General features: G+C 38.5%; 1 protein-coding gene and 1 long non-coding RNA gene across 3 annotated transcripts; both read right to left on the bottom strand.

Moving 5' to 3' along the window:
* Positions 1–23,940: 23,940 nt before the first annotated feature.
* Positions 23,941–30,371, bottom strand: TCF21 (transcription factor 21). 2 transcript variants are annotated; one of them, XM_009242270.4, is made up of 3 exons: positions 29,629–30,371; positions 27,669–27,766; positions 23,941–26,325 (listed from the first exon to the last, which is right to left on the bottom strand). In XM_009242270.4, exons 1-2 carry the CDS (start codon positions 30,076–30,078, stop codon positions 27,677–27,679), a joined length of 540 nt encoding a protein of 179 aa, XP_009240545.1. In that variant the 5' UTR covers positions 30,079–30,371; the 3' UTR covers positions 23,941–26,325; positions 27,669–27,676. The 2 variants fall into 2 exon arrangements, with proteins under 2 accessions (XP_009240545.1, XP_002817433.1); XM_002817387.4 differs by lacking the exon at positions 23,941–26,325 and having other exon boundaries at positions 27,222–27,766.
* Positions 30,372–49,284: 18,913 nt separating this feature from the next.
* Positions 49,285–82,756, bottom strand: LOC129060072 (uncharacterized). Its single transcript, XR_008526453.1, has 3 exons — positions 82,613–82,756; positions 79,983–80,111; positions 49,285–49,330 (listed from the first exon to the last, which is right to left on the bottom strand). It is a non-coding gene; the product is annotated as an uncharacterized LOC129060072 (long non-coding RNA).
* Positions 82,757–144,179: the final 61,423 nt, after the last annotated feature.

The raw sequence follows: 144,179 nt of genomic DNA, 5'->3' as shown, positions 1-144,179 counted from the left end.
TGAGACCTAACCGAATTCACGAATGAGAAAATGATTATAGCAGCCAAGATATGAGGCAATTTGGACCTATAGAACCACGAGGATAGGGGAAATGGAAAGGAAGGAATAGTTGTACAAAACAATGTAAAGGAAAAATACATGAGATCCTGAATTGGTGGATGTAAGAGAGGAGACTTTGATAACTGAAGAGGTATTCAGTTTGTGGCAACAGAAACAGGGATCGTAGGGAAAACATGTTAGTGCTGATTTTCCAATCTGACAGAAATGTGCTGTGAGGAATGGAAAGCCCCTGTAATAAATATAACTGCTAGGATGATGTAATCCCAGAACTTTATTTATCTATTTATTTAGAAACACACCTAGCTAATTTTGTTTTTTGGTAGAGATGGGGGTGGAGGTCTCACTATGTTGCCCAGGCTGGTCTTGAACTTCTGGGCTCAAGCAATCCTCCCATCTCAGCCTCTCAAAATGCTTGGATTACTGGCATGGACCGTCATGCCCAGTCCTACTTATTTATCTATCTATTCTCCTATTGCCTCTTTAAAAAGGGTTCAGTGGGGGAAGTTATTATTATTCCCCTGAATGAAAATTTGGCAGGTCCCATACTTTTTGCGCTAATTCTTAGTAGACAATTCTAAGTGTCATAGAATTTCAATTCAGTTATTCAAGATATTAATAGAAACTCTGAACTATTTGTGTTAAACCTCAGCTTGCCAGCACAGATTTGCCTGAGGCTGGAAGTGGGAAAAGGGCATTAGCTGGCTTCATCTTAGTCTCTCTCCTTTTTTTTCTCTTCCTCTACCCCTAATCTTGCCAGTTTCTGACCACCAAAAGTTGAAACAGGAAGGGGTAAGTTTGGAGACTCGTAAGGGGAAAGGAAATATCTTACTAGAACAGGGTATCATTATTATTTGGCTCCATGTGTTCTGGATCTGCAGATGTTTAGAGCCAACTTTTTCCTTATGGGAACGGTCCCTTGCCCCAGACAGATGCATCTCCACTTTATGTGGTCCCCTGAGACTTTGTCTGTGGGCTTTAACTTTCTGCTTGGGTTCTTCTGCCTCTCCAAGTGGTCTGCTTGGACTGGGGCCGAGCTGACCTCGTGCCAGCTTGCTCTCTTGTGGATGACAGCTTCTGAGAAATGTGTTGTTAGGTGATTTTGCCATTGTGTTAACATCATAGGGTGTACTTACACAAACCTAGATGGTATAGCCTACTACACACCTAGGCTATATGGTATATATTGCTCCTAGGCCACAAACCTGTACGGCATGCTACTGTACTGAATTCTGTAGGCAATTGTAACATGATGTAAATGTAACATGATTTATATATTTTATATATTTGTGTATCTAAACATAGAAAAGTTACCATAAATACATGGTATTATAATCTTGAGGGATCACTGTTGTATATGTGGTCTATCATTGACTGAAACGTCGCTATTTGGCACATGACCATAGATCCCAGCACAGTTTTCCTCTCCTGGCTCTGCTACAAAGGAATTGAGCCTCTGTGGCCGCAGGCAGGAGTCATCCCTGGGAAATCTCTCCCACCCCAGGAAATGGCAGGTCTGTCCTTCCCCCTTGAGACAGGAGTGAAATGGGGCTCTCAGCTCTGCACCATACCACATACAATATCTTCTTTCAAAGATATTCTTCTCACAAAAATCTTCTTTCTCCCCACACTTACCTCTCCCTTTTTATTCTTGATTTGGTTGAGGAGTTCAAGGGTCATGAAGCCATTTTTGGACCAGTTTCTTTACAAATTCTTCATAAGGGGTTCTGTCTTGAATCTTACATCTGTTACAGTGTACTATCACAACAAAAACTTCAGTGTGAACATTCTCTTACATAAAGCCTAATCCCAATGGTAATTTTTTTCTGAATTTCTTTTATAAAACATAAATTAAACTAATGTTATAATTTTTGTGTCAAAATTTATATGTTTACATATTTTTATAAATGAAACATATTCATGTAAACACATAAATCATTTATATATAAATACATTAGATTTATGGGTTTTTTCACTCTTTTATTCTAAGAAAATTTTAAGACAGCTTTCATAGATTTGGTTTATTAGTTCCATTGCTGCTCTAACCAATTCCCACAAATTAAGTGGCTTAAAATAACACAAATTTATTATTTTACAGTTTTGGAGGTCAGAAGTTTTAAATTGGTTTCATTGGGCTAAAATCAAGATACAGCAAGATTGCATTCTTCCTGACAGCTCTAACAAAGAATCTATTTCCTTGTCTTTTCCACATACTAGAGGCTACCAGCATTTTGGCCTGTGGTCTCTTTCTATCTTTAAAGACTCTTCTGCCTCCCTCTTTCACAGTGAAAGACCCTTGTGATTGAATTGGGCCCACCTGGACAATCAATGACAATTGCACTGTCTTAAAGTCAGCTACAGCTAATTAGTAAGTTCCATCTGGAGCTTTACTTCCCTTTTCCATTGTGTATCAGTCACGTTTCAACCAGAGAAGCAGAACCAGTAGGAGAAATACATATTTTAAGAAATTTACTGCGAGGAATCGGCTTATGTGATTGTGGGGACTGGCTAGGCAAGTCTGAAATGTAGGGTTTCTTGGTCATTCAAAGGACATACACAGAGCAGAGAAAAATTTGAGTCAACTACCTTCAGAGCATGTCTCCTGCTGAGGTTATTAACAAGACAGTGCTCTGCTTTCCTGTCTCAGCTTTCAAACAGCGATGACCAGAGGATGCAGCCAGTAGGGGGCAGTGCAGTGTAGTGCAAGAAGCTCCAGCTTTAGGGTCAGTCAGATGAGGTTTGAATTCCAACCTTGATAGTGGGGCAGCCTCGTGCAAGTTATGTAACACTTCTGAACCTTTTTTTCACGCTTTTAAAAAACAAAATTTTAAATTTGAGATAGCATTTTCACTTTTGTAAATAAATAGAATCTACAAGGATCAATTGTTTTGAGGAGTTAAGATTATAATCTATGTGAGATATGCTTGCATAAATATGAAACATATAGGAGCACACACCCTAGGAGCAATGGTTCAGTATTTGCTAATTCAGTGTTTGCAGCTGCGTTGTGGAACATAACTACCACAAATTGGCTGTACTGAGAGATGGCACTAGGGTATCTCTTGTACATTCTTCTTTACTTTTATGCATAGAGGCAACCCAATTTCCCCTTGATAATCAAGACAAATTACTTCAGCCAATACAGCAGTCCTTTCTTTGTCTGTGAATGTTATGTAATGGAATCATACATTATGTAAACTTTTGGGATTGGCTTTTTCACTTAGATAATTCTCTGTAGATTCATCCAGATCGTTATGAGAACTAATAGCTCATTCCTTTTTACTGCGGAGTAATAGATGTGCCAGAGTTTGTTTAGCCGTGAGGTTTGAATTCTAATCCTGTTAGTGGGGCAACCTCAGATGAATTATTTAATACTTCTTAACCTCCTTTTCACTCTTTTAAAAAACAAACTTTAAATTTTGAGATAGTTGTAGCATTTTCATTTTTGGAGCTATTATTAGTAAAGCTTCCATAAGCATTCATGTATAGGTTTTCGTGTGAACACAAGTCTTTGTCTTCTGAGATAAATGACTGGCAGTGCGTGGTAATTGCATATTTAGTTTTTGAGGAAGCTACCAAACTTTTCCAGAATGGCTGTACCATGTTACATTCCCCAAAACAATGTGTGAGTGATCCATTTCTCTGCATATTCACCAGCATTTGATGTTACTTTTTTTTTTTAATAATGCTTTAGCTATTCTGAGAGGTAGGTAGTGACACCTTATTGTGGTTTTAATTTGCATTTCCCAAATGACTAATAATGTTGAATATCTCTTCTTGTGCGTATTTACCATCTGTATATCTTCTTTGGTTAAATGTCTCTTCATATCTGTGTTTGAATTGAATTGTTTGTTTAATATTTAGTTTTGAGAGTCCTTTATAAATCCTAGATACTAGTCTTTTGTTGGATATATGGTTTGAAAGTACATTTGTCCGTCAGTTAGTGGGGATTGGTTTCAGGACCATCCCCAATACCAAAATCCATGCATACTCAAATCCCCCAATAGCCCTGCAGAACCTACCTCTTGGATATGAAAAATCAACCCTACATATCTGAGGATTTGGCATCCTGCAAATATTGTGTTTTTTAACTGTGTTTAGTTGTGAATAAAGAAACTGTGGATATGGAGGGCTGATGGTATTTACTGAAAAAAAAATCTGTGTATGAGTGGACTCATATAGTTCAAACCTGTTATTCAAGGATCAACTATATTCTCTTCCACTCAATAGCATGTCTTTTCTTCCTTTTCACAGCATCATTCAAAAGGTAAAAGTTTTAATTTTGATAAAGCCCAATTTATTATTTTTTCCTTTTATGGCTCATGCTTTTGGTGTTATCTTTGTTCAGGTTGCTATAACAAAAATACCATAGACTGGGTGGCTTAACAGAAACTTATTTCTCACAGTTCTTGAAGCCGGGAAGTCCAATTTCAAGTCACTGGCAGATCTGGTGTCTGGTGAGGGCTCACTTCCTGGTTTGTAGATGTTGTCTTTTCCCTGAGCTTTCACATGTTGGAAAGGAAGAGGATGCTCTTTGGGGTTTCTTTTATAAATGTACTAATTCTATTCACAAGGGCTCTGCCCTTATGACATAATCACCTTCCAAAGGCCTCACCTCTTAACACTGATGATTAGGTTTCAAGACAAAAATTTTAAGAAGACATAAACATTCAGTCTTTAGTAGATGTAAGTCTAAGAATTCTTTGTCTGGCTTTAGATCACAAAGTTTTTCTCTTATTTTATTTTTTCAAAAAGTGTTATGGTCTTATATTTTACATTTAAGTACACGATCCATTTTAAGTTAAATTTGTATAAGGTAGAAAACTTCAGTCTAGGTTCTTTTTTTTTCTTTCTGCCTATGAACGTCCATTTTCTCCAGCATCCTTCATTGAAAAGACTATCTTTCCTCCACTGTCAAAAAACAGTTGAACATGTTTGTGTTGGTATATTTTGGGATTCTCTATTCCAGCTCCATTGATTTATGTGTCTGTCCCTCTGCTAGTACCATGCTGCCTTGATTGCTATAGCTGTAAAGTAGGTTGTAAAATCAGGTAGACTGCTTCCACTCATTTTGTTCATCTATTTCAAAATGATTTTAGCTATTCTAATTCCTGTACCTTTCCATGTAAATTTTAAAATTATCTTGGCTACATCTATCAAAATCTTGCTGGTATTTTGAGAGTACTTGTTTTATGCCTATATATTAATTTGAAGAGAATTGACATCTTTACTGTATTATGTTGAATCTTCCAATCCATGAACATGGTATGTCTCGTATTTATTTAGATCTTTGATTTCCTTTATCAACATTTTGTAATTTTTGGCATACAAGTCCTGTGCATGTTCTGTTATTTACCCTTAATTTTTTATAAGTAATTGTAAATATTGTATTTTTTATTTTAGTGTCTACATGTTTATTGCTAGTAAATGGAAATATAATTGGCTTTTGTGTGTTTATTTTGTATCCTGTGACCTTGCTGAACTCTCTTATGAGTTCTGTTCTATGAGATTTTGTTTGTTTATAGATTGGGATTTTCTACATAGACAATCATGTCATATGTAAAAAGGGACAGTTTTATTTCTTTTCCAATCCGCATGACTTTTATTTCTTTTTCTTGCCTTATTGCACTGCCTAGAACTTTTAGCCCAATATTGAATAAAAGTGGTGATGACTAACATCCTTGCCTTGTTTTTGATAATAGGAGGGAAAACATTCAGTCTTTCACCATTTCATCTAAGTTGTCAAATGTATGTGTCTGTAGAGTTGTGTCCAGTAATCCCTTTTTATCCCCTTGAGCTCTGCAGGTATAGCTGCATTCTCTATTTAATGTGTCTTCTCTCTTTTTTACTTTGTCAGTCTTGCTAGAAGTTTGTTCATTGTATTGTTTCAAAGAATCAACTCCTTGTTTCATTGATTTTTGCTTATTTTTCTGATTTAAATTTTATTGAGTTCTGCTTTTATCTTTATTACTGTCTTCTTTCTGCTTGCAGTCAGTTTAGTTTGTTCTTCTTTTCCTAGGTTCTTGAGGAGGAGCTTAGGTTATTGATTTCAGACCATTCCTATTTTCTAAAATATGAATTTAGTGCACAAATATTCTTCTCACTGTTTTAGCTGTGTTTCACAAATATTCATATGTTGTATTCTTATTTTTATTCAGTTTAATGTATTTTTTATTTTCCTTCCTCTGTGACTTATAGGTTATTTGTAAGAGAGTCATTCATTTTATTTCCAAGTGTTTGATGACTTTCCTGTTATCTTTCATTTATTAATTTCTGGTTTATTCTGTTGTGGTCAAAGAACATAACCTATATAATTTTAACTCTTTTAAATATGTTGAGAGACTTGTCATATGATCCAGGATATGGTCTTTCTTGGTATATGTTTATATGCACTTGTAAAGCACATGTATTCTGCTGTTGTTGAGTGGAGCATTTTATAAATGTGGAATACATCTTATTATTGAGGTTTTTCTATATTGTTGCTTATTTTCTGTCTAGTTTTTCTGTCAATTATTGAGTGAGGAGTGTTGAATTCTTTAACTGTAATTAAAGATTGCCTATTTATCCTTTCAGCTCTATCAGTTTTTGCTTCACATATTTTCTAGACCTATTTTTTGGTTTATATACATTTAAGATTAAGCTATGTTTTCTGGATGGATTGCCATTTTATCATTATATAATATCCTTCTCTGTCTCTGGTGAATTTCTTTGCTCTAAAATCTATTTTTAATATATTAATTATAGTCACTTCTGCTTTTTTGATTAATATTTGCAAGTTATGTCTTTTTTCATCCTTTTACTTTTAGCCTATCTGTATTGTTTTATTTAAATTTTCATGTAGACAGAATGTAGTTGGATCATGTTTTCAAATCCACTCTGGCAAACTCTGTCTTTTAATTGATATATTTAGAGTATTTACATTAATGTAATTACTGGTACATAACAAACTTAAGTCTGTCATTTTGTTTTTTAATTTTTAATATTTCTTATAGATGGGGTCTCACTCTATTGCCCAGGCTGGAGTGCAGTTGTATGAACATGTCTCCCTGAAACCTCCAACTCCTGGGCTCAAGCAGTCATTCTGCCTCAGCCTCCCAAGTATTATAGCTGGGACTAGAGGCATACACCATCATGCCCAACTTGTCATTTTACTTTTTTGTTTCTTCTAGTTTTTTGTTTTTGTTTTTTTCCCTGACTTCCTGTAGCTTACTTGCATATTTTTAGAATTCTATTTTATTATCTATAGTGCTTTTTGGTGCATCTCTTTGTATCCTTTTATTAGTGGTTTCTCTTAGGCATTACCTTACATGTCACTGTCTACTGGTATTATTTCGCCAGTTCAAGTGAAATATAAAAATCTCACTGCTCTTTATGTGCATTTCCCCTTTTTCATTTGCAATATGATTGTCAGTCTTAAATATTTCCTCTACATATATTTAGAACTACATCTGACAGTGTTGTAGAAATTTTTGATTGAACACTCAAACATAACTTAGAAAACTCAAGAGGAGAATTGTATTCATCTATATTTTTCCTTATCTTGTTCTTTCTTCCTCCCTGAGGTTCCAAAGTTTCTTCTTTTGTCATTTTTCTTTCTACTTATAAAAGCTTACTTTAGGCTTTTTTTTTTTTTTTTTTTTGAGGTGGAGTCTCACTGTGTCTTCCAGGCTGGAGTGCAGTGGTGCAATCTCGGCTCACTGCAACCTCCACCTCCCTGGTTCAAGCAATTCCCCTGCCTTATCCTCCTGAGTAGCTGGGAGTAGAGGTGCATGGCACCATGTCCAGCTAATTTTTTGTGTGTTTTTAGTAGAGACAGGGTTTCACCATGTTGGCCAGACTGGTCTCAAACTCCTGACCTCAGGCAATCCGCCTGCCTCAGTCTCCCAAAGTGCTGGGATCACAGGCGTGAGCCACTGCGATCAGTCCTTTAGCCATTTGTTAAGGGTATGTCTGCTGGAAACTACTAATTAAAACTTAATTCTCCTAGTTTTCCTTCATCTGAGATTGTCTTTATTTTTCCCTTCATTCCTGAAAGAAATGTTTTATGGGTATAGTATGCTGCCTTGACAATTCTTTCTTGCAGCACCTAGAAATTATCATGTCATTTCTTTCTGGTTTCCATTGTTTCTGATGAGAAATACATTGTTATTCAAATTGTTTACCCACATAAGAAAAGCATAGTAAAAAAAAGATTTTTTTTGTCTTTTGCTTTCAGAATTTTAATTGTAATATATCTCAGCTTGTATTTCTTTGGGTTTATTCTGTTTTGGGTTCACTCACATTCTTGAGTCTGTAGTTTTATGTTTCTTGGAAAATTTAGGAAGTTTTCAGCCATTATATCTTTGAGTACTTTTGTAGTCCTGCCCTCTTTTTCTCTCCTCATAGGACTCTGATGACACAAACATCAGGTCTTTTGTTATAATTCCACAGATTCCTGAGGCGCTAATCGTTTTTTTTTTTAGTGTATTTTCTCTATGTTGTTCAGAATAGGTAATTTATATTGTCCTATCTTTTACTTCACAGATTCTTTTCTCTGTCCCTTCCATTCTGCCATTAAGCCCATCAACTGAGCTTAATATTTTGGCTATTATATGTTTCAGTTCTAAAATTACTATTTAGGGCCAGGTGTGATGGCTCATGCCTGTAATCCCAGCACTTTGGGAGGCTGAGATAGGTGGATCACTGAAGGTCAGAAGTTCGAGACCAGCCTGGCTAACATGGTGAAACCCTGTGTCTACTAAAAATACAAAAAATAGCCAGGTGTGGTGGCAGGCACCTGTAATCTCAGCTACTTGGCAGGCTGAGGCAGGAGAATCACTTGAACCCAGGAGGCAGAGGTTGCAGTGAGCCAAGATCATGCCACTGCATGCCAGTCTGTGTGACAGAGCAAGATTCCATCTCAAAAATAAAATAAAATAAAATAAAATAATAAAATTACCATTTAGTTCTTCTTTATATCTTCTTCCTCCTCTCTCCTTCCCCTCCCTTTCTTCCTCCTTCTCCATTCTTCTTCTTGGCTGAGACTTTCCATTTCTTTTTTGAGGCCTCACAGTTTTTCATTTGTTTCAACCATATTTGTAGTTCCTCAGTGAAGCATTTCCATCATGGCTGCTTTCAAATATTTGTTAGACAATTAGAGCAGCTCTGTCATGTCAGTGTTGGCATCTATTGATTGTCTTTTTTCATTCACTTTGAGATCTTCCTAGTTCTTGGTATAATTTTTAATTTTAACCTGAACATTTTTGTATCATGATATGGTGTGTTCTATTTAAAACTTCTGTTTTAGCTAGCTTTCTCAAACACTCCTCTGGCAGGATCAAGTGGTAGCCACCTTATTACTTCCAGGCAGAGGTAAAAGTCCAGGTGCCCTGCTTGTCCTTCAGTGACACCTGAGGGTGGGGTGGGCAAGGGTAGGAATTCTGTTTTCTGTATCATCTCTACTGACAGTGCAGTGAAGGGGGCCTTTTTACCGCTAGGTAATGTTCTTGACTCTCCCTTACACCTCCTTTAATACCACCCTAGCTGGGAGAGGAAGGGCCACCTTATTACTGCTGGGTGGGGATGGGAGTTCAGTTTCCTCACTTGGTCTTCACTGACACTGAAATGGAATCATTCCATGTGTTCCTCAGATTCCAGAGTCCCTGGCTGGTTTCAGAGTCTTATGTTTGCTTAATATATATTATGTCCAGAGTTTTTAGTGGTACTTAGCAGTCAGAACAGAGAAAACTACATCTACTTCAGTTTCCTGGAAGCAGATGTCCTCAGTGAAAATTTTAAAAATTTGATAACACTTAATATTGTCAAGAGTGTGAAGAAATCAGTACTGGGAGTATGAACTTTTTCAAATTTGGAGGAGAGCAACGCCCAAAATTCAAAAAGATCAGGAATCCTACTTGTAAGGATCTACTCTATACAAATACTAACATCAGTGATTTAAGAATAAAAATGTTTACTTTAGCGTTGTTTGTAACAGGGAAAATAATAAGCAATTTAGCTATAAATAATGGATATAAATAATATATGTGTATATATTCTCTAAATAGAGAAATGTTTAAATATATATAAAATACATTAATTATGGTATCCATACAATGAAATTATAGGTGGCCAGTCTTGTTTAAAAAAAAACACAAGCAACGAAATTGGATATGTAGCACATTCCTTTTTTTTTTTTGAGACAGTCTCTGTCACCCTGGCTGAAGTGCAGTGGCCTGATCCCTGCTCACTGCAACCTCCACCTCCTAGGCTCAAATGATCCTCCCACCTCAGCCTCCTTAGTAGCTGGGACTACAGGCATGCATCACCACACCCAGCTAATTTTTGTATTTTTTGTAGAGATAGGCTTTGCCATGTTGCCCAGGCTGGTCTCGAATTCCTGGGCTCAAGTGATCCACCTGCCTCAGCCTCCCAAGTGCTGGGGTTACAGGTGTGAACCACCACACTGGCCCTTCCCATTTTTTTAAAAATGAAAATTGTTGAGTGGGGCTTTGTGTGTTTCTTAAAATTGATACCTAAGGCTGTAAACTGTGGACAGAGAGGCATCAAGTGTCCTATTTTAAGAAAGCTCAAACATTTGCGGGCTGACAACCCTATTAGAACTTATAAGCAACTGGGCAAATTCTCACTACTATCCCCACTCATTATCTCTGTGCATCCTCCTTCCTCCAGTCTCAACCATTGCCTCAGTGCTCCCCAATAGCCCTATAAATAGGAGACCTTGGATAGTGGTAAGGTAGGGAAAAAAATTTGTGGCGTCAGATGTTCTTGGTATATATGAAAACCCTGTTAATTCTCCATTGACTTCCCATGGAAAAGGGTAAGGGGATGCTTCTCCCTGTACACAAATCAAGTAAGGAAAAGGGGGGCATGATAATTGCTTAAGACATTGAGGGTACCTGAAAAAAATCTGACACAGGCATCTTGTTCCCCAAAGGAACTTTTTGGATTTTAGCCTAAGTAGTTGCTTCATTAACTATGCATCTACATGAACAGGTGAAGACAGAACTGGAGACAAATGGCAGACAGATGAGAGTTGACCAGGGGGTGAGGAGACCCCGATGGCAAGAGCACAGAGGATGACGGGGTTGTGAAAGCTAGACACAAAGATACAGAGACAAACTCCACTCCAGAGAGCTGTGCAGCAGGGTGGCTCCAAGGCATCCTCTCCCTTCCCAATGCATTCCCCTCTGGAAAAGAGCCTGCAGAACTTATTGCTGAGCCCACAGGAGAGAAAATCTTTAGACTCTCGCTATCTAAAAGTTATCCAGAGCAAGTGAGAAGCAGCAACAACCAACAGAGAACCAGGTCAGTGGGCAGTTAATAAAGAAAAATCCTCTCATACTCCCTTCAACTCCCAACACCTGAGACATAAGACCTTGAATAAGGTAAAGGAAAAGATAAGTCCGACTCCTGGCCAAGCGCAGTGGCTCATGCCTGTAATCCCAGCATTTTGGGAGGCTGAGGCAGGAGGATCACTTGAGGTCTGGAGTTTCAGACCAGCTTGGGCAACACGGCAAAACCTGTCTCTACTGAAAATACAAAAATTAGCTGGGTGCGATGGCGGGCGCCTGTAGTCCCAGCTACTCGGAATTGCTTGAACCCGGAAGGTGGAGGTTGCAGTGAGCTGAGATCGCACCGCTGCACTCCAGCCTGGGCAACAGAGTCAGACCATCAAAAAAAAAAAAAAAAAAAAAAAAAGCTAGACTCGAGACTCCTTTGTCCTCCGCTTCAACCGAAGTGAATGATTTGGTGGAGAAGCTGAAAAGCAAACCCACTGCAGGTCCCTGGAGGGATGGCCCACAGCAAGTGGAGGAGATGAAATCTACATCAGATATGAGATCTGAGTGGTCAACTGGAAATTATTGAATTTGTCTCTTAATAATAAGGTGTTGGAAATGCTGTAGCATCAGCCCAAGATATTATTAGGGATCTGTTCCCCACTAAGGAAAGGAGATTTGACATAGCATAGATTATAGAAAAATGAAACTGATTTATGAATTATTCATATGAAGTTGAAGCTGTTAATCAACATGTGATATTCACATGTATGTACTGTATGTATGTTTGTATATATCTGTTTGTATATTCTTGTTAGTCTATATGTTTACATTTTCTCTAAGGGAAGAAAACTATTTAGAAGGCTCTACACTCCATTGTTAACAATCGTCACAAAATTGTATCTATAAAGTTGGAATTTATAATAATCAACATGTTTTACATTTGAGAAACAAAAATGTTTCCTATATAAACAATGGGATGTACAGTTCCAGACAGATAAGAGCATGCCCATAAATTTCATAAAGATGAAAAAGGCTTTATTGATTGATGAGAATAATCTTTCACCTTTGCACCCCACACATCTCAATGCTCTGAGCACCCACTGGTTTGACTGCCAAGCTGTGGCCTTTTGATTAATGAATTCCTAAGAGAATGACCCTGTCTAGGGTCATTTTAAATGTAAAAATCCCTGAGGAATAAGGGGCAAGGGCTGGGTTGAAGTTTGGAGCTACTCCCTTAAAGTAATCAAAGTGGTGGCTCTGGCCCTATTGGGTCAGTTTTGGCTCCTCTTACCTTCTTGCTTTGTTGAAAACTTTCATTCTTCTACTTGAAACAATGTCAGCTTCTTTGAGACAGTTAGCTCCCTCCTCTCCTGTGGATTCTTGCCCCTATCTCTGCGGATCCTCTGGGAACAGTTTTCTGGTGTTCTTTTCCACACTCTTTAAAAGAAAGTGCTTACAGCACAGCAGTTTGCTCTCCTGGGACACTGTTCTTTCAGCTCTCAGCAGCTAGTTTAGGGGACAGTTGACTCAATTGCTCATTCTCTGTGGAACAAATGCTCTCTTCAATATCCAGACCCTGTGGAGCAGCTTGGCCCACTCCACTCCACTCCTTTTCACTCACGGTAGTGTTTTTCTTGAGGCCGTCTCTGTCCTCCTTCCACTCTAGTTTCCTTTGGGGATACACAGGTTCTCAGGTCTGCACATCTCTTACCTCTAGTTGTAAACAGAGCTCAAGTTATTTCTCATAGGACTTCTGAGTCCATGCAAATTGAGGAGCATGACTGAGCCTTTGCTCTACATGTCTCTCAACATTTCATAATGGTAAAGTTCATCAAGAGGCAAACATGACCAGACCACATGGTGGGGTGGTGGTGTCTAACTCCCGCTGACCACATAAATCAGCAATTACTCAACTCAAATGCCACAAAGGGAAGTAACTTGCCTTTCAGAGCAATCCTGGGACAATTCTGGGAGTGGAAATTTTCTTTCTTTTTCTTTCTCCCTTTCTGTCTGTCTTTCTCAGTACAAGATCTATAAGTAAAGTTCCCAAAACCTGATTTGAAAACAATCTGGAAAAATAACAATGAAGTCAATGAGATATCTTGGACAAAGATTTAAAAGAATAATATTCAGTGTTTATAAGGGTTTATTGTAATGGGCATTTTTGTATACTGCTGGTGAGAGTTTGATATGGGTACAACCCTTTTGTAAAGCAATTTTGCAATATGTATTCTTAAAGAATTACTACTAAGATTCCATTATATAAAACATAATTTAAAAAACAAAAAAATTAAAAGAAAAAGAAAAATAATTTGAGAGGTAATCAAAAATTAAGGATGTATGAAGATATCCAATTCAGAATTACTTATCATAGAAAAGATTGGAAACAACTTAAATGTTCAAAAATAAATTATTATTTATGCATTAAATGTGATATTTAAAAATATTTAATATAATGTTTTCCAAAACAATTGTGTGAGGTGGCAACAAGCTTATTCTGTAATATTAAGTGACAAAAGTAGAATATAAACTGCATATATAGTATTAACCTAATTTTGTTGTGTTTATCCTCTATGTCTCTGGAAGTAAACCCTTTCTTCCCAAATGCTTTAAAATAATCATAATGATTTTTATGGTTAGAAAACCAAATTAGTTAACAGAATCTGTTTAATTGGGCAACGATCTGTTTTGGGGATTTCTGGTTTTGGGGGTAGAAGCCTCTCATGGTGTACTGTGTCTTTAAAGGTTCTTAGAGATGGACTGGAAAAACAAAAAGTTGGAAGCCAGTTTATTCACTCTCCCACAGATGTGGTTTTAATTGTTCTCATTGTTTCATGTTCTCCTTCAGTCTTTGCCCAAGAACGTTTTTTAAAAAGTTGAAAATTGATCCAAAAGTGGTCATGGTATGAATTAGTGGAGAGGAAATAAACTCATTCATCTCAGCCAATCATTCTCTTAACCAGCAGAATGGTTAGACTTCCCTCTGTGGCAAGAGAAAAAAAAAAGTTAAATTAAAAATTAAGTCCGAGTAGTGAACTAAGTGATTGCTGGTGGGGTATAAAATAAGAAGCAATTTAGAAATGTGTATCAACATCCTAAAACTGGTCATGATCTTTGGCCCAGAAGTCTACTTTTGGAAAATAGAGACAAGGATCTAAGATGGGCATCCCAGCCCCAAGCAAAACTGCAAAATCAGACGCAACCTAAATACCTGGAAATCATGGAATGGTTAGCCAAACTGTAGATGGAACAAATAAAATATGATAAAATATTAAATGTTTTGAAGGTTTAGCAAATTCTCAGAGTACCATGCTCTCTTCTCAGAGAGGGCCATCATCCTTCTCTTCTCAGCCCCATTTTGCTTATGCAGCCATAAGCAAAGTGCAGATGGGTCCCAGACCTAGGGTCGTAACAGTAACTAAACAGATGTGAATGCATAATTCGTTTCAGGATTTTCTTTAAATATTATGGAATGTGGAAAAGGAACTCATTCTAATGAGAGAGAGACAGTCTTAGAAGCAATTTCACGCTCTTTTTGGTATTGGTCCTAACTAGTTTTTAAGACTTCCTGCAGCATACAGTTGAGATCGGGTGGGGTATTTATCAGACCAAATAACAGTCTGGTTCAAAAACCTTGGGATTTTTCTCTAGAGTTGTTAATTTTAAAAAATTGTTTTTAATGTTGGAAGGAACTTTAGAAATCTTACCGGTGAAGAAACCAAGGCACAGAGAGATTAAGTGACAGTTTGGATCATAATACCAAAAGACACATTTTTGAACACCATAATTGTTAATGTTGACATCCTGAAAGAGCAAAATCCCCAAACTCTAAACCCCTAATACCTAAAATCCCAAAAATCACCATCACAGGATAGTTGGATCATATTTGACAAGCTCTTATGAAATATCTCCATGCAAATTGCCCAAATCTATCCCTATATTATACTTTTTTATATGCTGAATTTTCTTTTTAGTTTTTTAATTTTCTTTTCCTTTTTTTAAAATTTTCACTATTTTAAATTGTCAACATTATTTCTTATAATTCTACATGCTATGTATTTAATCTTCACATCATTTCCAGTATTGGAGGTATAAATTGTGTAGAGACTTTTAGAGCATTCTAATTTGTTTTATGCATGTTTTGCGAATTTGACTCCATGAAGGTGCATTATCAGAATGTTGCCTTTGTGTGTAAGCATTGTGCATGTACATAAAAATGTTAAAACTTCTTCAATAAATGAATAGATGTTCTTTTGTACATCTGCATTTGTGAAAGATAAGATTTCTCAAGATCTCAGCTCTTAGGGTAACTGTATATGTGGTGGTGACCCACTGAGGTTTTTAATTGATCTTATCAGAAGATTATGGTTGTTCAACATGGTATTTCAGATGATCACAGTTATAAAGCTGGGTACACTCAACTACCAACCATAGTGCTATGCATTGATCCATTTCCTTTTCTGACCTACTTCTTTATGAATACAATTTGTCTGCTCATAACAGTTTTGTCCATGTGACTGTCGCTAGTATGCCTGAGTGTCTATGTTTGCAAAAATATGTACATTATTATGACTTATTTTATTATGTAAAGTGGCCTATGAAGTCTTCTGTTGCATTTTTATGCCTCTCAAGTAAATCCCCTTTTAAAAGTATAAATAAAAATCTTTTAAAAAATTAAATTTTTTTTCAGAATTATATTTTTGAGATTTTGAACTTTTGGGATTCCAACATTCAGGTTTATAGCATTTGGGATTGTGTCTTTTGGGATTATGATCAGCTTCCATTAAAGGATTTGGTTGGAGTCAGAGCAGCTAGATGGCAGAGCCTCCAAGCTCAAGTCTGTCTATGAGCTTTTGAAAATACCACTTTTTGGTTGGTGTTGTGGGTCACGCCAGTAATTCTAGCACTTTGGGAGGCCAAGGTGGGCTGATCGCTTCAGCTCAGGAGTTTGAGACCAGCCTGGGTAACACGGAGAAACCCTGTCTCTATAAATAATATTAAAAAATTAGCCAGGCAAGGTAGCACACAGTAGTCCTAGCCACTTGGGTGGCTGAGGTGTGAGGATCGCTTGAGCCCAGGACATAGAGGCTGTAGTGAGCCAAGATTGCGCCACTGCACTCCAGCCTGGGTGACAAAGTGAGACCCCATCTCAAAAAAAAAAAAAAAAAAAAAAAGGGAAATATTACTTTTTAAAAACCTTATTCTAATACATTTGAATGTACCTGATATGAAATATTGAGAAAGACAGTGGAATTCAGTATCATATAATTTATGAGTTAATGTATAAGATTCAAAAGAGAAGAAAAAGCAAAAGACAGGTTCTAGAGACAAAAAGGTTTGGAAAATTGATGAACTGTTTGAGGGGATTGTCCTTAAGATGATGCAGAGGGCCTTGGTAGGTGGGGAATGAAAAGTTAACTCAGCTATCATTGAGTTAGCACTGACCCTGATGGTCTATCATTCATAATTTTTGAGTTGATTTTCCAGTAGTGGAGGTAAGTTTCTGTGAACACACCTATCATATTTAAAAAATTTTTCACTTAGGACCAAAAGTACATATTTACAAGATGGCTGCCCATATCCATGTAGCAGAATGATGACCCACCGTATATAGCTCATCTCCAAATGGCCAGAGTCCAATTTCAGCCTTGGGAAAATAAAAACCTCCAGGACAACTACCTTATATACAGGGAGGGATCTTTTGGAATCACTTCTTCAGATACTTGCCCACCATTGGTTAATTGGTTAGTCTGGGATAGAGGCAGGTGGAAGTGCTCCATTTTGGGCTAGCTGCATGAATGGCAGGCTGAAGTGTCAGTAGCCTAGTGGTAGAGTACAGCAGGGGCAGCCAGCATGTCCTGGTAGCTGACCCTTTTGGAAACTGGCACAGCTGGCAGTTTTCAGAACACAAGATTGCCCTCCCCTACCAGGTCCTTGCAGAAAAGTGATCGGGTCTTCTGAGGAATACCCAAGCTGGAAGTCGGGAACATGTCCTCTAATTCAGCTATTTCCAATGCGTAGCACAGGGTCATGTATACAGTGGACACTCAGTGATGATGCATATAGCCAGCCAGCCACAGATATAAGAGCAAGCCCCAGCAAGAACAGTAGAGCCCAGCTCAGAGTGAAATGAGTTACCGTATATCATCATTCTAAGATGCATTTTCTCTTCACATTTTCACTTTATTTATTTATTTATTTTTTGAGATGGAGTCTCTCTCTGCCACCTACGCTGGAATGCAGTGGCACAGTCTCAGCTTACTGCAGCCTCTGCCTCCTGGGTTCAAGCGATTCTCCTGCCTCAGCCTCTGGAGTAGCTGGGATTACAGTCGCACACCACCACACCTGGCTAATTTTTGTATTTTTAGTAGAGATGGGGTTTTACCATGTTGGGCAGGCTGAACTCGAACTCCTGACTTCAAGTGATCCACCCGCCTTGGCCTCCCAGAGTACAGGGATTATAGATGTTAGTTACCACGCCTGGCCCATTTTCACATTTCTAAAATCGGGATGCATCTTAACCGTGGTCTCTTTGTTTCAGTGATTTGTATTGTCAGACCTATAATGGATTTAACTGCAGTTAAAGAATGTCTTTACAAAGATTATGTTCTGATTCCATATTGAAAAAATGTTATTTTATGCATAGAAAGTAATGGAAATAGAGAAGTAATGTGTAGTAACAAAGGCATTTGCCATTGGAAGAATATCCATAATTCCGTATTTTCTTACAAATTAACATCCAAGTGCTTTTTGGGGCATAAGAAAAAAAGTAAACAATAAATAGATGATCCTGTGATATTTGGTTACTGAGATACATGCAAAGGATTGCCTAACACAGGCTGTATTAGTTTCCTGTAGCTGCCTTAATAAATTACCACAAACTTAGTGCCTTCAACTGACAATAATTTACTCTTCTCTTAGTTCTGGAGGCTGGAAGTTCAACGACAGTTTTGTTGGGTTGAAATCAAGGTGTAGGCAGAGCCATGCTCCCTTGGAGGCTTTAGGGGGCAATCTCTTCCTGCCTCTTCTGGTTTCTGGTGGCTGCTACTCTTCCTTTGCTTGTGGCTGCATCATTTAAATCTCTAATTCTGTCTTCACATCACCATTTTCTCTTCTGTGCATCAAATCCCCCTCTCCCTTTCTCTTATAAGGACACTTGTGATGGCATTTAGGGCCTACCCAAATAACCAAGGATAATCTCTCCATCTCAAAATCGTTAATCATATCTGCAAAGACCCTTCTTCCAATTAAGGTAACATTTATGGTTTCCAGGAATTAGAATCTGATTTCTTTGAGGCCACCATTTAGCCCACTACACAGACCAAACAATGCAACTAGGGTTAGGGAAACCTCCAAATTTGTAAGAAGAAGTAAAAGAAAGCTTGGTGTGACTAAGTTATGTTGGTATTTTCATTATGCTCCCTGCCAAAAATATCAAGAAAGAGTCAATATTAAAACTATAGAATGGGTATCAGTTGCTTGGAAGAAAATTACAGAGACAACAGAGAACTCTTCTAAGAAATGTTCTTAATAAACCAGAAGATAAAATTGGGTGGTAAATCACTAGATATTGACATTTTGAAGTGGAAAATTATTCAGAAGGGCCAAAGAATTTTTTAAAAAAACTTTTGTGTGGTAGATTAATTATAAAAATGGTTCTAAATTTCCACACTTACACAGTCTCCATGTTCTAAGCAAAGTGCGTTTGTAGTGTCTCCCATTGAGAGGTAAAATTTATTTCCCTATCTCTTGAATTTGGGATGCCCTTGTGACTGGCTTTAGCCAATAGAACACAGCAGAAGTGGCACTATACCTGTTCTAAACCTAGGTCCAACAGGCCTTATGACTTTCTGTTCCCTCCCTAGTTGCTACAAGAACAAACTAGCCTATGGGATGATTAGAGATGCATGGTTTAGCTGGGCCCAGTGGCTCACACCTGTAATCCCAGCACTTTGGGAGGACAAGCTAGGCGAATTGCTTGAGGTCAGGAGTTTGAGACCATCCTGGGAAACATGGTGAAACCCTGTCTCTACTAAAAAAGAAAAAAAGCTGGGTGTGGTGGTATGCACCTGTAGTCCCAGCTACTTGGGAGGCTGAGGTGGGAGGATCGCTTGAGCACAGGAGGTGGAGGTTGCAGTGAGCCAAGATTGTGTCACTACACTCCAGCCTGGGTGACAGAGCCAGACCCTGTCTAAAAAAAAAAAAAAAAGATGCATGGTTCAGTTTTCCTCATACCCTAGCCAATAACCGGCCAGCCACCAGGCATGTGAGTGAGGCCATTCTTGACCAGCTAGCTCCTAGCCAAATAGACAGCCAGCCAAAAATGTATGGGCAAGCCCCAGCAAGAACAGTAGAGCTCAGCTCAGATCAGCAGAGCCTCTTAACTAACTCAAAGACTCCTGAGTAACAACTAAAGCTTATTGCTTTTAAGCCACTGGGTTTGAGAATGGTTTCTTTTATGACAAAAACTGTTACATAATAAAAAATCACAAGACTTTCATGACTGGGATTGACCAAATGATTCAGAATGAATTAGGCTCTGAATATAAAATAATTTTTGGAATATTGTAACTAGTTTATTTTGCCTATAATTTCCTTTTATGTGTCCTTAATGGCAATATAGGATTAAAATAAAGTTATAAATAAGTCTAAAAGAGATCCTTAAGTAAGTATAAAATAGAAATTCTAACTTTAAAAAGGCTTAATGTCATGCTTTTATTGGAAGTATTTCTTTCCTTTGTATGGCTACAGTTTTTAAGATTTCTTTTATTCTAGGACCCTCCTACATTCAAGGCAGTTCCAACAAAATAAAAGAATTCTATACTCAGCTTTCTGCCACTTTTTTACTACCTAGTTCTTGGCAATTTATTTTCCATCTCTGAGTTTCAGTTGCCCTATAAAAAAAAGTGAGGATAATAATACCTCTGGGTCAGGGTTGTTTTGAAGATGAAATATGATAGCCTCTACAAATGTGCTTCATGAATGCAAATGGATGAAAAAATTAAGAAAGCTGAGTCTGTGCTGGTATTTCTTAAATGTGCCTTATAATAACATTTTACTGGCTAAAAAGTGCTAGTGATTTCCTCAATAAAATTGTTCTAGTCCATAAAGTAGATCATTTAGGTTATATGAATTTGTTTTGTTGTTGTTATCTCTGCTCCTTCCCCACATCATAGAAACAATAAGACCTGAGAACATGGCCTTTTCCCAAAAACATGTTGCTCCCCATTGGAGTAGCAGAATAAACCCAGGTGGTCCATATGTAGACACCCCAGCCTTTATGGCATTATAAATGCCATAAATTATAAATCGGTTTGTAGCAAACCGATTTGGGATTCTTGTTGCATTCAAAGCCTCCATTGCAAAAAGCTGCCCCAGCCAACAGCCAACCCATCTCCGGCCAACTATAGCTGATGGGATAAGAGGCATACAACTGCCTGGAGAATCTAACCAGAGCCTTCTAGAAGAAGTCAATAGTGGTCTCTATCTTGAAAATTCAAATTCAAAAGATATGGAGATGTAAGCTTTGGATAGTGGAGTTTGCAACTGAATTCAGTTCTTGTAGAATTGGGGCCGTAGTCAGCAACTTAATAAACCAAACCTATGTGAAATAGATAGTTCAGAAGCAGTTGAAAGTGAGCCAGCACAGAAAATTAGGTTGCAGAGGACAAAATGCAGAAGACTGGCAGAGGAAACAGAGACAAGGGCCCAGAGAGCTCCAGCTCCAGAGAGGAGAGAGTTTCACTCCTAACTTTTCAGTTTCCCAGGGGATATTCCCTAATTCCTAGTTACAATTTATTTTCTGCCAGGAGATGTCATCCAGATTCTCTGGACTATCTTTACAATACCTAATTCCCCTTTTTATTTGAGCTAGTTTGTATGGATTTTTATTACTTGTAACTATATGACCCAGTTAGTTTTAGAAAATTCTCCTGGGTTTAGAGATGTCTTAGATTTCTTTTATTCAAGGGGAATATTATTTGGTGATATAGTATAACGTATAGATTTGGTCTCTGTCCTGGTTCTTGGCACAAGAGCTTCTAAGACCCTTGGAATCTCCTGAGTGATAAGATTTTTTTTTTTTTTTTTTTTTTTTTTTTTTTTTTTTTTTTTTTTTTTTGCGTGCTAATGAGATGGCTGGTGGCTGGAATCACTGCATGGTCCATAGACAGCTACGGTATAGTGGCTGGTTGCCTGAGGAACCAGCCTTGTGATTAGAGGGTTGACATTTTCAGCCCCACTTCACCTCCAGGGAGGGAAAAGGGGCTGGAAATTTGAGTTCAATCCCTTATGGCCAATTGTTTAATCAATCATGACTGTGTAATGGGATCTCCACAAAACCCCTAAACAACAAGGCTCAGAGAGCTTTTGGGTTGGTGAACACATCTGCTTACTAGGAGGGTGGGACACTCTGCCTCCATGGGAACAGAAGATCTCATGCTCAGGACCCTTTAAAACCTCGCTCTATAAACCTCTTCATCTGGCTATTCATCTGTATCCATTGCAATATCCTTTATAATAAGCTATTCTTTGTAATAAACTAGTAACTGTAAATAATAAACTGGTTCATCTGTGTCCTTTGTGATATCCTTTATAATAAACTAGTAACTGTAAATAAGTGTTTGTGAGCTGTTATAGCAAATTAGCAAGGAGTTAGCATCAGAATTGAATTGTAGGACACCCAGTTGGTGTCCATAGAGAAGCGGAGAATTCATTTGTATGGGGGAAAACTCCACACATTTGGTGTCAGAAGTGTTGTGACTGTACAGAAAGGGAGAGTTTTTCTTTTAGGGAGGATAAGTATGATTGTTAAGAAAAAAAAAAAAGACTGGGTGCAGTGGCTCAAACCTGTAATCCCAGCACTTTGGGAGGCCAAGGTGGGTGGATCACCTGAGGTCAGGAGTTCGAGACCAGCCTGGCCAACATGGTGAAACCCCCGTTTCTACTAAAAATACAAAAATGAGCTGGGCGTGGTAGTGGATGCCTATAATCCCAGCCACTTGGGAGGCTGAGGCAGAAGAATCGCTTGAACTGAATATTAATTAGTGTCTATTATGCTCCAGGCATTGTCCAATTACACATTATCTCACAAAAGTAGTCATTATTATACCCATTTTAAAGAGATGGAAGAACCAAAGTCCTGAAAGGTCTAGTATCTTGTCCAAGGACTCAGTCAAAAGCTCTTTCCACTATACCAGTGTCTCACCTACATCTGTGAAAAGCAATACATTACTTCCTCATCACCAACTGGATTAATTTTAAAATGAGGTCACGTGAACTGCTTAGTGTCTTAAATCGTTTTCATTATCAAAGCACATTTTAAACTAATGATTCTAGTCTATGGGCCATGTAAATTAACATCTAGTAATATATTTTACTGGAAAAGGAGAGAGCATATTTGATGAGTGCTGCGAACAATCCACCACCACCTGATTTCACCCAGTCCCATCATACCTACTTGCTTTATTCTTTTCTCAAATGTGCGCCCAGACTTCAAGGTAAGAGGTTCAAGTTCAAGTTCAATTTAACCACACCAGCCCATTGCCACTTTGCCCCATTACTCCCTATCTTATCTATCTTATAGCCTCAAAGAGTTAATGATTCATTCATGATTCAACATTTACTGAGGTGTCAGGCACTACACTGAGTGCTGGGTACAAAAGACCGCCTGACATTGTTTTTGAGAAGTCTGTTCTCATCACTCTGGGGCATTTTAAACGGATGCTCTCTCCTCCTTTTCCCACTCTTTCTCCCCGTTCGGCCTTGAGAGGGGCTCTTAAATAGTCCTTGGAGGTGGTTAATCTTTCGGTGAACTGGAAGGAGGGTGGGCCCGCGCAGCCTGCCCAGACCCAAAGATCAAAGGCATGTTCCTCTAAACGCCTGAAGGAAGCCTGGCGGACTCTGAAGAATGCTGCTGGCAACCAGCGAGTTTCCAAGGGCAGAGCCAGCATTTTGAGCGAAGGATGCAAAGCTAAGAAAGGATGTTGGCAGGCCAGCTGCCCCCCGCTCGCACCTGGGTTCCCCGCGGTGTGGGGACGTAACCCAGAACCTGCCCTGCCCCTCATCCCTGAGCCAGCGGATCTGCAGCGGGACACGCACCCGCTGGTCCGGAGATTGCACCCGGAAAGGGACGGAAAGGAGGCTGTGCGGACTGAGGCTCAGAACTCCTTCCCCGTGTCGCCTACTTCCAAAAACTCTTCTCCCAGGCAGGGAAGCCTCAGAGGCTGCTTCTCTCCTCCGCCTTTGCGCTCAGCTCCCCGCTAGCCGCGAGCTCTCCACGCACTCCTGCTGCGCTCGCCACCAGCCCTGGCGTCCCTGCAACCCCAACTCCAGGCCGACTTCCCGACGCACACAGTGCCGGACCAGAGCAAGGCCAACCACTCGCACTGGAGTGATGGGGAGATTTTTTTCTGGCCCGAGAATGGACCAAGGGACTCTCTTGCAGGGGACGTGATTCCAGGGCGCCCAGATTTCTCTCTCCCTTAGAGGTCGCAACGGAGCCAACAGAAGTCTGGCTTTAATCCACTCAGGACTTAAAAACATCATCTAATGACTGAAATCTGTCTGAGAACACAGGATGAGCGCATCCATGTCCACACACCCGGGTGGAACAAATCTTTTATTTTCTGAAGACAAGTGATTTGAAGTCCAGACTGAATGGCATTTAAGAATTAGGAATCCACTGCGTGCCATCCTGGAGTGAATTAAACTAAATTAGAGTCCAGAATATGCAGCTTCTTTAAGAAAAAATTCTCCTCTGAAATATTTTCTTTCCCACTGCGTTAAGTAGTGTTCCTCATGAGACATCTGAAAACATTGATTGTTAAAATGTGGTTCTGGGACCAGAAGCAATGGCATCACCTGGGGCCCCACTTCAGACTCCTGGACTCAGGATCTCTGGAGGGTGGAGGCATCTAGGTGATTCTGAAGAACCACTGGCTTAAAAGTCTCCTTGGTCAGTGTTTTCCACTGATCAGTAAATATATAGAGCCAGCAGAGCTGGAGCTCTGTTTATCGCTTCTCTTTTTAGAATGAAGTCTCTGTTTGACAGTGGGAAAGCCTGCTAGAATGATCGTGAGTTGCTTGTGAAGTCATACAAGCAATGAGAGAGAGAGAAAGAGAGAGAGAGAGAGAGGACTTCCCTGGCTGCAGTCCAGATTGGATATCTGTCTGCTTCTGAGAACTTGCAGACTCGCTTACTTGAAACACTTCATTCTCCGTTCAGGCGTCTGTAAGCTGCTTTGGTTGTTCTCCTGGTTCTTTCTAAAAGCACCTTCTAAGATAGTTTTCATAACCTAGAGGTCACAGGCATGATACTCCCCACCCTTAACATCCCCGACCCCCAACCTCCAAACTATACTGGCTTGAGGCCAAGGGAGTTCTCCATTCTTTCTATGAAGCTACTCACCCCCTATTCAAATTGAGACACACCAACTACCTGGGCTGGAGCTGGAGCAGGGTAGGCTGGGAGTTTTACCCTTCTGGGAAGACTGGAGGAGAGAGACCTATGGTGGGTGTGGGTGTGCTAATGATCTGGAATGGGAGAAGGGCCCACTGAGAAGGAGAGATGTTTAGACTGTGGGTGTGTGTTGGAGGCATGTGTGGTGTGGTCACGTTGTCATGTTCCTGGGCTAGTGGCAGCCACCACCCAGTCATTCCCACCTTGATCCTCACTCCATTCAACGGACAACCATGGGGGCCTGAGTGTGCCCAGGCCCCTCCTTGGCTGAGGCTCCTGATGGGACTGGGCAGCCTCACCGTCAGACACCAGTGTCATCCTATCTGCAGGTGCCAGGCTCTGACTTTGCTCTCTGGATTTCTAGGAAAAAGAAAGCTCTGGACAAATTTAGAGAGCATTGGGGAGAGGTGAAAGGTGAAAGAGAGACAGAAAGAGAGAGAGAAAGTGTCAATAGATACCAAAAAGAGGTATTTTACTTCGTGGAAAAAAAAAAAAAAAGATCATTGCCTGGATGCTATAAACATCCACCCCTTGGAGCTTCCTGCCTGATACACTTTCAGTTTGGGTCTAGGCACAGATAATTCACTACCCGCCACTCAGTAAAAGTAACTGACATTTTCACAGAGCCTTTCCTTTACCAAGAGATTTTACAGATATAATCTCATTTGAGCCCCACTAAGCCTCTGTAAGATGAAAAAGGAAGGTCTGCATATAATGATTATTATCATTCTCATTACCTTTATCCCTGCTTGCAGAGATGGGAAAACTGAGGATCCAGGCTCTTTCAAGAAACAGCTAGTTGGATGCAGAACCGGGGTCAAATCTACGTGTTCCCTATTCATAGCCACATGCCTCCTGCCTAAAGCAAAGGCTTCAAATTATTGGTAGGGAACTATAGGTAGCCATGAAGACTTTCTAAAAATCCATGTGTAGATTGGGGTTGTAAGGGAATGAGCAAGAAAAAGTTATTATTCTATGGACGGCCTGCCTGGAATCCTCAGAATTTAGAGCATTTGTTTTGTAAAAACGTGAGTGGGAGATTGGAAAATTTGCGAAACGCGAAAGACAAACAATTGAATCACACTGGGGACTCTTTGATTTGAACTCTGGATAGGTTGAGGCATGGGCTCTATCCCTCTGGTAGAAAGGACAGAACACATGAATTTGAGGAACGGGACTCTGGCCAGAGCTTGAAATGTGTTCTTGAAAGTCAAGTTGGGGTGGCGGTGGTGGGATGGTGGAAGGGTATCCTGACATCTTGAAAAGTCCTCCATGTGCAAATAGACAGGTAGATGAAGTCACCGAGGTTCTCAGCCCTTGGAGAATGGGGAATTGCGCTTGGTAATGTGGTCGCCACCCCTTGGTAATGATGTCACTATCACTGACAGAGAGCACACCTGGCAGAGCAGCTTCTCCAGTCGGGACCAGCCTAGCGGGATCCTTCCTCCATGGCCAGGCAGAGGGCTCCACCCGCGAAGCGGCCTGTGGGGTTGGTGAAAGGGCGGAGAAGCTCTCGCTCCAGGTACCAAACTAAGCCGAGAAAAAAGGGTAAAAAATCGAAAAGAAAGAGCAAATGAAGCGGAAGTTTTAAGGCTCTCTGCGAGGAATAACAGTATAAATAACCGAAGACGTCTTGTAAACACTGCGGTCATAACCCCGAACATTAAACAGCCCCGGTGGCATCTGGCGCATCGGCCGCCGCGGGCTGCGCTGGGGCAGTGAGGGAGCCGGGTCCCAGGCTCCTCCGCCTTGCTTCTCTGTTTATCTCAACTTAATCTTCCCCTAGGAGCTGTTCCGTAGCCTGGAAAATGTTTAAATTAAACCCAGTCCGCCGGAAGTTGTGGCGGGAGCTAAACGCACCCGCTAACCGCAACCAAAAGGCAGGCATGCGGTTTATTGTTCGAATTAATTAATGGATTATTAATAAGAAATGTAGATAATGTATGCTGCAAAACTTTGAAAATCCTGAAACACACCCTAAGGGTTATGGAATTTACATCTTTCACAGCTTCTATTATTTCTTCACTAGTTTGCAGCTATGCCCACACCTGGAAGGTGACAAAAGGTGGAGTTTACTTTCTCGCCCGTGTCAGCAGTCATACTGTGGAATCCATGAAAATTGGATTTCCTTTTTCTGGTGCGTTTTACTCTTGAACTGTGTAACTGTGGATAACTTTAATACTGCCCATTCTTTGTTTACAGTTATATAATTTCTATGAGCCTTAAAAGTAACCGACATATTTCTTTCTTAAGGTTTCAGTATAAAACATAATCTGCATCTTCATTATGAAACTCATATGCAATTTTCTTCTATCTCTAGAAGTTTAGATTGAGGTTTAAAAGAACCATTTTCATTATCAAGCTTCCCCATAGTTTCCCACTTTCCTATTCCAAATATTTTAAAAAATCACACCAAATATCAGAGCTTTTAGCAATATAAAGAAAGATTTACTTTCAAAAGTAGCAAAACTTGTTTGAAAAAAATATATATCTTTAAGTGAATTACTTTATAAATGTGACTGTCAAAGTCAGCTATCCTATGATCTACATTTTACAACATATTGTACAAAAGATACATTGATAGGCTCTTATCTATTTATATATTTATAATTACATATTGCACTTGGACCAGCAAGGCTTGCAGAGTCATTCACGGTAGAAGTTAATAAAGTTAAATAGATGGGAATCTTTGTAAGTACAATTGATCTCCTCTGGTTTGGAAACAAATCTCCTCGTCGTTGTAAAGTGTTCTCGCGGGGTGGGACAGAGAGAGGAGCATTGCGAGGGGGAAGCAGAGACAGAGAGCACGGAGGGCAGGGGTCGCCTTCCCGGGGCCCGCTCCCCCCGGGAGCGCGCCTTTCCCAGACTCGCACCTCCAAGGTCAGGACGCGGTGGTTCCACATAAGCGGCTCGCGGTCACCACTTCTTTCAGGTCACTCTCGGGTTTCCCGGCCACCATAAAGGGCCACGTCTGCGGGAAAGAAGAGGGTGGAGGAGGTAAGTGGCCGTGGCGGAGGGGGTGGGGTGGGCTCGGGGCTTGAGATGAAAGGAAGGGGGGCGGTGGGGGCAGGCGGTGCGCTGGAGAGACCGGTTATCTCTGCAATTTACTCCCGGTCCTAGCGCACCCCGCGGCTGCATAAAGCAAATAGCTGCCTTGGCGCCAAGTCACAGCTCGAGGTGGTGGTAGTGCTGGTGGTGGTCTTTTAGAGCGAGAGCCAAAAGGGCTCATACTGGGTTCCTTGTGAGACTCAATGCAGGAAGCCCCGGGCAAGCCGAGAGTGGGTGGTGCTGTGGCACTGCCTGGAGGCAGACGCTCTGGCAGTCTGAGCCGGGAAGCCCAGAACGACCTTGTGTCTGCTGGGCACCGAGTTCAGGGCGAAGCGCCCTCCTGGCCTCCTTCTGAGGCGGTGGTCGGGTTTCAGGGCCCTGTCGCTTTCATCGCCTTTCATCACCATCTATTTCCCTAGTCCGACTTTCGTTTCTTCCATCGCAAACACCGGCTTTGACTACAGCTTCTAAATTAATCACCACCTCTTAAGGAAAAAAAAAATGCTAAAAAAGCTACATTGACTTTTAATTTAAGATCGTCTTCGTGCTGGTCTGAGAAAGCATGCTTTGCTTTCTCTTCCTTTCTCCGGGCTGTTTTATAATAAAGCTCATTTAAGTTTCTTATTCAAAGATGAAGAGAGTAGCAATTGTAAATGTTCGAGGCAACACTTTCGTTTTAGGTGAAGATTTTAAAAAGCTATTTACTCATTGGGAAAAAAAACAAACTTTCAATTGGAGAGAAAACATTTTTCATGGCAAAATGTGGGTTTGCATCTTCTTCTCCAGCAATTCCAGAAACCAATTCGGTGAGAAGACAATTCAGACCTCTCTCACTACTGCTCTAGTGCTGGCTGATAAGACTTGCCTTTTAAGAGGAAAAATCTCTCATTCTTATCATATACAAACAGAGATCCTAGTAAGTTGTTGTTATTGTTTTTCTTTAGATCCTAGAAGTTTTAAAATAAAATCAAATAAAAAAATTAAGATATATTTCTTAAACAGTAAAATACATTTGAGAAAAAAGTAGACTCAATGATTATCAGTTTTTTGTATTAAAAAGTTAGGCTCAATGCACATTATTTTTAAGATAAAAGGTAACATTTCTTAAATCTTGGATGAGAGTGACCTATTTTAATATTTATTACACTTATACTAGTGAGGATTTACTGATTTTGCTGATCATTACTAGAACTTCTAGGATTTAAAAATATTAATCCACTTATAGGAGAAGCACAGAATATTTAAGCGGTTGGGGGCATACATGGACAATTTAGGGGGGCATAGATGTGTCCTTATCCAATGGTCCTAAATATGCTTGTGAAAGAAACGGAGTTGGGTGTTTTTATTTACAAGGAAAGGAAAATCAAGTTCCACTCTACGCTAAAAGAAGAAAAAAGGATTAACAAAATTCCTCTCCGCTCGCAGCGTCTTGTCAGTGTTCTCAGTTCCGCAGCAGCCACTGCACCCCAGGGAGGATGGCGACGGAGCTGGCGCGGGGGATCCCTTCTCTGTGCCAGCTCAATACACTTGCAAACCTTTAATTGGGCTGCCACGTCAAACCCTCGCATAAATCACTCCCGCTCCGGGGGCTGGTAGGGCGGAGAGCGAGGGCCGTGTCTAGACCGCCCGCCTCCGGTCCCTGGAGGCTCTAGGCCCGCGGTGGCCGAGGTGTGTAAGTCACCGCCGCGCCCGCACCCCCACTCCCAGCCCCGCGCGCACTCGCGCCCACCGCAGGCGGGAGTGCGGGCGCGCCTGGACTGCAGCTGCAGCCCCGGGGGCACTCACCAGGTTGACCGGGTGAATGTACCCGTTCTCGTATTTGTCGTTAGCCAGGATCTGCCTCAAGTGGGCGATGTAGCTGGACGCCAGCCTGAGCGTGTCCAGCTTGGAGAGCTTGGTGTCCGGGGGCACCCAGGGCAGGGTGGTCTTGAGTCTGGAGAAGGCCTTGCTCAGCACTCGCATGCGGGCCCGCTCTCGCGCGTTGGCGGCGTTGCGCTGGACCTGCTTCCCCTCCTGGCTGACCCCGCTCAGGGGGCTCTTCTTGGTGGGCGCCTTCCTCCTCTTGCCCAGGCCGCCGCGGCCCTTCTGGGGAGACCCATTCTCGCAGTTGGAGCTCTCCTCGGTGCTCTCATTGGAAGTCACAAATTCCTTGTTCGAGTCCATTTTCAGCCCGTCACATTCCAACATCTCCACCTCTTGAAGGTCCTCCACATCGCTGAGGGAGCCGGTGGACATGTTTGGGGGAGTGGACGAGGGGGAGAGAGAGAGAGGGAGAGAGGGAGAGAGAGAGAGAGAGAGAGAGGAAGATGGTGAGAGAGAGAGAGAGAGACCCTGAAACCAAGAGGCCTGCCGAGTATGGCGCAGCCACCTCCTGTTGGGAGCTGGAGTTAGGGTCTGGTTGGGTCTCACAACCCTTTCCCCTTCGCAGAATTGTGAGAAGGAACCTCGAGGACTTCTGCAGCAGAGGAACCGGCTCTCTGTTTCCCCACTCCCAGAGTCGTGGCCGTAGAGGAGTGTGAGCGAGCGCTGAGGAATTTGGTGGACACTAGGAATTTATCTGGGGAATAGAGGGGCGGATCCTTGCAGCCCAGGGGAGGGGCCTGCCAGGCCCCAGCAAAGCGCTTAGACCCCTTTCACAACCGGAGGGAAACTCAATGCACAGACCCTGATTTGCAACTTGTAATGTAAATCAACTCAACTGCATCATGTACATACCAGCCACCTTCTCCCAACTGTGGCCGGGGCCGAGGAGAAGCATGTCCTGTCCATCTCTAAAAGGCCTTCTTTCCCTCTTAAGACGTCACAACTGGTTGTTACCGAGAACTTTAGAAAAACGACTAGATCGTTTGGCTCTTTCTGGGCCTTCCACCTACACTCCATGCCCTCTCTCCTCCCAAGAAAACACGAATTAAAATACAGGGAGTATCAACCGCATCCTGCCAACACCTCATAAGACTCCAAGGCTTTACCGAGATCTCCTTCCACCTTCCCCGGGATAAATGAAGACAAGTGCTTCCTAGAATCTTTATGGTGATGGAAAAGTAAGTATAAAACATTTCACCTACACCTGGTCATTTTCAAGACATCAAAGGACTGCCTATGTGTACACAAACATACTTGATTTGCACACTCAAACCCAACCACACACAGCTTAGTGGGAGTGGGTAGGGAATGAGAGGGCAGTATGAGTGTGTGTGTGGAAAACATTATGTTAGTTGATCATCTTTTCCTAACAAATGGAAACTTACCCCTCGGTTTTTTTTTTTTCTAGAAATGCATTTAATATTGCCTTGAGAGTCTTAGTTGCTCTCAGACATCACCTTGCCTGGCACTTTTTGTGATGCACCGTCCCTTTCAATGCTGCTGTCTTTGTCTTCTTCCAGCCTCTTTGGTGTCAGTGTTCCTCACATGAAGCTGACATTACACAACACAAAGCAAGATTATCCTTTTGAGAAAGGTTCTTTTCCATCTTTAACCCCAGCTTGAACCATCTTTCCTAGAGAATAAGAAAGTCTCCTGGGAAGTAGGTAGAAAAAGCACAGGGAACCAGAACCTAGGGATTGGATGAAATTAATGCAATGAAACCACAGAGAATGAAGGCATAAATCTCTCTTACAATTTCTTTGCCAGGTTTTCTTCCCTTGCAGGTAGGCATTGAAGTTGAGGGGCTGGAGCAAAATGTAAGAGTGGTTTCTGAGTGGTTGGCTTAGGGTCTGAAGGCTTCTTCTACATTAAGATATCATATCTCTAATCCCAGGCTCAGCTGGGAATTCACTAACCTCTAACGTTTTGTTTTGCTAGCAGGGTCTTGTTTGCTTTCCCCCTATGCTGTAAACTAAACAGGTTGTCAGCAAATCAGTCTTTATTAATGAATTAGCGACCCCTCTTCCATAATATCTTTGCTGAGGATCCAAAATTTGTTAATCACCAGTGTAGAGATTTATGAGCTCTCTTATTTTCTGTTGTTTGTGCAGGTGGAGATTTAAATGACCACATCCACCCTAAGATTTATTGTGAGAATGATTGATGTTATAAACCAGGAAAAAGACTCTTCCCACAGCAGGGATGACAGAAATATCAAGTTGAAGTTGCCTTTGTCTTCACATACAAATGACCCAGTACTATAACACAGAAAGTATAATAATTTAATCTGAGGTTCAAGACAGCAGTAAGAGAACACCCAGCAGGCCTGTTAAAAATTTCTTCACTAATTCCCCAACTAGTTTCCTTTGATTTGCTCTCCCTTTTCTCAGTCTTGGTAAAACATGAAAGTTAAAGTTATTTTTAGACTAAAGAGCTATGTGAAAATAGGCATTGGCCAATACTTTGTGAAATGTGTGTGTGTGTGTGTGTGTGTGTGTAGCTACTAAGATATCTGCAAAATAACTACAAATAATTAATTTGGGCTCTGGAATGTGATAATTATTATAAATCCAAACTATGGCCTTAATACCAGGCTATTAAGCTGTGATTTTTCTTGTTGGAGCCATTTTTTTTTCTTTTTGGCTCTGGCTTTCTGTTACACCTTAGTTAATGGACTGCTCAGGCTGTCTGGGGAGATAGTAACAATCATAGTAATATGTACCACTGAAAAGATTTCTGTTATCTGTATATTTTTCAATGTTGGAAACTTAAAAGTACCAATTTCTGGAAGCATGTAAAACTAGCCTCATGTCATAGGCTGGTTTTTATGCTTAGCAATTACTTTTCTTCATAGCCATATAAGAAATAATTAAGTCCCATGTCCATTTATCTTGCAGTGAGGCATTTAGGCTGAGAAAGGCTAGTGGGCTGATAATAAATTTTGGAGTGTTTCTAAAATTCTGTAAAAGATGGCTTCCAGTTTGGGAGTAAGAGTTGAAGAATGCTGTTGCTTATGTATCTTGATATGAAGTCTTGAAGAAAGAATATTCATATGAAAAATACTTTTTTCTTTTAAAATTTTGTGTCTATCCCTGCTAATAAACACTTAGGGACAAATGGGTGGGGGAAATGACTTCTTGTTGGATTCTACTGAGCAAATCAGTTAAGCTGTAACTTAAGCTGTGCCAAATTCTCCCAAAATATAAACTATATTCTGTGAGAAGAGAAGCACTTTTGAGAAGCTGTATTAACCCTTTTGGTACGTTGACCCTTCTGTTCCAAAGCACGAAATAGAAAACTAGTGATTTGAAAGTATGAGATCATTTCTAAAAGTTCTTACCTGACTTTTAAGAAACAGTTATGCCCCAGAGGCATCTGGCCAATTTGCTGCTCACTTCTAACAATTTGTTTTGCAAGAGAGACTATCTTTGAAAGATTTTAGTGCTAAGGAAATTTTATCTCCGAAAGCTGTAAAATGAAGATTAGGCATGGAATGTACCCTTGAACTTAAATCCTGGTTTATCAGCTGATACATTTACAGGAAGTTCAAATTTGATTCAGTTGCACTTGGATGGAATAATTTGCTTCCTTTTTTATGAGAAGGAAAACATCATAGGCTTCCTTTGAACTGACTTCATATGCCATTACATAATCTTTCTCAGGGGAAAAATATGCCTTTAAATGTAAATGTTAATTCTTTTCTCTTACTCCTCATAATTTGGTCAGGAGACACAGGCTGGCAAATCGGCAAAACTGCCCATTCTCTTTTTTCTTCATTTCTAATTAGCACCTCCAGATGTTTTATTCATTTTATTTGATGGTAACTACCACCACTTCAAATATTTGCCAACTTTCTATGCAACTTGATGCCTTTTTTTTTTCTTTTTTTGTTGGAGTCTTGCTCTGTCACCCAAGCTGGAGTGCATCAGCATGATCTAGGCTCACTGCAACCTCCGCCTCCCAAGTTTAAGAGATTCTCATGCCTCAGCCTCTCGAGTAGCTAGAATTACAGGTGCCTGCCACCATGCCTATCTAATTTTTGTATTTTTAGTAGAGGTGGGATTTCGCCATTTTGGCCAGGCTGGTTTCAAACTCCTGATCTACCCACCTCGGCCTCCCAAAGTGCTGGGATTACAGGCATGAGCCACCGTGCCCAGCCAGGTGCCTCTTTTTTGATTTTACATAATTATCTCCATACCCTTTGTTTGCTGCTGATTGATTGTTGTCTATCTCCCACTTATATGCCTATCAAAATCTGACTTTGTTTCATTAAATTTTAACTTTATTTCATAAAGTGAGCATTACCTCTCTTTGCTCCTTCTAAATTATAGTGGTGCTGGCCTGTTATATTTTGGCAGCCAAAGTGAATATGGCACTAGTGAGCTTGGTGGCTAGCTAAGAAGGTCAATAACAGTGATGCTGGGTGTTGCTGCTACCTTTACTTGGCACCAGCTGGGAGACGGTATAAATCCTGGATGGTATAAATCCATTCAGTAATCAGAAGTCTTCCGCGTGTTCACTATACCCTAACCCCCTCTTTTCACATTTAATTCAGTGAATTGTAGATAAGATGCCACATTGCTAAGATTTAAAGCTGGCAAATAACAACAATAAAGTTTAGGGAAAGATTCTGCATGGTTCTTTGAATCCAGGAGTTAATCTTGCATTTCACGTGTTCCACAATACAGCTTTGAAAGCAGCCAAGCCTATGCACTTGAAAGTCAGGGTTTACCCTAAGGTGTAAGTGGGCCAGAGAAAACTCGGGCAGACAAAGAGAGTTAAACATTTTGCAAAGCCAGTTTAGTGTCTTCCTAAGTTTTCTAATACTAGAATAATTGTATTAGACCCTGTCAGTGTTAGGAAAGAGAGAGAAAAGGACTGAGCGACTCCTGAGTCAGGTACCATGCAGGGACCTTTGCCTCCATTCTCTCATTTCATGTATTTTCTCTCCTTTCTGTTGGCACTACTAAAGAAAGAGCTGCCACATGAAATGAATAGTGTATTAGAAATGTATGCCAGAGGCTTTCCCCTGTAATAAAGTTTTAGAAAAACTGGCTTGAGTGATGACTATTCTGTATCTTAAAATAAAGCTTGAAAGCAAAACCTCCCAAGTTTTCACAAAAAGAATAAATCTTCTAGGTTGTATGGGAGACCTCTGTAATGTACTTATATGTTAAATATAGTTTATTGATGGGCATAAAACAATACAGGCCAACTTGCTGTCAGCCTCCTTCCTGTCAGCTTGGGAGAGTATGGGCACTGGAATCAAAGGCTCCTTCAGGTGATTACCTCTTTGGGATTATTTCCTGGGGGCAGGTGCTTTCAGCTTTGAGGAGCCAAGAGTTGCAGGGTTTAGATCTTAGGACCAGCAGGAAAGTACTGAGTGTGAATCCTGACTTTAGGAAGATGAAATATTTCCAGGCGATGAAGCATTTTAAAATAGAGACACAAAGTAGTAGTTTGTCAGAATTGGATGGGGCTGAGGACAAAGGAGGCCATAAATAATCACAAACTGTTCCAATGAGATGTCAGGGACAGTACTGCCCACCTGACCCTGTGTCCTGATTTGCCTTGTATTATTCCTTCCACTAAGTCACGTTGCCATGAATGGTTTTTGCTCTTTGAATAATCATAGTAAATGTGAGAAAGCTTCTATTCTGTTATTCCCTATTTAGAATATGTAACCATTGATCCTGAAATTATACAAAATGAGATAGACTTGAGCTGTCCTGGGGTATAATGCTTAGAACCCTGTCTAAGATATTTTAAGTAATGTAATCTCCAGAAGGACTTCGTTAAAATAAAAATCTCATCTCTACCATAGAAACCTGATGGACCATCCGAGGGCCACTCACTCAACTAACATATCCCAAAATCTGCCCTCTTCTCACCATCTCCTCTGCTAAACACCAGATCAAGTCGCTAAAGTCACTCAGATGATAACAGTCTCTTAAATGGTCTTTTTGTTTCCATTCTTGTCCTCTTAAAATCTATTGCCAATAAAGTGGTTCAAGTCATTCCCCCTGCTTAAAATCTCTTAAAGCTTCTCCTTGTGTTTAATATAAAATCCACACTTCCTATTGTGGCTTGCATGACTCTGGTTTGCTTGCTACCCTTTAACCACGCCAGCCATGTCTGTGCTCCTCCAAGACACCACACCCATGCCACTCTCAGGACCCTTGCCTTGCTGGTTTTCCAGTTTGGATGTTTTTGTCTGGCTCTCTGCATGGCTGAGCCCTTAGATTTCAGGTCTGAGCTCAACTGTCATTTTCATGTGAGAACTTTTCTGAGCATCCAATGAAGAGTAGTTTTGTTCCATGATTCTATTTATTAATAATAAAAAACAGTAGCTAACATGTTTATCACATACCAGGCACTGTTCTAAAGCCCTTTCTAGTTTAACAAATTTAGCCCTCGTAACAACTTTATAAAGTAGGAACCTTATAGATGAGAAAACTGAAACACAGAGAAATTAACAAACTTCTTTAATTCATTAAATTAGTGTTTTAGTCATCTATTGCTGTGTAATACCCAAATTAGTGACTTAAGTTATTATTATTTCTCTTGGTTCTATGGGTTGATTGGGCAGCTGGGTGGTTCCCATGTGGGGACTGTCATGGTGTTGCAGCCAGAAGGCATCTTACATGGCTAGAGTCACGTAAAGGCTGGACTAAGCTGAAATCAAAGGGGACTTCTTATTCACACATCCAGGCCTCAGCTGGGATGGAGGAGCAGCTAGTTCTGGGCCAGCATCTCTCTCCAGACAGCGTCTCCATGTGGCTTCCTCAACCTGACAATCTTAGGTGGCTGAAGTTCTAACACAGTAGCCAGCTTCCTTCAGAGTGAGCATTCCATAAGACCCAGAGAGGCAAGATGGAAGTCTTCTTATGACCTAGCTTTGGAAGTTACACAACATCACTTCTGCTTCATTCTGCTGGTCAAAAGTGAGTTCTGGGGCCATCCCAGATTCAAGAGCAGGGCTTGTATGAGAGCATGAATACCAAGAGGTATGGTTCAGTGGGGGCAGTGGGGGGTTGAGTGGGGGTCATCCTGGGAAGTTGGTTACCACAGTGCGTAAATGCCAGAGTCTGGACTAATACACAGACAATCTGACTCTCGAGCCTTCACTTTAAACTACCATGTTCTGAAATTATTATTTTTTAAAATTTTGTTTACTTTGTTATTATCTCTCTGCCAACCCCTCTCTAACTATAATGAAAGCTTCGTGAGTACAGGGACTTGATGTGTCTTGCTCAGTTGTGTACTCAGAACCTAAAGCAGGGCTAATATATAATATCTACTTAATAGTTGTTGAATTAATGAAAGAATGAATGAATGAATGGATGGATATTTTACCTTTTTAAAAAATTACTCAGCCCCCAATGTCAGATATTTTAGATTTTAACATTTGGAAGGTACACTGTAAACTGTAATGTAAAGACTTGAGTCTTTTGTTTGACCCTGATATAAAGTTTACTTTCTGTATAAGCTAGCTTCATTGTTTTTATGCAGATGACAGTTCTCTGTGAAATTTATAATTAGTCAAAATCTAGTGCTAGTGGGCTTCAGGTCTTATTTGGAGCTCAGAATCAGTTGAAAAACATTTAACAACTCGCCTCTGGCTACATGTTTGAGGTCACACACCAATGTGAGGCATTCCAACTAATGTTGTCATTAACTTACCTTCAAAACAACAGCTTTATAAAATTACTGTTTTTGAGGCTAGACCAGTAAAAATGTATAGGTTATATTTATTAACAATCATTGGCACTCACTAAAGCCCTCCAAATTGTTTTATAAGAGTTGAGAGCAGCTCTTTAAAATAAATTGCTCTGTCACTCAGGCTGGAGTGCAGTGGCACAATCTTGGCTCATTACAACCTCAGCCTCCCGGGCTCAAGCAATCCTCACACCTCCTCTTCCCAAGTAGCTGGGACTACAGGTGTGTGCTGCTATGCTTGGCTAACTTTTAAATTTCTTGTAGAGATGAGGTCTCACTATATTTCCCAGGCTGGGCTCAAACTCCTGGACTCAAGCAATCCTCCTGCCTTGACCTTCCAAAGTGCTGGGATTGCAGGCATAAGCCACCACACCCAGCCTGACATATTTTCAAGGTTTGATAGGAGTGTGCTCTTTTAGTCAGCTTTGGCTGCCATAACAAAATACCGTGTGGCTTAAACAACAGAAATTTATTTTCTCACAGTTCTGGATGCTGAAAGTCCAAGATCAGGGTGCCAGCATGATTAGGTTCTGGTGAGGGCTCTCTTCCTAGCTTTAACTTTAACTTCATTTAGCAGCCTCCTTCTCACTGTGTCCTTACATGGCCTTTCCTCTGAGTGCATACAGAGAGACAGGCAGAGAGAGACAGAGAGAGAGAGAAAGAGAGAAATCTCTTCCTCTTATAACACCACTGGCCCTATTGAATTAGGAACCCCCTTTAAGACCTCATGTAAGTGTAATTATCTCCTGAAAGTCCTATCTCCAAATACAATTACACTGGGGGATGAGACTTCAACATGAATTTTGGGGATACACAATTCAGCCCATAAAATTCACTATTAGAAATTATAACCAAAAAAGTCTTTTCTTTATTATTATTCTCAGTTTTCTACCTATTTAAGATTAAGAGAAGATATGCCTAGGACTCTTCTCTTATTTGAAGATTTACTGTAGATTTTATACCATTGGCAATAATGGTAACAACAATAAACCTAAAGCATTGGCTGTCTTGATTTTCCTTTTTGAGGAATCATTAGGATGAACTGTACATCTAGATTCATGATCTATGATGGGGGTGGGGAGGTCATCTGATTCTCATTCCTAAAATTTGCAAAGAGAGAGGAGGACTATTCTTTAGTTAGAAGCTCTAAATCAATTTTAAAGAACCATTAGTAGAAGAATTTAGGAATTCTTTATCTAGTGCATTTGAGTACACCACACCACTCCCACACAGCAATAGACATGGGTTAGATCAATTTAGTAATAACATTTGCCAAATGATTTTGGTGGGTTCCTCCATAGACAAAACAAACAGTTAGTTGATTGACTGTACTGGGGTCTTTTCAACTGGTCACTCTGACATATTTTAGATAAAGTCAGTATTATTTTAAGCTAGAATGTTAAGCTGATACTACACTTCTTCCTCTCACATGAATAAGCAAATTCTTTTTCCTCTCAATCTAATTACAAAGCCATCTACAGTGAAATAACTTGCCCAGGAAGGATAGGAGTCACACTTCCCAAATGAATTTGTGTGAAAGATTAAACTAAATGTTGGATGGAAAGTATAAAGCTTACATCCTATCAAATTTTAAAACATGAAAGTCCTTAATAGAATTATGATTTTCTGTTCATTTTGTATTTTTCACTTAAATTATTGTGGTGGGAAAATACTCCTGGACTGTGAACCAAAGGACCAGGTCCATGTTCTGTTTATACATCTAACTAGTTGTACGATCTTGGACAAGCCCTTTAACTTCACTGGGTCTCAGTGTCCTCTTTAATGTGCTGACAGCAGGGGTGGGTTCCATAGGGCTAATTGAGATGATGCATACAAAGGGATTTTGTTTAGTGCTTAACATGTAGTAAACATTTACAAATACTGGTGGTCGCTGTAATGGTAGTTGTTGCCGTCTCTTACGCCCTTTTTAACAGTAACATTCCATTTTTTTTTTCCATTTCCATTTTTGGCTAGGGGTAAGATTTTATAGAAAATAAGACTTTCAGCAATAACAAAATAATAATAGTAATAACTCAAAATGAGTAAAAGATGATAGTCATATGTTTGCATCATGAAAAAACACGGACTTGCATTGGATCTTTTATGGAAAATGGAGCCAAATTTTCTATTGCTGATGAGGGAAGCCCTCAATCAACAAACCAACCAAATAAACAAAAATGGTTTTTAAAATGATGCTGTTGATACTTTGGGAGGCTGAGGTGGGTGGGTCACTTGAGGCCAGAAGTTTGAGACCAGTCTGGGCAACAAAGTGAGATCCTGTCTCTATGAAAAATAAAAAAATATCTGGGTGTGATGGCGTACACTTGTAATCTCAGGTACTCAGGAGGGTGAGGCAGGAGGATCACTTGAGCCCAAGAGTTTGAGGCTGGAGTGAGTTCTGATTACTCCACTGCACGCTAGTCTGGGTGGAAGAGCAAAACGCTGTCTCAAAAAAAGAAAAATGATGCTATTGAATAAAAACTTAAAACTTTTAGGAAGAAGGAATAAATAGTCATGCCTCTCTAATAATAATATTTGCATATGATTTCCCATTAAATGGGGGCAGGTAATAGAATCATGAAGCCTCCATTTCAGTCTTACTTAAATATATACATTTTATTTTAATTTTCATATATGCATTCATATTCATATATATTTCTAGTATTAAAAATCACCTGAGAACTGAACCAGTTATTGCATGTTTTATTTATCATTTTGTCTTTAAAAGAAATTTTAAAAATTGTAGTCTATTGCTATGTCAAGAAAAGCATTGAAAGGCTTAAATGTTTTACCTTCAATTTTTCTATTTCCACCAAGTGACTCTACTTGATGCCAATTATTTTGCATCCTTTTCTCTCCCTTTAATTATCTTTTACAAGGTGTTCAAAGTCATTATCTTAATGATGAATAATCTTAGAATAACTGTAGTTTACCTCCTCATGCCTTGTGGACTTTCATCCATTAGATCAAATGCTTCATGGACTTCCCAAGCAATAAAGAATTAGCCTTAGAAACTTTACATAAACCATATAGGTTAGGCAGCATTTCCATTTTTCCCCCTTATTTTTTAATAACTTTTCTCACTGTGGAAGAGACTCTTGATCAGACAGATGTCTTTTCTTTTTCCCTTGGGCTCTTCCAATTTGTGTTATAAATTTTTAAAAAATCCTTAAAAGATGACATGAATATAATATGCTTGGTAAGACGTGTTCTTTTTTTTTTTTTTTTTTTTTTTTTACAAAAATTAAACATTGACATATACAAACAACTCACGTTGTAAGGGGCTTCCATCTTTCATACTGAAAGTGTTACTGACACATACCATGTGAAACGAGTTAAAGAGTAATTTTATCTCAAAGCGTCTGCAGCTATTTTTTTTTGTCCTTCATCTATGCAAAATGACAAATAGGAATAAAACATTCTTTATCACATCCTAGAATACTCATGAATTTTTATAGTGACTGATGTCTATTTTTCAAAAAATATTGTTTTTGTGACATGAAAGAAAAATGTAGTATACTCTAGGCTGATGGCTATTTGTAAGATGGCAGTATACTTTATCATCCCACAAATATTTCGACAGGGAAAATGTTGAGAGGGATGATGTCTTTTTTGACTGCTTGTTTCTGAAATGTTAAATAAACTACATTAACATGCTTCACTTACATTGTTTCTAAATATGCAAAACCATCAGAGGAATTTTCATCATTAGGATAATCCATGCGAATTTTTTTCTTCAAAAATATAAAGATAACAAACTGGTATTTTGGGAAAGAGCTTAAATTATGTAAATAATTGCTTCCTTCCTCTGCTTCACAGTCATTGTAAGTTCTTAAATATTCTAAAATATTTTAGTTTTCTTTTCTCATATTTTAATTTTTGGTCTGGGCCAGATTGAGGTAAACATGCTCTGTTTCATTTACAATTACATCCAAAAGAGTGGGATCACTTTGTCCAAATAATCTTTTTATTTCTAGTTTCTATAGCTGATTTCCTTTGACGACATGCACAAACTTAACTTCAGTTAACAGCTACCACTCCACAACCAAACATGACTGAGAGCTGTAAACTTGTGGAAACAAAAAACTTAAATGCCTCTGACAAAAGGGAAAAGGATTTTTAAAAAGGTAGGCAAGGCATAAGTTATCATGAGGGCTGTGGGTAACTCTATATTGTAAGTAGCTATTGACCTGTCTACCAAGTTACTGAAACCTCTCCCCAAGCTCCAGGAAGGAAAATAAAGTGTTAGTAGAAGTTTCCTGTAATCCTTCCTCATCGTGACATAAGATCCCTTGGGAAATCTGCTGCCGTTGTAGGATTTCTCTGCTTCTATGTGGAATAGTGGTTATCTTTCCAATGCCATATTCTAGGCCACTTAGCAAGTGGTTCAATTCATTCTTACTCAGATACCATCTTTATCAGCAGGTCTTCTCAAATTGCTGTGTTTTTTAAATTCTAGTTTCACTTCAATATGGGCACATAAACAGAGTATGTAAATATTAAAATTTAGCACACTGGAGCTTTTTCTTCAAAATGGCAAACAACGTGTAGATTGCATTAATTGACTGAAAAGAAAAAATTAAGTATTTTAGAGATATTATGACAGAATTTCACTTTTTAGCAGCTTTATGGAAGTATAACTTGCATACCATAAAATTACCTCTTACAATTCAATGATCTTAGTAAGTTTATAGAGTTGTGAAACCATCACTACAATCAAATTTTAGACCATTTCCATTACCCCAAAAGTTCTCTCCTGCCCATTTGCAGTTAATCCTCACTTACCTAGCCCCAGGCAATCATTGATCTGTTTTCTGTGTCTAAACATTTGCCTTTTCTAGAGATACTATAGAAATTATAAAATACATGAATCAGAATATGTAATCCTTTGTATCTTCTTTCACTTAACATGTTTTTGGGGTTCATCTATCTTATGGCATATATTTGTATTTTGTTCCTTTTAATTGTTGCATTTCAATTTTTAACCAGATATTTGGCATATTATGGAAACACAGACCCAGCCAAAGGACAGCATTTTTGACTTTAGTATTAAGAACTATATATTAAGTATTTTAAAGAGAAACAAAATAAGTACTGTCCTTTCACTTCTGAAAGCCATAGTGGAGTGTGATGACTAGTTCTTCCAGTTTCTACAACACTGTAATTTGTTGTGGGAAGGTTGTAATAGATAGACAAACTTTTTCTTTCTATCAGTAATTCCTGAGAAAGAAACTATGTTACTACTATGATCTTTTCACGCAGACACTGGCTTGGATATATTATTTCTGCCTCTATTCTCGGATTACATTAGGTATGAAGAAGGAGGAAAAAATTGAACAACAATATGAGATAGAAAGCAAAAGCTTAATATTATGCACCAGGGATATTGAGACAAACTACAGCTATATTCAACATCATGGATGAATCATAGAAATGTGCTTAATCATAGGAATGTTGAATGAAAAATCAAGCCACAGACTACATACAATATGATTGTATATTACATATTGTATGTGATAAAACTATCTAGAAACATAAGGGATTGTTGAAAGCAAACTTCAGAATGTGATTTTATCTAGGGATTTTAGGGGTATGTGATTGGTGGAGCACAAAAATAGATTTATAGGTGTTGGCAATATAGTTTTTGTGTTGAATGGTGGTTCTGGGTGTTTTAAATGAATGGTGGCTAAGGTGTTTGTGTGGATCAAATATTATGTAATTATGTACTTGTATGATATAAAACCATGAAACTCAATACAATCTCATAAGTTTTATAAAGTCATTAATTTATACTTTCTGGAATAATGTAGAAACTGATTTATATTTATGATGATGATAGCCATTCTTTCATAGTACTGAATATTTCCATTGTTAACATTCAAAAGAAAATCTACAATCCACTCTCCAGCCATATGCCAGGAAGAATAACCTGTTGAAAGTGATAACTTCAGTGAGACCAAACAATTTTTTTTACCAACTTGACTGAATATATTTGGGGTTTACCACTTTAACCTTTGGGACTGCTTGTTAAGTTATTTTTCCCATTCACCTTTTGGGATTTTTCACTACTCATTAAGCACCTCCATTAGAGAGGAGGGAAAGGAAAGGAGAGGAGGTGAAATTCAAAACACTCAATGTTATTTCAGTGTTGGTTAGCAAGCTGTACTGGTGAGAGTTATGGGACAGACCCTGAAATTAAAAGCCATACCAAATATTTTGGATTATCCGTGAAACTCACTATCTATTGAAAGGTGTTCTTAGAGTTACAAATAAAAATAGGTCTTTTGGATGGGTTCTGCATCAAGTGACAGAAAACCCATTTTGATTTAAGAAAGAAGTGGGGAATTTATTGGCCCGTATAGGTCAAAGTCCGAGGATATAGTTGCCAACTATAGAGCTTAAATTATTAGAAATCCGTCCACATTTAGCCAGGCGTGGTGGCAGGCGCCTGTAGTCCCAACTACTATGGAGGCTGAGGCAGGAGAATGGCGTGAACCCAGTAGGCGGAGCTTGCAGTGAGCCGAGATTGCGCCACTGCACTCCAGCCTGGGAGACAGAGCGAAAAAAAAAAAAAAAAAAAAAAAAGAAGTCAGTCCACATTTCTCTCTGCCTTCTTTTTAATTTTTATCTTATTTTTATTTTTTGAGAGAGACTCTCACTGGTTGCCCAGGCTGGAGTGCAGTGGCACCATCACAGCTCACTGCAGTTGCCCAGGCTGAAGAGCAGTGGTGCAATATCGGCTCACTGTAGCCTCAACCTCCCGTGCTTAAGCGATCCTCCCACCTCAGCCTCCCAAGTAAAGGGGACCACAGGTGCATGCCACTATGCCTGGCTAATTTTTATATTTTTTGTAGAGATGGGGTTTCACCATATCAGCCAGACTGGTCTCAAACTCCTGGGTTCAAGCGATCTACCAGCCTTGGCCTCCCAAAGTGCTGGAATTACAGGCGTGACCCACTGTGCCTGGCCTTCTCTGCCTTCTGGCTGGTTGACTTCTGTGTCAGGCTCCAAATGGCATTAGAGTCATTGCCTGATGGTCCAGACCTCTTCCCAGGCATAGCCTTGGTGGAAAGAAGAGGGAATGCTCTTCTCTTGCAGCTCCAGCAAAAGGTTTGCAGCAGTGAAAGGCCCACTGGACAGCACAGACTTAAACCTGAACAAATCTGTGGATTACTTGTTCTCTCTAGTCTTTCCCCCAGGCACAGATAAATATTTTGAGTATGTCATTTCTTCGACTCCACTTTCACCTATACTCACTCTTGTGATCAGAATTCTTTCCTTCCCAGTATTCTGAACTTGCTCTTGTAAAGCCACTGTCACATTTCTAATGAAAAATACCAATGGCCTTTTTCTTGGTTTTCATCCTCTTTGGTTTTTTCGTACAGCATTGGTAGCTGGCTTATTATTGGTTTATTACAAACATTTTATAGTGTTTACCCCCAGTTTACACAAAGAGTGCATAAGTATATTTTTTATGGTAAAGCTTCAAATAAAGCAGAATCAAAATGAGAACGTTCCACTTCACACTGCTGTTCTACGCCTCCTCTTTTCGCCATGTGGTGGTCAAACTTAAAGTCCACCAAATACTTATAGTCTATGAATATCTATCATCTATTAATATAGATATATAGACATGTGTGTGAGTATATATTTTATAATGTTTTAAATTTTCTTCTTACATATTTGGAAACTTAACCACATATATATTATTCTGTGATTTAATAATAGGGCTTGGGAATCTTTCCATGGTAGCAAGCATAGATCTACCTTTCTCAATGGTTGTGTAATATACTGTGGAATTACATCATAATTTAATCGTTTCCTGATTGATAGGCATTTAGGTTAACTTTTAAACTGTTATTTCAAATAATGCTATATCACTTTCTCTATTTTTTTTTAAATACTCCTTTTGCTTGGATCCTGTGACGTTACACACTTTATATTGTTTTCACATTATCTTTTACCACTTGTTTTATTTTCACTGGGTCCTCTTACACAAACTACCTAAATGTGGGTATTCTCAGTTTCTTTTGCTGTTGTTTTTTTCATTTTCTTTCTTTACATTAAATGGTCATGGTCATTTCCAAGTCTTTAATTAGTAGTTGTACATGTATAGTTGTCCAGTTAGGTTTTTCCTCTGGATTTAAATCCTGCAGTTCAGAAATGAATCTTCAAATGCTTTCTGGTCATTTCCTTATGCATTTGTCTCACAGGCAGCATGCCCTAAGCTAAGCTCTTTACTTTCTCTTTCAAACTAACTCCTCCATGTCAACATTGATCATTGATGAGAAGGAAGCCTTGGCTATTTGATAAGAAGAAGTAATTGGGATTTCAATGAAATATTTGAGAGAATTTTGATTGAATAAATTTGAAATCATTACTAAATGTTAGGTAATTTTTTGTGAAATTATATGTTTTGATTGATTAGTTGTATAAGTAGGGTTTGCATTAATAAAGCCACAATATCAATAAATTGATCAATATAAAAAGTACAAACAATAGGAATTATTCCTCTCCAAGCAGGACTCTCCTTAAATATATAAAATAATGCTATCAATACCTATAACAACTCATGCCTCTTGCCTGCCCCTCAAGCTCCTTTTTCATTTAGCAAATATTTATTAGTACATTCCATGTATCAAGTAATGTACAAGATTCTGTGGACTTTTATGATTTGCATGCCTCTTGTTCGTCTCCATCTCCATCTTATTCTTTGGGTTGAAATACAAGGCAGCATCTTGTTTAGGCCAGCAGGTTGTACTTTCAAGCTGCAAATCAACAGATGAAATGCTGAATGGGCATTTATTTTCTCCTTTCATTTAACACATGCTTTGAACTGTCAACATTTTCCTGTCTTAGTCTGTTTTATCAATTTAGATTTATGCCTTAAATAAAACAATTGAGTTTTTTGGGCTGCAAAATAGCCAGGTCTGAAGCAAAAAGGGATCTCTAGTTTATAGTGACTTTTCTTTCAGTAAACTAGCTGCTGGAGAGAAATGAGTATCTATGAGAGGCAGAATAGTACAGCTAGGTTTGGTGCCAGATAAATGGATCATTCTGCTCCTTTCTGGCTGCATGAGCTTGGGCATAATTAACCTATGTAGCTTCATACGCTTGTTTTGAGGATGATGTGAGATTGTACAAATACACACATACACACAAATTAGCAGATCTTAAGTACTCGATAACTATTAACTCATTATTACATGCTCTATTTTGTGTTTCCTGTATGTTCCAGGTTAGAGGTCTTTTTCTGCCATTTTTAAAGTAAAATATATTATTTCACGTATTTAGAAGTATACCTTAATCTAAACTTTCTAGAAAAATCATCATTCTCTGTATAATGTGAACTTTTAATGAATTGTCAGCTATCAGTCCCAATTCTATGTGCTTGAGCAAACAAAGTTACCATGGAAATCTCTGTATAACAAAATGATTATAAAACCCATAGAATTGATGTATTTTAATAAACAATGTCTAAAATGTGAATTTCAAGGCAATCAAAATATTTGAGATTTTAAAATACTTGAATTTTTGCTATAAAAGAATTAGATCCATATTGTTGTCATAATTTTAATAAAACTACTGAGCTGTGTTATACATGTGGACAGATATAAAAACACCATTCTACCATATGACATTTAAAGAAGTTCAAAGCAAAGAAATATATTTGAAAAATCTGGATCCCATGCCTCTTTAATGGCCACATTTCACTGTGATAAGATTATATTTTACATTTCTTCAACACATTTGGTAATTTCATACAAATATAAATTTTATATGATCCTTTGTAACAATTCTTTCTGCATCGAGTGTTAAGTATTTACAAGAGTACAAGCTCATTTCATCAATATTAGCCTCCAAAAGTACTATTTTCATTTAAAAGATGGTAAAATAATTTGTACCAAGGTGAGCAGGACTAGCTGTTTTACATTCACGAATTACTTGCTTATTAAAAGCAAATTTAGCAATTCAAAAAATCCTCTAATTTGAAGGAACAGATCTACTGTGCGCCAGGTGGGTTGAGGGCTTTACATGCATCATCATATTCAATCTCATAATAATGTTTCTAGGTAGATAATATCTCCCTTTACACACATAAAACCAGAACTTAGAATGATTATTTACTCAAGTTCACTCTTTCAAAGCAGGGAGAAGCTGATGAAGTCCAAGTCTTTCTGAGTGATATTTCTCCATTGCCTCACACCACTTCCTAATTATCTGCTTGTGGTAGAAATATTTCTTAGTAGAGAAACTTCCAAATGCCTTTATTTGTTAGATGGACTGGTGTTCTCTCAGAGATGGATTCTTGGATCTTTTTAGAATTGTTCAAACTATTTCATTTTTATTTTATTTTACTTATTTGTCAACAAAAATTTAAATATTTATTTATTTATTTATGTTTTAGAGACAGGGTTTCACTCTGTCACCTAGGCTGAAGTGCATACCGCAGCCTTAAAATCCTGGGCTAAAGTGATCCTCCCGCCTCAGCCTCATGAGTAGCTAGGACTATAGGCACGTGCCACCACATCTAGCTAATTTTTAAAATTTTTGTAGAGACGGTGTCTTGCTGTGCTGCCCAGGTTGGTCTTGAATTTCAGTCCTCAAGTGACCCTCCTGCCTCAGCCTCCCAAAGTGCTGGGATGCTCAAACTGTTTTAGGGACTTGGTTTAGTATCTTTGTAATATGTGTAGATATCTACTAATTGCATAAATATGTATATCAACTTTTTAATTATGTCTCTATTTTCTTGAATTTAAAAATTGAGATACTCCTGTTCCCAGGGGTACAGGCCATGGACATAGAGCAAGCAAGCTTCATTCTTCTCGAGCAACACAGACTATAGGAGACAGAAACCCAGGATGGATTCTTGATACTTCTTCCTGTCTCATTTTCCATATTAGATAATCCATCACCAATTTCTCTTAACTCTACCTTTGAAAAATCATTGGAATACATCCATTTCTTTCATCTTTCTAGCTAGCACTAATGTTGAAGCTACCATTATCCTTCACCCTGATAACTGCAACTGAATTAGTACAAAGAAGTCTCTCCATATCCTTTCTTGATCACCTCTATTATTCTCTGTGATGCAGCCAAAATAATCTTTGGAAACACAATTCTAATTAGGCCAGTCTTCTGTTTTAAACTCTTTCCTTTCCATTGCATTTAAGTTGAAAACTGTCTTAGTCCATCCAGGCTACTATAACAAAATGCCCTAGCCTGAGTAATTTAGAACCAATAGAAATTTATTGCTGACAGTTCTGGAGGTTGGAAAGTCCCAGATCAAAGCATCAGCAGATTTGGTGTCTTTTCCTCATAGATGGCACCTTCTGTGTCCTCATGAGGCAGAAGGGGCAAGGAGGCTCCCTCAGGCTACTTTTATTAGGGCACAAATCCCATCCATTAAGGCAGAGCCCTCATAACCTAACCACCTCCTAAAAGCCCCCTCTTAATACTACTGCATTGGAGATTAGGTTTCAACATAAGGATTTTGGGGAGACACGAACATTAAAACTATAGCAAAAACCAACACTGGTTTTTGGTGGGAGATGGACTGAGTGTGGCACATATACTTATTTATTTAGTGTTTTAAATATGTAGAAATTAGTAGTGCCTTCAATGCATTTTCTCATGGTTTAATATTATGAAAAGTTACTATTACCTGCTATGAAGATGAAACTTGTTTTTGTAGATAATTTTCTGAGCGATCATATTAGTACTAAAATTCACTTATAAGACCAACATGATAGATAGGAAGTACAGTATAAAGAGTACAGACTTTCCTGGAGTCAGACTGCCAATGTTTGAAACCTGCTCATTTTGCTACTTCCTCACTGGAAAACTTACTTGAGTTCTCTGGGCTTCGACTTCTCCATCTGGAAAGTAGGGACACCAACAGTTCCTATTGTGAGGATTAAAAGGGAAAATACATATAAAATTTGCTTTGGAGAGCTTGACACATAAAAGGTATTCAGTAACTTAGAGCTGTTTTCATTAGGTTCTTTAGTAGTTAGGCAAAATCTTGTAAAGAAGACCTACATAAAATATTTTACCAAACTGCTATTACTTAGATCAATAAATGAGAACTGAGCAAGATTACTGTTCTTAAATGTTAAAATAAGATACAAGTTAGAAAATATAAAGGGAAAATTATCACAGATAATTAGGGAATCAGACAAATTTAAAGAGATTGCTTTAATTACTAAATTATTTTAAAGAAATTTCTCCTTAAAGAGTAAACACCGATCATTTTGGAGAAAAATATGATATAGCAAAACTTAAACTAGAAGAGACAAAAAAATCCCCTAACAGTCCTTAGAAAAATTGAAAAGCTGTCAAGACTTTCCACCATCCCCTCATCAAAAAAGCAACAAGCCTAGATGTTTTTTTCATGGGATTCTATCCCTAAGGAGCTGATAACTCCATTATTACTTATATAGTTTCAGAGGATAGAGGGAAAAGAAAGTTTCCAAATTATTTTCATGAAGTGAGTATAACATCGGTAAAACATCTTTTTTTAAATAAGTAGACAGTTTATTTGGGTCAAATTTAAGGATTATAACCTGGGAGCAAAGATTCAAGTTGCCTGGAATCTATACTTTGATTAGCAGCAGTTGCAAGAGGAGTTGTAAAGACAAAAACAAAGAGACAGAGAGTGGGCTGATACAGAGCTGTTTGCCAGAAATTTTTATTTATTTAAAGAAATAACATTGGTTATTGATTAGATATATATCATTATGGTTTAGGGTATGAGATATAGTGTCCAATGTGGTATTATTAGTTTAATATATATCTACTTGTGGCAATAGTGAACAATTTCAAGAGATGAATACATAATTTTGAAATATAAATTGTTTTAACTGAAGTATAGTTAAAATTTTTAAAAATGCTACATACATTACTACTAGTTTATTAAAATTATTCATACGTAGATATTTATATCTAATACCCCAAAAATTTACTACCAAATTGTTACAGTAGATATAAGTCTGACATGCTTTTGATACCAAATGTTAAGAATGCTAGCGCCCTTGAACCTGTGCCTATGTATACCCAACCATCCACCATATCCAAGAACTGTGGTCCATTTTCATCTAAATCTTTGCAAAAATCCTAACCAAAATATTTATAAAAAGAATGAAGCAGCATATGAACAGACTAATATGATACATATAAGTACATTTATACGTTTTTATGTGTATGAAAACAATGATGTTTTAGTATCAGGGACTCTATTATCTATTAACATATTCATTATATTCATATGTCAGGAAAATCACATAGTCATTGCTATGGTCTGTGTATTAGTCAAGGTTCTCTAGAAGGACAGAACTGATGTAATATATATATATGTATATATGTATATATATTTGTGTGTATATATGTGTGTGTGTGTATATATATATATATATGTATATATAGGAGTTTATTAAGTATTAACTCACAGGATCACAAGGTCCCACAATAGGTTGTCTGCAGGCTGAAGAGCAAGGAGAGGCAGTCCGTGTTCCAAAACTGAAGAACTTGGAGTCCGATGTTCAAGGGCAAGAAGCATCCAGCATGGGAGAAAGATGTAGGCTGGGAGGCTAGGCCAGTCTCTCTTTTCACATTTATCTACCTGCTTATATTCTAGCCATGCTGGCATCTGATTAGATTGTGCCCACCCTGATTAACGGTGGGTCTGCCTTTCCCAGCCCACTGATTCAAATGTTAATCTCCTTTGGCAATACCCTCACAGACACACCCAGGATCAATACTTTGTATCCTTCAATCCAATCAAGTTGACACTCAGTATTAACCATCACAGTCTGGCTCTGTGTCCCCACCCAAATCTCATCTTGAATTGTAATCCAAATTGTAATCCCCATGTGTGGGGAGAGGGACCTCAAGGGAGGCGACTGAATCATGGGAGCAGTTCCCTCGTGCTGTTGTCATGATAGTGAGTGAGTTCTCACAAGATCTGATGGTTTTGTGAGGGCTCTCCCCCTTTGCTGTGCACTTCTTTCATTCTTCTGCTTCCAGACACCATATAAAGAAGGATGTATTTGCTTTCTCTTCTGCCATGATTATAAGTTTTCTGAGGCCTCCTCAGCCCTATGGAACTGTAAGTCAATTAAACCTCTTTCCTTTATAAATTACCCAGTCTCAGGTATTTCTTCATAACAGCGTGAGAATGGACTAATATAGTAAACTAGTTGTGGTAGAGTGGAGTGCTGCTATAAGGATACCTGGAAATGTAGAAGTGACTTTGGAAGTGGGTAAGAGGCAAAGGTTGGAACAGCTTAGAGAACTCAGAAGTAGACAGGAATATGTGGGAAAATTTGGAACTTCCTAGAGGCTTGTTGAATGGCTTTGACCAAAATGCTGATAGTGATATGGACAATGAAGTCTAGGCTGAATTGGCCTCAGATGGAGATGAGGAACTTGTTGGGAATGGGAGCAAAGCTGACTCTTATTATACTTTAGCCAAGAGACTGGCAGCATTTTGCCCCTGCCCTAGACATCTGTGGAACTTTGAACTTTAGAGAGATGGTTTAGGGTATCTGGCCCCAATACCTTCGCTGTTCCAGCCTTCAGGCTTTGGAGAGTCTGAGCCAACTCAGGGCAGAAGGGATCCCCCCAGCACAGCACAGCCACTCTACCAAAACATGGCCAGACTGCTGCTTTAAGTGGGTGCCCAATCCCACTCCTCCTCCCTGGACTGGACCTCCCAACCAGGACCTCCAGCTGCCCCTGCCCAAGCTCTCCAGCCAACACAGACCTGAATTCCCCTGGGGTAGTGCATCCAGAGGGAGGGGTAGGCCACCATCTTTGCTGTTTAGGCAGTGTCTGAGGTGACCAGGAGCTGAAGTGGACCCCCAGCATAGTACAGATGCTCTAGCAAAACATGGCCAGACTACTTTTTAAAGCAGGTTCCGATCCCATTCCTCCTCATTGGGTGGGACCTCCCATCCAGGGTCTCCAGCCACTTCCTACAGGTGTCTTTGGACCAGCAACAGGTCTGTACCTCCCTGGGACAAAGCTTCCGGAAGGAGGGGCAGGCTGCCATCTTTACGTTTTTGCAGGCTTCACTGGTGACACCTCTAGGTTCTGGAAAATCCAAGGTGGCTAGATACTGGAGAGGGCCTCAAGCATACCACAGCAGCCCTACAGAAAAGTGGCCAGACTGTTACATGAGTGGCTATTCCCATAACTCTTTACCAGGCAGGGCCTTTAGTCCTGGGCCTCCAGCCACCTCCTGCCAGAGCTATTGAGCCAATACCAACTCAGCAACTATCTGGACAGAGCCTCCAGGGGAAATTGAAAGCCTCTTTGCCACTCCCGCTGCAGTGGAACTTCCCTTGCCACCTCAGACTAATGAAGGAGCAAAGACCCTAAGTGCCTTATCCATACCTCCAACAAGCTGTAGTCAACCCAAGGAGAGGAGGCCAGTCCATTTCCCATAAGTCCCACACATTCGCCATGGCTCATCACTAGACAAGGAACCCCTGGCTTGGGCTCACAGCACAAACCCTCCATCTTGCTGACTGAGCTGAGTGATTGCTGACCTGCATCTCTCTGGGGTGGAGCCCCCAGGAGACAACCAAATGGCCCGTGGCCACAGCCACTACTAAGATCTCTTCCTCTGCTGCCTCTAAGCTGGGGAAGGAACATAAACACTGAGATTGTCCAAGAGCTACAGTGGGCAGCCCAGGAGTGCCAAGTTGTGAGCTAAAGGCAGCACTCAAGGGGGAGAGGAACCCACACTTTCAGAGAACTGAGAGGGAACATGGCTGCAGCTGTGAGGAAACATAGGGGAGCCACACAACTGAGCAAGAGTCTACCAACTGAACAATACGCCTCAGTGTCACCCACTGGATCACACCCCAAGGCTTCAACACCAAAAATACCTCACTAACATACCTCTGAAGCCAGAGGCAAGAAGTCAGCTTCAAATAGATACCCTACACAAAGCCTTGGTCCAGTGAAAACATCCAAAAAAGAAGTCTATTGACCGTACTCAATCTACACTGGAGTTAAAGTAACACCTACACACAGAGATGACAAAGAACCAACGCAAGAACTCCAGTAACTCAAATGGCCAGAGTGTCATATGTCCTCCAAACAACTACACCAGTTCTCCAAAAAGAGTTATTAACCAGGCTGAACTGGCTGGAATGACAGAAATAGAATTCAGAATATGGATAAGAACAAAGATCATCAAGATTCAGGAGGATGGCAAAATCCAATCCGAGGAAAATAAGAATCATGACAAAGTAATATAGGAGCTGAAGGACAATATAGCCAGTATAAAAAAGAAACCAATGGTTCTGACAGAGCTGAATAACACAATATAAGAATTTCACAATGTAATTACAAGTATTAACAGCAGAATAAACCAATTTGAGGAAAGAATCTCAGAACTTGAAAACTGGTTCTCTGAAATAAGACAGTCAGACAAAAATAAAGAAAAAAGAATAAAAAAGAATGAATAAAACTTCTGAGAAGTATGGGAATAGGTAAAGAGGGCAAATCTATGAATCACTGGCATTCCTGAAAGGGAGGGGGAGAAAGCAAACAACTTGGAAAATACATTTCAGGATATAATCCATGAAAACTTCCCCAACCTTACTAGAGAGGCCAACAGTCAAATTCAGGAAATACAGAGAACTCCTTCAATATCCTACACAAGAAGATCATCCCCAAGACACATAATTGTTAGATTTTCTGAGGTTGAAATGAAAGAAAGAATGTTAAATGCAGCTAGAGAGATAGGGCATGTCACCTACAAAGGGATCCCCATGAGGCTAACAGTAGACCTCTCAGCTGAAACCCTATAAGCCAGAAGAAATTAGGAGCCTATATTCAACATTCTTAAAGAAAAAAATCTTCAACCAAGAATTTAATATCCAGCCAAACTAAGCTGCCTAAGTGAAGGAGAAATAAGATCCTTTCAAGATAAGCAAATGTTGAAGGACTTCATTACTACCAGACCTGCCTTACAAGAGAGCTTGAAAGAGGCATTAAATATAAAAAGGAAAGACTGCTACCAGCTAATACAAAAACACACTTAGACACACAGACCAGTGTCACTGTAAAGCAACCATACAAACAAGCCAACATAATAGCCAGCTAACAGCACAATGACAGGATCAAATCCACACATATCAATACTAAACTTGAATGTAAACAGGCATAATGAGCCACTTAAAAGGCACATAATGGCAAACTGGATAAAAAAGCAAGACCCAATGGTATGCTGTCTTCAAGAGACACATCTCACACATAATGACACTCATTGAAGGGATAGTAACCCTATTGAGGGAATGACATTCTATGATGGGGTAGAGAAAAATCTACTAAGCAAATGGAAAATGCAGGGGCTTCAATTCTAATTTCAGAGAAAACAGATTTCAAATCAACAAAGATAAAAAAGGACAAGGAAGGGTATTACATATGGTAAAGGGTTCAATTTATCAAGAAGACCTAACTCTCCTAAATATATATGCACGCAACACAGGATAATGAGTTCTTCTTGATGAATTGAGTACCCAGATTTATAAAGCAAGTTCTAAGCAACATAGACTACCACACAGTAATAGTGGGAGACTTCCACACTCCACTGACAATATTAGACAGATAAGGCAGAAAATTAACAAAGATGTTCAGGACCTAACCTTAGGGTTGAACCAAATGGATGTGATAGACGTTTACAGAAGTCTCCACCCCAAAACAACAGAATATACATTTTTTTCATCACCATATGGCACATACTCTAAAATTGACCACATAATTGGACATTAAAAAGTCTTCAACAAATGTAAAAGAGGTGAAATTATACGAGACACACTCTTGTACCACAGTGTAATGAAAATAGAAGTCAACACAATGAATATTGCTCAAAACCATACCATTACATGAAAATTAAACAACATGCTCCTGAATGACTTTTAGGTAAATAATAAAATAAAGGCAGAAATCAAGAAGTTCTTTGAAAATAATGAGAACAAAGATACAACATACCAGGATCTCTGGGACACAGTTAAGGCAGTGTTAAGAGGGAAATTCATAGCACTAAATGCCCACATGAAAAAGTTAGAAAGATCTCAAATTAATAACCTAACTTCACAACTGAAAGAATTAGAGAAGCAAGAAAAAAAATCAACCCCAAAGCTAGCAGAGGATGAGAAACAACAAAAATTAGAGCTAAACTGAAGGAAATTGAGATGGGAAAAACCATTCAAAAGATAAATGAATACAGGAGTTGGGTTTTTGAAAAAAATAATAAAATAAATAGGCCACTAGTTAGGCTAAAAAAGGAGAACAGAGAGAAGATCTAAATAAATACAATTAGAAATGATGAAGGGAATGTTACTACTGACCCCACAGAAATAAAAACAATCATAAGAAACTACTAAGAACACCTCTAACCACACCAGCAAGAAAACCTAGAAGAGATGGATAACTTCCTGGACACATACACCCTCCTAAGACTGAGCCAGGAAGAAATTGATTCCCTGAACAGACCAATAATGAGCTCCAAAATTGAATCAGTAATAGACTACCAACTGAAAAAAGCTCAGGATCTGTTGGATTCACAGCTGAATTCTACCAGATGTAAAATGAAGCACTGGTACCATTCCTATAGAAACTATTCCAAAAAACTGAGGAGAAGGGACTTCTCCCCAACTCATTCTATGAGGCCAGCATCATCTTGATACCAAAACCGAGTAGAGACATGACAAAAAAAGAAAACTTTGGGCAAATATCCTTGATGAACATTGATGCAAAAATCCTGAACAAAATACTTGCAAACCAACTCCAGCTACACATCAAGAAGCTAATCCACCATGATCAAGTAGGCTTCATCTCATGATGCAAGGTTGGCTCAACATATAAAAATCAATAAATCTAATTCATCACATAAGCAGAACTAAAGACAAACCCACATGATTATCTCAATAGATGCAGAAAAGGCTTTTGATAAAATTGAACATCTCTTCATGTTAAAAACTCTCAGTAAACTAGATATTGAAGGAACATATCTCAAAATAATAAAAGCCATCTATGACAAACTCACAGCCAACATTATGCTGAATGAGCAAAAGCTGGAAGCATTCCTATTAAAAACTAGCACAAGACAAAGATCCGTTCTCTCATCACTTCTATTCAAGATAGTATTGGAAGTCCTAGTCAGAGCAATCAGGCAAGAGAAGGAAAGAAAGGGCATCCAAATAGGAAGAGAGGAAGTCAAACTCTGTTTGTTTACAGACGACATGATTCTATATCTAGAAAACCCCATAGTACCGATCCAAAAGCTCCTTCAGCTAATAAACAACTTCAGTAAAGTTTCAGGATACAAAGTCAATGTACAAAAATCACTAGCATTCCTATACACCAACCACAACCAAACTGAGAGCCAAATCAGAAAAGGCATTCCCATTCACAACTGCCACACACACACACAAATAGCTAGGAATACAGCTCACTGGGGAGGTGAAAGATCTCTACAATGAGAATTACAAAACACTGCTCAAGTAATCAGAGAAGATACAAACAAATGGAAAAATATCTCATGCTCATGGATAGAATAATCAATATCATTAAAATGGGTGTACTGCCCAAAGCAAGTTACAGATTTAATGCTATTCCTATTAAACTACAATGACAATCTTCACAGAACTAGAAACAATTATTTTAAAATTTATATGAAACCAAAAAGAGCCCAAATAGCCAAGGCAATTCTAAGCAAAAAGAACAAAGCTGGAGGAATTGCGTTATCCAACTTCAAACTATACTACAAGGCTACAGTGACCAAAACAGCACAGTACTGGCACAAAAAGAGGCACATAGACCAATGGAATAGAATATAGAGCCAGAAATAAAGCCACACATCTATAACCATCTGATCTTTGAGAAAGCTCGCAAAAACAAGCAATGAGGAAAAGAGTTCCTGTTCAATAAATGGTGCTGGGATAACTGGCTATCCATATGCAGAAGATTGAAGCTGGACCCCATCCTTATACCATATACAAAAATTAACTCAAAATGGATTAAAGACTTAAATGTAAAACCCAAAACTATAACAACCCTGGAAGACAAACTAGGCAATATCATTCTGGATGTAGGAACGGGCAAGGATTTTATGACAAAGACACCAAAAGCAACTGCAACAAAAGCAAAAATTGACAAATGGGATCTAATTAAACTTAAAAGCTTCTGCACAGCAAAAGAAACTATCAACAGAATAAACAGGTAGCCTAAAGAATGGGAGAAAATATTTGCAAACTATGCATCTGACAAAGATCTAATATCTAGCATCTATAAGGAACTTAAACAAATTTGCAAGAGAAAAACAAACAGCCCCATTAAAAAGTGGGCAAAAGACATGAACAGACACTTCTCAAAAGATGACATATGGGCCGGGCACGGTGGCTCATGACTGTAATCCCAGCACTTTGGGAGGCTGAGGCGGGCAGATCACAAGGTCAGGAGATTGAGACCATCCTGGTCAACATAGTTAAACCCCATCTGTACTAAAAATAAAAATATTAGCCAGGTGTAGTGGCATGTGCCTGTAGTCCCAACTACTTGGGAGGCTTAGGCAGGAGAATCACTTGAACCTAGGGGGCGGAGGTTGCAGTGAGCCGAGATCATGCCACTGTACTCCAGCCTGGTAACACAGCAAGAGACTCTGTCTCAAAAAAAAAAAAGAAAGAAAGAAAGAAAAGAAAAGAAGACATACATCTGATCTCAACAAGCATATTTTAAAAAGCTCAGTATCATTGATCATTGAAGTAATGCAAATCAAAACCACAATGAGATAACATCTCACACCAGTCAGAATGGGTATTATTAAAAAGTTAAAAAAAAAAGAAAAGAAACAGATACTGGCACAGTTGCAATGAAAAGGGAACCCTTACACACTGTTGGTGGGAGTGTAAATTAGTTCAACCATTGTGGAAAGCAGTATGGTGATTCTTCAAAGAGGTAAAAGCAGAACTACCATTTAACCCAGCAATCCTATTACTGGGTACATACCCAGAGGAATATAGAGCATTCTACCATAAAGACACATGCACTTGAATGTTCACTGCAGCACTGTTCACAGTAGCAAAGACATGGACTTAATCTAAATGCCCATCAATGACAGACTGAATAAAGAAAATGTGGTACGTATACACCATGGAATATTACACAGGCATAAAAAATAACAAGATCATGTCTTTTGCAGGAACATGGATGGAGCTGGAGGTTATCATTCTTAGAAAACTAACACAGGAACAGAAAACTAAATACCACATATTCTCACTTATAGGTGTGAGCTAAATGATAAGAAATTATGAACACAAAGAGGGAAACAACAGACATGGGGGTCTACTTGAGGGTAGAGGGTAGGAGGAGGGAGAGGAGCAAAACAGATAACTACTGGGTACTGAGCTTAATACCTGGGTAATGTAATAATATGTACAAGAAACCCATGTGACACGTGTTTATCTATGTAACAAACCTTCACATGTACCCCAAAACCTAAAATAAAAATTAAAAAATAAATAAAAATAAAATAAAATCTTGTTATAACTAAATAGAAATGTTAGTAATATCACAAAAACATATGATGAAGCACTAGACACAGTCTCACTGAAGTCAAAGACAAAAGATACATTATCTCTACTATTATTTATTATGGTTCTGGAAGTCTTAGCCAAGGCAAGTAAACAAGAGGAAGAAATTGAATTGTTAAACTGCATAGGACAATTTATTATTGTTTTCAGATCATAAACCTGTATACCTGGATAACTGAAGAGAATCAGTTGAAAAGCTATGGAAAGGATAAGAATAATAAAACAATAAAACAAAGGAAACAATATTTAGAAAAAAACTCAAAAAGCAATGCTCAGGACCTAATAATAATAAGAAATATTTTTGGAGCATTTACTATTGCCAAACATTGTTTAAGTGCTTTGAATGGAACTTTAAATTATTTTAATTCATTTAATTCTTATTACCACTCTCTGAGGCAGGTGCTATTGTTATTTCTATTTTGTCTGTGAGAAAATGGAGATACAAAGTGTTTATGCAACTTACTCAAGGTCTCATAAACATGAGTCTCTGCTCTTAATCAGTATAATACACTTCTTCCTGGACAATCTAAATCTCACTGAGGAACATTTTTATAACTTGGGGAAAAAAACTTCTGCCATAAAACCATAGTTGCTCTTGGGTTAGAAGATTTAATATTTTGAAGACACCAATTCTCCCTGTCTAATTCATAAATTCAATGCAATCCCAAACATAATATATGTACATTTTTTAAAGCTAGGTACACTTGTTCTTATATCGCCAGAAACATTAAAGAATAAGTAATAAAGTAATGAGGGAGGAATGATGTCCTAAATTAACATATATATACTAATTTAAATAATTATGTGTTGACACCTGAGTAAACAGACACATTATTCAACCAATGTGAAGAGCCTAGAAACTCAAATATAAATAAAAATTTTATTTATAGGATAGCTGGTATTTTAGATCAATGGAAAAATATATTCCATAAATTGTGTTAGGACAAATAAACTGTATCCTTACTTCACTGCTTGAACCCAAATAATTTCTAAATGGACCGAAGATTTAAAAGTAAAAAATTAAGACTATAAAAGTACTAGAAGAAAAGTGAGAAAAGTTTTAAAAAATGTAATTTTATCGTGTGTGTGTATGCAGAAGAGGGAGCTTTCTTAGCAAATGTAAAACCTAAAAACCATGAAAGAATAGATTGATAAATGTGTTTACGTATACATGTAAAAATAAACAAAATAGAAAGACATTTCAAGTAGAAAAACATTTGGAAATATATGATAGAAAGACAGCTCATTTCCTTAATCTATCAAGAAATTTTCAAACCAATAAGAAAAAAACCAACAACTTAAATTGCAACATGGATAAAGGAAAAATACTTCTGTCATATAATCAGTTTGTATTTTAAAATCATATACATGTAAAACTTTTGAACAAAAAAGTAGAACATCATTATCCTGTGATAAACCACCTCTCTATATATCTTCTCAGATCTTTTTTATGACTTTACTTTTCACAAAAGATGAATTATATTTTATGATAATCCATTTTGTCATCTAATGTCATAAACATCTTTGGATGTCATAAAATTTTCTTCTATGACATAATTGATAATAAAACAATTTTTCATGTTGTATATATTTATTTCTAGTTTTTTATTACCATGAATATTCTGTAAGTAAAATCTTTATGTATATCCTTATTTTTTATCAAATAAATTCCCTGAAATAGAATTGCTAAAGTTAAAGGGTATATGCATTTTAAAGTCTTTTACTAATACCTTTGGATATTCCTAGATTGTTCTAATTTACACATTCTCAAACAGTATCTGGGAGTGGCTGTTTCATTGAATTCTTGTCAATATTGGGTGTTACATATTAGGAAATTTTGATCAATTAGACCACTTGTAAGATAATCCTATTATTATAATATTACATAAATAATTACAATTGAGATTGAATTTTAATATATATGCATATTGGTTATTTTTTTCTTTTGTGAATTTAGGCATCTATTTAGAAGAAATTAATACTGTGCCTATTTGGCTAAAATAACTATCTGGACTGATCATTTTGCTTTCCATAATCATTAAGTAGGTAGTCTTGCAATCAGTTTAACAACAGTGCCACAAATAGTATCTCGACTAAACTCTTAAATAGCGGCTTTTGTCAGGGAACCTATATATGCAGATTCACCAAGCAGCCATACAAGAAGGAAAGCCTGATGAATTATCACAAAATTTAGATGGTTCTCCAGTGTTCATGCGGACAGTAGAGTTTTTACAATTGCTTCCTCTACTTTTTTTCTTATCATTTCTTTGCATAATAAACCCGATAATTTAGAACTCTCCCTTCAACCGGATTGGTTTCATTTCCAACAGTCAAGGGAAGACACAAACAGCTCGGTGTTACATTGTCAATTAAACCAAGGTGGAGGAGGGGGAGGGTAGGCACAGTGATAAATGAGCAGTCATTTCAATGTTTTCTTTCCAGCCGAAATCAGAGCCAGATTACACTTTATCTCACCCTGACTTTTAGCAAGATAGATAGCCACGCAAAATTTTCAGGTTCAAATAGTCTTCATCAAAAGGGCTAAAACCCTCATCTTCTGGCCACATTGAACTTTCATCTTTTTAACTCAAGGGATCTGATTCCTTTTACTGAATAAGAAAGAATTTTATTCAATTTATTCTCCCAGTCTTAGATCTTTAACCAAAATAAAAGCAAACAATTAAACAAATTAACCTCACTGCTTCATGCACAGCTTTTTAGATATTGTCCAAAACGTGCTGTTTCAGATCCTGAAAGCAAAGTGATTAGGTTTACTTGTTATCAACGGGGAGTTCTTGCTCAAAACTACGTATTTTAGGTATCTAAGGCTGCATATTCTGATAAGACAGCGTTGGCCTTAAAGCTGAGGCAGCAATAAATTACATTAAAAGTAATAGACTTCTGGAAAAATAATTCCTTTTGATTGCATTGCAGTTAGAAATTTACCTATTTATGTTTGTGCGTAGATATTTAATACAAATGTCTTTGTTTTTAAAGGATTTTAATGTAACACCTAATATACTAACAACAGAAATAAATAAAGTTCGGAAATACAGAACGAATGAATGTGGCAGTGGTTTGTTCTTTTCACGTTAGAGGTGTAGGAGCAAAGCTTGCAGGGTTTTGGAGCAGATCTACTGCAGAGTCGCTGACACCAAGGGTTATCTGCTGTTAAGAATCAGTATATTTTAGTTACATTTCATATTAAGTGGAATTAAATTTCACGTTCAAATCACTTGTCAGCGCTTAAAAAAAAAAAAAAAAAGACTTCTAAACGACCTCTCAGATATATCACCCGGATGCTGCCAGACCAAACGACTTTTATCCAGGTGGACCCTTCGGGGGTACTGGGTCACCTGCAGGGTAACCGGGCAGGATCTCAGATTTGGTGACTGTCCCAGAAGCTGGGGAGAAGGTGCCGCCAGAGAGTGAGCGGAAATCTCCCTTGGAGGCCTGGAGGCAGCAGTCCGAACCCCTCAAGCCGGGAGAGGGCACCCTGGCTGACTGGGGCCGGCAGCGCCGCAGCCTCGCGTCCGCAGGTGAAGATGCGCTCCCGCTGGGCGTGCGCGCCCCCTGGGGCCAGGAGCAGGTGGGAGGTTCCTACCTTCCGCCTCAGCACCGCCTGAGGTCAGAGGGACTGTCCTTTCTTGCACTGCCCAATTTGTTAAGGTCCCGTATCGAATAAATAGCTGTCTCCCCAGACCTTTATAGTGACTAATCCAAATAAATCGCAGTCACTTTTACTGTGCGTTTCAGCGGGCAGCCTGGCTTTAATGGCTCTGCCTCCTAGACCTCCGGGGGAGACTCGCCGCGGCCTCTGCGAGATCGTCAGCTCCCCTGGCTGGCCTCAGAGCCTCAGCCTCCCCTCCAGGTTTCGTGGGGTCACTGGGAGCGGTCGCAGCCCATCCCCTGCACGCTGGCACTATCTGCTGACTGGAGTTGCCCTCTGGGGTTCCCAGGGTTAAGCGAGGGTAAAGCCTCCCATCTTCAATGTGCGCCTGTCTAATGTGGGCTCTCCTCTGAGATCTTGTTTACTCCCTACCTTTCCACCCTCTTCCCGTGCTCCTCTAAACCTCAGAAATTCGAATTATCTTCCCCATTCCACTTAAACCCCTTCGGCCAATCAATCCGGATGTTACCGATTTCCTCTGGGATATTTAAAGCTTTGATCCGCAGGCTTACAGCTCCATCTTACGCACTCCCATCTTTCTCCTCTGGGATCCCTCTAGATGCCTGCTCAAAATACCTGCTGGCGCCAGAGGAAATTCACATGTAACAGATACCCAGCGGGTGTGAAATCAGCACTCTGCTTCCAGGGTCGTTTTCCTCCTCACCTTCCCCATCAAATTGTCGATTAGTGAGTGCTAACACTAGGCATTATTGTGAATCATGAGTGCGGGGCTGGAAGATATGGAACCGCTTTAATAGAGCCGATGATTGCTAACTTACACGTGGCATCGCGCACTCCACCCTCCCCTACTCGGGGCAACTCTGGGTGCCCGACGTCTGTAAAATTAATATAAGCCCCAGGATTGGTCCGCAGGTAGCTTTTGTAAAGGGGTCCAGAACGACTTCAAGCAAATTTCAAGATATCTAAAGTAAAAGATAATTATTCACTTGCTTCTAAAACTGTTACTGAAGTAGAAAAAAAATCAGAGGAAAGCAGTAAATCTCACTCATTTTATTTTGGTGAAAATAAACTACTAGGAAGATTTAACAGGTAACGTCAATTTTGCAATGAATTTATTCCAGATATCTTTTATATTTCATATATAAGATGAATTATCCATGAAAATAACCACTTTATATGAATGCAGATGGCCAGGATGTTGAAAAAAATGAAATTGGCTTCAGAGAGAAACAGGAAATATAAAGGGAGACACACTTTCCCTCCCTAAACATTTGCAAGAGTGTCAGGTAGGTTTTATTTGAGCAAATTACCTTATTATAATATTTCTTTTCAAAAAAGCAAAAACTGGTAGTCCATTCATAAAACTTTTTTTATTGTTGTTGTATTTTCTCATTCAATTTATTATTTAATATCTGATCTTTTTCAAATTTTACACTTTACAAATCATTTGGCATACATGTGATTATCATCAAAACTGTTGAACTTTATAAAATACTGAAAAAAAGTATGTGTTGTGTTTATATTTCTAAACATTTGAATTTCTTGGGGAGATAGTGGATAATCCCCAGTGGTTTTATTTGAAAATCTCACCTGACAATTGTCTTTCAGAGGAGGTGTGGCTCTGGAGTTGTTTCTGCCTGGCTCTGTCTTTGTGCTGCTGAGCAGAGCTCTAGGCTCTCAATAGAAGCTCACAGAATTCCTTTTGATTGATGGCGAGGGTTGATGGCCTACGCAAAGGTCTCTACTTCCAACTTCCCTGTCTTCTATGGCAGCTCCAGATTAGCTCAGTGGGTGTGGGGTGGAATTTTCAGTCAAGATGCATGATGCCTCATGGTTTACTTTCTACTGTAGCATCACTCTTATGGTTAAGAACTTCTGGAACGCTGTTGAGCAGTTTCCCCATTATCGATTTTGGAGATCTTGGTCTATATTGTTTAGAGATGGATTTTAAACAGTGATAAAGATAAGGTACAGATTTACACTGAGAGTTAGTAAGATCTTCCTTTGGAAACAGATCTACCACATTTCAGAGGTTTGGAGCTGTTAGTGGAGCCAAGAATGACATATAATTTTTGTTACTTGAGGTCTTTCTTGTTTATCAAGTTTTCCAGTTTGCTTTTCTGACAAACAGAAATGGCAGAAAACATCAGCATATGAAAATTTTAACTAGAAGACAATATCGTCTAGGTTCTGGGAAAGCTAGGATGATTTTAAGGAGAATACCAGGGAGAACATAAGAAATACTTTACAAATTACATTTAGATGTCAGTGTTATAATTGTTGTTTCTTGAACCTTTTAGAGAACTTGAGGGGGGAGCTAGGAGCAGGAGGGAATTTCTTAGGATTATCAAATTAGATTTCTAAGTTGTCCACTATAGATTTTTTGTTTGTTTGAGACAGGGTCTTGCTCTGCCACCCAGACTAAAGTGCAGTGGAGCAATCATAGCTCACTGCAGCCTCAACCTCCTGGCCTCAAGGATTCTCCCACCTTAGCCTTCCCAGGAGCACACTACCACGCTTGGCTAATTTTTGTATTTTTAGAAAAGATAGGGTTTCACCATGTTGCCTAGGCTGGTCTTGAAGTCCTGGGCTCAAGCGATCCACCTGCCTCGACCTCCCAAAGTGCTGGGATTATAGGCACGAGCCACCAAGCCCGCATATGGAATGTATTTGATGGTTTAATTGTGCAAGGTCAGTTAAACTGATTGGATTTTCTCACTCCAGAGTTTGGTAGGTGGCAGAGCATAACACTGTTGTTTGAGATATTAACTTATCCTAAAAATAAGTCATTTTTTGATAACACCTAAGGTAAAATTATTAGCTTCAGGTTAATAAAGCATGAAAACAAAGTTTCATTTTATTAAAGTTGAGGTAAGTTATTATAGCATTAGAACAGACAAGCAACAACAAATGAATGGGGAATAAAATATTAAGATCAAAACAATAATTTAATGCCAATTGTGATGATTGTATCACTTTTGATTATCTTCTTTTGAAAGTAAAATTTTAAAAGTCTATTTTACTTTGTAACTGTCTCAGTATTTTTTTTAAGAGAGAGATTAAGAAAAGCCTTAAAAACAGTTTTGAAATACAAGAATTACATTATCAAAAAAGTACAGCCAACAGTAGTTTTCTAGTGAATTTGTGTTGTGTAGGAAATTAAGTAGGTAATGGTGCCTCCAAATAACAAATCTAACCTCAGATAATTATTCAAGCCTCCTCTCCACGTTTTCACCAGAAACCTCTTGCTCACTGGCAGTCACTCTTACTCTCCTCTCCCGATCCCAGCCCTATACAACCACTAAACTATTTTGTCTTTATAGATTTGCCTACTTTAGAATTTCATATAAATTGAATAATACAATTTGTGGTCCTTGATGGCCGGCTTCTTTCACTTAGCATATGTTTTTGAAGTTCATACATGTTGTAGCATGTATCAGTAATTTATCCTTTTTAATGGCTGAATAATATTCCATTGAATGGATGCACCACATTTTGTTTATTCACGCATCAGTTGGTGGGCATTTCGGTTGTTTCCATTTTTGGACTATTATGAATAATGCTGCTGTGAACATTCATGTCCAAGTTTTTGTGTTCTTTGCCTTAATTGTGTAGATAGTGCCATGCATGGCTTGGTCTGTATGTCCATGTGATATTACGAAAATTTGCTCTCTACCTTGAAAGAAATAGAATTCTAACCCAAGTTTTTCCTATTCATTTACCAGGCTGAGTTGTTTTCTCTGATACATGCGTGTGGTTTATCTCTAAGAAGTACCATAGGAATGAAGAGTTTTCTATTTATTTGAACCAGTTGGAAACAAGGGATCTAGAAAACAGAAAAATATTTGTTTTGTTTGCAGATAGGCAAATTAATGTAATTAATCAAATTAAGTTACTTTCAAGTGTTAGGAACTAACTATGTTTGCTTATGGACTTTCCATCTGGTACAATTTGCATGATTATTTTTGATTCTGCTAATTCCTAACTCTTGGATGCTTGCTATTGTAATTTCTATGCAGAAGGCCCCCGATTTACAATGGTTTAACTTAACAATTTTTCAATTTTACAATGGTATGAAAGCAATATACATTCAGTAGAAACCACACTTTGAATTTCGAGTTTTGATCTTTTCCTGGCCTAGCAGTACACAGTATGATACCCTCTTCTGACACTGGGCAGTGGCAGCAAACTGCAGCTCCCAGGCAGCCACAATCACAACAGTAAACAACAGATACTACACAGTGCACTGTAGTCAATAAATTACACGAGATATTTAACACTCTATTATAAAATAGGCTTTGCATTAGACAATTTTGCCCAACTGTAGGCTAATGTCAGGGTTCTGAGCACACTTAAGGTAGACTAAGCTAAACTATGCTATTTGGCATAGTAAGCGTATTAAGTGCATTTTCAACTTATGATAGTTTCAGTTTACAATGGGTTCATCAGAAGATAACTCCCATCTTAAGTCAAGGGGCATCTGTATTCCCATAGAATATGCATCTTACACTTTAGGTAGTATTCTATTCCATTTGGTAAGCACAGCTTCTTCAACCTTCTTTTGGTTTGATCCTATCAAGGAATATCTGATTTCTATGGCAGCAGGCTTATTTGTTTTTGTTTGTGTGTGTGTTTTTTAGGAGGTTTAGCAGAATACTTCTGGTATTCTGTCTTGCAATGGTGACGAATCTGGCTCTACCATGTATTTTAAAACAATTAATGTTTCCAAAGTAGAACTCCAGGGACATAACATGGTATGATATTGGATTGTATGAATGGCTGTTAGCACTTATACATGTTCTCTGTAAAAAGGGGTTATACGTTCATCCAACAGATATTTATTGATTTCCAACTATAGCTATTAAAATCTCTGCTTTAGGATATTATCAAAGTGTTATTTATTACATAGATTCACCTAGCACCTCTTAGACTATCTGAGACCTTTTGGAACTCAAAAGTTACATGGGACATGATCTGTAGCACACAGCAGTTTACTACCTTTGAAATAACAAATGTAATTCCAATTGAATTAAGGTTTACATTGTGCAGAGTTAATTATAGAGCTAGTGGTTATTACTACATAGTTAAATAAACATTAATAATTGCAGATAATTCAGAAAACTTACTTTGGTAGCATCAGCAACACTTTTGCAAAAATCTCAACATATATCATTTGTTCTGTTTGTTTGTTTTTTGTATTTTTTTGAGATGAGTCTCACTCTGTCGCCCAGGCTGGAGTGCAGTGGCGTAATCTCAGCTCACTGCAACCTCTGCCTCCCTGGTTCAAGCAATTCTCCTGCCTCAGCCTCCAGGGAGCTGGGACTATAGGCATGTGCCACCACACCCAACTAATTTTTGTATTTTTAGTAGAGATGGGGTTTCGCCATGTTGGCCAGGCTGGTCTTCAACCCCTGACCTCAGGTAATCCGCCTGCCTTGGCCTCCCAAAGTGCTGGAATTACAGACATAAGCCACTGTGCTTGGCCAAAAATCTCAACATATATAATGTTTCAAATGAAATAAAGTAGATCTCTTTCAATTAGCCAGAAAGAATCTTAGACAGATTCTAGTTATTCAGGCAGCTATGGCGTCAGGGTTAAAATAATAACCCCTGAAAAAGATGTCATTGACTCTTTTATAATCTCAGCAATCCAGATCCAGTATTTATATTTTGTTTGAAAGAGAACATGGGCTTTCCTGAACTGTGTAAGCTGTACAGTTAATGCAATAAGATTCAAAAGGATTTTAGAGCTTTCCAATTCCCTTTCTCTCCTGTGTGATCTTGATTAAATGCATCTATGTTCTAAACCTTGATGCAAGCTATATCCCTTACCTTGAAGTCTCTTTTTAAAAACTTGTGTAGGCAAGAAGTGTGTGTTTTGGAATTGGGTACAGTTAGTTGTCTGAGTCGGAATTTTAAACGTGGCAGCATGGTTCCTGCAGTATGGAGTTCAGGTGAGGATACTTCACTCAGTTGACATCTTAATAGCTAAAGCTTTTTACTGTTTTGTCCTGACTAGCACTTCAAAAGATACTCTACACAGCAAACATTCCCTTAAGTGTTAGAAAGCTTGGTTCCAAGTGTGCTTCTACATGGAACCAAGGATATTTGGGTGTTGAATACTGTAGGAAGGTGTTTTGGTGCAATGAAGAATGTCGGAACTATTTGACAACGTACTTGGGCACACCAGACATAAGATTCTTCATTGCACAATTATTCTCTAGCAATTTTCTTTGCAAGAAAAGAGACCCGACTTTCTTTCATGGATATAAATAAACAATATTTCTTATAGCTGTGCATATTTATCTTCTTAATGACACAAATTTATAACATAAATATGTTATTTACATATCACAGGACAAGTAGCAATTTATAACATAAATATGTTATTTACATATCACAGGACAAGCGGCATCTTGACAAACTTTCCTCAGAATAGAATACAGTAATTAATAGAATACAGTAATTAATCTTTGTGTGTGTGTGTGTGTGTGTGTGTGTGAAAACAAACACTTCTTTAATAATGACTTTTGAAAAAAATGATGAAAAGTTATAAATGAACAATCAGTGTTCAAATGAGATTTCTGTGATTTTTATAAATGCATAGCATCTTACAAACACTATAAATTAGTTGGTGGATATTTAATATGATAGAAATTATTCCATCTGAATTTTCTAGGGAGGTCAAAGTTACTTTGGTATTGTAACTCTTTTAAGCCAAATTAATTGGGTTATGTTTTTCTTTTTTTTTCTTTTTCAACTTTTATTTTAGCTTCAGGGGATACATGTGCAGGTTTATTACATGGGCAAATTTCATGTCGCTAGGATTAGTTGCATAAATGATTTTGTCACCCAGATAGTGAGCATAGTACTCAAAAGGTAGTTTTTTGAACTTTTCCCTCCTCCCCTACTCCATCTTCAAGTAGGCCCCAATGTTTGTTGTTTCCCTCTTTGCACTCAATGTTTACCCCCTATTTATAATGAGAACATGTGGTATGTGGTTATTTGTTCCTGCATTAATTCACTTAGGACAATGGCCTCCAGCTGTGTCTATGTTGCTGCAAAGGTCATTTAATTCTTTGTTATGGCTGTGTAGTATTCCATGGTGTATATGTGTCACCTTTTCTTTAGCTAGTCCACCATTGATGGGCATCTAGATTGATTCCATATCTTTGCTGTTATTAATAATGCTGTGATTAACATACATGTGCATGTGTCTTTTTAAACTATAGGTATTTTGACATTAGTAGTATGCAAATCACTTTCTAAAACCATTGTATAGACTGTCTAATGGTTTCCAGTTAAAGGACACAAAGATAAGTGAATAAATAAGAGAATGAATGACGGAATAAATATACTATAAAATCCAGATGTCTATTGTCTTTGCAGGAGGGAAGAAAAAATTTATCATGGACTTTTGAATCTAATTAGGAATTTGCATTTTATCATCTTCTCTCTTGTTTCCTTGCACTATAAGAATACAAGTTACTATTATTACTACCTGGACAGTTAAACAGTTTGGGCTCTTTTACTATACAGGCTTTCAAGGCTTATGTTCTAGGGAAGAGAGAATGAATATTTGGAAGATAAGCATGTATTTCATTGGGAATTTAAAACGTTTAGTTTAATTCTTTTGTAGATTCTGTGTTAATGGGTGGGGGCTGGATCTTGATGAAAATACAGAGGACAAAGCAACTGTCGTAAACACTGATCTTCCCACTTTAGGAATCTGAGCTCTATTATTGTCTAAAAGCATGAGTGCCCAGTAAATGTCCAGTGATTGCTTGAATAATTACTATGTGTTCAGATATACAACTCTGTGCTTTTGTGTGTGTGCACATGTGTGTGAAAAAAGGAGATATAAAAGAACTTGAACTTGCCACTCTGTAGTAACTAACAAAATTAGATACATAGTGCTCAAAATAAAATTTCATATTTAGGATTGTTAGAAGAATAAACAGAAAGAAAATTATTAAATTGTTAATTTTGTAATAGGAGACAGAATAAACTCAGTTTTCACTATAGTACAGTATTCTTTTAGCAGCAATCCTTACAAAATATCAACTGAAAATCAATTACATAATTTTTCCTTCAAGGAAAGAGCTCATATCTTTGGTTTCTATTACTCCTATGTTTTTATTGTCTTTGTATATTTAAAAGGTGGGCAAGGACATCAATGGATAAGTCCTTGGAACATTAAAAACTATTATTCTAATTTCCTTCTTTTAAAAATATGCATATTTAATCTATTTTGGAACAATTTGGAAATTCGGGAAGCATAAAGTAACAGATAATTATAACCATGACTCAATTCTGATTAAATCTCATAATATGACTATCTTTCTTTTTTTAATGGTTGCCTCTTCAATGTGCTAAGTAATGAACACCTTCTATATATTACACATACAACAGAAAGATTACAGGATGTCATTGTGCAAAATTGGTATAAATGAATGTCTCTTAAACTTCTACTTGGCATGGATAAACAGAAATAATAACAAGTATAACAAATAGACCAACTTTTGCTTCTTTTATTTTGAAATTGAGGGAAATATGTCCAGCCGGTGATAAGAGCTACACATTGTTTTATTTCAGAGGAAATGGACTTTAAAGAGTTATCTGTGTTCCTTTTGGTTGTAAAACTTTCAAAATATGTACTAAAACAAGAAATAATAAATTATTGCTGTATACAGTTCTTTTTTCCTAGGAAAGAACAGTGGAAAGCTGAGAAATTATTTATTCAGTTCAATTGAATCACTCTTATGAAATAAAAAATACCACCCTAAGAAACTGTGACTTCTTTTATTTCAGATAACCCAAACCTGTCAGGGTAAACCCAATCTACACCACCACTTAAAGCTGACAGGAAAAAAAATGTATACTATAACTTTTAGTTAAAAAAAAATACCACTATGTATGTTTTTATAAATTATTCAAGTCAGAATTAAAAAATTATGTATCATTCAATATTAACTGAACAATTCAGAATAGCAGGTTTTCGTAGTCAATATTTGTACAAACTTCTAATAATTATTAAAATGGCCTTTATTTGTTTTTTCTTGCCACTGACCTATAGGATATACTAAAAGAAGACAGATCAGTCTCTCTCCTGATAAGAAGAGTCACCAAGAGGAACATCTGCAACAACTAGGTTGTGAGGAATTTCTTTTTTAAATGTACATAAAAATATGTTAATGTACACTGCCTTGGGTAGATGAGATGTGTTATTTCTTTAATAAGTTTGCAAACATTTACAGAAAGACAGTTAACATAGGTACTTTCTTCTTTATTTTTGTAAAGAAAAGAATTAGTAAAAATGGAAGTTCCAGAAAATGCTAATTTCTTAGAATAAGATCTGTTTAAATTTTTCCAGCGCATAACAAAACACTTAAAACATTTTTTAAAACATTAAATTTAACATACTATGTTTTAGAAAATATGTGAAAGCAACCTGGATTTAGAGGGTTTAGATCAAGCCTTTGAAGTATCTTAAATCTCCTTGAGACCTAAAAGACTTGTTTATAACTAACAGTTGCTTTGTAAAAACAACATCATGAGATGTTTGAAAATTTTCTTGTTAAATTTTTATAAGAATATTTCAGTTGGGGAAGGAAGCATCTGTATTGCAAGATGATTTCTATTATTGATTTATTTAATCTCTGGAATGGAGAACAGGATGCCTTGCAGGGAAGTTTATCTGTGACTTGTAAACATGAAGCGACTGAAAATATGGAAAGTTCTATCATCTTTGGATGGGCCTAATAATTTCTCATTATGAGTATAAGACTAGTGATATGGCATCTTTAGTAGATTTTTGTGTGTCTTTTTTTTGTAAGACTACTGGAACTTAATCCTGGTTCACCCAAGTTTGAGAGTACACTGTGAGACTATTGAACAGATCAAACCCACTAACATGTAATTTTCTCCCAAGTTTTGCGTTTAAAGTGATCAGAATTTATTTAAAACAGATTGACATAAGAAACTTATTTGGAAATAAAGTCTGCATTAGTATTTGGGACTATTGATAGGGAGAGAATTTTTTTCTAAGAAAAGAATTTCACTGTCTTGCTGTATAACAGAAGAGAGTTTTTCACATTTGCTCTGTGCCTCACTCACTCTTGGCTATGTACTTTTGTAACATTGTCAGACTTTGCAAGAGAAGGCCAAGGAACAGAGGGAGATTCAACAAAGATACCACAGTCCAAAATGCCGAGTTCTTATTTCTCTACTATGAATTAGTCTGCTAGTCATTTATTTCACTAATTAAGTCCTCCAGGAAAATGTGAACTTAAATTTGTACCACTGTTGAGTCCTAAAGTAATAAAACAGTTAGGTTTTAATTAAGAGATTTAGTAGAGGGTTCAATATACTTTGGATGTTACTTATATTATTAATATATACTTTAGTATATATTAATACTAATATAAATATATTTAATAAACATATAAATATATTTAATATTAATACGTTATCTAAATCTATTTAATGTATATTAATATATTATCTAAATATATAAACACAGATGAATTGTACTTATTTTTTCTCTTTTCGATCACATATGCGTTCTAGAATTTTCAGAATTGGTTGCAGTGACCCCCATCCTTTTCCTCCTATTTTCTCTAGATTCATTATTCAGACTATTAACTTATAGTCTCCAATACTTTGTCCTTACATCTCAATAATAAATGTATTTTGATCTATTTATTTCTTTAGATTTTGAGGGCTTTATTATTACAGGGTAATAGTCCTGGATTTCTTAATATTTTGGGAATTCTATCATGAAATTACTGAGTGATTTGGGGAAAGCTATTTTTTTGGGAAGAATTGCTTTGCATTTGGTGTTTAGTTTTGTGTTTTTAGTCCTAAACCCTATACTCATGACAAATTGGACATATTTGTGCTTATGTTGAAAAAAGTGAATTGAGATTAATCTTTTTCTTTTCTTTTTTCTTTTTTAGACAGTCTTGCTCTGTCACCCAGGCTGGAATGCAGTGGCACGATCTTGGCTCACTGCAACCTTTGCCTCCCTGGTTCAAGTGATTCTTCTGCCTCAGTCTGCTGAGGCAGAAGTAACTGGGATTATAGGTGTGCGCCACCATGCCTGGTTAATTTTTTGTATTTTTAGTAGAGACAGAGTTTCACCATGTTGGCCAGGCTGGTCTTGAACTCCTGACCTCAAGATGATCCATCTGCCTCAGCCTCCCAAAGTGTTGGGATTATAGGCATAAGCCACTGTGCCCAGCCCAAATTGAAATTAATCTGATAAGAATTATATTTCTACTTCTCTAAAGAATCAGTGTTTATTGAGTAAATACATTCAGTAAAAAAGGCAGGCTACAAAAAATGCATTAGATATGATGTCATTTTTCTAAAAACAATATACACGTAGGAAAAGATTTAAAAGGATCTACATCAAGGTACTTGGTGGGTTTTAAGGAGATTTCCCTTTGTATATCTGTATTTAGTAATTTTTCTACAGTGAATCTTAATTGATTTTATAAGTACAATAAATTTTTAAAATAATTCACATTGTGGAATTGAGTATAGAAAGCTAGCCACACTGGATCTTGATAGATTGAGGTATACTTTATACTTTGTCATCAGTTAAGTCAGAAGCCACATCCTCATCTGAGAGCTGAAATTGAGTGTGGGGAGGATGATCATAACTCAAGAATTGTTGAGTGCTTATCTTGTAAAGAACTCCAGAGCTGCTGCTAGGGAAGTCTTCTCCTCCATCCTATGGATGAGGTCACTGAAGCCCTAGCTATGAGGTCATGAGTCCAAGTTCACATGGCTACATGGCTAAATCTGGTTTTAAGAAGTTCTTTTCTTAGAGGTCACAGATTTGTGAAACATTTGCTGCTACGTCAGGTCTGCAGGCCTATGAATATTTAAGAATTTGGGATTCGTGTCTGCATTAACAATCAGAAGTATTCACATAAAAATCCAGATGTCTAAGTTATCTTGAGAAAAATCTTGAAAAGCCATACTTCATGTTCTTTTCGTAAGGTAACAGGTGGAATGGGACACAGATTGCCCATTTTATGAGGGGCGCAAACTTTTGTTCTCCATTGACCTCACAAGGACCACCTGGCCCTGTAGGCCTTCGAATTAGCAACTTCTATATACTGGCCCCAAACAATGAAATAGTGAGAGCGTGATTCTTCATTGATAGTAATTAGGATCACCAAACACCATTTCTCAGAATGTCTTATTCTCAGAATGCTTCTTTTCTTCCTATACTTCTATGTCATTTGGGAATCATTACTGAAGAATAAAAAAACTCATTACTGAGTTATTATTCAGTAATAATGAAGTTCTTATTATAGTGAGAGGGTAATTCCTAAACAATAGCTTGGAGCACTTAATGTCAGACTAAGTTAGGAAACACTAAGAATGTGGATTTGTCAATCCTATGATACACGGATAGTCAGAAAAGAGAAAGCAGCAGAGGAGATGGCTCTGGTCCATTGGTCTTTCCTGAGACCAATTTGAGACAGCAGGAGGTAACACTGCCTTTTAAGTGTCTTTTTCCCTTGACTCATAAACCTTCCACTTATAGTCATTTATATAGTTATTGATACTTGATTTTTAACTCTCACAGCACCCTGAAGGAAAGCACATGTTTAATCCATAATGTGAAAAATGCATTGCTAAGTCTTGCCTTGAGTTCGAAGTCAAGAGGATATCTTAGCTGTGATGTTATTTCTAGACTATCCCTTCTGAAAGCAAAATATCAAGATTTGTTAGAAATACCTATTCATCTTACTAACCCTTTTCCAAGATGGAAGTGGATTCTGAGATGGATGTTAGCATGGCAATTAAGGGTAAATGGCAGGACATTTTACTCAAGTGGCAAAGAAAAGCCATATATGGTTTAAATGGGATGCCAAATAAAGTACTTGCTTTTCCCATGCTTTATAATGCTGACACTTACATCTTGAAGACATCGTAAAGTTTGGATTTGTTTGGAGGTTCCATTATACATTGTCATACATGCAAAAAATTTTATACATGCTATAGTTAGAGGTGCCAAAGTACTTTTGGTTATTTGATACTTTTCTAGAATAACTCTCATATCTTGGCTCTGAATGACCAAATGCCTTGCTTACTGTACATTCATCTTTGTAGCTGCATTATTGAACTTGACCAGTTTTATTTGAAGGAAAATATTAATCTAAGCAGAAGCATTCAGAACATGTGCGTAAGTCATTTCTCCCAGTACACATTTGTTTTGTTAACTTTAGTTCTCAGTGTCTCACCAAGCTGCCTCTAGCACCATTTTCTTGTTAATCTAGAGAAGTCTTCTTCAGTCCTACATGACTGTTTACATAGGCTGTTGATCAATTTTGTTTGATTTTTAAAAGTTGTTATTAAACCTAAAGAGAATACTTAATACTTAAAGCATACCACTTTTAACATCTTTTTCCTGGTTTTATTCCTAATTTAATAATTAGGACATGAGAAACCGACTCCTAAATAGTTTTTGGCTTAAAATCATACACTGTTTTTTTTGTTTGTTTGTTTTTTGTTTTTTTTAACACAATGCTTAGCTATGGCTTTTGGCCAGCATTTATTCCTTGCATGTCATTTGTGAATGCCTTCAAATAAAAAATGTGCAGAGTTGAATTTATATTTTTGGCCTCAGAGACAGCATAAAAGCTGTTTCCATTTTAATTAAGCTAGTTCTGTAAAGAGATATAATGCTACTTAAATTTTAAACACATCAAAGGTCTCATACAGTTAGTATGTGTTATGTTATCACATCTGGTCATTCTTGGCATTAGGATTATTCCTAATGTTTTGCAATGTTCACTACTTGGGCAACCAAAATCTCAATAACAAACCAAGACCCTAAAGGGTCCCTATTAGAGAGATATTATCGAGAGTAAAGAATAGTATTGAAATACACTTTTGTCTTTAAGACCAGTTTTTAAAGTTTTGGGTTCACAGGTTTCTCTGGGAATCTAATGAAAGTTGTATAGCCTTCTCCAGAAAAATGCACACACAATGGAAAAATCTGAATATTCAGTAAAGTTCTCATCATGTCTTTAAGTTTATAGGTCACAGGTTAGAAAGCCCTGTGACAAACTGATATAGATATATGTTCATAGATAGGTATGTATGCACTGTATATGCTATAGGATATACATATATTTAATTTTTTAAAAACTTCCTTTAAAATCTCCTCAAGTAGTTGAAAGCTCGAAAATCTTGGTTGCTTCTATCTAAGGATTGTTTACTTCCATAGAAGGCAGGTAGATGTACTGAGTTTTAGGAATCAATATATTAATAAAATAAGAGTGTGTCTAAAACAAGCAACTGACCTAAAGGTAGGTTATCTAACTGCAGCTGTATGACACCATCATACCCTCATCCCTTCAACAGTTTTTGACTTCGAATATTCATGACATGCTAGTTTTCCAGGTGTGTTTATAAAAGCAGATATTACATTCATTGTCTTTAGTCACATTCAGATCAACATGTTTCTAATTTTATTTTTGATGTCTTCTTTGGACACAGGAGAAATTGAGAAGTTTGTTGCAGAATTCCAAAGTTCTTAGAAATGTCTTATTAGATTTTTTCATAATTTTCAAGTATTTTGGGTTTTTATATATTTCTTTTTGTTTGTGTTTTCTGTTTTCTTTCTGTTATTGTCAGAAAACATACCGTGCATGATTTCAATCCTGTGGAATTGATTGTAATTTGGTTTTTATATAGCCCATTTAGTTGAATGTTTTAGATGCACTTAAAAAGACTATTCTGGCACTGTTGGTTATAGTGTTCTGCATATGTCAATTAGATCAAGTTGGTTGATATATCTTTAATGATTTTTGTCTATTTTGTCGATTACTGAAACTGGAGTGTTAAAATCTCCAAATATAATTGTTGTACTCGGTCGAGTGGTGTTCCTCCAAAATCTATGTCTACCCAGACTTGTGCATGTAACCTTATTTAAAAATAAAATCTTTGCAGGTATAATCAGGTTAAGGTGAAGTGGGGCTGGATTAGGGTGGGCCATAATTCAATGGCTGGTGTCCTTACACACCTAGAGATCTGGACACAGAAATAGAGGGAAGAAGACTATGTGAAGAAGGAGGCATAGATTGAAGTTATGGTTAAGGAATGGCAAGGACTGACAGCAAACACCAGTAGCTTGAAGAAGGAAGGAAGGATCCTTCCCTAGGGCCTTTAAGAGAGCACGTCCCTCTGATAACTTGATTTCAGACTTCTGGTCTCTGTAACAGTAAGACAACAAATTTCTGATGTTTTAGGCACCGCCCCCCCAAAAAAATAAAAGATGTTAGGATGCAATAATAATTATTTTGACAGATTTCTCTGGAAAGCTTTAAATTTTTTAAAAAGCAAAAATACTCCATCACTACCCTGATAACAATCAACATGTAGTCAGATGCTTTAGCTAGCATAGTCTTACTAATATTTGTATCAATGAGCAGGGTTATAGTATTAAGATTTTCAACATGGTAGCAAATATTTGTCCCCAGCACTTCTAATTATAAGGTCAAATTCAAATAAAAGTAAGATCACAAAGATGAGAACCCTCATCCAAATTTCGATGTACATTATTATTTATCAATCGTCAATAGACTCTGTGCCAAGCACTGGGCTGGGTGCTGTAACTTTTGAGGATTCAAAGTTAGAGTAAAAGCAGCCCTGTCCTCACGGTGCGCTGGACACTGTGTGGGGGAAGACATACAACCAGCGACACCGTAATATGGGCCATCAGTACTCTAATAACGCTGACAGGAGTGATGTTTCGGAAATACTTTTCAGTTCGTGTTTTCTTATTGGCTAGCTACGCTTTCTCTCCCCGCTCCTTGCCGATCTTAAGGAATCCAAGAAAGGGGCAGACCAAAGCTACTTAGGAGAGAAGAGCGGTCTTGGTGAGACTGCAGCAAGAAGGGGAAGGTTGGTGGGCGTGGTGGCCGGTGCCTGTAATCCCAGCTACTCTGGAGGCTGATGCAGAAGAATCGCTTGAACCCGGGAAGCAGAGGTTGCAGTGAGCCAAGATGGTGCCACTGCACTCCATCCTGGGCGACAGAGCGAGACTCCGTCTCAAAAACAAAAACAAAAATAAAACAAACAAAAAGGCCGGGCGCGGTGGCTCACGCCTGTAATCCCAGCACTTTGGGAGGCTGAGGCAGGTGGATTACCTGAGGTCAGGAGTTCGAGACCAGCCTGACCAACATGGTGAAACCCCGTCCCTACTAAAAATACAAAAATTAGGCGGGCGTGGTGGCGCATGCCTGTAATCCAAGCTACTAGGGAGGCTGAGGCAGGAGAATAGCTTGAACCCAGGAGGCGGAGGATGCAGTGAGCCGAGATCGTGCCACTGCACTTCAGCCTGGGCAACAAGAGCAAAATCCTGTCTCAAAACAAAACAAAACAAAACAAAACCTGCACTAGAATAAGTGCTAGTTCTTTTTTTCTTTAAAGACAGACAAGATGAAATGTTTTCTCATTTTACCTAATAATAAAAGATGTACCATTAAAATCAAGTAGGAATTTATCCTTGTCTTATTGTCATTTTTTAAAAATTGTGCTATTCTGCACAAGACCAGTTTCTTTAGAATGTTCCGTTGCTGACTTTTCCTCTAGTAGTATCAGTTATACTGCAAGTCAGTTGTATTCTTTTGCTTTATTTCATTGGGCACCATCAAACTAACGAAAAGAGGAGAGTAACAGAGAGTAGGAGAAGATGGAGGATGCAAAGGAATAGGACACCTGTGTCCTAACCTCCTCTTGGGTATAGATCCCAGGTTGGTTAACTCTTTCCACAAGCCCGGAGAGAACCGGTAACAAGAGGGCGGGGCGAGTGCGAGTTTCGATCCAGATAGGGCCTCCTGGTGGAGCGCCTCGGATCTCACGGGCACCTGGCCCCCGGGCGGGCGGATTCAGCCCCCGGGGAGCAGGCGCGGGAGTGAGGAGCCCCGATTGATTCTGCATGGGATGGGCCAGGGCTCAGGGGGCCAAAGGCGGCGCCGAGGCAGGGGGCGCGGATCCAACACAGCTCCTTCCCGGCCCAAACCGAATAAAACTCCCAGCAGCCCACAGTGAGACCCAGTGGAAAAGGCGCCCTCTGCCGGAGAGGCGCAGACGGGCGGAACTCGAAGAGACAAAACCCAAAACACCTGAACATTTATTCCACCAACTAGAATACTTGAAGTAGGAGGCCGGGGGAAGCCGTGCCTTGTCAAGTTAAAGCGGACAACTTGTTCCTTCTCAGCACACCTCACTCCCGACTACTCTGCAGGATGGAGGTGTATCAGGAAAAATAGAGCAGCCGGATCCCTTACCTGAGATCTAAAGAGGCCACATTTTCTTCGCAAGTATTCTTAAGTCAACTGGGAGGACAAAGATTTCGTGAGTGCTTAGTTTTATGGTTTCATTTGTTTTCCAGTTGTCCCTGTAGGCATGGTCAATCTCTGCAAAAACAAAAAGAATAGGTTTAGGAGTAAAGTATCCCTGATATTAAGATTTCTAACTGTTCCCTTTCTAAGTGTATTTTAAAAGGGCACACCCAATTTCTTCATGTTTTGGATTATTATTATTATTATTAAAGACAGGGTCTCACTCTGTCGCCCAGGCTGAAGTACAATGGTACGACCATAGCTCATTGCAAGCTTGAACTCCTGGACTCAAGCGATCCTCCAGCCTCAGCCTCTCAAAATGCTGGGATTACAGGCATTAGCAATTTCTCCCAGCTGCATTTTATTATTCTAATTACGCAGCTTTGTCTAGTAAAGGATGGAGGACTCAAGAGAATAGACACCTGTGTTCTAACCTCCTCCTTTTAGGTAGAGATCCCAGGTCAGGGGCCTATTCCACCTGCTGGAACAGAGAGGTGCGGCTGCGCGTTTCGGTCCGGAAGAGGCCTTGTATCAATGGTAGTTCTTCCTGCCTTTATATACCTCTTCTGTTAGTTTGATGGTGCCCAGTAAAATAAAGTAAGAGTATGACTGATGTTCAGTATAACTGATACTACTAGAGGAAAAGTCAGCAAGGGAACATTCTAGAGAAACTGGTCCTGTGCAGAATAGCACAATTTTTAAAAAAGTGACATTAAGACAAGGATAATTTCTTACTTGATTTTAATGGTACATCCTTTATTATTAGGTAAAATGAGAATTAAAACATCGCATTTTGTCTGTCTTTAAAGAAAAGAAAGAACTAGGACTTATTTTAGTGCAGGTTTTTTTGTTTTTTTGTTTTTTTTTTGACGGAGTCTTGCTCTAGCGCCCAGGCTGGAGTACAGTGGTGCAGTCTCGTCCCACTGCAACCTCCACCTCCCAGGTTCAAGCTATTCTCCTGTCTGAGCCTCCCAAGTGGCTGGGATTACAGGCATCTGCCACCACACCCACCTAATTTTTGTATTTTTAGTAGAGACAGGTTTTGCCATGTTAGCTAGGCTGGTCTAGAACTCCTGACTGCAAGTGATCCACCCGCCTTGGCCTCCTAAAGTGCTGGGATTATAGGCCTGAGCCACCGTACTCAGCCTTTAGTGCAGGTTTCTACATTAATCTTTCTCTGCTTTGTTCTCGTGAGCTGACTATCAAGACCAGATTAGGATATGTGGTTGTTTCCTAAGAGACCTATGCTTGGGGGACGTGTGTTTGTTTTGGGAGTATGTCAGCATGTATGTGTGTGTGAGTATGGCGGGCAGGGGAAGGAAAGATGAGATCCACCCTCAGTTTAAGGTAGCCTAGGTCTCAGGAAAGAAATGAGGTATGAGCTGCATAACATTTGAGTAATGAAGCAGGGCTGTGAAGAACCAGTGGGCCTCCTATGTCCCCGTCCATGGCCATAGACGTGGAATTAATGAAATGGGTGAGAGTAGGTTCCAGGTCAGGATCATGACCAGGGAATTGAGAATTCACTTTTCTTTCTTTCAGAAGACCAATTTTAATTTTTCCACCCAACAGGGGTCAGCAACACACAGAAACTTGTCTTAACTAACTCTTTCCCCTTCTTTAAAATATTATCTATATATAGACAATTTCCCCTTCTTTAAAAATTATCTATAAAATTCTCTCTCTACATATATCAATAATTTTTAAAGGGGAAGATATATACATAAAGATATATATGTTTAATATATAGATAATTATGTATATAACTGTTTTATTTTCTATATATGATAAAACAGAGAGACAGTGTGTGTGAACTCTCTTTTTTTACCCAAGTACATATGCCTTTCTAGTGCTTTGCAGAGTACTTTGAATAAGAAGGTTCAGAGACATCTGAAAATTATCTGTGAACTTTTGCTCTTCTGATTCTTTTAAGGTAGTATATTATAAAATTTTTAAATGTACAAAATTACTTTAAAACAGCCAGTGGGTTAGTAGTTGGTAATGCTAGTAACTAATAGTAGATGACATGTAAGTGCTCACTATGCCACTATGCTGGACAACACAAGCAAATACTGCACATACATTATAGAACTTGATTCTCACCAGCCTGATAATATCAGCGTGTCTCAGGCTTTCTATGTGGTATCCACTGCACTAAACACCTCAGTATGCACTGTTTGATTTATTTTTTCTTAACCTTACAAAAGAGGAACTACTATCAATTCCACCTTAAAAATGAGAACACTTTTGATTCCCTCTGTAAAAAAGAAAAAAAAAAGGAAAAAATGAGAAAATCAAAGCTTAGGAAGGTTAAATAATTAGCTTAAAGGCAAACTGGTAGTAAGTGGTGGTGCTGGGATTTGAGCAGGCAGGCTGGTCTTTGCCGCTCTTATTATTATACCTTTTACACTCTTTTAAGGAGGAGTTAGTTGAGATTCTTTAGAGGTAAATCAAATCATGTTAGTCTTATTCAGTATCCTTTAGTGATTTCCCATTTCTATCAAAGTAAAATCCACGTTCTTTATTATCACGTACAAGGCCCTCTGAGTTCTAGCTCCCTGTTACTCTGACATCACCTGCTGCTGCTTTCTTGTTCTCTGCCAGCCATAGCCGTCTCTTTGCTCAACATGCCAGGCAACACTCTTCTGTCTCAGGGCCTTTGCACTTGCTGTTTCCTCTTTTGGGAATGCTTTTTTTTGTCAGCTATCCGCATGACCTCAGGCCTGGTGAAACATCACATCAGGAAGTTAGGGACTAGTCTATTCCAAGTTGCTACCTTCCTTTCTACTCCTAATCTTGACACTCCCTATTCTTCTTCTCTCATTCCTTATGTTTTTTCTTAAATGTCTATATTTTTAAATCCACCTATTTATTAACAGTTATTTTTCCTCTTTAAGATATAAACATCACAGAGGGCAGGTATTTTTGCTTCCCTGTTTAAATTGCAGCATCAGCATTTACAATAGAATGTGGCATAGTAACAGGCACTCAATAAGTATTTGAATGAATGACAAGAGCTTAGGAAACTCACCCAAGTTCACACAGCAATAGGTGAAGTGAACTTTGTTACAAATACAGTATTGGATTTATCCACATATCAAATGCATAAACCATCTTCCTGGGCTCTTCTTAGAATTCCCTTGGTCTTTAATTATAATAGACTGGGTGCATGAATAAACAAACCAAACAGGAAAAAGGCAGCATTTGTTACTGTCTCTTAAAGTGGGATACTTTAAAGTGAGATCAAATCAGAGGCCAGGTCAGCGAAAGGGGACACTGGTCTTTAACAGAAAGGGAGTTGACAAGTGATGAAGTCAGGAATGTGCTGATGTTTCTGGGCTGCGTGAAGGGGCAAAGTGTGGGAAGGTCCTGGATGAAGCTGGTGTTGGGTTAATTAATTAGGGTGGGATGCCTGTGCATTAAGGGGAGGAAGGAACCAAGGGGATTGATTTGGAGTAGACTGGAGTCTCAAGTAGCATTTACAAAGGATCCTGGAAGCACAGGAAGGATGGGAGAAGTGTTGGGTACAGCTCAATTTGGCGAGTGGCCAAAGAAACATGTCAGATATTAGTGAAAACAGGCCACAGCTGCTGCACTTTACAAGCTAAATGGCAGGCCTTTCCTTAGCCCTCCCCCACCCCAGCCCATCTTATGTCTTGTAATAGTTATTTTCTTCCTGAGACAGCCAGCCATAACTCAGTTCTCACTTAAGGGCACAGGAGAAGCAAAGGGATGCTGAGGCTTCATTGCTAAGGGAAGAGGGCTCAGAGCATGAAAGAAAACTCAATTTCTCCTGAAGCTGAGAATTTAAATGTTAGTGTATTGAAGACCCACCTCTTTCGTTCCCAGGATCATTTTTAAAAAATCATGGTTATTTCTCTTTAATCTCATGATATCTAAACTTGTCATTTCTAAGATTTCTAGAATACTTAAAAGTCTTTTAAAACTGTTTTCCTCTTCAAAATGTATTTATACATTTTGTATATTTGTATATTTCTCCTTTCTAGAAAAAAATCCTAGATAGTTCAGAGTAAAATAAATGTGTGCATATATACATATATATATATATACGCACCCATATACATATACTACACTGGAGTGTTTAAACATAGAAAGAACAAAAACACTGAAAGAGAACACATGTTTTTACTGAATAGTACAATTTGGTTAAGCTGCTTGGTAGCATCTCTTCCCTCATCTTTCTTACCCTTTTCCCAAACTTACCTTACAAAACTTTGCAATTAGGTACATGGACTCTGGAATTCATAGCTGCATTTCAATCCAGGCTCTGCCACCTTCTCGTTGTGTAACAGTGCCCACATTATTTAGCTTTTATTTTCCTTAATTTTCCTCATTTGTAAAATGAGGCCAAAAATAATTAACTAAAGGACATTCATAATAAAATAGTATTAAATGTTAAATATTACTATTATTTACAGACATTATAATTTTTTTTTAAGTTCAGGGATACATGTGCAGGTTGGTTACACAGGTAAACATGTGTCATGGAGGTTTGTTGTACAGGTTATTTCATCACCCGGGTATTAAGCCTAGTATCCATTAGTTATTTTTACTGATCCTCTACGTCCTCCCACCCTCCACCCTCGATAGACTCCTGTGTGTGTTGTTCCCCTCTAGGTGTCCGTGTGTTCTCATCATTTAGCTTTCACTTAAAAGTGAGAACATATGGTATTTGGTTTTCTGTTCCTGTGATAGTTTGTTAAGGATAGAGGCCTCCAGCTCCATCTATGTTCCTTCAAAGGACATGATCTCATTTTTTATGGCTGCATAGTATTCCATGGTGTATAAGTACCACATTTTCTTTATCCAGTCTATCATTGATGGGCATTTAGGTTGATTCCATGTCTCTGCTACTGTGACTAGTGCTGCAATGAACATAAGCGTGCATGTGTCTTTATAACAGAATGATTTATATTTATATTCCTTTGTGTATATATATTCCTTTGTGTATATAAGGGGATTGCTGGGTTGAATGATCTTTCTGTCTTTTAGGTCTTTGAGAGATCACCATGCCATCTTCCACAATGATTGAACTAATTTACACTCCCACTAAAAGTGTATAAGCATTCCTTTTTCTCTACAACCTTGCCAGCATCTGTTATTTTTTGACATTTTGATAATAGCCATTCTGACTGGTGTTAGATGGTATCTCATTGTGGTTTTGATTTGCATTTCTCTAATGATCAGTGATGCTGAGCTTTTTTTCATATGATTGTTGGCCACATGTGTCTTTTTTTGAGAAGCATCTGTTCATGTCCTTTGCCCACTTTTTAATGAGGTTGTTTGTTTATTACCTCTTGTAAATTTGTTTAAGTTCCTTATAGATGCTGGATATTAGACCTTTGTCAGATGCATAGTTTGCAAAAATTTTCTCCCATTCTGTAGGTTGTCTGTTTACTCTGTAAATTCTTAAATAATTTTTGTACATATTTGGAACTTCATATTGGCTGCTCATTGTTTAAAGTCTAAAGGGGGTGGGAAACTGGTTTATTAACTGGTTTTATACAGCACTTAGGAAAACTACTTCAACACTTTTATCATGTTGAGGAAAAGAAAATATAATTACAATTCTAGCCAAATGATGCTTCTTATTCTTGATGAAAATATAAATGTATATGGCATATGAAAAACTCTTCTATTTGGTGAAATAAAAGTTAGTATTAAATTAAGAGCAAGTTCAACATTTAGGAAGTGAATTTATTAAGTTTTCTTAGTATCAATTTTTCTTTCTGATGTTGTCCAAATGTGTGTGAAGTTTTTTTTTTTTTTTTTTTTTTTTTTAATAACACTCATTTGAATGCTGAGATGGTGTAAGGTCCATGACCCCAGGAACTACCTGCTGTTTAAGATGAGGAATGTGGTGGTTTATCAAGCACACATGATAAGAATGAAGATTTTACTGTAATTTCTTCCTTGATTTCTTCTAACATGAATTAATACCTATGAGGGCATTGTAAAGCATGGATAAAGATTGTGAAAAACGTTGAAAGCAAACTAAATCCTATGTAAGTTATCAATGAACAGATTCACCTCAAATTGCTAATTTTAAGTGCTTTATTGGTTAATCAGTTGTTCTGTGGTCAGTTGATTATTTAAACTAAACGAATTATTGATTTTTTAAAAATCAGGTGCTGAGCCTTGTTAAAGGGGCTAAATATAGAAAGTTGCATAAGACAAGTCCTGCTCTCAGTAGAAGTCATTTTGTATTAGAAGAAATACAAATTATCGTCTTTTAATTGTAATGCACGTGGTAATGCTATGACAATATAGGACTAGGAGGACGCTAAAAAGACAAGGGCTAATTCTTCTAGAAGTAAGGGGTGTGGGTGATCTTGAAGGATGAATAGAGGTAACACAGCATCAACTCAAAGAGCAGCCAGAGAATACTTGGTGTTTCTGGTACATGCAAATAGTCTGTTGAAGCAGGAGTATAGGTTGAGTGGTGAAGACTGTCGTGATATGTGACTGGAAAAAGGATAAAGCTGAAAACAAAGCAGGGACAATGAAAATGGAGAGGAAAGTATTTACTTGATAAACATTTTGAGGTATGATAGACAAGACGTGGTGACTAATGGCCATGACGGTCTAGGGAGCCAGAAACTGGGGATAAAGTGGCTTGAGTTTGGAATATTATCTGAGATAGGAAACACAGCACAAGTATATTTTTGTTTTGTGCTTTGCTTTTGCTTGTCAAGGATGTGTGTATTGCTAATTCAGATTAAAGTATTTTGAGTTTAAATATTTTGTCACCATGCAACCAAAACTACCTTTGCCTTACTGTGTCTGGTATTCAGCTAGTCACAGCATCATCTTAACTTGTATTTGCACTGTGCCACGCATCTCCTGGCTGGTCTGGTTCATTCTTCCTCTCTTATGGAATGTTGTGTACCTTTTCCAGGGCTCTTAGTTTTTAATGCTAGCGACAATCAATAGAACTGGCTAGTGTCAACTAAAATAAAACAAAGAAAGCTCTTTCTATGATTCAAGTAGGACACATACCCAAACAACGTAACCCATTCCCCTGGGCACAGTATTCCAGGTGACTCTTTTGGTCCTTAGAAATTTCTAGATCCCTAGAACTAGAAATTCCATTTGACCCAGCCATCCCATTACTGGGTATATACCCAAAGGACTATAAATCATGCTGCTATAAAGACACATGCACACGTATGTTTATTGCAGCATTATTCACAATAGCACAGACTTGGAACCAACCCAAATGTCCAACAATGATAGACTGGATTAAGCAAATGTGGCACATATACACCATGGAATACTATGCAGCCATAAAAAATGATGAGTTCATGTCCTTTGTAGGGACATGGATGAAATTGGAAATCATCATTCTCAGTAAACTATCGCAAGAACAAAAAACCAAACACCGCATATTCTCACTCATAGGTGGGAATTGAACAATGAGAACACATGGACACAGGAAGGGGAACATCACACTTCGGGGACTGTTGTGGGGTGGGGGGAGGGGGGAGGGATAGCATTGGGAGATATACCTAATGCTAGATGACAAGTTGGTGGGTGCAGCGCACCAGCATGGCACATGTATACATATGTAACTTACCTGCACATTGCGCACATGTACCATAGAGCCTAAAGTATAATAATAATAATAATAATAATAATAATAATAATAATAATAATAAAGAAAAAAAAAAAAGAAATTTCTAGATCCCTAACCAGACATGAGAGTTAGCAAAGGAAGTAAACAGTTCATTTGAGTGCACCAGGAAACTTCTCTCCACTCACAGATACATTCCTAGTCCTGAGAGTTATGCACAAGTCAATAAAGATTAACTAAACAGTTGGAAATCCAACTAAATAAAAGCTGAGACTTTTAAAATCACTCAAGAATATGCACATTGTAAGCCATTTGGTAGGAAACCATTGCGTGTTTGTTTTTGCTCTATTTCTTAACACAGTTTCTCGAAAAATCAGCTTTGAGGCCGGGCGTGGTGGCTCACGCCTGTAATCCCAGCACTTTGGGAGGCCGAGGCGGGCAGATCATTAGGTCAGGAGACCAAGACCATCCTGGCTAACACAGTGAAACCCCATCTCTACTAAAAATACAAAAAGTTAGGCGGGCGTGGTGGCGGGTGCCTGTAGTCCCAGCTATTCAGGAGGCTGAGGCAGGAGAATGGCGTGAACCTGGGAAGCAGAGCTTGTAGTGAGCCGAGATGGGTCCACTGCACTCCAACCTGGGTGACAGGGCAAGATTCTGTCTCAAAAATAAAAAAATAAAAAAAAAATAAAAAAAAAATAAAAAATCAGCTTTGGCAGAAGAATGGAAGATCCTCTGTAAAAGGATACTTGAGAGCTTGGGCTGTGTTCATAGTTTTCTTCTTAAACTGAAAGCCTTAATTCACACTACTGATGGATGAGCTTTATTTTTTCTCTCTTTAAAACTAATTTCTAACTATAGTATAAAATGTAAACATAGGCTGGGGTGCGGTGGCTCACGCCTGTAATCCCAGCACTTTGGGAGGTGAAGGTTGGCAGATCGCTTGAGGCCAGGAGTTTGAGACCAGCATGGCTAACATGTGAAGCCCCATCTCTACCAAAAATACAAAAAAATTAGCTGGGCATTGTGGCGTGCACCTGTAAACTCAGCTACTTGGGAGGCTGAGGCACTTGAATCGCTTGAACCTGGGAGGTGCAAGTTGCAGTGAGGTGAGATCGCAACACTGCATTCCAGCCTGGGTAACAAAGTGAGACTCCATTTCAAAGAAAAAAAAAAGTAAACATATAAAAGTGACATATATTAAACAAAAACATATTTTAATAGTTTTTAAAACAGATGAAGGCAAATATTCTTTTGGTTTATCAATTTATATTTAGATGTTAGTCTAAGAGTACTTTAAGGTACATATAATTGTGACTAGTATTTAATTTTAGAGAACAGTTATCCAATTTGTGGACTCAAGAGATAACATGAAGTTTTAAAAAATGTCATTAACTTTTTACTTTTGGTCTTGTTGTAATTAATTTGTGTATTTTTTTAGGATGAGGATAGAAAAATGAAATAAATCAATTCTGCTCCTTGAATATAGCTCTAGTACAAAGTCAGGTGGAGTTGAGATTTAAATTACTCTGGAAACTGGAATAAAGTTTCTAATGATGTGTGCATTTAGATTTATTTACACCAGTTCTTCCAGTTACAATGTAGAATTGAAAAATGGATTTAAATTATAGGAACCATACATATTTCAATGCTAGAATATCTTCGTTGGAGAGAAAGAAATACAGAATCAATAATTTAATAATATTTTTTTTCTTGTAATTTGTACAAATGTATGGGCTACACATGCAATTTTGTTACATGCATAGATTGTGTAGCCATCCAGTCAGGGCTTTTAGGGTATTCATCACCCAAATAATGTACATTGTGCCTATTAACTAATTCCAAATCATCCTCCCTCACACCCCTTCACCCTTCCAAGTGTCTATTATCTATCATTCTACTCTCTACGTCCATGTTAACACATTTTTTTTTGTTTGTTTTTAGCACACACTTATGAGTGAGAATATGAGATATTTGTCTTTCTGTTCCTGGAGTGTTTAGCTTAAGGTAATGACCTCCAGTTCCATCCATGTTGCTGCAGAGGACTTGATTTCATTCTTTTTTCAAATGGCTGAATAGTATTCCATTGTGTATATATTCCACATTTCCTTTATCCATTCATCCATTGATGGACACTTAGATTGATTCCTTATCTTTGTTATTGTGAATGGTGCTGCAATAGAGAGATGAGTGCAGGTATCTTTTTGATATATTGATTTATTTCTCTTTGGATAGATACCCGGTAGTGGGATTGCTGGACTGAATTGTAGTTCTATCTGAGTTCTTTGAGAAGCCTCCATACTGTTTCCATAGAGGCTGTACTAATTTACATTCCCACCAACAGTGTATAAGAGTTCCTTTTTCTCTGCATCCTCACCAACATCTGTTATTTTTTGTCTTTTTAATAATCGTCATTCTTGCTGGTGTGAGAAGGTATCTCATTGTGGTTTTAGTTTGCATTTCTCTGATGTTGATAATATACTTTCTTTATAAAGAGCTAAAAGTTGATTTATTTAAAATCTTCAAATGCTTTAAATATCTGTCTAATAACTCTTGTTTGTGGTTTCCAGAAGAAGAATTGAGCCAGCATTGCTGGTTGTTCTGCTCAGAGTAAGGGCTTCTCTCTGGCATAATCAGTTATTTTACTCATTTCTTTTTTTAACATTAAGTTTGAGAATTTACCAGGTGCCAGAAAAGGGAAACAAAAGTTTTTTTTTAGATATAAAAGGCTTAAGAAGATATTTTTAAAAAGTTTCGATACTTGATGAGTTCATTTAAAAGTTTTCAAAAGTATTTCAGATTGGACTAATGTAATTATGTCAGAGTTTCTATTAGTTTTGAATTATTTCATTTTCAATTCGTTTAAACTTGAATGTTAGTACAGACTATAAAAATAATAAAATTAGTTATTTAATATTGATTAAAAACTATCATATTAGTTTTAATTGATCATTTCAGTTTTATTTTTTCCTCAGTTGAGGTTACTAGCAGAGCCATCTCTAAATACATTGTTGACACGCAGAATTTTCCCTCAGAGAGTAATCTTCTCCTTCTTACCATGAGGCCAGAAACCTCATGTATTTCCTGAAATAAGATTACCCACTGTAGAGCCTCCATCTCATGTTCTAGAATTTTCTTTCATTCTCTCTGTTAAAACTTCTTTTGTCTTTCCTCTTGGTTTTGAGCTCTGTTCCTAGACCATCATTAAAGCATTAATGGCCAACATGCCTTAATAATAAGTTACGCCTTCCAGGCGACATCTTTCTACACTTCCAAGAGAAAGTAATTTCAAGGAAAAAAAACAGGAGTGCTTTATTTCAAGGGGAGCCTTTTCATTATTTCCCCAAATCATACTTTTAGAATCTGCTTGCCTAGTTTGGTGCAATAATTCCTAATAATCCCACAGAGCATTTTATGGGTCACAACCTGAAACCATACAGGAATGCTCCCTTGATGGGCATTGTCATACTCTAAGGCAGTAGTTCTGAAAAGAAGATGATGTCCCTTTCCCTCCTCCACCCCAAAGATATTTGGTAATGTCTGTAAACATTTTTTGTTGTCACAACTGGGGAAGTGCTACTGGCATCTAGTGGGTAGAGGCCCGGTATGCTGTTCAACATTCTATAATGCAAAGAGTATCCTCCTACAAGGATTACTTAGCCCACAAATGTGAATAGTGCTGAGGATGAGAAACCCTGCTCTAAGACAATACCAGCGTAGGATGCAGATAATTAATCTAGCCAAAAGGCTTTCTTTTTAGTCTGGAATCAGAAGTGAAGTAAATTTTGATTGACCGCCTAGAGTGGTGCAGCTATTTATGAGACAGTCTACTACACTTTTGCTTTGGCAGAGATAAATAGTTAAAATATATATACTTTCAAATTGGAATTTAAATTAAGCATTTTGTAATAAATGAAATTCGGAACTTTAGAGTTTTGCCTTGGTCATTAATATTATAGTTTTGGAAGTAACACTTTTAGTGCTTTTCCTTAGTGTTATTTCCCCACTCAGATTCTTTTCATTTTCTCTAGTTTGGGACAGATAACCCAGCAAGCTTCTTGGGTTTGTGTGAATGCACCATATTTATTAATATTTACTATATTTTCTTCTGTTTCTTTAAGTTACATCTTTCTATGTTTGAGTTTTTCAAAGCTTTCTGTAGTTTGAATCATTCACTAATTTATTCATTAAATAAATGTTTATTGTCAATTGATCCAGATAAAGTATGTTAGGGCTACAATAATGAATAAAATGGACAAAAATCCATACAGTCAAGGAGTTTATATTCTAGTGGAATAGACAGACAATAAAAAAATACACCAGAAAATTGCATAGGGATGAGTGCTATGGAAACAATTAAGACAGAAAGAAAAGGGGGAGTTTCAGGGTGAGGGATGGGGGGTAAAATTTTAAATTGATTGACAAATAAAGACAAACTGAAAAAGTGGCATCTGAGCAACTACCTGAAGAGGATTGGAGATGTGCTGTGTGGAAATCTGGGAGAAGTACGTTCCAGGAAGGGGAAACTACAAGTGCAAATATCCTGAGGCTGGAATGTACTTGGTCTGTTTGAGGACAGCAGAGCAGTCGACATAGCTGGAAGAGAGTGAACTGGATATGAGGAAGAAGCAATGGAGTCAGGGAGGTGATGGATGAAAGGATCATGTCAGAATTTACAAGGTTGTTGGAGAGATGTTGGCTTTTACCCTGAGTGAGAGGGGGAGCCATTTGACACTTTTGAGAAGAAGCACAACAGAATCTGACTTGTGTTTTAAAATGATCACTTTGACACTTACTTATATACTGTTGGTGGGAATGTAAATTAGTTGAGCCACTGTGGAGAGAAGTTTGGAGATTTCTCAAAGAACTAAGAGTTGAACTACCACTGGACCCAGCAATCTGATTACTGTATATATACCCATGGGTTCTACCAAAAACATGCACCCATATGTTCATTGCAGCACTATTCACAATAGAAAAGACATGGAATCAACCCAGGTGGCCATCAATGGTGGATTGAATAAAGAAAATATGGTACATATACACCATGGAATACTATGCAGCCATAAAGAATTCAATCATATCCTTTGTGGCAACACGGATGCAGCTGGAAACCATTATCCTAAGCAAACTAATACAGAAACAGAAAACCAAATACTGCATGTTCTCACTTATAAGTGGGAACTAAATATTGGGTACTCCTGGACTTAAAGATGGGAACAATCGATACTGGGGAATACAAGTGGGAGGAGGGAAGAAGAGGGGCAAGGACTGAAAAATCACTTATTCTCTACTATGCTCAGTACCTGGATGATGGATTCATTTGTACTCCAAATCTCAGATCATACCTTTGTTACAAAGGTATGATTAGACCTGAACATATATCCCTGATTCTAAAATAAAAGTTGAAAAAAATTATCAAGTAATGTTGTAGAATTCCAAAAGATAATTTATTAAACTCAAATTTTAATAATTAAAATAAATAAATAAATATATAAAATGTTCACTTTTGCCCACTATCTGGAGAATAGGCTAGTGGGGAAAGGGTAGAAAGAGGAAGACCAGATAGAAACCTGTACATGGCATCTGGACCAGGGTGCTCAAACCTAGAGGTGGTAGATCTATTAATGGATTTGATTTGAAAACAAGAGAGTAGCCAAGAGTTTTAGCCAGAGCAACTGGGGGACCAGTGTGGTAGACTGTTTTACTGTTTACCAAATATTTTAGTTTCACTCCATGTAGGCTCCTTTCCCGTGAGGGGACAATACACCTCTGTCCTGTGGAAAATGGGAAGCCATGTGACTTGCTTGACCAACAGAAGTCGTCAGAAGCTTTAAGAGCCAGCACTTGATTCGTGTGTTATTTTTCCTTTTGCCACAAACCCAGCAATTTTCCAGATAAAGGTTATTCTGTCATTCTGGCTCCTGGAGTGAAGCTGATGTGGATGGCAACTATAGGAGACAGGCAGAAGATATGCAGCAAGAAATAAACCTTTGCTTTTGGAAGCTGGTATAGGGTTAAGTTTGTTTATTGCTTCAGCAGAACCCAGCTGAGCCTGACCAATACAGATAGGGTTGGCATTAACTGAGATGGAGATGTCTGCTAGAAGAGCAGGTGTTGGATGTGTATGGAGAGACCAGGAGTTTCAGTTTAGGTAAGTGAGATTTGAGATGCCTTATTAGACATCCAAGTGGAGCTGTCAAGTAGCTGGTTGTCTATAAAGAGCTGGAGTTCAAGGGAGAGGTCGTGGATAAGGATCTACATTTGACAGTCTTCAGCCTGAGATTGAACAAAATTACCAAGGGAGTGTATAGATGTATAAGAAGCCCAGGAACTGAGGTTGGGAGTATTCCAACAATGAACAAATGAGACTGAGAAGGAGCAGCAGTAAAAGAGGAGGAAGACTAGGAGAGCATATTATCCTGGAAGCTAAGTGAACAAAGTATCTCAAGAATGATAAGCTTGTCATATGGTACTGATACATCAACTGAGGTCAAGACAGAAAATCGACTTTGTGATGCAGCAATGTGGAGGTCACCAATGACCTTGACAGGAGCAGCTTAGACAAAGTGATCTGTAGGAAAGCCTGAATGAAATGGGTTCAAGACGTAATGGCAGGAGAAGAGTGAGACAGCAAATATAGATAACACTTTCAAGGAGTTTTCCTGTAATATGGAGCAGAGAGTGATAGCTGGGTGATATGGTTTGGCTCTGTGTCCCCACCCAAATCTCATCTTGTAGCTCCCATAATTCCCATGTGTTGTGGGAGGCAGCCAGTGGGAGAGACCTGGTGGAAGATGATTGACTCATGGGCACAGGTCTTTCCCTTGCTGTTCTTGTGATAGTGAATGGGTCTCATGAGATCTGATGGTTTTAAAAATGGGAGTTTCTTTGCACAAGCTCTCTCTTTGCCTGCCACCATCCATGTAAGATGTGACTTGTGCCTTTTTGCCTTCTGACACCATTGTGAGGCCTCCCTAGCCATGTGGAAATATATATATAAGTCCGTTAAAATCTCTTTTTCTTCCTAGTCTCTGGTAAGTCTTTATCAACAGCATGAAAACGGACTAATATACTGAGGAACGAAGTGGGGCAAAAAGGTGTTTGTGTTTTGCTTTTTTTTTTTGGTAAGATGGGTAAAGTGAAAACCTACTGATTTGCTAATGAAATGATCCAAGAGAGGAAAAACAATTGATGAGGCAGAAGAGGGAGGGAGAATTGCTAGAGACATGTCATTTAATAGGCCAGAAGAGATGGGATATGGTACACAAATGGAGATGAAGGACCACATACAGTCCATTTACAGGAAGAGGATGGGAAGGAAAGTATGAGGATATAGATGGGTGTGGGGTGAGAGCTTGTAGAACTTCTGATTGCTTCTGTTATTTTCATTAAAAATGGAAGCCAGGTCATCCACTGAGAGTGACGATGGGGAAAGAGCTGCTAGAGATTTGACATAGTTGTGTGTTTTTCTCCATCAATGTTCAGTTGGATGTAATGTAAGTGTGGAGTGATGGAAAGATGCATATAACCATAGTTGGAGGTTTTCCTAGCAAATTCAACAAGGCAAAGGAGGATGAAGTGTTTGGGGGTATATTCACAGGAGAAATTACAGTGAACAACCATGGAATTTTAGGTGGGTAAGGAGAGATGTGAGGAACTGGGGGCACCGAGAGACAGTGAGAAGGCGGTACTGTGAATGGATTGGTGAAGTTGGAGAAGTAGAAGGAATACATTGCAAAAACAGAAGCTGTTGGTCAGAGAATGGGCTGCTTAAAATTGAGATTCTAGAAAGGCTGCAGTTGGTAATGGCAAAGGCTAGGGTATGTCAATGGAAGTGAGTAGGGTGTAGGACAAGATCCTGGAAGATTTTTACTCTGAAGTTGCTCTATTTAATTCATTTCTTTTTTCTTAAGCATTTTCTTTCACTGAAACTCCTCAGTTAAACTCATATTTCTTGTGAGTTCCATCCATATGGATTTCAAATCTAATGAAAATTTACAAAGCCAAATTGAGTAAGGAAGGAGTTTGTTGAGTATTATTTCAACAATTAAGATGTGTTCATATCAAAGATGACCTAATCACTCATTAAAGTCCCTAAATATATTAGATAGTTAAAAATTTGTTATTTATTTGTTGAATATTTGGCTTCATGCTACCTTTATAAATTATTATCTTTAATATCACTCTTCTCACTATCATCTATTGAACTATTTATATTCTTAAGATATTGTTTAGTGTTGGGCAGTCACTAATTATTAGGTTGTGAAAATCAGATAGGAGATACCTAATTATCAAAAAACCTGAATGTATTGTTTATCTGAAACAATGGAGAAAGTCCTGTTTTATACTTGACAAATCACAGAACTATAAGTCAACTTTGAAGCATCAGGGCTTCAGGTCAGTTTTGGATGCTTAGAAAAAGTTGATGGTAAATCATTGAATTTATATGAAAAAATGATTACAAATAATTTAAAGTCTGAGATTAAGAATGAGACTTACTGCTAAGGAGAAAATATGGTTATTGATCCTAACCTGACCGACTTTATGTCAGTCTTTTACATTGACATTTGATTGATATAAATCTCATACAACCCCAAATTTTGGATTAGCTTTTTTCCAAATGATTTCCAATGAATGCGAATTCATATGTATTTCTAATTTACATGTATGTCATATAAATTTAATTTTATGACTGATTCTGAGGTTGTTAAAGGTCTGTAAGGCAGAAACTGTTATCTCCCAATTATCCTTCTCCTTTCTCTAATATAAATACCTGATTTTGTCATAGCATTTTTCAGCTTAAAGACTGCATTTTCCAGGCTTGAAAGCAGCCAAGTGAGCTTTGGGACTAGGTTGGGGAATTTTAGGTGATTCTTCTTAGAAGTCTTCTTTAAAGTGAGCGTATATGCCCTTCTTTTCTCCCTCTGTCTGGTTTCCTGGAACTCAGATGTACACGTGATGTCTGAAGCTCTGGCAGCCATGTTGGATGATGAGATGAAGGAGTTACTAGCACTAGAATTGGCAAAGAAGACCTGGAAGGTGCCTGGGTTGCTGAAGAGCTCATGAAGCCACTTCATCAGCCTGGACTGCTGAGTATCAGTTTTCTTGAGAGAACAAAATTTTATTTGTGTAAATCACTATTTTCCAGGTCTCTCTTAGTTGCAGCAAAATTCAATTTCTACAGATAAAGTAAGAATCATTCGTTCTCATCCCACCCATATGTCTTTCAAAGAAATTTTTCTTTTATTGACTGCTCTTCTGATACCTCCTCATTTCTCTATAACTTCCTAGGAAAAGACAAACTTTGGGTGGGCCACTGTTTTCATGTACAAGGTTTCTAGCCATTTGTCTTGGTGTTCCACGTCTATGACAGCAGTTTGATCTCATTATGAAGTAACAGCTCAAACAGTAGTTCTAAATGAGGATGAGGGTGGGGGAGTTGTAGAATCATTTTGGGGAGTTTTTCCAAACTACACATTCCTAGCTCCATTATCTCTGCAGAGATTCTGATATTCTTCTATCAGCTCCCATTTGAGACTCACTTATCTGTAGCACATCCGCAAGTGTTTACTTGCTTCCAATTGGCAAAATTTAACATTAAAAACAAACTAGGAATTCTGTGAAGTGAAAAACTGCTTAGAGCATTACAAGGTAGTAGAAAAAAGGTATACATTTTTTAATATTTTGAAATCCACTTAGAGGCTTACAACCTTTTAATTTAAATGTGTCTTGAATCTTAGTTTGAAAAGGCCCAGTCAAATATAAGTGGCTTAATGTAAGTGACTATATATTTTTTCTCCACTAGTTTCTTCCTAGAATTGCTCCTTTAGAAATATGGGGAGAAAGTATGGAGGAAGACACTGGGCTATATGTCTGTCAAACCACTACTTTTCTTTTCATTATCACACTTTCAGTAATATATATTAAACACTAAAGCATATGTGTTGCTGTGCTAGGTACTACATGCATTTGCCAATGGCAAAACACAATTATCTCCTGTTTCCATCAGAAGCTCTTCCAGGTCTCTGTGGGTGGACTCAGGGTCTTCTTTTTACTCTCTTGGTGGGTGGCCTGTTGATTTGGGCTTACACCACTCAGCGTGTACTCATTTGGCTAAGCTGTAATTAGACCAAGACTCTGGCATTCCTTGCTTTGTCTACAAGACATGCTGATAGAAGAGACAAAGACTGGATTATATATACCTGATATATTTGATGAAGAAGTAATGTGTTCAGGGGAGGGGAACTCTATAAATAAAAATAATCAAAATAGAAGCAAAAACTGAAAAGAGGGCAAGGTTACAAGTAACAAGGAAATGACCTTATCTCAGAGGTGTGGCAGCAGCATTGCTGATTTTAAAATTGAAAAAGAAATCGTAGACTGCCTTCAATGATTAGTTCCACAATTAGAGAGGAACTAATAGGATGTAAATACTATACTTTTGTGTACTCAGAGCATTGCAGAACACAGTGTCTTGTGCAAACCATATGTTCAGGGAATGTGTATTATTGACTGATTACTTTTTTTTAAGTAGTAATTTTGTGCTTTGGGAGATACTGAGAGTTCATTTCAATTTGAGTATGCTTTTGATTTAAAAAAATCTTATTTGTGTAACTTTAATTGTACAGTCTTATATTCTTTGCTAATTTATATAAGTTGTGTGAAGTCAGGGATTTATTATTATGGGATTCAGCACAAGCCTTTAATAAATAATGGGTGGATTAAGTAAGTACAAGGAAAAAAACCTCAGCATTTTTCTGAGATTTGACTTTTTACCTTGTTGATTTTCTTTTTACCTTATTGACTAAGAAATAAGCCTTAAGTACTGGATTTGAGGGAATGGCTGTGGTTGTCAGCTGTCTACCTGAGTCCGGTCTCTCCTCTGCTTTAGTGAAGGGAATATTGCCAGGCAAATGCTAAGAGTTCACTTCCCATTCTTCTTGGCTTTTGAGTGAAAGTGACTTGTGTCACATCTGCGCTGGCTGAGGCTTTTTATAAGTGCACCTGTGGGGTTTTCCATGCTCTTCTCCAGTTTCTGCCTACTGGATACAGATGATGATGCATCACTAGAAGATAGGAGAGCCACACAGCAGGTTGAGGAGAGAGGCCCATTAGTATGAATACCAGCCCTCTGCTACTACATATGTGAGAAATAAATTGCTATTGCTTTTAACTGACTAAAATGTCCAGGTCTATTGATTACATAAGTTTATTTTAACCAGTACAGATTTTAACTTATTTATTTCATATGAAAATTAATTATTCAATCATTAAAATACTAATACATAATTAAAGTAGAAACAGATATATGCTATGTACTACAAAAGTCTGAAAAAGTAACAGATATAATGACCACTTTCAAAGATGGGAAAGATTTTAGAAAAATGAGATTTCTGGGAGCAAACTCATAGGATGGAGACTGTATCTTAAGTAAAGATCTTGATTTTTGGTGCCTTAAAATGACCAGAGTTCTATTCCTTGTTTTGCCGCTCAAGGCTGGGCTATGGTTTTCTCATCAGTTGAAGGAGGTTAGCCTACTGCTACTTCCAAAAAGGCTAAAATTCGGGAAGATACTCTATTTTTGATGAGTTGCTATAGTTTCTTGGGCAATTTGAGATTATCATTGGTTTTTCATTAGCTCTGTCCTATCACAGCTTGCTTCTGTTGCTGTACACAATGTTCATGCTTTGTGAATTATAAGTAAAATGTCACCAGATTTTCTAAAAAAATTACTTAGCTTTCTTTCAGCCTCTTGCTTTAGTATGTTTTTCAGTTTATAAAATTAATAGTGCATGGAATAAATGTATTGACTTACACATTTAATAGTATACTAAATAAGTCTATTTATTTCTATTCAGTAGCATATTTAATACTGATGTGGTTTAGGCCGTGCCCCCACCCAAATCTCATCTCGAATTGTAATCCTCATAATCCCCACGTGGTAGGAGGTGATTAGATCATGGAAGTGGTTTCCCCCATGCTGTCCTCATGACAGTGAGTGGGTTCTCACGAGATCTGGTGGTTTTATAAACAGCAGTTTCCCCTAGGCTTTTCTCTCTCTCTCCTGCCACCATGCGAAGAAGGTGCTGGCTGCCCCTTCTGCCATGATTGTAAGTTTCCTGAGGCCTCCCTAGCCATGTAGAACTGTGAGTCAATGAAACCTCTTTCCTTTATAAATTACTCAGTGTCAGGGAAGTTCTTTATAGCAGTGTGAAAATGGACTAATACAAATACATTTAATAATATTTGGTACCATATTGAATAAATGTATTTTCCTCATTTCTGGGTTTAGGTCATAATGAATGAGATGGATTATTTGCTGTAAGGTTCTTTTCTAAAAACTGAGATGTATTTTTACAGGAGGAAGTTTGCCCAAATGCTATAAAGGGGAAGCATTAGACAAAGAAGAGGCAGACTGTCCAGTCGGCTCCAAGACAGACACAAGCTGGGAGTCTTTGCTTTCACAGGATAATTCCTTTTAATGCAGTACATAGTAACACTTTTTGGATTTCTTCTTCACTCTCAGTTCTCCCCTCTGCAACTGTTCTGTCCTACTGCACCATGCTGGCACTGTGGTTCTAGGAAATACCCTGACTCTAGGGCCCAGGTCCTGGCTTTTTTTTTTTTTTTTTGAGACAGTGTCTCACTCTGTCACCCAGGCTGGAGCACAGTGGGGGAATCTTGGCTCACTTCAGCCTCCATCTCCCAGACTCAAGCTATCCTTCCGCCTCAGCCTCCGGAGTAGCTGGGAGTTCAGACGCACGCCACTGGCATGCGAGAATTTTTACTTCTCCAGGTAGGTAGGTATTACCCAGCCCCAACCCGCTGCGTGTGCAGTGCCTCACTTGTCCAGTAGGGGCGCCGGCCACACTGTTTGGTTTAAACTCTAAATTCCCTTTGGGTCTGGGGTCCAGATTGAGTAATGTTTTTTCTCTCTGCAATCACTCCTGAAACACATTTTTATTTTATTTTAAATCCTTAATTTATCTCATCTACTTATTTAAAATCCTTATAACACTATTACATTAGTTGGCAGATTGCATAGGAACAAAATAGTACCTGAGGCTCTGAGTTTTCAATTATGGCGCAAAACATTTGATTAAGATACAGATGTTCAGAATAAGGTTCCTAATTTTTTTTTTTTTTTTTTTTTTGAGACAGAGTTTTGCACTGTTGCCCAGGCTGGAGTGCAGTGGTGCGATCTTGGCTCACTGTAAGCTCCGCCTCCCGGGTTCACGCCATTCTCCTGCCTCAGCCTCCCCCGAATACTGGGACTATAGGCATCCGCCACCACACCCGGCTAATTTTTTGTACTTTTTTAGTAGAGACGGGGTTTCACCGTGTTAGCCAGGTTGGTCTCAATCTCCTGACCTCATGATTCGCCAGCCTCGGCCTCCCAAAGTGCTGGGATTACAGGCGTGAGCCACCGTGCCTGGCCAGGTTCCTAATTCTTAAGAGCTGGAGTCATCTTTGCCTAAAAATTTGCTGTTGCCCTGACAAATTGTTTGGTCTGACTCTGCCAGCACCCATCTATTTTTAAAAAGGGTATTTTGGCCGGGCATGGCGGCTTACAGTTGTGATCCCAGCACTTTAGGAAACTGTGGCTGAAAGATCGCTTGAGAACAGAAGTTCAAGATTAGCTTGGGCAACATAGTGAAACCCTGTCTCTACAAAAATAAAAACAACCAAACAAACAAATAAAAATGGTATTTGTGTTTAATGTGTCATGAATGAAACATTTTCCTTCTCCTTCAGTTTGCAGCTGAGAGGGAAGTTCTGACATTACAACAGCATTGTCCATTATATAAGCAGCATCTGCAGGCCTGTTCTTCTTCTCCCACTGCCAACTCATTATGGATATATTGGGATGCATAGGTATCTAAGGCTCATTAAATACACAGTAAAAAGTTGGACAGGAGAAAAAGGGGTCAAAATCTATGCAGAACTCTCTCAGAGAAGCTAAAAGGCAAGAAGGTCAAAGTTTCCCTGTGTGTGTTTCAAATTTTTTTAAATGAAAGAAGACACTGTTTTTATGTTCTGTGTGTCCAAGTGTTAACAGAATGAGAAACACTTTTTGTTCACATTCCCTTGTAACCTTGAACTAACTGAGAATGTTGAAGTTTTCGTCTTTCTTTTTTATTGCATCCCACAAAAAGGTTATTCCAAATGCACTTGGCAATATTCAGACAAGCTATTTCCTAATTCTCAAAATAGCTTTTGTTTTGAGTGTTTCCCAAAAGTCTTAAAATATGTTCATGTTCATGAACTGTATATATGCTTCATTACTAAACTTTTGGATTGAAAATCCTTAAAGGAAAAAATGAAACTTGAAGAGCAAAGATTTTTAAATATTGTAAATCTAGATAAGCAGAAAAGCACATTAAAATATCATCTTTTTACTAGTAAATAGAAAGCAGCTTAAAGTTATATACTCAGAAAAGAACCTCATCAATATTAGAAAGTTAAATTTTTGTTGTTCTTATTGTGAATCATACTAATTTATTGAGTTTTCAACCACAGAATATGTTTACTTAACATGAAATTACTCATGGAGTAGAAAACAAAGTAATATTATGAAATCATTCAAAACTGAATGTCCTTTTCAAAGCATTCCACATAGTGTGGATTTTCTCCTAAGGTAACACATTCTATTTTCTGAAATTGTAAACTCATTCATTTACTCATTCTACAAATACTCATTGAGTGCCAGCTGGCACTGTACTGGTACTGATAATACAATAGTGGAGGAATTAGACATTGATTAGAAATAATCACACAAAACTATGTAATCACAGATTGGGATCTGTATGATGAGGGAAATAAGTTGAGAGTCTTGAGAGACCTGATTGAGGCTGAAGAATTGGGAAGAACCTTGTGAAGAAGCAACCCTTGAGCTGTGATGCGAAGGATGAGTAGGAGTCAACCAGGCACACAGTGAGCCAGGACAGTGTGTACCATGGTCCTGACATGAGAAGGAGCACAGTATCTGTGAGGACCTGAAGGAAGACTAATGTGCCCAGGGCACAGAAGGTGAGGGAGGATGTGTCCACTGAGTTCAGCCAGGTCTGGATCTTGTTGGATCTGAAACTGTGCTGAACATTTTGATTTTATGTTAAGCCCAAAGTAAGTTTTTAAGGTATTTTAAGAAAAAAGGGAGAAAGACCATATTAGCATTTAAAAAGAATTGCTCTGGCTATATTGTGGAGGATAAAGTAGAGAGGGAGATAGGTGTGGATGAGAGAAAGCCAGATAAGGAGCTGTATTAGTCCATTCTCATGCTGTCATGAAGAAATACTTGAGACTGGGTAATTTATAAAGAAAAGAGGATTAACTGGCTCACAATTCCACATGGCTGGGGAGAGCTCAGGAAACTTACAATCATGGCGGAAGGCACCTCTTCAGAGGCTGGCAGGAGAGAGAATGAATGCGAGCAAGCAGAGGAAATGCCAGATGCTTATGAAACCATCACATCTTGTAATAACTCACTCACTATCACAATAACACGATGGGGGAAGCCACCCCCATGATTCAATTACCTCCCACTGGGTCCCTCCCATGACACCTAGGGATTATGGGGATTATAATTCACGATGAGATTTGGGTGGGGCATAGCCAAACCATATCAGGGGCTATTAAAATGGTGCAGGGGAGAGTTGTCAATAGTAGCGGTGGAGAGAAAGTGATAAGTAGAGAGGTTCAAGAGATTTTTAGAAGATAAAATCAATAAGAAACTTTCTAGAGGTCTCACATTGTGAACCTTAGAAGTATGGGCAAAAGCCTAAGTTGATGAGGCACCCATCTTCTTTGTTGAAAGGTACATGGCATTTATGTGACATCAGCAGAGGCGGCTGCTGAAGAAGGTAGACGGGTAATAGGCCATTGTATGCCTAAGTTTCAATCAGAAACAGAACAGCCAAAGTTAAGGCAAGATAGTGGCCAAGCTAAGGCCAGCAGCAACAGCTGGGATCTCTCTTGGGAAGGCTCCTTGAATGAAGCAACTAAGCTGACATTCAATGTAGGCTGTATATGGGGTAGCTTACGATTCTCAGGCAGATCTGCTCATTTGCCAAAGTATCCCTAGAAAGCTAAGCCTGCCAAGCCACCTGGCTTATCTCTGTAACTGTCTGATGTATTTTCTCTCTTTCTAGGTTGCAACACAATAGTCAGGGTTCCTCATCCCTCTCTCACTGAAGAGAATTTAATGTTCTAGAAAGATTTTGGAATAGGGAGTCAAAAGGTTGGGGGCTAAATGCTAGCCCTGAATTTTTTTAGTAGTGTAAATTTTAGAGGTACAATTTCCCTCCTGTTTAAACTATGGTTAATAAAATCTACAACCTTGCAGTGTGGTTGTGAAGATTAGGTAACAGGTACTCTGCAAATGGTAGCAACAGCAATAATAATAATAAGTAATAATTTTTTATTGTTGAAATATACTTTTCTTTCACATCTTTTTTTAAATAGTTATTTTTGAGATAACTTTTTTCACAATTATAGCTTCAGCTATATCTTTATTTGGCAAATGTTGTATACTAGTTAGGTGCCAGATACCATAGAAGGTGATGAAGATAAAGTGCAGGAGATGAATATATTCTCTGTCCTCACAGACTTTTTACTTTATTTTAAATTTTCATTTTATATGTATATTTTTTGAGACAGAGTCTTACTCTGTTTCCCAAACTGGAGTGCAGTGGCGTGATCTCGGTTCACTGCAATCCTCTAGTGCTTCATGCAGGGGCAATGGTGAGCACCTGCTAACTTACAACATTCCCACCAGCCTCCCTCACTTTCAGTCTATGCTGCCAGCCCCTGTTATATTAGCCTTCTGAAAGCATTGGTGTTATTACTTCCTGCTTAAGTTCAGTGGCTTCTCCTTATCTATCAGAGTGAACTCTGTAGCCTTGTATTCAAGGTTTACTGTAACCTAGTCTCATTTTATGTCTCCAGCTTTTTCTTCTATTATTCTTACCCATGTTTCTTAATGCAAACAATATTGGCCTTTGGGAGGGAATATCATTGGTTGAGCCATAGTGTCCCAGGAATTATAGAGCATTTAGCCACACTGAGCCCATCCATTAAGTGCCAAGAGAACTCTCTGGGCATTATAAAATAATAAACATGTCCACAAATTTTGGAGAAGGGAGCAGAAGACTGTCACTGGTTGAGAACTCCTATGACTACACCATTAACAAAAGACAATATGTATTTATTGAGTCTGCACCACTCTGTTATTTCCTTATTTAATCCACATAACAACTACCTGAGCTAGGTGTTATTTTTATAAATATAGATATTTGGAGAAAAGTTTGGCTCAGGAAAGCGAGAGTTACATAGCTACTGAGAGAAAGAGAGCTGGCTCAAAATGTTCACTTGTATACTTCATCCAAACTGGGCTAATATGCTCTGTTTTATACTGATTCTCTTCATTCTGCTTATTCTGCCTGATATGGTTTGGATATTTGTCTCCTCCAAATCTCATGGTAAAATGTGATCTTCAGTGTTGGAGGTGGCCTAGTGGGAGGTGTCTGGGTCGTGGGGGCAGATCCCTCATGAGGGCTTGCTGCCACCCTTTTGGTAATGAGTGAGTTCTTGCTTTATTAGTTCACATGAGATCTGGTTGTTAAAGGAGACTGGCACCTCCTCCTCTCTCTCTCTTGCTCCCTATTTTGCCATGTGACATGCCTGCTTCCTCTTCATTTTCTGCCATGAGTAAAAGCTTCCTGAGGTCTCACTAGAAGCTGAGTAGTTGTGGGTGCCATGCTTGTACAGCCTTCAGAACCGTGAGCCAAAGAAAACTCTTTTCCCTAGAAATTACTCAGTCTCAGGCATTCCTTTATAGGAAAAAAGGAGTACATTGCCTAAATACCCCTAATTTCTTTTTCTTTTCTTTTCTTTTCATTTCTTTCTTCCTCCCTCCCTCCCTCCCTCCCCTCCACTCCCCTCCCCTTCCCTTCCCTCCCCTTCCCTCCTTCCTTCCTTCCTTCCTGTTTTGCTCTTGTCGCCCAGGCTGGAGTGCAATGGCGCAATCTCAGCTCACTGCAACCTCCGTCTCCTGGGTTCAAGTGAGTCTCCTGCTTCAGCCTCCTAAGTAGCTGGGATTACAGGCACACACCACCACACCCAGCTAATTTTTGTACTTTTTAGTAGAGATGGGGTTTCGCCATCATGGCCAGGCTGGTCTCAAACTCCTGACCTTGGGTAATCCGCCCACTTCAGCCTCCTAAAGTGCTGGGATTACAGGCATGAGCCACTACACCTGGCCACCCCTTGCCCTTGTCTTCAAGCATGAGTTTCTATACCATTCCCTTTAGGAAATCTTCCCTGACCACATTAACCAGGGACCTTTAAGGAGTGCTGTGATGTTTTCTCCTGCTGCTCAGCCTTTTCCACAGCTTGCATTGGACCATCCTCTGTGCACCCTCTTCTCCTCCCATGTTGGGGTATATGCTCCTTAAGGGCAGGACTAATAATATTGAAGCCATTGGGTTGCCATGAGAAGTAAATAAGAATGTATGACATATTCAGCAAATTAACGGGAGCTAGTAGAAGTAATAAGGAAAATAGTTACTTATTAGGGCTTTAAAAAAATCAACGCAAATGTTTTTCAATGCTGACTTACGCATTTTCCTGAAAGTCCAGGACTGAATTATCTCTTTACGGGCATGCCTGGGGCTGGTGTCCATGAAGTGATTTTGGTTTCAATTGTCACTTTTCTCACACTATTCAGGTTGGTTCTGAATCTGGGAAAGCACAGAACTACAGGGCAGGCTTTCCCTAATACTCCCTGGTAAGCTCCTCTATAAACCTGGCTATCAAAGTAAAAGAGGAGAGCTCTTACTCTGATCCTCACAGGAATTTCACTGGGTCATTGTACATCTAACTGTAACTCTACAAGATTGTGATATGAAACCAGCCACTCATCTATATATCCACCTATCCATCCTTTCTTCCTTCTAGTCATCCATCCATAGGCCACTTGGCATTTTTAAATGCCACCTATGTATCTGTGTTATGCTAGGAACTAGAGCTGTAATGAGTAAGAAGACACAGTTTCTGTCTTCAAGAACATTACAGTCAACAAGGTCAGAGAGAAATGTAACAAATACAATGAACACAGTTATCAAGTCAATTGTAAAAGCATGCATGAAATGCAAAGTCTTCTGGATCTCTAGACTGCCAATAGACTTGAGGACTATTCTTAGTCTTTAAAAGAAGTGACTGAAAACAGCTTGCTTTGTCTAGTAAAGTAGGGTCATCCATTGTGTAAGTTAACTGTGAAGTTAGAGGGGTCAGTGCACACAAGCCACCCTCATTTCTGATACCAGCTGCAAATTCAGGGGATTCCCAAAACCACTTCAGGTTTGATAACTTGTGAAAAGGGCTCACAGAACTCACTAAAAGCTGTTATGCTCACAGTTATAGTTTTTGGAAGGGAAAAGAAACAGATTAAAATCAGCCAAAGGAAGAGACACATAGGGAATATACAGGAGTACATCAAAGAGGGAGCTTCCAGTTGTCCCCTGTGGTTGACTCAGGACAGCATTACTTCACTAGTGTCAATGAGTGACTATGCATGGAATACTGCCAATCAGGGAGGTTTACCTGATGTCTAGAGTTTTTTTGGGGCTTCACCCTATAGGCATGACTGATTGTTCATATAGCTGATCTCAGTCTCCTGTCTCTCCAGAGGTCAACAGATACCGTATGACCCAAAGTCCCCACCCTAATGACATTGTTATTATTAACTCAATCAGTAGCCTAATAAGGCTACCTGGTGTTTCCAGCCCCCACTCTAAATCAAATTGTTAGGCTATCCAATGTGATTCAAGTCTGCCAGGCAAACAAAGACACTCCTATTGAGCATGACATTCCAGGAGCTCAGAGATTCCTTCCAAGTAGCCATGGACAAGGCCAGACCTCTGTTTGGGCAAGGCTAAATTCTTTACCGTAAATTCATCTATAGTATTTTCAATTTAAAAATTCTCACAGTTTATAGGAAGTGAATTTTTATTGTCTGCTCGTAATCATCTACCTAAATGAATTTAGGAAGTTCTGCTCAAGGATTGAGGATCAAGTGATTAAGATGAGTAGATGAGTTTAGTGGATTATCAGATACATTATTTGGGATTTTAGTTACAAATAATAAAATCTCAGCAGCTCTGGTTTGAGAAAAAAAGTGGGATATATTAGGAGGATAAGTTAATGAAATTCATATATGTGCTTCTTTCTTCCTGTAGCCCAGAAGGAGGAACTTGGTCACTCCATGGTTCAGGATATATATGATTTAGGTCGAGTAAAGGAGACACTGATTATTTCTTTTATGGTCCCAATTCCAAATTTCAGTTAGAAGGAATTTGACGGGCTCAACGTGAAGAAGGTATTTACCTCTGGGTCAATAAGCTAGGACCAGTGGAATAGGGCTATCAGGTGTAAACATGTGGCAGGGAGCCAGAGAAATATAATAGGGAAGCTGTCCTATTAGATGTTGACTATAGAGATCCAGACCCACTGCAAGGGTTGATCATCCATGAAATGTCATATAGCGAAAGGACTCATGGGTAGCTTAAAAGCAAGGTAGGCTAGATGACTGGGTAAACCCTGGGATTACAAGAAGGATGCTTATGTTCTCCTTTTAATTTTGCCACACATTTACAGCATTATTTTATGTCAGACTATGCATTAACATAAGAAAGACATGGCATCTGGATACAAAGAAACCACATTTAGCCTCTTACTAATGTCTTAGTTAATTATCTTCTTGGAGCCTTTGTTAACTTATTTGTGAAATACGGAAATTCCCAACTCATGAGGTTGTCGTGAATAACAAATGAGATCATGTATGTGAAAGCACTTCCTAAAATACTGAGCACACATTAACAATTATCTTTTGGAAATAATTTATTGACTTAATCCAAAGATTTTCTAATTTGTGTACTCAAGAAAATGTATACATTTGATTAGTCTATTAAGTATTTTGAACTCAAAATTATATGCAGATCTAAGTGTAAAGATTCATTTTGATGCAAAAAAATGTTTCTCAAGGAACTATAAGACTTATTCAACAATATCCTTATTAAGCTTGATGATTTTTTTTTTACAGCTGACAAGATGGTTAGTTAGGAATAATGCAACATGTTTCAACAATTCTTTAAAATCTCAGAATACTTCAGTTAAAAAATGTTGTGTGGTCATGATGTGCAAAGAATTGTTTTTCCTTAAAAGGAAAGAGGCAAATCTAATTAATACCATGATTCAGAAGGTTGGTGCTACTTCTTTAATCCTCTTTTTTGATGTATTACAAAATCTAGATAGAATCTATTTATTAGACCCTTATTGAATTACTATAATAAAGGAATTTATTTTCCCTGTGTTTCTAAGGTAGCAGATATAAATGATATCTCTTTTTTCACCTTGGGATATATAGTATTTAGATTAAATGACTGAGCATGTGGTCTACCAATAAGAGAATGTCTTACCTCTTTCCCGGAGATCTTCTTCCAACAATAACTTTGAGATCCTCCCTGAAATTTTTATATAGTCCAATGAGGCTGTCCTACTTCCTGTTGTCCCAGTGAGAGAACAGGGGAGCTTAGTAGTCTCACTGTGACTGTGACTGAAACACAGATGTTCTGGTCTTTCTAGTGGTATCTTCATTTTTGTCTACTAAAATAAAAAAGTCCTTCAATGACAGGGTCTCCACTACCACGGCTAGCTGACTTATGGTTTCTCCAGTCTGGTTTCCCTGTGCTACTTTCATTTGCCTTAGTTGCATGCTCATACCATTTTCTCTCTGGCAGACCTGAGGGCCAAGAGAGTTGGGTCTGCAGGGTTTCCAGCCTAGGTGACTGTATTAGTCCATTTTCATACTGCTTTAAAGACATACTCGAGACTGGGTAATTTATAAAGAAAAGAGGTTTGAGTCACAGTTCAGCAGGGCTGGGGAGGCCTCAGGAAACTTACAATGATGGCAGAAGTGGAAGAGACACTTCTCACATGGCAGCAGGCAAGAGAGAATGAAGAGCAAGGAGGAAAGAGCCCCTTATAAAACCATCAGATCTCATGAGAACTCGCTCACTATCATGAGAACAGCATCGGGGAAACTGCCCCTATGATTCAATTAACTCCACCAGGTTTCTCCCTAGACACATGGGATTATAGGGATTACAATTCAAGATGAAATTTGGGTGGGGGTACAAAGCCTAACCATATCAGTGACATACTGTGCCAGCCTTCTCCCAAACCTTCACATTCCAGCATCAGAATGTGACATTCAGTGCAGTTCAGGAAAAACTCCATCTTGTTACACAGAGATGGAGAAAATGTACTTCCTAAAGGCAATTCAGAAGACATATTTTAAATGATATGTAATATGATTTAAAGCTAGAATAACTGCTTCATTTTGTTTACAATTAACAAAACCTTGTGCTGTGGAAACTATTATTCCTTATTATTATGCATATGCTTAATTTCTCTTTGCAATTGTGGCCATAGAATGCTTGGGACAGCTTGGTTACATAAAGAAGATAACAAATTCAATGAAGAAACTCAGAAACGGAAAACTGACAAATAGAATAAACAAGTTTATCATGTTTCCAAAGGGAAAACATAAAGGGTTTGCCAAGGGGATTGTGAGATTTGTTAACTTCAATGTGTGTGAATGTATAATGTAGTTTCTAGGAATTTTGGCCATTTCCCTCATATAACACTGCTAAGTTACAGAGAAATCAGACAAGTAAACAAAATATTTACAAACATCTCAGAGAACATTTATGGGTCTCTGGCTTTACACACTCTCTTTGTGTTTGCTTCTTACCTCAAGTTATTCTTCATTTCCCAACAGAAAGATATCATGTCTATTCATTATTTAAATCAGGCAGATTTCCTCTAAAAACTACATTCTCACATATTTCCATAGAAATAATGGACACTGGTTTATTTCAAATCTTCCAAATATAACCACAAGTAAAAAATGTAAAAGGCATTAATCATATTATTCCCTATCTTTTAGACTTATTTGGCTGGATGGCTCTATGTGTAAAAATTTATTTTGATTCTAACTAAATTTAATACAGTAACTGCTGCATTTCAATTATTTGGGGGCCCCCAAAAGCTGAGAAAACATAGTACTGGGGTTTAATCTGCTTTCTATGGAGTTCCCTAACTTGTTTTGAACGCATTTTCATTTTAACCCTAATGTCAACAGCTGGAAATTGAATCAGGACATGCCTCATTAGTTAAATGAGAAATATGAAAAATAAAAATTTGATACACTAGTGTTAATATAAAGGTTACCTTTTTTTGTTCACTTCACATCTCTAGTCAATTTCACTCAGGAAGAGAAGGATACTCCTGCTGAAAGGATATTTGGCTGATCCCACCTCTGTCTTGGACATGCAGAAGATGATTCTCCTCTCAAGGGATTTCCTACTCATTATTCATATGATCAGTGTGCCTTTTCATAAGCTAGGAAGAAGCAAGTTTCCTATGCACATGGCAATGAATAAATTGAGGCTAATGGTTACTCAAAGCCCATCTCAGTTCTGAAGGATGATTCTATAGATTTTCTAAAACAATCATGTTTTTGTGGAAGTGGGCAGTCTGTTCAAGATTGGCCATGAGCCGTGAAAGGAATCAGGGAAAGTGATCTCTGTGAGCCCTACTCCATTTCCCTGGTGTACTTGCTTTCCTCATCTCTGAGAAGGCAAATTGATATCATCTCCTCTGTCATCAAACTTTCAACTTCACTTTCCCATTCTTCACTATCAGCTGGTGACCTCATTTGTTATTTCACTGAGAAAACAGAAGCATTCAGAAGAATATGACCTCATCTTTGCAACACCAAATTGACCAACCTTTACATGTGCTTTTATATCAACTTTTCTCTTGTTAAAATGAGGAGTTCTGTGCTCCTCTAAGGTCACTGGTCCCATCCATTCTTCCACAACTATCATCTCTCTCTTGCATCATTATTTTATCTCTCTAACTAAATTATTCCCATGAGGCTTCAAATATAAGGCCATTTGTCTTAAATAAAAACAAACACTTGTTGACCACATACCCATGTCTAGCCCACTTCTTTGCTCTTCTTTAGTAAAATTCCTACCATGACGGGGTATATTCAATATATTCTTAATATATTGAACCTACTCTAATCAGCTTTTCACCCTCAGTATTTCACAGAAACTGCTCTTATTTATAAAACCACTCACCTCTCGGTTTGACAAGCCAAAGGTCAGTTCTCTGTCACCTCCTGGCTTGTGCCCTGTGTAACATTTGGCACTGTAAACCACTCTCACCTTTTTGAACACTTTCTTCTTTGAGCATCTGAGATGACACCACTCTCTTGGGATTTGTTACTTCACTGATTGCTCCTTCCCCTGACTAGCTTATTTCCCAAATTTGACCTTTCAATGTTGACACACCTCAGGTTTCAGGCCTCAGTTCTCCTTTTTCTTCCATTTGCACACTTCCTAGCTGACCTTATTCTGTGTAATAGTTTTTTTTTTTGGGAGATGGAGTCTTGCTTTGTCACCCAGGCTGGAATGCAGTGGCGCGCTCTCAGCTCACTGCAACAGCTGCCTCCCAGGTTCAAATGATTCTTCTGCCTCAGCCTCCTGAGTAGCTGGGATTACAGGCGTCTGCCACCACGCCTGGCTAATTTTTGTATTTTTAGCAGAGATGGTGTTTCACCATGTTGGCCAGGCTGATCTCAAACTCCTGACCTCAAGTGATCCACCTGCCTTGGCCTCCCAAAGTGCTGGGTTTACAGGCATGAGCCACTGTGCCCAGCCCTGTGTAACAGTTTTAAACACCTTCAGTATGCTCAAGTTTATATTCTTCAGTCACGACTTCCCTCCTGAAATTCAGATTTGTGGGTGTAACTAGTTATTTTCAGTTTCTGCTTGAATGTCTAATTGGGATCTCAAATGTTAACGTGTCCAAAACATAATTCTTTATATTATTACCCAAAACATATGCTACTCTAAGCTTCTCCAGCTGAATAAGTAGCATTATATTTGTTCAGGTCCTCAAACTAGGAAGCATAGTGGATTTCTCTCTTTTCTTTACCCTCCATACCCATTAACCAGCGCTGTTGGATCTGCTTTCCTAATACATCCTGAATCTGATCACCTCTCACTGTTGTCACTGCTCCCACCCATTCTGGAACAGTTGACTGTCATGCTGGGCCTGGCCTCCCACCATAGCCTCTTCACTGGGCTTCATGCTTCCTCTGTGCCATTTCTGTGATCAGCTTCTCATTGGTTCCCATTGCATTTGGAATAAAGCCCGTTATTCTGCATTATCTAGTGTGGTCAAACTCTCCTGTTGCTTTCTCCTTGACTCCCTCTGCTTGTGCTATGCTTACCTTTTCAACATTCTTCAAACCATCTGTGCTCCTTCCTGCCTTAGAGCCTTTCCACACCTCTTCGCTTAATGCTGATGCTCTTCTCCCACTTCTTGATATAATTCAGATCTCTGCTCAGACGTCACCTTTTCAAAGAGGCCTTCCCTAATTGTATGATTAAACACATTGCTGTCCTCCTTTTTTACCATTTTCTCTCCCCATCCCTGTTTCATTTTCTTCATATCCCTTATCATCATTTGACCCTAATTATTTATTCAATTTTGGTGGCTTATTTTTGATCTCTTTTAATAAAATTTCTATTCATTGTTATATTTACATTACTCTCTCCTTAAAACACCTCTATTTCTTGGCATCTGGGACACCACTTTCTTGGTATTGCTTATTTCTTTCCCAACCTGACTTCAGACTTCCTGTTGCATAACTACAACAGAATGGTATAGGGCCAAGGAATAGGGAGCTGCTAGGCTGGAAAAATTGGGAAATATTTAGGCTGCTCAGGGAAAGTAAGAGGGGCTATCAGAAAATTTCAAGGTCTAGACAGCTAGTCTGGAGCCAACCTAAGGTCAGAGTTGCCCTTGGGAGTTCTTCTAGAGAAACAACAAAACTGAGCATTAGTGGTGGTTTTAAAATGGAGTGGCTCAGGCTTTCCCAGTCATGCTCTGGAGCAATCTTTCTTGATCTTAAAGATAACAAGCTCTGGTGGGTAGATGAGGTTCTCATGTAAAGCTTTTACTTTTATTTTCCACCTCTTTTGTCATGTCTCTTTCTGTAGTCATCTTCTCTCCTTCTGTTGTCTGCCCTTGCACTTCGTAAGGTTTAATTTTTTTTTATTATTATTATACTTTAAGTTTTAGGGTACATGTGCACAATGTGCAGGTTAGTTACATATGTATACATGTGCCATGCTGGTGTGCTGCACCCATTAACTCGTCATTTAGCATTAGGTATGTCTCCTAATGCTATCCCTCCCCCCTCCCCCCACCCCACAACAGTCCCCAGAGTGTGATGTTCCCCTTCCTGTGTCCATGTGTTCTCATTGTTCAATTCCCACCTATGAGTGAGAATATGTGGTGTTTGGTTTTTTGTTCTTGCGATAGTTTACTGAGAATGGTGATTTCCAGTTTCATCCATGTCCCTACAAAGGACATGAACTCATCATTTTTTATGGCTGCATAGTATTCCATGGTGTATATGTGCCACATTTTCTTAATCCAGTCTATCATTGTTGGACATTTGGGTTGGTTCCAAGTCTTTGCTATTGTGAATAGTGCTGCAATAAACATACGTGTGCATGTGTCTTTATAGCAGCATGATTTATAGTCCTTTGGGTATATACTCAGTAATGGGATGGCTGGGTCAAATGATATTTCTAGTTCTAGATCCCTGAGGAATCGCCACACTGACTTTCACAATGGTTGAACTAGTTTACAGTCCCACCAACAGTGTAAAAGTGTTCCTATTTCTCCACATCCTCTCCAGCACCTGTCGTTTCCTGACTTTTTAATGATTGCCATTCTAACTGGTGTGAGATGGTATCTCATTGTGGTTTTGATTTGCATTTCTCTGATGGCCAGTGATGGTGAGCATTTTTTCATGTGTTTTTTGGCTGCATAAATGTCTTCTTTTGAGAAATGTCTGTTTATGTCCTTCGCCCACTTTTTGATGGGGTTGTTTGTTTTTTTTCTTGTAAATTTGTTGGAGTTCATTGTAGATTCTGGATATTAGCCCTTTGTCAGATGAGTAGGTTGTGAAAATTTTCTCCCATTTTGTAGATTGCCTGTTCACTCTGATGGTAGTTTCTTTTGCTGTGCAGAAGCTCTTTAGTTTAATTAGATCCCATTTGTCAATTTTGGCTTTTGTTGCCATGGCTTTTGGTGTTTTAGACATGAAGTCCTTGCCCATGCCTATGTCCTGAATGGTAATGCTTAGGTTTTCTTCTAGGGTTTTTATGGTTTTAGTTCTAACGTTTAAGTCTTTAATCCATCTTGAATTAACTTTTGTGTAAGGTGTAAGGAAGGGATCCAGTTTCAGCTTTCTACATATGGCTAGCCAGTTTTCCCAGCACCATTTATTAAATAGGGAATCCTTTCCCCATTGCTTGTTTTTCTCAGGTTTGTCAAAGATCAGATAGTTGTAGATATGCAGCGTTATTTCTGAGGGCTCTGTTCTGTTCCATTGATCTATATCTCTGTTTTGGTACCAGTACCATGCTGTTTTGGTTACCGTAGCCTTGTAGTATAGTTTGAAGTCAGGTAGTGTGATGCCTCCAGCTTTGTTCTTTTGGCTTAGGATTGACTTGGCAGTGTGGGCTCTTTTTTGGTTCCACATGAACTTTAAAGTAGTTTTTTCCAATTCTGTGAAGAAAGTCACTGGTAGCTTGATGGGGATGGCATTGAATCTATAAATTACCTTGGGAAGTATGGCCATTTTCACGATATTGATTCTTCCTACCCATGAGCATGGAATGTTCTTCCATTTGTTTGTATCCTCTTTTATTTCACTGAGCTGTGGTTTGTAGTTCTCCTTGAAGAGGTCCTTCACATCCCTTGTAAGTTGGATTCTTAGGTATTTTATTCTCTTTGAAGCAATTGTGAATGGGAGTTCACTCATGATTTGGCTCTCTGTTTGTCTGTTATTGGTGTATAAGAATGCTTGTGATTTTTGTACATTGATTTTGTATCCTGAGACTTTGCTGAAGTTGCTTATCAGCTTAAGGAGATTTTGGGCTGAGACAATGGCGTTTTCTAGATATGCAATCATGTCATCTGCAAACAGGGACAATTTGAGTTCCTCTTTTCCTAATTGAATACCCTTCATTTCCTTCTCCTGCCTAATTGCCCTGGCCAGAACTTCCAACACTATGTTGAATAGGAGTGGTGAGAGAGGGCATCCCTGTCTTGTGCCAGTTTTCAAAGGGAATGCTTCCAGTTTTTGCCCATTCAGTATGATATTGGCTGTGGGTTTGTCATAGATAGCTCTTATTATTTTGAGATACGTCCCATCAATACCTAATTTATGGAGAGTTTTTAGCATGAATGGTTGTTGAATTTTGTCAAAGGCCTTTTCTGCATTTATTGAGATAATCATGTGGTTTTTGTCTTTGGTTCTGTTTATATGCTGGATTACATTTATTGATTTGCATATATTGAACCAGCCTTGCATCCCAGGGATGAAGCCCACTTGATCATGGTGGATAAGCTTTTTGATGTGCTGCTGGATTCTGTTTGCCAGTATTTTATTGAGGATTTTTGCATCAATGTTCATCAAGGATATTGGTCTAAAATTCTCTTTTTTGGTTGTGTCTCTGCCAGGCTTTGGTATCAGGAAGATGCTGGCCTCATAAAATGAGTTAGGGAGGATTCCCTCCTTTTCTATTGATTGGAATAGTTTCAGAAGGAATGGTATCAGTTCCTCCTTGTACCTCTGGTAGAATTCGGCTGTGAACCCATCTGGTCCCGGACTCTTTTTGGTTGGTAAGCTATTGATTATTGCCACAATTTCAGAACCTGTTATTGGTCTATTCAGAGATTCAACTTCTTCCTGGTTTAGTCTTGGGAGGGTGTATGTGTTGAGGAATTTATCCATTTCTTCTACATTTTCTAGTTTATTTGCAGAGAGGTGTTTGTAGTATTCTCTGATGGTAGTTTGTATTTCTGTGGGATCGGTGGTGATATCCCCTTTATCATTTTTTATTGCATCTATTTGATTCTTCTCTCTTTTCTTCTTTATTAGTCTTGCTAGCAGTCTATCAATTTTGTTGATCCTTTCAAAAAACTAGCTCCTGGATTCATTAATTTTTTGAAGGGTTTTTTGTGTCTCTATTTCCTTCAGTTCTGCTCTGATTTTAGTTATTTCTTGCCTTCTGCTAGCTTTTGAATGTGTTTGCTCTTGCTTTTCTAGTTCTTTTAATTGTGATGTTAGGGTGTCAATTTTGGATCTTTCCTGCTTTGTCTTGTGGGCATTTAGTGCTATAAATTTCCCTCTACACACTGCTTTGAATGTGTCCCAGAGGTTCTGGTACGTTGTGTCTTTGTTCTCGTTGGTTTCAAAGAACATCTTTATTTCTGCCTTCATTTCGTTATGTACCCAGTAGTCATTCAGGAGCAAGTTGTTCAGTTTCCATGTAGTTGAGTGGTTTAGAGTGAGTTTCTTAATCCTGAGTTCTAGTTTGATTACACTGTGGTCTAAGAGACAGTTTGTTATAATTTCTGTTCTTTTACATTTGCTGAGGAGAGCTTTACTTCCACCTATGTGGTCAATTTTGGAATAGGTGTGGTGTGGTGCTGAAAAAAATGTATATTCTGTTGATTTGGGGTGGAGAGTTCTGTAGATGTCTATTAGGTCCACTTGGTGCAAAGCTGAGTTCATTTCCTGGGTATCCTTGTTAACTTTCTGTCTCGTTGATCTGTCTAATGTTGACAGTGGGGTGTTAAAGTCTCCCATTATTATTGTGTGGGAGTCTAAGTCTCTTTGTAGGTCACTCAGGACTTGCTTTATGAATCTGGGTGCTCCTGTATTGGGTGCATATATATTTAGGATAGTTAGCTCTTCTTGTTGAATTGATCCCTTTACCATTATGTAATGGCCTTCTTTGTCTCTTTTGATCTTTGTTGGTTTAAAGTCTGTTTTATCAGAGACTAGGATTGCAACCCCTGCCTTTTTTTGTTTTCCATTGGCTTGGTAGATCTTCCTCCATCCTTTTATTTTGAGCCTATGTGTGTCTCTGCACGTGAGATGGGTTTCCTGAATATGGCACACTGATGGGTCTTGGCTCTATCCAATTTGCCAGTCTGTGTCTTTTAATTGGAACATTTAGTCCATTTACATTTAAAGTTAATATTGTCATGTGTGAATTTGATCCTGTCATTATGATGTTAGCTGGTTATTTTGCTCGTTGGTTGATGCAGTTTCTTCCTAGCCTCAATGGTCTTTACAATTTGGCATGATTTTGCAGTGGCTGGTACCGGTTGTTCCTTTCCACGTTTAGTGCTTCCTTCAGGAGCTCTTTTAGGGCAGGCCTGGTGGTGACAAAATCTCTCAGCATTTGCTTGTCTGTGAAGTATTTTATTTCTTCTTTACTTATGAAGCTTAGTTTGGCTGGATATGAAATTCTGGGTTGAAAATTCTTTTCTTTAAGAATGTTGAATATTGGCCCCCACTGTCTTCTGGCTTGTAGAGTTTCTGCCAAGAGATCCGCTGTTAGTCTGATGGGCTTCCCTTTGATGGTAACCCGACCTTTCTCTCTGGCTGCCCTTAACATTTTTTCCTTCATTTTAACTTTGGTGAATCTGATAATTATGTGTCTTGGAGTTGCTCTTCTCGAGGAGTATCTTTGTGGCGTTCTCTGTATTTCCTGAATCTGAATGTTGGTCTGCCTTGCTAGATTGGGGAAGTTCTCCTGGATAATATCCTGCAGAGTGTTTTCCAACTTGGTTCTATTCTCCCCATCACTTTCAGGTACACCAATCAGACGTTGATTTGGTCTTTTCACATAGTCCCATACTTCTTGGAGCCTTTGTTCGTTTCTTTTTATTCTTTTTTCTCTGAACTTCCCTTCTTGCTTCATTTCATTCATTTCATCTTCCATCACTGATACCCTTTCTTCCAGTTGGTCGCATCGGCTCCTGAGGCTTCTGCATTCTTCACGTAGTTCTCGAGCCTTGGCTTTCAGCTCCATCAGCTCCTTTAAGCACTTCTCTGTATTGGTTATTCTAGTTATACATTCGTCTAAATTTTTTTCTAAGTTTTTAACTTCTTTGCCTTTGGTTTGAATTTCCTTCTGTAGCTTGGAGTAGTTTGATCATCTGAAGCCTTCTTCTCTCAACTCATCAAAGTTATTCTCCGTCCAGCTTTGTTTCGTTGCTGGTGAGGAACTGCGTTCCTTTGGAGGAGGAGAGGTACTCTGCTTTTTAGAGTTTCCAGTTTTTCTGCTCTGCTTTTTCCCCATCTTTGTGGTTTTATCTACTTTTGGTCTTTGATGATGGTGATGTACAGATGGGTTTTTGGTGTGGATGTCCTTTCTGTTTGTTAGTTTTCCTTCTAACAGATAGGACCCTCAGCTGCAGGTCTGTTGGAGTTTGCTAGAGGTCCACTCCAGACCCTGTTTGCCTGGGTATCAGCAGCGGTGGCTGCAGGACAGCGGATTTTTGTGAACCGCAAATGCTGCTGTCTGATCATTCCTCTGGAAGTTTTGTCTCAGAGGAGTACCCGGCCATGTGAGGTGTCAGTCTGCCCCTACTGGGGGGTGCCTCCCAGTTAGGCTGCTCGGGGGTCAGGGGTCAGGGACCCACTTGAGGAGGCACTCTGCCAGTTCTCAGATCTCCAGCTGTGTGCTGGGAGAACCACTGCTCTCTTCGAAGCTGTCAGACAGGGACATTTAAGTCTGCAGAGGTTACTGCTGTCTTTTTGTTTGTCTGTGCCCTGCCCCCAGAGGTGGAGCCTACAGAGGCAGGCAGGCCTCCTTGAGCTGTGGTGGGCTCCACCCAGTTCGAGCTTCCTGGCTGCTTTGTTTACCTAAGCAAGCCTGGGCAATGGTGGGCGCCCCTCCCCCAGCCTCGCTGCTGCCTTGCAGTTTGATCTCAGACTGCTGTGCTAGCCATCAGTGAGACTCCGTGGGCGTAGGATCCTCCAGGCCAGGTGCGGGATATAATCTCCTGGTGCACCGTTTTTTAAGCCCGTTGGAAAAGCACAGTATTAGGGTGGGAGTGACCCAATTTTCCAGGCGCCGTCTGTCACCCCTTTCTTTGACTAGGAAAGGGAACTCCCTGACCCCTTGCACTTCCCGAGTGAGGCAATGCCTTGCCCTGCTTCAGCTCGCACACGGTGCACTGCACCCACTGTCCTGCGCCCACTGTCTGGCACTCCCTAGTGAGATGAACCCGGTACCTCAGATGGAAATGCAGAAATCACCCGTCTTCTGCATCGCTCACGCTGGGAGCTGTAGACAGGAGCTGTTCCTATTTGGCCATCTTGGCTCAGGCGTAAGGTTTAATTTTAACAAGTTAGTAGAAGTAACTCTTCAGAGGATGGAATATGTATGATGAGATGTTTTATGCAAGAATCTGAAGGTAAAATGGTGAGCAAAATAGACTTTTCTGTGTTTTATTGAATGCTTTTTCAGCATCTATTGAAAAAATTATATGGTTTTTGTTTTTGATCCTATTAACAATATACCTCAACATGATAAATGCTATATATAACAATCACACAGTTAATATCATATTGCACTGGTTTCACCACTTTCATTCAACATAGTATTAGAAGTCCTAATCAGAGAAATTAGGCAAGAAAAAGAAATAAAAAGGCATTCAAATTTGAAAAAAAGTCAAATTATTATTGTTTGCAGATGACATACTTTTATATTTAGAAAAACCAGATCCATTAAAAAACTCATAGAACTGATACACAAATTTAGTAAAGTTGTAGGATACAAAATAAACATACAAAAATCAGCAGCATTTCTATACACTAACAGCAATGAATCTGAAAAAGAAATTAAGAAAGCAACCTCATTTAGAATAGCTACAAAAAATAAAATACTTAGGAATAAATTTAACCAAAGAATTGGGTAACTATATTTAGAAGAATGAAACTAGACCCCTACCTCTCATTACACACAAAAATCAAATAAAAGTGGATTAAAGAGTTGAATCTGTGACCTAAAACTATGAAACTAATTGAAGAGAAAACATTGGGGAAACACGTAAAACATTGATTTGGGCAAAGATTGTTTGTTTAAGACCTCAAAAACATAAGCAACGAAAGCAAAAATAGACAACTGAGATTATAGCAAGCCAAAAAGCTTCTGCAAAGCAAAGGAAACAATCAACAAAGAGACAGCCCACAGAATGGGGGTTTTGCAAAGTATTCATCTGACCAGGGATTAATAACCAGAATATTTATGCAACTCAAACAACTCAATAGCAAAAAAACAAACAATTCAATGTAAAAAAGGGCAAAAGATCTGAACAGACATTTCTCCAAAGAAGACATACAAATGGCCAATAGGTATATGACAAAATGCTCAACATCACTAATTATCAGAGAAATGCAAATCAAAACCACAATGTGATATCTTACCCCAGCTAAAATGGTTTGTATCAAAAAGAGAGGCAATAACAGATGCTGGTGAGAAAGTGGAGATAAAAGAACCCTCATACACAGTTGATAAAAATGTAAGGTAGTACAGCCATCATGAAGAACAGTATGGAGGTTTCTCAGAAAACTAAAAATAGAACTACAATGTGATCTAGTAATCCTATTACTAGTTATATATTCAAAAGAAAAGAAATCAGTATATCAAAGAGATACCTTCACCCCTATGTTTATTGTAGCACCATTCATAATAGTCAAAATATGAAATCAACCTAAGTGCCCATCAATGGATGAAATGGATAATGCCGTATATATACACAATGAAATATTATTCAGTCATAAAAAGGAATAAAATCCTACCCTTTGCAGTAATATGGTTATAACTAGAGTGATTATGTTAAGTAAAATAAGCCAAGCACAGAAAGACAAATATTGCATGTTCTCACTCGTACGTGGAAGCTAAAAAAGTGGATCTCATGAAGACAAGACTAGATTGGTGGTTATCAGAGGCCTGGAAGAAAGGAGAGGAGGGAAATTTAGACAATACAAATTTATTTATTACCACTGAACCATACACTAAAAATGTTAAAGATGTAAATTATATATGTATATGTTACCTCAATAAAAATAAAGAAGTGAAAGATCTCTATAAGGAAAACTATAAAATATTGATGAAACAAATTGAAGAGGACACAAGACATGGAAAGATATCCCATGCTCATGGATTGGAATAATTAATAGTGTTAAAATGTTTCTGCTACCCAAAGCAATGTACAGATTCAATGCAATCAAAATACCAATGACATTCTTCACGGAAGTGGAAAAAACAACCTTAAGATTTGTATGGAACTATAGAAGACTCCAAATACCTAAAGCAATCCTGAGCAAAAAGAATAAAGCTGGAGGCATCACACTACCTGATTTCAAATTATACTACAAAGCTATGGTAACCAAAACAGTATGATACTGGCATGAAAACACATATATAGACCAATGGAACAAAATAGAGAACCAAGAAATAAATACACACACTTAACAGCCAACTCATTTTCAACAAAGGTACCAAGAACATATGCTGGATAAAGGACAGTCTCTTCAGTAAGTGATGCTGGAAAAATTGGATATCCATATGCAGAAGAATGAAACTAGATCCCTGTCTTTCACCATATACAAAAATCGTCTGGAAATGGATTAAATGTAAGACCTGCAACTGTGAAACTACTGTAAGGAAACATTGGAGAAATGCTTCAGGACATTGGTCTGGGCAAAGATATTTTGTTTAAGACTTCAAAAGCACAGGCAACAAAAGCAAAAATAGACAATTGGGATTATATCAAGCTAAAAGCTTTGGCAGAGCAAAGGAAACAATCAACAACGTGAAGAGACAACCCACAGAATGGGAGAAAATATTTTCAAACTGTTAATCTGACAAGAGATTAATAACTAGAATATATAAGGAACTCAGACAACTCAACAGCAAGAAAACAAATAATCTGATTCTAAAATGGGCAAATGAGTAGGGCATGGTGGCTTGCACCTGTAATCCCAACTACTCAGGAGGCTGAGGTGGAAGGATCATTTGAAGCCAGGAGTTTGAGACCAGCCTGGGCAACATAGTGAGACCCTGTGTCTAAAAAATAAAAAAAAATTAGCTGGGTGTGGTGGCCTGTACCTGTAGCCTCAGCTACTCAGGGAGGTTGAGGCGGGAAGATCACTTGAGCCCAGAGTTCAAGGCTGCAATCAACTATGATCATGCCATTACACTCCAGCCTAGGTGACAGAGGGAGACCTCATTTTCAAATAAATAAATAAGAGCCTGGCCAAGATGGTCAACTAGAAGCAGCTAATGTGTGCTGCTCTCATGGAGAGAAATAGAAGGCATGAGTAAATACAGGATTTTGAACTGAAACGTCTAGGTACACACATTGGGATTCATCAAGAAAACAACTCAACCCATAGAAAATGGAGAAAAGCAAGGCAGGATGGCTGCTTACCCAGGAGCAACATGGAGCCAGGGGAGCCTCCCCTACCTAAGGAAGCAGTGAGTGACTCTGGGATCCATGCTTCTCCCATGGATTTTTGTAACCCTGGGGTCAGGAGATCCCCTTGTGAATGCATTCCACCAGGGCCTGCTGTCTGACACAAAGAGCTATGTGGAGTCTCAGAAGAGCAGCTGCTTAGGCACACTTGGAGCCCTGGGAGCTTTAGATATCTGAGCTTCCTAGCAAAAGTGGCTGCAACTGTGGCAAAGCAGGAGGATAGACCCCTTTAAAAACTCCTAGGAAAGGGGCTGAATCCAGAGGGCTGAGTAGCAATGACCTTCAGGCCCCACTTCCATGGCACTTTGCAGGATAAGACCCACTGGCTTGGAACTCCAGCCAGCCACCAGTAGCAGTGTTACACCTCCCTGAGATGGAGCTCCCAGAGGGAGAGGCAGGCCACCATATTTTCTGTTTCTCAGCCTTAGCCCTCGTTGCCTTCAGAGAAGCTGCTGTAGGAAAAGCAGCCAGATTGCTTTTCTTACATGGATCCCTGACCTTGCTTCTCCTCACTGGGTAGGACCTTCCAACTGGGGTCGCCAGCCACCCCCACCAGTGTTTTCCACTGGCAGTGCTTCTGAGCCTCCCTGGGATGGAGCTCCCAGGGAGAAGAATGGGCTGCCATCTTTGCTGTTTCACAGCCTAATCCATTGTTGCCTTCAAGCTCTAGGGAGTCTGAGGTGACTAGGGTCTGGAGTGGTCCCCCAGCACAGCGCAACAGCTCTACAGAGTGGCCACACTGCTTTTTCATGGGGGTCCCAGATCCTGTTTCTCTTCACTGAGTGGAATCTCCTGACTGAGGACTACAACCACCCCTACTGGTGTGTTTAGGTTGGCAACAGGTCTGTACCTTCCTGAGACAGAGCTCCCAGAGAAAGGGGAAGGCTGCCATATTTGCTGTTTTGCAGCCTTCACTGTTAATACCTTTAGGTGCTGGAAAATCTAAGGTGACTAGGGACTGGAGTGGACCCCCAGCATGCAGATTTTTTGTTACATGGGCCCCAGATCTTGTATCTCCTCACTGGGAGGGTCCTGGGTCTCCAGGAACACTCTGCTGGGGCCGTCGAGACAGTAGCAGCTCTGCAATTCCCAGTGGGAGGGGTGGGTTGCCATCTTTGCTTTTTTCACAACCCTTGTCCTTGTTGCCAGGCTCTGGAGAGTCCACAGGGACCAGGAGCTGGTCTGGACCCCCAGCAGAGAGCATTCACTTCATGGAAAAGAGGCCAACAGTTCTCCATGCAGGTTCTGGTCCTCACTTTTCCTCACTGGGTAGGGCCATCTCACCTGGGACTCCAGTACAACTATCCTGACCCCACCTGACCACTTCAATCAGAGGCAGCCCAGCAGTTAAAGGAACACCCACATGCAGAGATAAAAAGGAACCAACACAAGAACTCCAGCAACTCAAATGAACAGAATATCTTATGTCCTCCAAACAATCACACTAGTTCTTCAACAAATGTCTTATGTCCTCCAAACAACTGCACTAGTTCTCCAACAAGTGTTCTTAACCAGGCTGAGTGGGCTGAAATTACAGAAATAGAATTCAGAATATGGATAGAAACAAAGATCATTGAGATTCAGGAGAATGGCCAAACCCAATCTAAGAAAAGTAAGAATCACAATAAAACAATACAGAAACTGACAGATGAAATAGCCAGTATAAAAAAGAACCTAACTGATCTGATAGAGCTGAAAAACACACTACAAGTATTTCATGATGCAATCACAAGTATTAACAGCAGAATAAGCTAAGGAAATAATTTTGGAACTTGAACACTGGCTCTCTGAAATTAGACAGATAAAAATAAAGAAAAAAGAATGAAAAGGAATGGACAAAACCTCCAAAAAATATGGGAGTATGTAAAGAGGCCAAATTTAGGAACTGTTGGCATCCCTGAAAGGAATGGGAAAAAAGTAAACAACTTGGAAAATATATTTCATGATATCATCCATGGAAACATCCCCAAGCTCACTAGAGAGGCCAACAGTCAAATTCAGGAAATATAGAGAACCCCTGCAAGATTCTACATAAGAAGATCATCCTCAAGACATATAATCATCAGATTTTCCAAGGTTGAAATGAAAGAAAGAATGTTAAAGGCAGCTAGAAAGAAAAAGCAGGTCACCTACAAATGGAACCCCATCAGGCTAACAGTGGACCTCTTGGCTGAAACCCTACAAGCCAGAAGAGATTTGGGACCTATATTTAACATTCTTAAAAAAAATCTTCAACCAAGAATTTCATATCCATCCAAACTAAGCTTCCTCAGTAAGGGAGAAATAAGATACTTTTCAGGTAAGCAAACTCCTTTTCAGGGAGTTTGTTGCCACCAGATCAGCCTTACAAGATGTCTTGAAAGGAACACTAAATATGGAAAGGAAAGTTCGTTACCAGGCAATACAAAAACACACTTAAGTACACAGACTAGTGACTCTGTAAAGCAACCACACAAACAAGTCAGCATAATAGTTAGCTAACAAGACAATGACAGGTTCAAATCCACACATACTAATACTAATATTGAATGTAAACAGGCTAAATACCTCATTTAAAAGGCACAGAGTGACAAGCTGGACAAAAAAGCGAGACTCAATGGTATGCTGTGTCCAAAAGACCCATCTCACATGCAATAACATCCATAGGCTCAAAATAAAGGGATTGGCCAGGCACGGTGGCTCATGTCTGTAATCCAAGCACTTTGGGAGGCAGAAGTGGGCAGAACACAAGGTCAGGAGTTTGAGACCAGCCTGACCAACATGGTGAAGCCCCGTCTCTACTAAAAATACAAAAATTAGCTGGGTGTGGTGGCGTTCACCTGTATTCCCAGCTACTCAGGAGGCTGAGGCAGGAGAATAGCTAGAACCTGGGAGGCAGAGGTTGCAGTGAGCTGAGATTGTGCCACTGCACTCCAGCCTAGATGACAGAGTGAGACTCCGTCTCAAAAAAATAAAAATAAAAATAAAGGGATGGAGGAAAATCTACCAAGAAAATGGAAATCATAAAATAACAGGGGTTGCAATCCTAGTTTCAGTCAAAACAGACTTTAAACCAATAAAGATTTAAAAAGACAAAGAAGGGCATTACATAATGGTAAAGGGTTCAAATCAACAAGAAGACCTAACTATACTAAATATATATGCATCCAACACAAGAGCACCCAGATTCATAAGGCAAGTTCTTAGAGACCTGCAGAGAGTTAGACTCCCACACAATAATAGTGGGAGACTTCAACGTTTCACTGTCTGTATTAGACAGATCTTCAAGGCAGAAAATTAGCAAAAATTCAGGACCTGAACTCAACATTGGGCCACATGGATCTGATAAACCTCTGCAGAACTCTCCACCCCTAAAACAATGGAATAGACATTCTTCTCATTGCCGTGTAGCACGTACTCTCAAATTGACCACGCAATCAGACATAAGACAATCCTCAGCAAATGCAAAAGAGTTGAAATCACACCAAACACTCTTCTGAGCCACAGTGTAATAAAAATAGAAATCAAGACTAAGAAAATTGCTCAAAACCATACAATTACATGGGAATTAACCTACTTCTGAATGACTTTTGGATAAATAATGATATTAAGGCAAAAATCAAGAAGTTCTTCGAAACTAATAAGAATAAAGATACAGTATACCAGAATTTCTAGGACACACCTAACGTAGTGTTAAGAGAGAACTTTACAGCATTAAATGCCAACGTCAAAAAGTTAGAAAGACCTCAAATTAACAACCTAAAATCACAACCAAAGAACTAGATAAGCAAGAGCAAATCAACCCCAATGCTAGCAAAAGACAAGAAAAAACCAAAATCAGAGCTGAACTGAAGCAGATAAAGACACAAGAAACCATTACAAAGATCAATGAATACAGGAGTTGGTTTTTTGAAAAAAAAATAAGATATGCTATTAGCTAAACTAATAAAGAAGACTAGAGAGAAGATCCAAATAAACACAATTATAAATAACAAAGGAGATGTTACCAGTGACCCCACAGAAATACAGACAACCATTAGAGACTGCTATGAACACCTCTATGCAAAAAAACTAGAAAACCTTGAAAAGATGGATAAATTCCTAGACTTATACACTGTCCCAAGACTGAGCCAGGAAGAAATTGATTCCCTGAACAGACCAATAACGGAGTTTTGAAATTGAATCAGTAATAGCCTTCCAACTAAAAAAAAGCCCAGGACCAGATGGATTTACAGCCAAATTCTACCACATGTACAAAGAAGAGCTGGTATCATTTCTAGTGAAACTATTTCAAAAAATTGAGGAGAAGGGACTCCTCCCCAACTCTTTCTGTGAGGCCAGCATCATCCTGATACCCAAACCTGGCAGAGACACAACAAACAAAACTTTAGGCCAGTATCCTTGATGAACATTGATGGAAAAATCTTCAACAAAATACTGGCAAACCAAGTTCAGCAGCAAATCAAAAAGACCAATCCACCCTTATGAAGTAGGTTATCCCTGGGATGCGAGGTTGGTTCAAAATACACAAATCAATAAATGTGATTTCATCACATAAATAGAACTAAAGAGAAAAACCACGTGATTATCTCAGTAGATGCAGAAAAGGCTTTTGACAAAATTCAACATCCCTTCATGTTAAAAACTCTCAATAAAGTAGGTATTAAAGGAACATACCTCAAAATAATAAGAGCAATCTGTGACAAACACACAGTCAACATCATATTGAATGGGCAAAAGTTGGAAGCATTCCTTTTGAAAACCAGAACAAGACAAAAATTCCTTCCCTCACTACTCCTATTCAAAATAGTGTTGGAAATCCTGGCCAAAGCAATTAGGCAAGTGAAGGAAATAAAGGGCATCCAAGTAGGGAGAGAGGGAGTCAAACTATTCCTGCTTGCAGATGGCATGATTCTATATCTAGAAAACCCTGTAGTCTCAGCCCAAAAGCTCCCTCAGCTGGTCAACAACTTCAGCAAAGTTTCAGGATACAAAATTGACGTACAAAAATTACTAGCATTCCTATACACCAACAAGAGCCAAGTCAAGTGTCAAGAACACAATCCCATTCACAACTGCCCCCAAAAGAATAAAATATCTAAGAATACAGCTAACCAGGGAGATGAAATATCTCTACAATGAGAATTATAAAACACTGCTCAAAGAAATCAGAGATTATACAAACATATGAAAAAACATTCCATGCTCATGAATAGGCAAGAATCAAATTCATTAAAATGGCCATACTGCCCAAGGCAATATACAGATTAAATGCTATTCCTATCAAGCTACCAATGACATTCTTCACAGAACTAGAAAAAACTATTTTAAAATTCATATGGAACCAAAAAAGAGCCCAAGTAGCCCAGGCAATTCTAAGCAAAAAGAACAAAGCTGGAGGCATCATGTTACCTTCCATGATTTAAACTATAGTATAGGGCTACAGTAACAGAAACAGCATGGTACTGGTACAAAAACAGACACATAGACCAATGGAACAGAATAGAGAGCCCAGAAATAAGGCCACACACCTACAACCACTTTGATGAAGCTGACAATAACAAGCAAGAGAGAAAGGACTCCCTATTCAATTAATGGTGCTGGGATAATGGGCTAGCCATATGCAGAAGTTCGAAACTAGACTCCTTTCTTACACCATACACAAAAATCAACTCAGGGTGGACTAAAGACTTAAATGTAAAACCTCAAACTATACCAACCCTAAAAGACAATCTAGGCAATACCATTCTAAATATAGGAACTGGCAAAAATTTCATGACGAAGGTGCCAAAAGCAATTGCAACAAAAGCAAAAATTGACAAACTAAAGAGCTTCTGCACAGCAAAAGAAACTATTAACAAAGTAAACAGACAACTGACATAAAAGGCAGAAAAATATTTGTAAACTATGCATCTGACAAAAGGCCTAAAATCTAGCATCTTTAAGGAACTTGAATTGCAAGTAAAAAACAAACAACCCCATTAAAATGTGGGCAAAGGACACAAACAGACACTTCTCAAAAGAAGACATACATGGTGCCAGCCAGGTGCAGGGGCTCACACCCAGCACTTTGGAAGGCCAAGGTGGGCTGATCACGAGGTCAGGAGTTTGAGACCAGCTTGGCCAACATCGTGAAACCCCGTCTCTACTAAAACTACAAAAATTAGCTGGGTGTGGTGGCGTGTGCCTGTAGTCCCAGCTACTCAGGAGGCTGAGGAAGGAGAATTGCTTGAACCCGGGAGGAGGAGGTTGGGGTGAGCTGAGATGGTGCCACTGCACTCCAGCCTGGGCAACAGAGCGAGACTCTGTCTTAAAAAAAAAAAAAAAGACATACATGTTGCCAACAAGTATATGAAGAAAAGCTCAATATCACTGATCATTGAAGTTATGCAAATCAAAACCACAATGAGATACCATCTCACACCAGTCAGAATGGCTATTAGTAAAAAGTTAAAAAATAACATACTGGCAAGGTTGTGATGAAAAGGGAACCCTTATACACTGTTGGGAGTGTAAATTAGCTCAACCATTGTGGAAAGCACTGTGGCAATTCCTCAAATAGCTAAAAAAAAGAACTACCATTTGGCCCAGCAATCCCATTATGGTATATACCCAAATGAATAGAAATTGTTCTACCAAAAAGACACATGCATGTATGTTCGCTGCAGCACTATTTACGATAGCAAAGACACAGAATCAGCCTAAATGGCCATCAAAGACAGACTGAATAAAGATCATGTGCTTCTTATACACCATGGAATACTATGCAGCCATAAAAAAGAATAAGATCATGTCTTTGCAGGAACGTAGATGATGCTGGAGGCCATAATCCTTAGCAAACTAATGCTGGAACAGAAAACCAAATACCACATGTTCTCGCTTATAAGTGGGTGCTAAATGATGAGAACACACAGACATAAAGAGGGGAACAACAGACACTGGGACCAACTTGAGGGTGGAGGGTAGGAGGATGAAGAACATCAGAAAAAATAACTATTGAGTAGTAGGCTTAATATGTGGGTGATGTAATAATCTGTACAACAAATCCCTGTGACATGATTTTACCTATATAACAAACCTGCACATGTACCCCTGAACCTAAAATAAAAGTTTAAAATAAGCAAATAAATAAATAATAAAAATAAGAAATAGGCAAAAGACCTGAATAGACATTTCTCAAAGTAGAGATACAAATTCCAACAGGTATATGAAAAAATGTTCAATATCACTAATCACCAGGGAAATGAAAATCAATGCCACAATAAGATATCTCACCCCAGTTAGAATGATTATTATCAAAAAGACAAAAAATAACAAATGCTGGTGGGGATATGGAGAAAAGGGAATACTTGGAATACTTGCACATTGTTGGAAGAAATGTAAAATAGTGCAGCCAAAATGAAAAACGATATGGAGTTTCCTCATAAAACTAAAAATAGAACTAACATATGATCCTGGAATTCTACTGCTGGATATGTATCTATAAGAAAGGAAATAGGTACATCAAAGGGCTACCTGTTTACTGCAGCACTATTCAAATATTCAAAATATGAAATGTTTATCAATGGACCAACAAATAATGGAATATTATTCAGCCACAAAAAAGATTAAAATCTTGTCATTTACAGTAACAAGGGTGGAAGTGGAGATGATTATGCTAAGTGAAATAAGCCAGGCACAGAAAGACAAACATCACATGTTGTCACTCATATGTAGGAGCTAAAAATGTAGATCTCATGGACCTTGAGAGTAGAATGGTGACTACCAGAGGCTAGGAAGGAAAGTAAGGTAGAATAGAGAGCAGTTAGTTAATGTGTACAAAAGGACAGTTAGATAGAAGGAATACGTTCTAGCATTCAATAACGTGATAGGGAAATTACAGTTAACAATAATTTATTATATTATTTCAAATTCACTAGAAGAAAAGGATTATGTTTCCTACACAAAGAAAAGATAAATGTTTGAGGTGATGGATATCTCAACTATCCTGATGTAATAATTGGACAATGTATCAAAATATGACATGTACCTTCAAAATATGTACAATTATGACATATCAATTTTAAAAATATAAAAAAATAGACTTTCCTGGGGCTTACAGCTTAGTAGGAGAGACATATTTGATCACATCCATGCACACACACACACACACACACACACACACACACACACACACACACACACACACACACACACACACACACACACACACACACACACACACACACACACACCTTTCAACTCAGAGGAGTAAAGGAAATCACTCATCAGCCTGGAGTCAGGAGTGACTTCCCTAGAGTTCAGATTGGAAGGTTGACTAAGAGTTAATAACTGCTTTGGCAATCTGAGCCACATCACTCCCCATTTACAAGTTAATACTCCTTTCTGTGCCAAACACAGTCAGGGTGTTTCTCTCTTCAATTGTTTCTTGACATTTACCAATATAAATGATAACTGTGTGCACAAGGTCAAGTCTGGCAAAGCAGCAGAAGTGAGACTGGGAAGGGTGGAGGCTCTGGAGCTTAGTTTATGGAATCAATAAAAAATCATTATGAGGTTAAGTTGTGGTTTTCATAGAGACAAAATAACCATGTTGGAATTCATATTTTGTGTGGCACAGGCTCAGGCCAGCTATTCTCCACAAATGACCCAGAATAGGAGTCTGAATTACACAATACCTTCATGAGATCATGTTAGACATTATTACTGGTCCTGTTTTCTGCTGAGCCAGCCTGGCTCAGAATCCTTCTAAGGAATGTCTTCTAGGTGTCCTCCACCAATTGGCTACAATCAGCATGAGAAGAATTCTATTTGCCAGTGTGAGCATAGGTAGTGTATATGCTGACAGTAGTATTTATTAATAAATTCAGTAATGGTTACTGGTGAAGTTATGTAGTCCCCATCAGTGAAAAAAGAAGCTGTGACATCTTAGAGCTGTAACTTTCAAACTTTAAAGCAAAGTTGAATACCTTCTTTCTCTAATAGAATTTTGAAAAACTGGCATTGAATCGTAACTGCAGTCTATAAACCATATAACAAAGGAATTAATGTGCTTGCAGCTGGAAGTGGATTCCCCCCCATCTTGGTCCTAATGTTTTTATGTTTTTCACCCATACAGAAAATCCCGAGGCATCCATGGAATCCTAACCACTATTGACACATTCAGAAAACCACTGTCCCGGATGATTGTCCTGACATGGTTTTTGACTATAGTTCATAGTTTGGGAGCTCATGAATTATAAGATTCAAGTCCGATTGGTACCCATTGGCCAGGGTCTTCTAAGACTACAAGAATGGCACTGGTCTAAAATGTCTTAATATCTCACATCTTGGTTGATGAAGCCACTTGTTCACAATTCAACTGAGATTTAAAACATTTTTGGATCATGGACACTGATATGGTTTGGCTGTGTCTCCACCCTAATCTCATCTTGAATTCTAATTCCCATAATCCCCATGTGTGGTGGGAGGGACCCAGTGGGAGGTAATTGAATCATGGGGGTGGTCCCCCATGCTATTCTTGTGATAGTAATTTCTCATGAGATCTGATGGTTTTATAAGGGGCTTCCCCCTTGGCTCGGCTCTCATTATTCTTTCTCCTCATGCCTTGTGAAGAAGGACGTGTGTTCTTCCCCTTCCACCTCCCCAGCCCTGTGGACTTCCCCAGCCCTGTGGAACTACAAGTCAATCAAACCTCTTTCCTTTATAAAATACCCAGTCTCATACATGTCCTTATAGCAGTGTGAGAACAGACTAAAACAGTTAATTGGTACCACAGAAAGTGGGGAGCTGCTATAAGGATACCTGAAAATGTGAAAGCAACTTTGGAACTGGGTAACAGGCAGAGGTTGGAATGGTTTGGAGGACTCAGAGGAAGACAGGAAAATGTGGGAAAGTTTCAAACTTTGAACTTGAGAGAAATGATTTAGAGTATCTGGAGGAAGAAATTTCTAAGTGGCAAAGTGTTCAAGAGGAAATAGAGCATAAAAGTTTGAAAAATATGCAGCCTGATGATGCAATAGAAAAGCAAAACCCATTTTCTGGGGAGAAATTCAAGCCCTCTGCAGAAATTTGCATGAGTAACCAGGAGTTGAATGTTAATTACCAAGACAATGGGGAAAATATCTCCAGGGCTTGTCAGAGACCTTTGCAGCAGCCCCTCTCATCACAGACCCAGAAGCCTAGGAGGAAAACATTGTTTCATGGGCCAGGGCCCAGGTCCCTCCTGTTGTGTGCAGCCTAGAGACTTGGTGTCTGGTATCCCAGCCACTCCAGGTGTGGCTAAAAGGGGCCAAGATACAGCTCAGGCCATAGCTTCAGAGGGTGAAAGCCCTAAGCCTTGGCAGCTTCCACATGGCATTGAGCCTATGGGTGCACAGAAGTCAGGAATTGAGGTTTGGGAACCTCCACGTAGATTTCAGAGGATGTATGGAAATGCCTGGATGTCCAGGAAGAAGTTTGCTGCAGGAGTGGAGCTCTCATGGAAAACTTCTGTTAGGGCAGTACAGATGGGAAATGTGGGGTTGAAGCCCCCACACAGAGTCCCCACTGGGGCACTGTCTTTAGTGGAGCTGTAAGAAGAGGGGCACTATCCTCTGGACCCCAGAATGGTAGATCCACCTACAGCTTATACCTCTGTGCCTGGAAAAGCTGCAAGAACTCAACAGCAGCCTGTGAAACAGCCTAGATGGGGGCTGTACCCTGGAAAACCACAGGGTTGGAGCTGCCAAAGGCCATGGGAGCCCACCTCTTGCATCAGCGTGACCTGGATGTGATACATGGAGTCAAAGGAGATTATTTTGGAGCTTTAAGATTCAATAAATGCCTTTTTGGATTTTGGGCTTGCATGGGGCCTTTAGCCCCTTTGTTTTGGCCAATTTCTCCTATTTGGACTGGGAGTATTTACCTAATGCCTGTACCTCCATTATGTCTAGGAAGTAACTAACCTGTTTTTGATTTTACAGGCTCATAGGCTGAAGGAACTTGCCTTGTCTCACATGAAACTTTGGACTTGGACTTTTGGGTTAATGCTGGAATGAGCTAAGACTCTGAGGGATGTTGGAAAGGCATGATTGTGTTTTGAAATGTGTGGACACAAGAGTTGAGAGGGGCTGGGGCTGGAATGATATGGTTTGACTGTACCAAATCTCACCTTGAATTGTAGTTCCCATAATCCCCATGTGTGGTGGGAGGGACCCAGTAGGAGGTAATTGAATCATGAGGGTGGTTTCCTCCATGCTATTCTCATGATAGTGAGTAAGTTCTCATGAGATCTGATGGTTTTTTAATGGGCTTCCCCCTTGGATCGGCTCTCATTCTTCTCTCTCCTCCCATGTTGTGAAGAAAGATGTGTGTGCTTCCCCTTCTGCCACGATTATAAGTTTCCTGAGGCCCTCTCAGCCCTGAAGAACTGTGAGTCAATTAAATCTCTTTCCTTTATAAATTACCCAGTCTGCAGTATGTCCTTATAGCAACATGAGAATGAACAAATACAGGCACCCTTTAAAATCTAATGAAATCTATTGCACTTCTTCCTTTAAAAATACTCAAGTAAATATGGACACATTATTTGACATATAATTCCAAGGACTTTAAGGATCTTCAGAAGCTCTTGATTTAATGATAGAGGCAGCCTGGAAGATGGAGCTCCTGGATGTTTATAGTTAAAGAAAGAAATGAGCTGACCCTGGACAGAACCATGGGTATTGGGCAGGAACATGAGTTTTCCATATAGTAGTATTGAGAATTTCTTTTCTTTTAAAAGACCAGTGCTTATCAGAGAAGGCCCTGGTGTAATGTTCACATCCAAAATATAAATAAATGGTAATTTGCCTTCATCATTGTTCCCTCTCTTCTCTGTCAGCTGTTCCCATCTGCACCTATAGGAAATTGGGTGTTAGATCCAAAGGCAGTGGTGGATCAGCAAGGACATGACCCTACCCACCTGGGTTCACAAAGCCTGTCCTGGGCTGCTCTGCCAGGTAGGCTTTGTTCCAATGAGATAGCAACCTCTAAGCATGAGGCAACTTGCACAATTTCCTCATAAAGATTTTGAACACTTTTCTATGGTTTTATCCATCAAGAAGAGCTCTAGTAATGCAACCTGTTAGAAAGATCATAAGTTTTGAAATAAATCAAAATTGAAAAGCTGTGCTTTGGAGCTGCGATTCATTTCGATGGGGAGAAGTCATACCCCTCTTCTGGGGCGCAGAGTGTAGCCATGAACTGCTCCAACTTGCACAATGCTAGTGTTATGCAAGGTTTCTGTAGTTGAATTAGGTGCTGCAGACTGGGGTTTGGTGAATAGATTTTGGGGCAAGATCAAGTAACTGGCTGTTGGGTGCTGCTGGTGAAGGGTACGCAGGTATATGTTACAGATGACAGGAGGCTGGATTGGGCACTCCAGGCTAAGCTTGGTGAGTAGAATTAAGGGCAAGATCAAGAAATCCCTAACTGGCTAGGAGTGGTGGGAAGAGGGAGGTCATTGCTCATGAATAACCAATAATGGGAATCAAATTGTTCCTTTGCTGGATAAACAGGCCCCTCTGGAGAAACTTAGAGATAAATGGCATGGCAGATAGACAGGAAATAAGTTCCTAAAACATGAAACCATGGTCAAATATTGGTGAAACCATACAGGCAGTGAGGCAAGGCTGAGACATGATTAAGAACAATAGTTGGTATGTCTTGTTGGTGGTCAAGCTGTCTCAGCATAGCCTACTTCAGTATCAGAGTTCATTGTTTAACCAAGTGGCTCAGCATTTCCCAGGCAGCTTCTTGGCCATCTCAGCATTTGATGTTAAGTGGGCCACTTCTTGGGGACTTGAGGTTTTCCACTGACACCTCAACACTTGAGAGACTTCTGCAAATATACATGAGGGAAGATTAGAGCACCCTAGAGAAAGAAAAACTCTTGGACATAGACTTAAGAGTTTGAACAACACACAGGCCAAGAGCGTCAACTAGAAGCTACTGGAACTTCCTCTAAATTAAGCTAGAAGTCTTTAGGTATTGTAGGTAGTGAGAGGAGGGGAAGAACATAAGTTTGAAATGGAAAGACTGAAGAATAAAAATTTATAATTATAAGAGTTAGGGAATAAGTTGCTTATGTGCAATTCTTCAAATTGTGATATAAAATACAATTTGCAATAAAATAGTTAATATCTATTCTTAACATTTTAGTAAAATCACATTTGCATCAAGAAAGCTTAATTTAGTTGAAAAGAAGTAACTCTATGTGTCAGTTTTGAAAAAGTCTAATTAGAGCAAAAGACACCTAGGAACCACCATCCACTGGGTGGTAATATGTCTTAATTGAGAAAGTAAACCTGGGAATGGTGTTTCTCAACTGGAAATATACATACATGCCCCTTTTTGTCAAAGTAATATCTCCTGTCCCCATGGCTGGCTATATAAATTGTTGACTATGAAAGAAAAATGCTAGGTTCCTTATTCAAAATGCAGGAGAAAAGCATTTTCCATTTTTCTGTTGTCTCTATCGACCCGTTATGGCATTCTTTGTTATCTAACATCAAACTTCTGTACCCTCGCTGGCATCCAAGGGTCACATACCATGACTTGGTGTGTGGGCTGGACTCTATTGCTTCCTAGACCTGTGCTCTGACCCCACCTGGGGCAAGGGTAGCAGCGTCACTGGGCAAGGGCTGATGCAGGCAGCTGCAGTCCCTACCAGGAAGGTAGTGAAGTGGTGAGAAGCAGGTGATTCTGAGCAGAGGCTCCAAGCCCCTGCTCATGCTCTATCATCCCATCGGACTTCACTTACAAAACACAAATTCAAAGGTAAAAATAAGAACATAAAGACTGCAGAGTACTGAGCCTCAAGTGCAGGACGGGGAGGGAAAGGAGCCCTTCTGAGAACTCCTAATCAAACCCTCCTTAAACTGGCCCTGTTCCCGTGCCATCAAAAATTCTGACATATTCTCCTTAGTTATGACAAAGTCACTTTGTCAGAAACTAGTGTGTTCTTCAATGTGTTGGTCATCAAAATCATCTCCAGAACTTTACACATGAATTCCTGGGTCACACTAAAGAGATTTCTGTTGGATTACAGAAATCCAACAGGAATGTTGGAAGAAATTATTCCTTCATCCTTTCACATATATATTGGGCACTTACCAGGTTCTAGGCCCTAGGGTAAGCTTTATGTACAGAATGAAGACAATAACAGTCAACACCTCTGTCTTTGTGGACCACATAGTCCACTGAGGAAGACTGTCCTAAAAGAAATGAACAAACAAACAAAAATCTAACCACATATTGTGGAAAGAGTGATGAAGAAAATACACCAAAGGTAACTGGGAAAGGTTTAGCCTGGAGTAGAGGATGGATGATATTTAAAGCCTACAGTGAGAGTCACCTCAGAGTATTTGTAAGAACCTTCTCAAATAATCCTGATTATTTACCAGGTTTAGAGTTTTAACTAAAAGTCTGACTGCCAACTGTCTTCACCATGCAAGAGGAATTTGGCAAATCCACCCTCTCTAGTTTGTATTATGAAAGCAATATGAAATCACCAAATCCTATTATAATAATGAATATGCTTTTCATATTATAAGTGCTCTGTAGAGATTTTTCCATCCCACCTCTTTGTTGTGAATCTGCAAATCTATTAATCTTCCAAATACAGTGATGACATGTTTCACAGGCGCCGAGAAGGTATATTATGGGCCAAGGCAAAGTTGTAGCATATGACAGAAGTGTGGCCTAAAAAACCACATCTCTTAATTCCCAGTCTGTGAGAGACCACAGATGTCATCACATGTCCCTAACACTTAATATTGAACATGAAGCTTTCTTGTTTCCTTCATAGAATCACTTGTATCTGTCACAGTATAATTAATGGTGGCTGTGGCAAATGGGTCAGTGTGAGGGTAGGGATCTTTTTGTTTTTAACACAGAAAAGCTGTAGGAGACACTATAGTTCCTCAAAATGCCTAACAAACCTTAAATGCATATCTCAATTGATCTTTTCTTCTGTTTTATTATTTTTCTCATTACAGTGCCACAACTGAACTAAGACACGAGTAATCAGGCCTGAAAGCCTTCACTCATGAAAGTTGAGGATGGTAGACTTGCCCTTCCATGTTTCAGGACATTCAGTAATAGAGAATGATGGAAAGGTGATATCTAAGCAGAACTTTCTGAACCAATGAAAAATGTGGATCATTGGGAAATCTGTGATAGGATACATTTAAAAAAAAAAATCATCACCTAGATACATTGTGTTGGAGCATTGGAGTAAAACAATAAAACTTAATTAGACCAAAAGAAAGAACAAAGAAAACTATTGCAAAATCAGGAGATGTAGCACAAAACAAAATTGTAGAAATAAATTTAGATCTATTAGTAATAGTAATTACTATAAATTTAATAGACTTGATAGTTAAAAGTTATAGATTGTCAAGGAGAATGAAAGAAACATCTAAATTATGAGTAAACAGAAAGGTCAAAAGTAAAGGGGAAAAGATATACTACACCCCAATTCACTAACATCATGGTGGGGAGATAGGCCAGTCAAAATAGTCTTCAAGGCAAAACGTCACTAGGCATAAAGAGTATTGCTATATGATGATAAACATTTAATTGCAACCTGTAAACTTTTTAGCATAGCCTCAAAATGTATAAGGCCATAATGGAGAAATTTACAATAACAGTGTAAGAATTTACAAACTCCTCTGAGTAACTGATGAATCAAGCAGCAAAACATTTTTATGAGTGTATTAAAAGTTTAGATAACATCATTAGCAAGCTTGAGATGAAAGAAAAATGACCCCCAATGAAAGAATAAACCATATTCTCAATTATACAAGGAGCAGTTGTCAAAATCAACCTTACCCAATAAACCATATTCATACCTAATTCGTGTTTACATTGAATTAGGTATTGTAAGTAATCTATAGATGATTTAAAGTATCTGAGAATACAAGGAAGAGTTGTCAAAATCAACCCTATCTACAATTTTGTAGAATTTTTATCATCTAGACCATTTTCTCATGTTAGAAATCAATAATAAATAGTTGTATAGGGAAAATTTATATCTTTGAAAATTAATTTTAGAAAGCATTTCTAAGTAACTCATAGCCAAAGGTGAATAATAACAAATACATGCCCAAATTGCAAGATACAATTGAAGCATGCTTTCTGGTGAATTTATAGCTCTAAATGCTTATACTAGAAAAGGAGAAAGCTGAAAATAAATGAGCTAAGCAACTTAAGAAGTTAGAAGAACAACAAAATAAACACAGAGAAAGCAGAAGGAAGGAAACTATAAAGATAAGGGGAAATTAATTACATGAAAAACAAATATACAGTAGAGAGAATCAACTAAGGCAAAAGTTCATTTTTTGAAAAAAACTAATAAAATAGACATTTTTGGGCTCTCAGAAAATATGAAACAACACAAACAAACAATATTAGAAATGAAAAAGAAGACAGCTATAGATACTGTTGACTAAAAAGATAAAACTATGAAATTAACTTTTGACAAACACAAAAACTTGGATAAAGTGAGAATTTCTTAGAAAAGCTACAGCTTAAGAGTGGATTCAAGATGAAATAAAATGCATGAATCTTCTCCTCATTATGTAAATTTAATTAAGATTGGAAATGGACTCACACAAAAGCCAATTCCACATGGTTTCAGAGGTAATTTAAATCAAAGAGTCAAAAAACATGATTTCATTTTTACCCTAATTTTTCCTGGGGAATCAAAAAGTGGGACATCTTCTAAACGTTTTGTATGAAACTAGTATAACCTTGCTACCTAAATTGGATAAGGAAAATATTAGAAATGAAAATTATGGGCTAATCTCACTTATGATCATAGATGTAAAATGCTAAATAAAATATTATCAAAAAATAAAAAATTAGATCAAGTTTAAACTGGGTTTTCCCAGGAATAAGAGGATTATTGAAAATAAAATAATCAAAAGAATAAAAGAGGAATTAGTTTAATTCTTCAAATAAGAGATGAAGGATCATCTCAAAAGATGCAGAAATATTAAAATATTAAACACTTCTTTATGATAAACAATGTAAAAGATCTCTCAATGCAGTGGTAGTGGAAAGCATCCTAGTTTGGGTTCCCCTAACAGCAGACACTGAGGCAGAGAAGCCAGCGCCTCCAGTATTTGGGAGATGATTCAAGAAACATGGATGAATCTCACAGACACAGGTTCAGTAAGACAAACTTTACAAATAGGAAAAACAGCACTATACATTGCTCAGGAAAATCTATGTATATAGTGGTAGTATAAAGCAATGCAAAGGAATGATGCACGCAAATTTCAGAATAGTACCTCGCTCTGGTGTTGGTGCATAGAAGATTTCTTTGAGGAAGAGCATATAGGGGTTTGAATTCTATTAGTAAGGTTTACTTTCATAAGCTAGGCAGTGATGTAAGTGTGCTCATGTGACCATTCTTTATGTTTTACTTAAAAAAGTAAACAAGAAAGAAAAATATAGAAAAGATACATGTAAATATCAGGGATATAGAGAACACAACTATAAGTAAACAATAGAGCACTGGCTGGGTGTGGTATCTCACACCTGTAATCCCAGCACTTTAGGAAGCTGAGGCGGGTGGATCACAAGGTCAGGAGATCGAGACCATCCTGGCTAACATGGTGAAACCCTGTCTCTACTAAAAATACAAAAAAAAAAAAAAAAAAAAAAATTAGCCTGGTATGGTGGCAGACGCCTGTAGTCCCAGCTACTCGGGAGGCTGAGGCAGGAAAATGGTGTGAACCCAGGAGGCGGAGCTTGCAGTGAGCCAAGATCACGCCACTGCACTCCAGCCTGGATGACAGAGTGAGACTCTGTCTCAAAAAAATAAAAATAAAAAATAAAAAAAGTAAATAAAATAAAAAATTAAAAAGAAAACAATGGAGTACTATAACCAATACATTACAAAGATATGCAAAGCATTGATCAAAGTGATTTGGGAGAGAGAGAGAAAGGGAAAGAGAAAGAGAGAGAGGATACGTTATTACATATAGAATAAATAACTACAAATGAAATGTGAAAATATAGTAAAAGTATTTATAAAGATATGTGAACAAATTTGAAAAATTACAGAAATATAAATTGCCAAAATTGACACTAGAAGAAATAAAAAAACCTTGAGTACATTAATAACCATTAAAAAAATCAAAGTAGAAGAAAAATATCCCACTCACTCCCAATTATAAGCCTCAGGCCCAGAAAGTTTCTAGATGAGGATTACCAAATTCCTTGACTTGTTCCAGAAAATAGAAAAATAGCTGTTTGGCTTTTGAAATGTGGTTAGTAAAAACTGACTTTAGACGAGTTGGTGGGTGCAGCGCACCAGCATGGCACATGTATACATATGTAACTTACCTGCACATTGCGCACATGTACCATAAAACCTAAAGTATAATAATAATAATAATAATAAAATTAAAAAAAATAAAATAATAAAAAAATAAAAATAAAAAATAAAACTGGATCAGAATAGTGCAGAAAAGGAAAATTACAGCAATCAATATTTAAGAATGTAGATGTAAAGCTGCTAACTATAATATTAAGTAACCAAAATGGACCTAACATACAGATACAGAACATTCCATCCAACAGCAGCAGAATATACATATTCTTCTCAAGTGCACATGGAACATTCTACAGGATAGATCAGATGTTAGGCCACAGAATAAGTCCTAACAATTTTAAGAATTGAAATCATATCACGTACATTTTCTGGCCAGAATGGAATGAAACTAGAAATCAGTAACGTGGAATTTTGGAAACTTCACAAATTCAGCAGGCCTTTCCTATCAGTGGGTTCCACATGGATTCAACCAACTGTGGATCAAAAATATATGGAGAAAAATATTTTTAAAAAAGTATAATGATAAATAATACAAATAAAAAATACAGCATAACAGCTGTTTACATCGTGTTTACATCGAATTAGGTATTGTAAGTAATCTATAGATGATTTAAAGTATCTGAGAGGATGTGCAGAGGTTATATGCAAATACTATGCCATTTTATATCAGAGTCTTGAGCTACTGTAAATTTCAGTATCCATCGGGGACTTGCAACCAATCCCCAACAGATACTGAGGCACTTCTGTACGTGGAAATTAAACAGCATGTTCCTGAACAACCAATGGGAAAGAAGAAATTAAAAGAGTAAAAACGTAACTTGTATATAAACCAATTTAATAGATAAAAAGTGTAGTTTTATATTGAGTATGGGCTTAGAAATCTTCTATGTGCTTATATTTTTAAGCCAAGTGTGAATCATTAGGATTTGCTAAGATCGAAAATGTAGAGTTGTGTAAGGCCCTGGACATTTGGACAGTTTCCTCTCCCCATATGAGTCATGCTAGGTCACATGTCCAAGTTTGAAATGACTTTGAATTACTGATTTTTTCCCACTCTTTTTCAGACTTTGGTTTAGTCCAAACTGGCTTGAAACCAAACTCAGTGCAGTTGAAAAATAGGCTTAAAAATAAACCCTTTGGAGACAAAAAATATTTTCCACCTTCAATAATTTTTTAAGCATCTGGAATTTCAAGTTTGAGTTGTGACTTTTTTTGAAATTTGAATTTTGGATTTGGATTCTCTAATTTTGACATGAACTTCTGAATATGTTCTTCAGTAAAAAAAAATTTAAACCTATAGCAAATGTCAACAAATTTCCAATAGAAAAAATGACTTAAATTTTCCATTATAAAAAATGCATCCTGGCTGGGTGCGATGGCTCATGCCTATAATCCCAGCACTGTGAGAGGCCAAGAAGGGCTGATCACTTGAGGCCCGGAGTTCGACACCAGCCTGGCTAACATGGCGAAACCTCGTCTCTACTAAAAATACAAAATTTAGCTGGGCATGGTGGTGGGTGCCTGTAATCCCAGCTACTTAAGAGGCTGAGGTAGGAGAATCGCTTGAATCCGGGAGGTGGAGGGGGCAGTGAGCCGAGATCGGGCCACTGCACTCCAGCCTGCGTGACAGAGTGAGACTGTCTAAAAAAATAAAATAAAATGCATTGTAAGAGAGTTTGAGAGGAAAGAAAACATTACCCTATCAATGTTAGGGTAAGAAAAAAAGATATGACGTGATTTCAACGTACGTTTAAAGTGTATATGAAGAATTGTCATTTTGATGAATGATATGCCTTAATGGCAAGACCTCTTGTTGCAAAGTCAAAAATCAAGTAGTGGCAATGGATGCATCATTGAATATTGCCTGAATTATAAAGGCTATTAGTACTATAACGCATAATACAATTTGCTGGAAACAATTTTAAAAATATGTTGTTTAAGAGAAAGCAGGGTATTGTAGTTACACTGTTGACAATGTTATTTCTTATAAGATTGTTTTTATTTTTAAAATTATTTAAAATTTTTTTAATATGTCAATAACAGGCTCTTCATTAAAAATTAAATATTCAGAATGAAATAAAGAATAAGAATTCCAATTCCGTTACCTCTCTTCCTGTTTTCTAGGGGAGGCTTTGTTAACATTTTGGCATGTGTCTCATGGTTTTTGAATCCAATAACACAAAATATAAAAATATGTGAAAATATGATCTTTCTCTCATGGACTAGGAGAAATGCGAATAACTCATTTCTCATGTCAGAATAACTAGTTCTTTTCCGCCTGGCCTAGTTGTATTTCTGTTTGTATGAAATTTGTTAAAATGATTTGGAGACAATTTCCCTAAACAGTTTTGCCTGTCACTTTATTCCACTAAGTTTTGCAGTTTTCTCTAGCATAGAGAGGCAGTTCTGAAATAATTTTTTTGGATGATGTATATCATAGACACATTTGGAAAGAGAGTTTTCTTTTTACTAATGCAAGCTTTACTATACTTACACTTTCCACCTGAAGAACTTAGTAAATTGACATATGGACCAAAAAGTTTTTATTGGCGTGTTTGTGATTCCAAAATAGATCAAATGGTAAGTGTAAATGTACAGTGTTATTTATCTCTAGAGAAAGAAATTTGAGCTTCCTAGAAACGAGTGAATATGACTTAATTGAACTAATTGTTGGACAAAAGTCAGTATGAAGTTTCAAGGGAAA

Source organism: Pongo abelii, chromosome 5, assembly GCF_028885655.2.
Source record: "Pongo abelii isolate AG06213 chromosome 5, NHGRI_mPonAbe1-v2.0_pri, whole genome shotgun sequence".
NCBI lineage: Eukaryota > Metazoa > Chordata > Mammalia > Primates > Hominidae > Pongo > Pongo abelii.
Note: the sequence above shows the minus strand (reverse complement) of the source record. Positions and strands in the feature narration are given on the sequence as shown.

Coding starts and splice junctions, on each gene's coding strand:
- TCF21 (XM_009242270.4), bottom strand. CDS start 30,078: ATGTCCACCGGCTCCCTCAGCGATGTGGAGGACCTTCAAGAGGTGGAG. Junction 27,767..29,628: donor ACATTCACCCGGTCAACCTG/GTGAGTGCCCCC, acceptor TCTTTCCCGCAG/ACGTGGCCCTTTATGGTGGC.